The sequence below is a fragment of the Hyperolius riggenbachi genome, chromosome 3 (assembly GCF_040937935.1).
Source record: "Hyperolius riggenbachi isolate aHypRig1 chromosome 3, aHypRig1.pri, whole genome shotgun sequence".
Classification (NCBI taxonomy): Eukaryota; Metazoa; Chordata; class Amphibia; order Anura; family Hyperoliidae; genus Hyperolius; species Hyperolius riggenbachi.
Window position 1 is genome coordinate 109,732,216 of NC_090648.1, and position 144,179 is coordinate 109,876,394.

The 144,179-nt window shown below is 45.1% G+C and overlaps 1 protein-coding gene across 2 annotated transcripts; it reads left to right on the forward strand.

Annotated features, from left to right (window-relative positions):
* Positions 1–10,376: 10,376 nt before the first annotated feature.
* On the forward strand, positions 10,377–71,125 carry YKT6 (YKT6 v-SNARE homolog). Of its 2 annotated transcripts, none has more exons than XM_068274765.1 (8): positions 10,377–10,497; positions 13,542–13,656; positions 29,054–29,136; positions 36,014–36,114; positions 40,459–40,563; positions 67,995–68,060; positions 68,477–68,578; positions 70,146–71,125. In XM_068274765.1, the coding sequence occupies exons 2-8, from the start codon at positions 13,553–13,555 to the stop codon at positions 70,179–70,181; spliced, it is 597 nt and encodes a 198-aa protein (XP_068130866.1). In that variant the 5' UTR covers positions 10,377–10,497; positions 13,542–13,552; the 3' UTR covers positions 70,182–71,125. The 2 variants fall into 2 exon arrangements, with proteins under 2 accessions (XP_068130866.1, XP_068130867.1); XM_068274766.1 differs by lacking the exon at positions 10,377–10,497 and adding an exon at positions 10,562–11,514.
* The last annotated feature ends 73,054 nt before the right edge of the window (positions 71,126–144,179 follow it).

Genomic DNA, 144,179 nt, shown 5'->3' on the forward strand with positions numbered 1-144,179 from the left:
AGTTCAGTTCACAGAGAATGTAAAAGAGTTGAAACTGTAACAACGTTTCTTCGTTGTGTCTGAATTGGAGGAGACTGGGACCATACACTATGCAATATTTTGAACAGATTTGATGTTAGGGGCAATAAAAATCATGTGATGAGAAATGATGACCCTCTGGATTTATTTCAGGTTTTCAGGTGTGCTGATCACACAAAAGAGAAGTAACCTTCATCTGACCTGATCCTGGAGTTCAATCTGCTAAAGCTGGGGAACAGGAAAGAACAAAGTGTTTGCCTCTCCATGATAGTGAATACAGATTAATGCATAAGCTATATTTTCCCTTGGCTACAGAATCTTCCAAATAGATGCTGCGGCTTGGGATGTGATATGCTTTGAACAAGACTTGCATCTGGTGAGCAGGGGAAAACGGGGGGAGTGTGTCATCTCCCTTTCCTACTTGGTGGTGGCCTTTGCACTTCAACTACCCCTTTTTCTTGGGCACAGGGGTGAGGTGGCTAAACGTTACTCGCTAGGAGGAACCCCCTCTTGTCTGTTTGTATTTAAGGTGCAAGGATCCATGTAAGAAGACTCTGTTGGCGCTGCTATCATTACTGGACTTGTACTTGGGATTTGACTCTCATCTATAGTGTGCTGCCTGGAGCTCAGGGGACATTAAGGACATTGTGCGCAGTAACATCTGATAAGGACCCTCTGGATTGATGTTTGCTTTATCTGTTGAACATTATATGATCTGATATACAGATAATGGTGCCCATACATGGTACAATTTTTTCATTTTTCAGATTACATAATTGCGTTCGATTATTCCATTAGTTCAAATATAAAGATTTTTCCAACATGTCCGATCAGATTTATATAGAAAAAACGGGATAATCGTTCAAATTTCTAGATTTAAAAAAATATTGTTTTTAACTATTTCTGCCGCCCGGACGTGAAGCTCACGTCCGGGCGGCTGCTCTGCTGCGGTTCCGTGCTTCGGCGCGCTCCCGCGCACGATCGTGGGCGTGCCCCCGTGGTGTCCCCCGGTAGCCCTGGGATCAGTGAACGGAAACATGATCCCCGATCACCGATCCGTGTCCCCCGCAGAAAAACCGAAGCGCTCTTACAAGAGGCTTCAGTCTTTCTGTGCGTCAAAATTTCCGCATCCCCCTTGTGCTTCCGCTTAGCGAGAAGCACAAGGAGGGAAAAAGAACTTGTGGCCAAATAGTAAAACTACAGCTACATATTTTTTACATTACAATTTACACATATAACAACATTAAAAATTAACTGTTTATTTCCCACACCAAAATATTACCCAAATACATTTTTTAATGGAAAAAAAAATTACAATTGAAAAAAAAAAAAAAGACAAAATAGTTACCTAAGGGTCTGAGCTTTTTAAATATGCATTTGAAGGGGGTATACTACGCACATTTTTTAAATTATAAGCTTGTAAATAGTGATGGACACAAAATGGAAACAATGCACCTTTATTTCCAAATAAAATATTGGCGCCATACATTGTGATAAGGACAAAATTTAAATGGTATAATAACCGAGACAAACGGGCAAATAAAATACATAGGTTTTAATTATGGTAGCGTGGATTATTTTAAAGCTATAATGGCCGAAAACTGAGAAATAATGATTTTTTTCCATTTTTTACTTATTAATCCTGTTAAAATGCATTTATAAAAAAAATAATTCTTAGCAAAATGTACCACCCAAAGAAAGCCTAATTAGTGGTGGAAAAACAAGATATAGATCAATAAATTGTGATAAGTAGTGATAAAGTTATTAGCGAATAAATGGAAGGTGAAAATTGCTCTGATGCATAAGGTGAAAAATCCCTGCGGGCTGAAAAGTTTAACTTTCATTCGATTCGATAGTTTTGGTCGAGTAAATGGGAAAATTGAACGTTTCTATTGTACCATGTATGGGCACCATTAGATCAGATCTCTCCTGGAATCCGATATAATACTAAGTGGTGCAATGTAGTAGGCCAGGTAAATGATTGGTATCGTGGAATAGATCTATGTGGTTTGATCTATCCTATAAAATACAGCAGACAGAGCCCTGGTTATCCAGAACTCAACCAGCCAGCACAAATAGTCAGCAGTACTCACAGTGGTGAAGGCCAACGTTTTAGACTGTTTGTAGGTTCCACAGCTCCCCCAAGGCTATTATACTTTCATTTGCTGTATTTTAACATTTAATACAGAGTTAATGGTATGTATAAAGAGTGGGGTATACTACTGCATTAGCTAGGCCTATTTTTAACATTAAGTCTCAAGCAACCAGAGAGCACATCAACCAACTCCCCATCCGTGCCAGATAATGTATCTGTACAGCACTATGGGATATGTTATACATGATATCTGTTCTAAGTGGGTGAAATCCAGGCACCTCTATATTGGGTAAATGTGGGCTAAATGATATAGGTATTTAATGAGCCTAATCTGGGTATATTCTAATGAGGGAAAAGTGAGCTGCATGATCTGGGTATGTAATGGGCATAATCTGGGTCCATCCTTTTTACTAGAAATTTGTAAAAGGCCATTGAAGAGTAAAGTAATACAGTCATCTTTTCTGTTAAATTGGCTGTATAGTGTATTAAGGGCTCTTCCTGTTCAGTAAGCCAGCACCTATTCAGTAAGGAAACCTTGGGCAAGACCCCCTAATGCTGCTACTGCCTACAGAGCGCAGCCCAGTGGATTTGAGTCTGCCAGGAGAAAAGCGCAATAGTTTTCTCTGTATGTCTGTATCTTTTCTGTTAAATGATCTCACCTTACTTATTAACCCCCTGGTGGTAAGCCCTAGCCCCCGGGAGCTCTATGCAGAGCAGTGCAAGCAGCGGACATTTTTACTCACCTCCTGGGGGATCCAGACGTCGGTAGCCGTTCTCCTTCCTGTCCTCCAAGACTCTGAATCACTCTAGTGAGATTGCCGTCAGTGATCTCACTACATAGTTACAGCGCCACCTGGAGGACAGAGGGAAAATTGCAGCACTGGAGCCCAGGGGTGAGTGAGACACACAGCAATTGATTTGCAACCAGTAGTGTGCCATCTTTATTTGTGTGGACGTTTCCAGGGCTGTGTGAGCAATCCGGCCTGAGACTTGGCACCAGCCTGTAGCCAGGTTTTGTATACCTGAGGAGCAGTTTTCCCTGCAGTACATTGTGTGGGTGAGTAAGTGCTGGGGCTGCTGCTGGCTTTCAGGCAGCAAGATTTTTTTTCCTGATTTTAGAGTCTGAAGCAAGCTGAAAAGACCCTAAAATCTGTAAATAATCATACCACCAGGGAGGTTAACTCACAATTTATCTTTCCTTGAAGCATGGGTCACACAGAGAGCAGGATCATCCACCAGGCAACCTAGGCAGGTGCTTGGGGCCTAGTCTGTGTCAAGGGGCCCACCTGCCACCCTCTCTGACCTCTCTCCACTTAAGCTTACCAAAAAGTCCACAAGGGGGTCCCAAATCTACTCTCTTGCCTAGGGCCCTATTACATCTTAATCCATCTCTGGTCACACTTGTCTATTCGTTTTTCTGCATGCGTTTTCTGCACACCAGGCGTTTGAGCTAACGTGTCCACAGAAGCTAATGTGATTTATAGGAAAATGCATACCGTTCTGCACTGCTGTCAGTTCTGCTTAGGAAAAAAGCATTCAAGTGTGAACTAGCCCACTGATTAACATTGAGGGCAGGAGCACACTAGGCAGAAACGCCAGCATTGCGTAAACCGCTAGCGTTAACTAACGCACATAATGTAAGTTAATTGCATTCTGCAATGTGCGTTTTTGAAAATGCTGAACTTGAATTTTTCCAAAACGCATCAAAAATGCACATAATGTTTGTCAATGGTGACGCAGAGGTATACCTTTTTATTGCGTTTTTTTATGCTTCTTTTTTTTAAAAAAAAAAACAAGTTTGATGATGTATTTCCGCTTCCTGTTGATTTCCTAGTGATGAGCGTAAAACGCAGACTTGTGATTCATATGTCCGAAACGCAAATGCATTAATTATGCAAGCAAAACGCATGTGTGGAAGCGCAAACGCACTCAAAACGCACATAAACCACACAAATGCATATGCAGCAAAATGCAACCTTTCACGCAAAGCCTAGTGTGTTCCCAGCCCGATTCTTAGTATATGTGTGCAAAAAACGCGCATAATAGCAGACAAGTGTGACCGCTGCCTTAATGACTTAACTCGTGATTTATTTCTCCTTATTATTGCTATTACTATTGTTATTGATTTAAGAAACAAACATCGTGTACATACAGTAATAATACAGACAATGGTGTACACCAGGGCTGCCCAATAGGTCGATCGCGATCTACCGGTAGATCGCGACCTCCTGATCGGTACATCGCAGCCTCATGGCCGCGTCCTATTGAATTTTGTGGCCAGCAGCTGTAGGTCCGATCAGATGCTGCTGCTGGCCGCTGAGGGGGAGGAGAGAGGCCAGGGGCGACGCTGGAAGCAATACTTCTGCCTCCACTCACTCTGCCTGCCAGAGCTCTCCCTCAGTGAAGTGAAGACCAGGACGCCACCGCTGGAGCTGGAGGGAGGTAAGTTATAACATGTACCTGGGCTCCTACACCCAGCTACCTATACTGAGGCACATATACCCAGCTACCTATACTGATTTGTGGGAAGGGTAGGAGGCGCCTGGTAGAACGGAAAATAGTATATTCACTCTATATGGTAGATACAGCATTCAATAAAAAATGGTGTGATCCTACCTTCTAGGTGTCCCCTTTCGGGAAGTATACAAACGGGAGTTTATACAGACAGTGAACAGAGGCACTATCATTGACCTGAGGAAGCGGCTCTGACCGTGAAACACGTTATCTTGTTCAAAATAAAACTGAATTACAAAAGCATAAACTCCCGTTTGTATACTTCCCGAAAGGGGACACCTAGAAGGTAGGATCACACCATTTTTTATTGAATGCTGTATCTACCATATAGAGTGAATATACTATTTTCTGTTGTACCAGGCGCCTCCTACCCTTCCCACAAACCTACCCTAACCCCTTCTCTTAGGGGAAGATCCATATCGGAAAGCCTTCAATAGATCTATTTTTTGGAGCAGCGACCAAGAACAAAGGCTGAGTGGGGACGGAATTTCCCCACAAGCGAAAACGAGTGGTTGCCTCACCCAGCAACCTACTCCTGTGAGTATAAAATCTACTGTACTTACTAAATATCCCCGTACCAACTAACATATTGCACCAGATTGGGCTTGGATAAAGTGAGGGTGACAGAAGAAGTGCTGCCTCCTGCAGGGCAAAAGGGAAGGCACACAGCTGCACAATAAGTAAATGGAGCACTGCTGGATCTGCAGGCAGGGTACATTATATGCTATGCCAATGTACATGGCCCCAGGAGCACCATCACTACATGAACCTTACAGGCTGAGCCATCACACCTTACTTTTACAAAACATCTCAAGGGGCACGTATCATCCAGATTCAAACTTTTTTACTTTAAAACCATCAATATACAGTTCAGATATAAATCCTACTTGTGTCTGTGTGTTTCTCCTTCAGGCCTGGTGTGGTGGAGCCATCATTGTAGCATGAAAAAAAAAAATTCAGGTGCACAGAATGTGTCTATGTACATGGATCACAACATAAAGAGTACGAGCTGCCCAGCACCGTGAGAAAGAGTATAACACATATTCAGGCTACAAAAGCTGAAAAAAACAGTTTCTGGTAATAAAATCCTGCGTTTCAAGCCCTACTCCATAGAGCCAAATTAATCCATGTCATGCACTGATGAGGGTCAACCAATCCGAAACAGTCTGTATGCATATTGGATTATTATGGCTCTGTGCAAATTAACAAGCTGACACATCAGTGCATTCCAGCGGATCTGTAGGTGTGCTTAGCTTCTAAGGGCAACAATGGTTAGTTTGCATATATTCAGCAGTGATGCACTGGGAGACATCTCGGATGCTCACTCCAACCTGAATTATCGCAAATTCATTCTGTTTTAAGAAAGCAAACTTTTGTTTTCCTTGGTAATAAAATGACACCTGGGGAAAACAGCTGCACATAGACACAGAAGTATTGCAGCAGTTAGCAGTTCAGCCACTAGATGTCGCTGATGTTTTCCTCATAGGAGAGATGGATGGGAAGGCACTGTACCTACAGACAAGAGTCCTGGCTTAGGAGTTGAGGCTGGCAGCCTGGGAAATAAGGTGCAAACTAGTGTAAAAAGATATTCTATGTAGTCCTATTTTATCTTCAACTGATCCATTATTAAAAACAAGTATTGCACTTGAATTCTTGGCCATATCAGAGTCACTTTTTCACATGTTAAACACCAAGTGGGTAGTGGGTGACACAAGCTGCTGCCGCCATCTCCTTGCAGAATTCTTCCAGTACTATGAGACCGAGGCAAAAAGTTTCATGGCCCAGCCTGAGGAAGAGGTACAGAGATAAATATTGTAGTGCTAAAATATCACTGAAGTACAGACAGCATCCAGAAATGAACAACCATTTGCTTTCATATGCCACAAGATATTCCTTCTACCAGGTTAATCTCCTTTCTCCCTGCAGAATGCTGGTAACTGCTTGTCCAACAGCATCAACATGAAACCCTTCCCAATTCCTCCAAATCATAGGTGAGGAGTGTGATGCTACTACAACTAAGGGATTGAAAAACCTTGTAAAAATGTATGAAATTAGGGAGGTTATTATGTGGAGAAATAATCAGACGATACAGTGTCTATTATAAAATAAATGATAGGTTTACTTTATAGGATGGAAACAGCTGTCACTTTCCAGGTGACCCTCGTATTTTGCACTTCCAGCAATTCAAAATTTATTAAAAAGAATAAGCTGACAATTCATGGTTTGTGACCCCTAAACCTTGTTTAAAAGTATACCAGAGCTGAAATTAAAGAGTGTTCTTTTACTAACCTAGGGCTTCTTCCAGTCCCCGTAGGCTTGTATGTAACTCCCAGTCCTCTTCTTCACTCCGCTGTTTGGCCCGCTACAGCAGCTAAGTTGCCCAAGCCGCATAGTACTGCGCACGCACTGGCCCAGCGGCGGGCACCCTTGATCGCGGTCCTGTAGCATTCTGGGAGTGGGAGCATTCTGCGCATGCACAGCTACGGGGCTTGATGTAGCACACATGGGGGAGCGTGATCATGGACCCATGCCAACAGACCAGTCCAAGCACAGTACTGCGCAACTTGGCCGACTCGGCTGCTGTAGAGGGCCAAACAGAGTGAAGAGCACCACTGGGAGGACAGCGAGGGACATACACATAGGCAAATGCGGGGGGGGGGGGGATTACAGCTGCCCAGACCCGGGCCGGTGCAGTGTCTGGGGACAGGCACAAGTTGAGACATCAGAATATCTGCAGGTTTCCTGCAGATCACAGCATTGCCCCCTTTCTTTCCCTGCTACAGTTGACTTTGGATGAAACAGCAGCAGCGTGTGTACAGAGCATAATGCAGCTCTGGAGAACTTAACAGAGTCAGGTATGGGCACAGCCCTATGCCCTACTGTATGAATGCTTCACTTTCCCCTTCATTAGCAATGTCAGCTGTCCTCATTATTTTCTGTATCCAAACTGCTCCTGCTCAATCCCATTCTCGATTGGACATTTAGGAAATAATTGTCAGATCCTGTCAGTGGGGCATTATGTGTACCCAGCATAATGTCCTACTATATTATTATACTGTATTGTGCGAGGCTGAGGGAGACCTTTCAGGAATCCCCCCTTTGAAAATCCTGGGTTTGACCCTGATTCACGCCTACAGGGGCTGGAAGAAGTGCCAGGTAAGTAAATTTCAGCTGTGGTATCCTTCAAAGCAATTATGTGTCACAGAAGTGCATAATACAGCCTCTTACACACACTAGAGGGGTCCTGGCCAGTTGGGGAACTCTCTTCCAAGAAACTAGCAGGTGTAAAAGCATCGCTGAGAGATCTGGAGTGGCGGATCATATCGGTGGAGTACATTGTTCTCCTCCTTACCCCTCCCACACTAAGCCGCTCCATTGTCTCCCCCCATCCTCCAGAGCAACTGTTGCCTCCTTAGGCTGGGGAGGGACTGAGTCCTGATCCCTGTGGGATGACAGTAAGGACCCATTCACACTTAGGCGATTAGCAGGCATTTACTGCTTATTGCCAGTGATTGGTAGAGCAATGTTAACTGTATGGCAGTGATCTCACTGCTGCAATCACCAGCGATTCCGGATTAGTGCTAAACGCAAACACGCTACATGCATTTTTTTTTTTGCATTTTTTTGAGCGATTGCTATTGCAATGTACTTCAATCGTGAATCGCAATCACTCAAAAAACGCTAAAATGTCCTGTGAAAGATATGTGTTTTATCACGTAAAAATCGCTGGCACAAAATGCTAGCACTAATCGCTAGCATTTTGCATTTCTAATTGTGAACGGGGCCTAATTGTGCGTGTGTATGCATTCACCGATACATAATGATAGTTATAATTTGCCTACTTTGTGATTTTTTTTACAGCCTTTAGATTTTCATTAATGTTTTGAATCTCTGACGAGTATAAGGAGTCGTTTGCCTTCCTCAGTGTATGTGACCACCATGAATGTCGATTGATTGAAATGTTTATTCTGCTTCCAACTGTCATTTTACAGAACTGATTTTCTAATGAAACTGGTTGTTCTGGGCAACAGATGAATACATGCTCTTCACACAAGACTCTGAGATACAGGTTTATCTTTCTCACTAGAAGAGCTATACTAGACATACACAAATCATCCACCACCAATATCACATGACTGGAGAACAGGTGTTATAAGGTTGCTAAACAGTATCCTTTTCTTTTTTAAAAATGTACAAAAGGTTACTATAAGGCCCGGTTCACACTTGCGTGGAAGTGGCAAATGGATCCGTGAAAACGGATCTGATCACCGGACGATTCCGTTTCCCCACATCCCCCCAGAATCCCACCCCCAAAGTGTATTTTTCTATTTATAACGGTCCGTTTGTTCACTAGTGTTAACAAATGTTCCAGTTTCTCACTATCCCCAATGCAGTGCTTCAGCTTGTTCCGCTGGGTTCGGCCGTCCGGAACATTGGTGCAGCAGCAAACTTGCGGTCCATTCAAGCGGATCGTGTAGAACGGACCCGTTTGAACGGACGGATGTGAACGGATCCATAGGTTAGCATTGGCTCCATTTGCATCCGTTCTCTTCCTAACCGGGAACAAACCCGTTTTTTTTAAACTCTAATGTAACCGGGCCTCACTGCTTTAAAAGGATACATAAGGCGGGAAAACGCTATAAAAACTTTTACCTCCATGTATCCAGGGTGCTAGGCAGTGGTGGCCCGCATCCTCCTTTTAACCCCCCACCACCACCAACCCAGTGCTGCATTTTCCATACCTCCCAACTTTTTGAGATGGGAAAGAGGGACACTTAAGCCTTGCCCCGCCACACCCCTGATCACGCCCCCGTCACACCCCTAGTCACGCATACCATAAGATTCCAAATATGTTGTTTTATAATTCAAACCACAGTGGTCCTTTCTATCCTGCTTCATTTTACATCATATTAACATTATATAATTAGTAATATATCAATTTAAAGGATGGGAATAGAATCAATAAAACACATTTTTGTGTAGAGAAATATATATATTTACATAGAAAGAGGGTCAAAGTCCTGAAAGAGGGACAAATGAGGAGGAAAGAGGGACAGGGCTCCCAAAGAGGGACAGTTGGGAGCTATGATTTTCTAATAAAAAGTTCTGCACTAGGCCCTGAATGTTCTTCCTCTAGCGCATAATTGTATGACTATCACGCTTTGTATCTACTTGTATTTATAGTTTCCAGGGGCGTAGCAATAGGGGGTGCAGAGGTAGCGACCGCATCGGGGCCCTTGGGCCAGAGGGGCCCCGAAGGGCCCTCCCTCATCTACATTATTATCTCTCTATTGGGCCTGTGCTCATTATAATCATTTCTATAGATGCTGTGAATAGTAGTAATCACTAACAAACTGTTTCCCAGCCTCTTCTTGCACCTCTGACACTGTAGTTGCCATTGGCAGGTTTTGGCATGCTGTATCGATTGTTATGTATAGAGTGCTTGGAGGGGCCCCATGTAAAACTTGCATCGGGGCCCACAGCTCCTTAGCTACGCCACTGATAGTTTCCTCGCTTTACTGCAAATAAAAAGCACATAAGAATATGCTGGCATTATATATAGATAGGCAGATATAGAGCTATAATTATTATGGCACATAGCAGCCATAGTTAGCTTGAAATATAATGTTTGACCCCCTTTCCAGTCACTTTCTCCACATCTCACTCAGTGCTAGTAGTGAGACACTCAGCGCATTGTTTGCTGGGAACTGAAGTTTTCCGGGCGGAAACAATTGAGAGGCGCACGTCCTTCCGGTTTGTGACGTGTAACGGGAAGGGCCGCTTCCGTGCCTGCCAGCTAAACAGAGAGAGAGCGGCTAGAGGAGAGGGAAGAAGCAGAGATTTTCTGGGAGAGGGGAGGAGAGGCTCAGGTGAGGCGGTGTTACAGTGTATCTGCTATAGGGTCGCCATGTCCTGCCTTCCCCCTGTGCAGCCAGTATTAGTGATCAGCATATGAGGAGCTACTACAAGTGCCAGCAAATTCCCCACACTCTCTGCTTTGTGTGGACTGTAGCTTTCACTATTCCTTGCTACTCTTATGTCACCAATCCCACCTGGCAACTGAGAGCCTTGTAAGCCTCAGCATGCTTTGCCAGATGTCCCTGTTTCTAGGGAACTACAAGTCCCAGCATGCCACTTAAACCTGCCATACATTGGCAGACTTTCTCCTGATGTGCCCAAATAGTAGATCCCTCTCTGATCGACATCTAATCAGAAAGGGGTCTATTACTGCCACACACGGCACATTGATTTTCGAATAGCTTTAATCTTGAAACCTCCTTTAAATCAATTACAGCTACTTATCCAGGTGTCCCACCTGCTAATGTTTCTCTGCGCTAATCTGCTTTAGGGGACCTAGCAAGAAACCTCAGTGAAATTCAGCTAATAGGATTGGGGGGGACTGCACTCTCTGGAACTGGTAGGTTTCCAATAGTTTGTAGTAAACTACGCCCATGCTATCCGGCTAATCACAATGCTTTGTGCTGCAAGAGAGTGTAGTGTGATTGGAGTACTTTTCCCTATAAGGTATTCTGCTGGGTCCCCTAACATAGACTAGCACCTGTTTCTATCCCCAGGGCAAAGTAGTAGTGCAGCAAATTTCTTTTACTCTGTTATCTGTGCTGCAGTCATCTCTTAGTGACCCAGTGACATGTACACACTCATACATACACCGCCGGTTCACAGACTACAGGCAGCGGGAGTGACAGCAGCATAGAGAAGGCAGAGCACCAGCAGCAGAGACGAGTGGGAGCACTTAGCTAGGCTAATACTTAATATGTGGCCCTGGGGAGAGCAGCATTAGCAAGCGTCACTGGCTGTACAGAGAAATGTCTCATAGTGTAGGGGCACCTTTAGAGCTGCCAGTCCTAAAACAAGAAATAAAACAGGTGAGAATATTTTCAGTGTTGCCAATATCTTGGCACAGTTGTTACGTTGATCTGATGATGATCTCATTGCTGGCAGTGCTTCATGATGCATGACTTCCTGCTAATGTTATTATTCTGGAAAGGGCTGTTTCTATGAATGGTAAAGCAGTAGAGATGAACTTAAAGAGGAACTCCAGTGAAAATAACGTAATGAACAAAAGTGCTTAATTTTTAAAATAATTATGTATGAATAATTTAGCCAGTGTTTGTAGCTTAATTATTGCAGATTTCCTTCTGTTTTAAGAAGGCAAATACACCAAGCTTTGCTTTTTTTTTTTTAGTAGGAGGGCTTTTTGGTCCCTTTTATCCCCCTATACATTCCTAGTGGTTTGGGTCACCCTGAGCTGCTTGGTTACTCTGTTGTACTGGTCCAAGCCCTATCTCATACAGCCATATCAATCCTTGCCATGTACAGATGAGGACCAAAAGTCCGAGACAGGCTGTCTACATGTGGGTTTGATATGACTGTGTAAAACTTAAAGCTATAGGCTTGCTATACACCAGCTGTTCTGGATGCTTGCTTGGCTTACCAAGGGCGAAAAGGGATAATTTGCATATTCAGTAGTAGTGCATTGTGGGTGACCACAAATGTTCACTTATAGCTGAATTATTGCAGATTTCCTTCTGTTTTAAGAAGGCAAATACATTGTAAAATCAAAACATTTATTTAACAGTGTCAAACTAAGTGGTGTAACTATAGCAACCATGGTGGGCCTGCTTCTCCCCCTTCTGCAGAATAGCAGCCTCTTGAGGGCCACATAAAATGGCAAGGAGGGCCGTAATTGGCCTGTGCGCCTTATGTTTGACACCTGTGACTTAGATCAGCAGTAACTGGAGTAGCAGATGATTTGCGGCATTGAGGGCAATGGTGTTATATGTAAAGATAATACTGTACAGAAGCTGAGTTTTGTCTGCGATTAGCTGCTTATCATTAAAGAGACTCTGTAACAACATTTTCAGCCTGATTTCTTCTAGCCTATAAGTTCCTAGACCTGTTCTAATGTGGTTTGGCTTACTGCAGCCTTTTCTAGTTGCACTGTCTCTGTAAATATATCTAATCATCTTTTTTTTGTCGAGCCAGAGGAATGCACTGCCTCTGCTGTGATAGGGAGAAGTTATGAACGCCCCCTCCATGCCCCCTGCAGGCTCTGTGTGTGTGCTTTATTTATTAGTCAGACAGCTCTCTGCTCTCAATTTCAGCTTGTCTGAGGTGGAAGGGAGCTTACTGTAACATAATACACACACACACCACTTCCTAGTTAGCGGCCATGTTTTTTGTTAACAATACCAGTTGCCCGACTGCCCTGCTGGTCTATTTAGCTGCAGTAGTGTCTGAATCACACAGGCATGCAGCTAATCTTGTCAGATCTGACAATAATGTCAGAAACACATGATCTGCTGCATGCTTGTTCAGGGTCTATGGATAAAAGTAGTAGTGGCAACTGGTATTGCTTAAAAGGAAATAATTATGGCAAATTCCATATATCTTGCACTACAGTTGTCCTATAACATAGCAGAAACTGTGAAAAAAAACTCTTGAAAGTTAATTTACATTCCCTCTGTGATACTGCGTTTACAATGCAATCATTGGTAGTGTTTCACAACAGATTATTATCAAGGGAAGGTTGGTTTTCAGTGAGTCACTGCAGTAATTTATATAGCAAGGTGTATATTTTTATATCCTAGATTCTGAAGTTCTCCTTCCATTGTCCTGTAAGCAGGCCTGTTTGACCAGAGCTGTGGAGTCGGTACAAACATCATCCGACTAAGGCAACTCCTAGTACGCTTATTATCCCATCCAGGAGGCAGAAGTTGCAGTTAGCAAATCACAGCTTCCTACTGTTAATCCAGCTATACAACAGCTGCTCATTTTTCAGTGATTTGCTGGCTTTAACTTCCCCCTCCCTGGTGAATGAAGCTAAGAATCATTTTGGAATAAATGTGCTTGGGATGCACTATGTGTCACTGATTCTACTCTTTGCTTTCAGGAGAAGCCACCATGAAGCTGTACAGCTTGAGTATACTGTATAAGGGCGATTATAAGGTCCATCTACTGAAAAGTGCCTATGATGTCTCCTCCTTCAGCTTCTTCCAGCGGTCCAGGTAAAGTGTTGACTCTCATTCTCAGGACACAAGTCAACACTCAATTTGCCTTGTTCATAGACTCCAAAGAATTCATAGCTGTTGTTTTTCTGTAATGTTAAGCACAGCTGGTAGGCTTTTTTTTATACATCATAATTACACATCATTTATACATCATAATTACTGTGCTGTGTGTTTGTAGAGAGCAGTGTATGTGAAAACGGTCATGGATGCCCCTAAAAGACAAAAAGCATTCAGCTATCGCCATCTGTCTAAATGAGTTTAATGCTAAAGTCTGTAAATGAAAATTCCTAATATTAAACAAAAGTGTCAATTATCGTACGCAGATCACTGTTTCCATGCAGCGGTGGACTGGATAAGAGCCTGCTTATACTGTTTAGCATCCTAGTAGTCAGTCATGCCCCCCCACCCCTCCTCTCGTAGGGCTATGTGATGCATTGGTTTGCGGCTGCCTGGTTCTGCCACACTCCTATAGAGCCTTGTGAAGGGAGAGAGATTGAATGTCTGGCTTAACGAACTGAATTTAAAGGGGCACTATGGCGAAAAATTGTAATATGTAATATATGTGCAAACATACTTTTTTCCAGAGTAAAATGAGCCATAAATGACTTTTCTCCTATGTTACTGTCACTAATGGGGCCCATACACTCAGCCGATTTTCTGGCTGATTGATTGCAAATCGGTTGGCTGATCGATGGCCGATTTCGATGGACTTCCATCGAACTGGCAGGGTGGAGTCCGCCAGGAGAAAAGCGTGATATAAATGTTATTTGTCTTGTCTTGGAAAATCTAGGTCGATCTGATGAGATTGCTTATCATTTTGCATTGTCTCTAATGGAAATCTGATGGCAAAAAAATGCCATTAGATCGAATTTCAATAGATTTCAAACTGAAATCTATTGGAATTCTATCCTAGTAAAAAATGTTCTAAAAACACATCAGATAAGAAATCCATCTGATGATCTATCTGCTGCTAATCTGACGAGTGTATGGGCACCTTTACAGCAAGTAGTAGAAATCTGACATTACCGACAGATTTTGGGCTAGTCCATCTCTCCATAGGGGATTCTCAGCATGGCCTTTATTCTTTATAAAGACATTCCCTGATAAAGATTTTTATTTTTTAATGTCAGATTTCTACTACTTACTGTAATTGACAGCAACATAGGAGAAAAGTAATTTATGGCTAATTTTACTCTGGTAAAAAACATACTTCTTACTTGTCTATGTTTGCACATATTTTAATCAGTTTTGTAATCTGTAGATTTTCTAATTCATATTTTCAGTCTCTCTTTAGGAGAGATGAGGGGTGCCAGTGTTCTCCCCAGAATTTTTTTCCAGCCGCGTGGCATGAAAAAGTTGCCGGGTGGGAAATTAAGGTCACAATGGGTCAAGAAGGAGGGTGATGTCTTCTACTACTAGGCAAAATGCTAGGTGCTGCTCACTAGGGAGAAGATTAGGTGGATCACGCTGGTTGTTACTTGGTGAGGTAATAATGCTAGGCACTGCCGATAGGGGTAGAGGATTACACTAAATAATGCTAATGGATTAAGAGGCATCTTGCACTGAGTGGTGCTGTTTTGATGGGCAATCCGACAAAGTGCTTCCAACGCCGGATTAATACAAGAAAGGGGCTGTAAACAGGGTGACTAATTTAGGCCCAAAACCACACATGCCCACAGACTGTTCTGTTATCTCATTCAAAAAGTCTCAGAATAGTTTTGGCTGACGTAGTAGTAGTAAACCCAGTGTAGACATGCTTGTTGTTTGTCTATGCTAAACAGCATGCACTACAAAGGAAAATAAAAGTGCTTGGGGGTTTCTGCTGTGGCTTCTCCCCTTAAAGTCAAGCACTGGTAAGCAGACATACATACTGTATACAGGAAATACAGTATATAGAGGACAGAGGGGGATTGCGTAGAAAAAGTGAATGCAAACTGAAGGGAATAGGAATACGTGTGCGTGTCTGGGAGGGAGATAGATTGTCTTTGAGGGACAGAGTGTGTGTGAAAAAGACTGGGAAAGGGGAAAGAAAAAAAGAGGGAGAAAGTGTGTAAGAGGGAGAGGGAGAAACAGACTAATGCAGGAATGAAAATGTGTGAGTGCACAGCACACTACAGGAAGTCTGCAGATTGATCTCCAGGACAGCTAGCTATGTAATGGCCCATACTCACGGGCAACTTTTTTGGCCTGTCGCCAGCACACGTGAGCGTGTGCGCGACAGCCTGGCGACAGCTCGTCGCCAGGTCCCTCCGCGAACACACGCGGAAGAGGGACCAGCGGTGTGACGGAAGCTGTCGCCGACGTTCCTCCTCCCCCCCCCCCGCCGGAAGCGCCGTATTCTTTATTAAGGTTGCTGTCGCTAGTCCGCATACTCACGCGGACTAGCGACAGTTGCGGCGACAATTGTAGCCCGTGGGTATGGGCCATTACGTCTCCGGCAGAGCAGTGGGGGAAGAGAAGCAGTAGTAGCTCTAAAGTTTTCTAATACCTGTCTTGGTAGCACAGAGAGGGCAGCTGACAATCACCACAGGGATTCCATTGCTGGGGGACCATTATTACTGCTATAAGATAACCATCTGCCCTGCTGTTGCTCTCCCCGGCAGGAACGAGCTACACACTGTTCTCTATGTGCTCTGATCGGGTGAGGATGGAGCACATGCTGAGAAAATTCCTGCATGATGGGAAGACAGGAGGAGGAGAGCCCGTCCTCTGCACTACTCGGGCAGATCAGTGACTCCAGAGGGAACACAGCAAGCCCACGTTCTCTCAGCCCTTTCTCTGTGTGCTCCGACTCCTTCAAAGCTCCCGCGGTGGCTTGTAATGCCAGTTCTGATACGCAGGAGCTGAGGAGGAGGGCGAAGATAGTGTTAGAGTGACAGCGGGCCAGCTCCAATGCCACAGCCACTGCACATAGTGCTGGATGAGTGTGGAGGACGGCATGCCGTAGACAGGGGGGACCTGAGACCAGCCGGGCGGGGACTGAGACCAGCCGGGCGCTCTGCCCAGTTAAAAGGCTCTGGGGAGAACACTGGGTGCAGTGTGACCCTGTGCCCTGAATTTACCTTCCTCTGCGAATGTGGTTAATGACGGTTAGTTGCTCTGATGTGTGTTCTGCTCCTACCTGTCATTTTACAATGCTCGTTATACATGAAGTGAGAATTATGGCTGATTGCTAGGGGCATGCACAACGCTTCCCACACCTGAGGTCCTGAGCTGCAGTTTTATGTCTCTCTTGGTAAGTCTTACAGGTTCACTGACACCGGTACCATCACATGACTACAATTGATGACAGTTGGTAAATTGGAGCAGTGTAGTGAGGCATAACGAGAAGGGCACAGTTTATGACTCAGGACTCGGGACTTGCTCCATGTACATGAAAAAAAAAATAGCTTTGCATGCAATTTAAAAATCAGGTCCTGTGCAGAGCAAATGGGGTCTAAAGCCTTATACGCATGGAAGATGGTTCTCAGTCGAGGCCTCCTCTGCTGAAAGTCTAGCGGGTGTACAGCCTGCCCTATTCCCTCTCGGTGCGCCGGTAAGTGATCTGCCTGGCGGATCACCCCGGCCGAGCGCATTGTTCTCAAATTCAGCCAACTCCTTGCTGCACAGTTGGCTCTCTTCAGCCTTGTCTCTCTTCAGTCTGTACAGCCTGAGCGCCAAACTGTTGCTCAAGGGATTGAGTCCCGATGCCAGCCAGATGGGTTTTAGGCCACCATACACTACTAGATACTGTTAATAGGTTAGACCAGCGCTGGGCAAATTGCAGCCCGATTCCTATCCCCCCCTCCTTCTCTGCAGAGTTGCAAGTGTGCAATAAGAGTGGGTTAAAACACACCTGAGCGCCAATCCCAGCGCCGTGTCACCACGGCTACAGGCTGTCACGTGATATGTCGTCAGGACGTGCCAGCGTATTGCGCAGTGGCAGCCCAGGATGCGTAAAGTTTTCCCAGGCCCGGGTTAGATATTAGGTTTGATAAAACTTAATTAACAAAAATCTATTAAAAATGAAGGCTTTTTAAAATCAATGTTTATTGTTAACCTTTATTTCAAACAAAGCCCTCTTTATTATGTTCAGTTGTTTTTATTGTACATTGTCCAGAAAAGGCCATTGCTTCTTCAGATCATTGTGGCTGGGCATCTGACGTTTTCTGCAGCTTTGCATGGCATCAGGCGGTACAAAGCTCGTGGCAGCAGTGGTGAGATTGATGTTGCCATAAATGTCTGCGGACAACTCCATGTTTTTGTAAGTGCTGCACGGTGTTATCCAGGTAATAATCTGTATCAATATTGTTTTCCTGCTCCAAGGCCACGTCTCATAATGTATGGTAGTGTTTACAGAGCACGTGGACACTCTCTCTCATAGGGCTGCACGATATATCGTTTTAAAACCGAAATCGTGATTTGCAGCAAGACTATTTCCTAATCGTCAAAATGGCTTTTTTTTTTTTTTTATTATTTTTTTTCCCTCCCTTTTATGCGTACAATTTTTCGATTTCCCTGCATATAATTATTCGCCTCACGCAAAGTGTTGGCCACGTTCCGCGTCACTGTGCCGCGCTTCCAGCCAGGAGGAAGCGCGGTCAACACTTTGCATGAGGAAGAGAAAAATCCGCACTTCTGGCACTTCTGTTCTGCACTAAACCCGTCTCCCGTGGTCACACTGTGTCACAGTACTGTACATTTTGAATCCTGTTCTGTAGCATAAAGTCACAATGCAGTAACATTTACAAACATGACAGAAAATGACATCATATTATCAGTTTCATAGTATGACGTCATTTGCTGTCAATGCATGTTTGTAAATGTTACTGTACATAGTGAATTTAGTGCTAAAGCTTGATTTTGAAGAAAATTGTAAAAAAAAAATAAAAAATATATAAATAAAAAATCGAAATAGCAATTTTCTACAGGAATTATTTTTCCTAAAGCCCAACCTACAAGATACGATTCTTTGTGCAATTCGATTACGATTCTGTTTACAATCCGATTAAATCCGACATGTCCGATCGGGATTCGATTCAATTCGCCATTGTTTTGCAATGGCAAATCTGATCGTAAATAGAATCGTAATCGAATCGCACAAAGAATCGTATTGTGTAGATGGGGCTTTAAATTGTGCCGGTGTGGTGAAATTTTTTGCAACTTTATCAGATTTTGCAACCGGTTGCACTTATTTATAGGTATAGCTATCAGAAAGTGCAACCTAACCATTGACTTTAACCTATCTGTATCAGAAAATGCAACCCAACCAAACCCTATTCTCACACAGAACCCTCCCTGCTTGCTCAACTAATAACCCCCCCCTGGAGGGAACAATCCCCCCCATCTTGCTCAGCTAATAACCCCCCCCCCCCCAGGGAACAATCCCCCCTCTTGCTCAACTAATACCCCCCCCTCCTGGAGGGAACAATCCCCCCTTTTGCTCAACTAATAACCCCCCCTGGAGGGAACAATCCCCCCCCTCTTGCTCAACTAATAACCCCCCACGCCTACACAGTCATACACTGTCCTCTATGGCAAGTTGCAAAATATGATGGGTAGCAAAATTTTTCACTACACCGGCCTACTCTCTGATCTCCCGGGCTAATATCCTGCTTGTTGGGGTGAGTGGGGAGCAGGTGGCTGCAGTGGATTTTCTCCAAGATCAGTATTTCTTCCTCCCACTTCTGCAGTAAGACCACTGCTGGGATCTTCCAGCCTCTCTTCCCTTTTCCTCTCCATGGTGTGCCTTCATGTACAGCTGAATAAACACAGATGGTACTTGACTGCCATCCAATGTCTGCAGATAACTGTACAACGATAAAATCATTTACTGCTAGTAAGCAGCCTAATGCTGGGCATAAAAAAAAAACATATATATCCAGGCACATCGCCTCAAGTTAGGACATTAAATAAGTTATTAAGGAAAGGGAGGTGCTGAAGGGGGTGTGGCCAGAAAACAGCAAAAATCTATTAACCCTTCGCACTCTCGCTTGCACCACTGTTATCCCTACAGCTAAGTTAAAAGCCGGGGTCTTAGTTCACAGAAGAATGCATTCTACTTAGTCACCTATACCGCGCAGAAGTACCTAGGTAAACGTAGGTGTCCTAACTCTGGCCCTGTAACATGCATAGTTTCTTTTCTTTCTTGTTACTGACCCCTGTGGCCAGGGTTTTAATTCAGTGCACTCCCTCCTTCCCCTGTATGTGTTTGTCAGCATGCACACAGCTTATGCTGGTGTATGTGCATGGTGCGCATGGATACATTACGTTAGCTCCCTCGTGCGATTGGTATGATGCGCTATCTGTCCCAGGAGAGGACGTCAGGATGTGTCCTCCTAATCCCTAGATAGGTTTGATGCAATGAATGTTTGCATGTCTGCACTATGCATGTTACAGCGCCAGAGTTAGGACACCTATGTTTACCTGGGTACTTCTGCGCAGTATAGGTGACTAAGCATAAGAATGCATTCTTCTGTGAACTAAGACCCCGGCTTTTAACTTAGCTGTAGGCATAACAGTGGTGCCTGGATGAGTGAATCTGTGAATGCATTTGTTCGAACATTTGCATGCAAGAGTGCGAAGGGTTAATAGATTTTTGCTTTTTTTAATGCTGGGCATAGACGGTTCGTTTCCTCCTTATCCATCGAGCCGCTGATGGCTTGATTGATAATTTCCGATGTGTCCGATACCCCGCCGGATCAATTCTGCGCTCGATCCCCGCGGGCGGACATTGGGACGAAAACGAGCGGAAGATAAGGAGCGCGGGTATGAGCGGGAATCGATCCGGGGGGGGGGGGGCGCGGGGGCGCAGCAGGAGTCGATCGACTCGTGTATTCCTAGCATTAGGCCTGGAACCCACTACAAATGGCTAATCGCAATCTCTAGCGCTTTGTAAGCGATTTCGTGAGCATTTTCTTGTGATTTGGGTAGCGATTTTGAAGAGAATCTGTATTGTTAAAATCACACAAAAGTAAACATACCAGTGTGTTAGGGGACATCTCCTATTACCCTCTGTCACAATTTCGCCGCTCCCCGACGCATTAAAAGTAGTTAAAAACAGTTTTAAAAAGTTTGTTTGTAAACAAACTGGCCACCAAAACAGGAAGTAGGTTGATGTACAGTATGTCCACACATAGAAAATACATCCATACCCAATCAGGCTGTATACAGCCTTCCTTTTGAATCTCAAGAGATCATTTGTGTGTTTCTTTCCCCCTGCACCTCACTGAAGAGTTACAAGCTGATTGTTTCTTCTTACAGACAGCTCTGCCTGGTTGTCTGTAATTCTGCAGTATGTGACTCATCAGTATGTGAACAGAGGATTTATCCAGCTTGTAAAAGATAAGAGAGCAGAGAAAAGCTGGCTAATGTAAATAACACACACACAGGGGAGTGTGCATAGAGGGGGCATGCATAGCAGATCACACTGAAGAGTTGGCAGCCTTCCAGACACAGGATGACAAGTCCAACAGGGGAAAGATAAGCTGATTTATTACAGAGATGGGCCTAGTGCACACCGGAGCGTTTCCGCTGCGGTTTGCGATCTGCTTGCGGGTGCGGATCTGCTAGGGTAATGCATTTCAATGGGGTGGTGCACACCAGAGCGGGTGGCGTTTTGCAGAAACGCATACTCCCGGGCTGCAGCAGATTTTGGATTGCGGATGCGTTTCTGCCTCAATGTTAAGTATAGGAAAAACGCAAACCGCTCTGAAAAACGGCACTTCAGAGCGGTTTGCCAGGCGTTTTTTGTTACAGTAGCTGTTCAGTAACAGCTTTACTGTAACAATACATGAAATCTACTACACCAAAAACGCTACACAAAAACGCAAAACGCTAGCTGAAACGCTGCAGAAAAATAAGAAAAAGCGTTTCAAAATCTGCTAGCATTTTGCGGATCTGCTAGCGGTTTTTGGTGTGCACCAGGCCATGGTGATAGTAGAAAGTGCTGCAGTAAGTCAGAGCACATTATAATAGGTTTAGGAACTTGTAGGATGGTAGAAAACACAATGACATTTTTGTTACAGAGTCCCTTTAAGTGTAAGCAATTTACCTCAGATTGAGTAGCGATTAGCGTCTTTAATTCTGATTGGTCCTTTTTAATTTTTTTTACAGTGTGCAGTCATTTCAAAACGCTAGCAAAATAGCTCTGTGTAGGTTTTGACAAGCGATTATACTTTACATTGCAGAAACGCTAAAAATGCTCCATGTCCTGTGTTTGCACTTTTGGTAATCACAATCGCTCCAGTGGAATTTGGCCCATCCATTAACATTAGCTGAGCGTTTAGGGAAGTCGCTAGCGTTTTTTAATCGCTCCCTAAACGCTCACAAAATTGCCCTAGTGGGTTTGTGCCCTAATTCAGTTTCCATTTTCACAGTTTGCCATTAGTTGAATCCAAATCCTGAGTCAAATGCCATAAACACTATCTGGGCATGGTAGGTGCCCAGGTTACCTAATGAACACATGGCCATCTACTATACAGTGCAAAGGTTTATGAGGCAAGTGGATTAAAAGTCAACCTAAATACAGAGTGAGAGGGCAACTAAATTCTGGCACTAGTTGCTGCAATTTAAAGTGCACCTGAACTCTTGCACAGGACAGAAGCAAAACAGAAACGCACCCTGTTTGTATTTAGAGAGTTCAGCCTGTCTAATTCCCCCTCATCTGTGGCTATAGCACAAGTTGTAATTTGATCTCTCAGCTGTATCAGCTGACTGCCCCAACAGAGAGCTAATTGGAAAACACAGGATGTTAATAATGTCTGCTTCCATGAAAGCAGGAAGTACACACTGCAGATTTATTGCAGGGATTGTATCAACTGTAACAGACCTGTTTTTCTTTAAAGCTGTTGGTTATCTTTTAGAGCAGAGAGGAAGTTCTAAGTTCAGGTCCGCTTTAATAACTTTGGATATACAGTTTATTAAAGGGAACCTAAAGGATATGGATTTTTCCTGGTAAAAGAATACCAGTTCATAGCAAGGAAATGAGCAGCGCTACTTAAAAACAGACTAGTGCCTACCTGCAAAAGAGTGCAAGCCCCACTTGTGGGGTCGAATACACACCAAGCATACACATGACCTGTCTACCACTGGAGGATGTTGGTTTCCTGTAACAGCTTGCATGCTCGTTTCCTTGCTATGTACTAATTTAATTCATTTTTGGTCAGCTGCTCCCACTTAACAGCCATGCTTTTGGTGTATATGCAGAGCTTCTGTTTGGGTTCGGGGTGCGTTTGTAGTTCCTGGGGGGGCTCAGCGCATCTCTGATTGGAGGCGGCCTGGTGTTGCGCTGATCCACCTTTTGCGCAATTTTCAATTTTTCTATTTTACTTGGTAGCGCACCCAGGCTATGCATATACATAGGTTAGGATTTAGTTAGTGTTAGGCCCGTCCCATGGAGGATTGACTTCTTTGCAGTGGGAGGGACGAGTACTTAATAGGTTGCATGCAAGCTGTTACGGAAACCAACATCCTCCAGTGGTAGACAGGTCATGTGTATGCTCGGTGTGTATTCGACCCCGCAAGTGGGGCTTGCACTCTTTTGCAGGTAGGCACTAGTCTGTTTAACATCCCTTTAACATTTGAATTTGTTTGTAATTGTGCCCTCCCCCAACTCCTAAGGCGATAGTGGTAGTTTCACTTTCTCATTTGACAAGAGCGAGCAGTATGTGCACATGTGTAATCTGTAAGTGATCCTTATAGCCTGTGACGTGTCTGACCAGGAAAGTCCCCAGCAGCCTGCTTCGCTTTCATTTTCACATCTATACTAGAATAGAAATAGCCAGAACACATTTTACTGCAAAACCTGTTTGAAGCAAGGCTCAATTGTATGTATACAATGGGATGCGAAAGTTTGGGCAACCTTGTCGTCATGACTTTCCTGTATAAATCGTTGGTTGTTACGATAAAAAATGTCAGTTAAATATATCATACTTGCAACCTTAGCTCATTTAATAACGGGCTCTAGGTCTGTCACCACCTGTCAGCGTGCAAGCCCGCCCCTGCCGCTCGCACACCGCGCCCGGCCCCCTAGCTGTTTTTTTCCTGTCCGAACAACGGTTGTCCCTGCGGCACATACGCAGTAGCGCAGACGCAAGAGGACACACACACGGACAGGGGACGCAGATACACAGGGCATTTATTAGGTAGGATAGGAGACACACACACAGTTATATTTGAGAAGTGAAATTAAGTTTATTGGATTTACAGGAAGTGTGCAATAATTGTTTAAACAAAATTAGGCAGGTGCACAAATTTGTGCACCACAAAAAAGACTTGAAATCAATATTTAGTAGATCCTCCTTTTGCAGAAATTACAGCCTCTAAACGCTTCCTGTAGGTTCCAATTAGAGTCTGGATTCAGGTTGAAGGTATTTTGGACCATTCCGCTTTACAAAACATCTCTAGTTCATTCAGGTTTGATGGCTTCCGAGCATAGACAGCTCCCCTGAACTCACACCACAGATTTTCAATTATATTCAGGTCTGGAGACTGAGATGGCCGTTCCAGAACGTTGTGCTTGTTCCTCTGCATGAATGCCTTAGTGGATTTTAAGCGGCGTTTAGGGTCGTTGTCTTGTTGAAAGATCCAGCCCCGGCGTAGCTTCAGCTTTGTCACTGATTCTTGGACATTGGTCTCCAGAATCTGCTGATACTGAGTGGAATCCATGCGTCCCTCAACTATGAAAAGATTCCCAGTCCTTGCACTGGCCACACAGCCCCACAGCATGATGGAACCACCACCATATTTTACTGTAGGTAGCAGATGTTTTTCTTGGAATGCTGTGTCTTTCCTCCATGCATAACGCTTCTTGTTATGCCCAAATAATTAAATTTTAGTTTCATCAGTCCACAGCACCTTATTCCAAAATTAAGCTTGCTTGTCCAAATGTGCTTTAGCATACCTCAAGTGGCTCTGTTTGTGCTGTGGGCATAGAAAGAGGCTTCCTTTGCATCACTATCGCATTCCCTTGTGTAAAGTGCGGCAAATGGTTGAACGATGCACAGCAACTCCATATGCAGTGAGTTGATGTTGTAGGTCTTTGGTGCTGGTCTGTGAGTTGACTTTGGCTGTTCTCACCATTTGTCGCTTCTGTTTATCTGAGATTTTTTTTTGGTGTCTGCCACTTTGAGCCTTAACTTGAACTGAGCCTGTGGTCTTCCATTTCCTCAATATGTTTCTAACTGTGGAAACGGACAGCTGAAATCTCTGAGACAGCTTTCTGTATCCCTTCCCTAAAACATGATGGTGAATAATCTTTGTCTTCAGGTATTTGAGAGTTGTTTTGAGACCCCCAGGTTGCTACTCTTCAAAGAAAATTAAGAGGGAAACTTACAATCGACCCCCTTAAATACTATTTTTCTCATAATTAGATTCACCTGTGTATGTAGGTCAGGGGTCACTGAGCTTACCAAGCCAATTTGAGTTTCTAATGATTAGTTCTAAAGGTTTTGGAATGAAATGACAACCGTGCCAAATTTATGCACCTGCCTAATTTCATTTAACCTATTTTGGTTCCTGGACGTAGAAACTACGTCCAGGAACCATGCGCACTACCGGCCGCGGATTCGGTAGCCAAGGAATCAATGTATCGGGCTATGGTGCCCGATCACTGATTCCTCTCCCCCGCTGAAAAAGCGACAGCTTCCCTCGGAAGCTGTGCTTTTTCTGGCCGTTCCCTTCCCGATGAGTCACTCTAAGCGTGTGTTACGCTTAGAGTGACGTCATGTAAACAAACTCATGGCCGCCATCTTGTGGCCAAAAAGTAAAACTACAACTAATTAAATTTTTTTTAAAAATAACACACAATTACATTATAAAATTATACTTTACATCCCACCCTACCAAAAATACCCAAATAAAATGTTAAATATAAAAAAAAAAAACCATTACAATAAAAAAAAATGTAAATATTTACCTAAGGGTCTAAACTTTTTAAATAATGTAAAGATGAAATATTTCTATATTTTTTTATTTTTTTATTTTAAACTTGTAAATAGTGATAGATGCAAAACGGAAAAAATACACCTTTATTTCCAAATTAAATATTGTCGCCATACATTGTGATCGGGACATAATTTTAACGGTGTAATAACCGGGACAAATGGGCAAATACAATACGTGAGTTTTAATTATGGAGGCATGTATTATTTTAAAACTATAATGGCTGAAAACTGAGAAATAATGATTTTTTTCCGTTTTTTTCTTATTCTTCCTGTTAAAATGCATTTACAGTAAAGTGGCTCTTAGCAAAATGTACCCCCCAAAGAAAGCCTAATTGGTGGCGGAAAAAACAAGATATAGATCAGTTCATTGTGATAAGTAGTGATAAAGTTATAGGCTAATGAATGGGAGGTGAACATTTCTCAAGTGAAAACGACGGAACCTGAATGGGTTAAACAATTATTGCGCACTTTCTGTAAATCCAATAAATTTCATTTCACTTCTCAAATATCACTGTGTGTGTGTGTGTCTCCTATATGATATATTTAAAGAGGAACTCCAGTGAACATTTTACTGTTGGCAGGTGATGTAGCTGCTGCATGTTTTTTGGCAGTTGGAAACAGCTGTAAACAGCTATTTCCCACAAAGGTTTGAACTTTTCTTGTGGGAGGGGTTACTTGTGGGAAGGGTTTTACCACAATATCAGTCATACAGCACCCCCTGATGGTTTGTTTATGAAAAGGAATAGATTTCTTATGTAAAAGGGGGTATCAGCTATTGATTGGGATAAAGTTCAATTTTTGGTCGGAGTTTCTCTTTAACGTGACATTTTTTATCGTAACAACCAACGATTTATACAGGAAAATCATGACTTTTAAAAAGGTTGCCCAAACTTTTGCATCCCACTGTATTCTTATCTAATATTTTCCCTGTCCTGCATCCTCCTGTGCCCGTGTGTCATGCCTGGCGGGATTGGGTGTCATGTAGACCGACTTTGGACAGCAGGGGGGGGGGGGGTGTGTGTGCACAGTGGTGTGAGCGGCGCGGGTCAGGAACGTGTGTGCCACGTTGCAGTGGGGGGGTCGCTGCCGAGGCCTAGCTCACATTTTTCAATGGGTTGGCCTTTCTAGTAGTGTATATGTTACGGCCAGAACCCGAAGTTTGGCCACTTCTAGTTCTGGCCGGCCACTTCGGGTTCTGGCCGGCCAATTCGCGAAGTGCCCGCTGCGCTGCGGCCAATGTTAGAAACGGATCGTTTACTCTGATATGAATGTATCTTCGGCCAAACGTATTAATTTGTTGCAATTTTTAAGCCGGCGGCAATGTAACGATTCAAGCCGCCGGCTTTTTCATCTGCCTCATCTCTCTCCCTCTCTCTTCTTATGGCCAGCCGGCGGGGGGGGGGGGACACGCGAGTCCCCCCGGGAGTCGTTCGTCGCAGCAGGGGCAGCAGAGCGGGGAGGCTGCAGACATTGCTTCTGCCAGCACCCGCTCTGCAAGAACGGCAGGCTTCCCTGCCGCGACGAACGACTCCGGAGGGACACGCGTGTCCCCGCCCGGCTGCCCATAAGAAGAGAGAGGGAGAGAGATGAGGCTGATGAAAAAGCCGGCGGCTTGAATCGTTACATTGCCGCCGGCTTAAAAATTGCAACAAATTAATACGTTTGGCCGCTGCGCTGCGGCCAGAAGATACATTCATATCAGAGTAAACGATCCGTTTCTAACATTGGCCGCAGCGCAGCGGGCACTTCGCGAATTGGCCGGCCAGAACCCGAAGTGGCCGGCCAGAACTAGAAGTGGCCAAACTTCGGGTTCTGGCCGTAACATATACATAAATCCTTTCAGGCAAGGAGCACACTAGGCAATGTGGAAAATCGTGTGTGTGTGTGTGTGTGCGTCTTTGATTTGTTCGGTACGTTTTTGTATGTTATTGGCATTAGCGGTTTTTCATGCTTTTTTTTGTGTGCATTTTTTGATATTTTTCTTTTTTACAGTGGAGTAAAAGACAGTATTGTATGTATTCAATAAAAAGCACATGTAAAAACGCATTCCACCCAGTCTCCATTAAAATACATTATCTGTGCTTTACATGCATTTTTGGAGAAATATGCAGCAAGTTGGGTGTTTTGAATAATACACATTTTAAAATGCACTTTTTCTTATTTTAATGCAGCCCATAGACTTTCATTATGGGCAAAAACTCATGCGTTTTCCGCAATGCTCGCGATTCTGCCTAGTATTTTCCTAGCCTCAGGCAGAATTGAAGATGTAGCTAATCTGTTATGCTGGGTACACACTATTAGATTTTATGGTCGATTTACTGTCAGATCGATTATTTTTCCAACATGTCCGATTTGCTTTCTGATCGATTTCCTATTAAAGTTAACAGAAAATGCTCAGAAATCAATCGGAAAGCAAATCTATGTTACTGCAGAGAAAACATTGACTAACTCCTCTTTGATAAAAACACAAAATAGCCTGTGCAAATAGTTGAAACCAAGTTTTAGGTAGTCCTTAAAGAGACTCTGTAACAAAATGTTCAGCCTTATTTCTTCTATCCTATAAGTTCTTATACCTGTTCTAATGTGCTCTGTCTTACTGCAGCCTTTCCTAGTTGCACAGTGGCTGTATTATCTCTGTTATATAATCTAATATTTCCTTTGTCAGCTTTGTCGGGCTCAGGCACTCAGGCAGGAATGTGCTGCTCTGCTTATGATAGGATAGAAGTTATACATGCCCTCTCCACGCTCTGTGTGAGTCACAGACTGAGCTCCTCTCAGCCTATCACAAGCTGGTTAGCAGCCATGTCTTTTGTTTGTAAACACTGCCTAAAACTGGCAATTACAAGCCAGGATTGCAGCAGGGAGAGGCAGAAACAGCACAGAGGGGCCCAGGAGAACATAATGAATAGAATGGTATGCTTTTTATTGTAAGAATTTTAGAGTACAGATTCTCTTTAAAGAGACATTGAACTGAAAAAAAAATTATGATGAATTGGTTGTGCAGTACGGATAATTACTAGAATATTAGAGGCAAAGAAAATATTTTTATAACTTTATTTTCGGTTACATTTTTTTTTTTTTTTTTGTAACATTGCATCATTCTCTAATATTTGCAGTTTCCCCACTACTCAGCATTCTAAATGATTTTTACAGAGCAGGCTGTGAAATTTTGACCTGTCCTGAACTGTTCTCTGCAGATGAAAAAGCCTGACAGCTGAGATAATAAACTTCAGATAACAGAGCTCTCTGCGACTTTGAAAGTCGTGGAGCTGAATGGCTTGTTTTGCATAGATAACAACTAGAGTGTCTTAACTCTTCCTGTACTGGAAACAATATTAGACTTATGTCTCTGATCCCAATGTGTTATTTCTTTACTACTCATACAAATCATTACATCATATTTTTTTCCGCTTCAGTGTCTCTTTAAGCAAGGCAAAGTCCTCAGTTTCCTGTTTTGTTTGTCTTTACAGTATACAAGAGTTTATGACCTTCACCAGTCAGCTGATTGTTGAGCGGTCAGATAAGGGAAGTCGGTCATCAGTTAAAGAACAAGGTGAGTGCAAGACTGCAGTGGCTCTTGTAACAACATTGGTAGCGGTCACATACAAGTAACACATGAGGCAATTGACTGTCTATGAAGATTTGGAAAGTGGTGTCCTTAGTGAGATGGGTGGAAGGAGGACACATATTTTACAGGCTGGATATTTCTGCATGTTCTGGTCTCCTTTCTAACGGAAGTGTTCCAGTGCACTCGAACCTAAACCTAAGGCTCGGTTCCCACTTGCGCCGGATCACGTGTGGACAGTGTAGTGTCTGGTGTGGTCCGGCTGGAGCCCGGGGCAGATGCGTTACCACCATAGGGTATATGGGGAACGCATCCACCTGGCGGGATTATCACGGATGGCACAGAAGTGTGGACTGCTTATTGCAGCATATCTGTTGCAGAGTGACTAGTGTGAACGGCGGCTCTTATTTATAATATAGAAACCGCTCACTGTCAGTTTTGCGATGAGCGGAGAACTGACAAAAAAAATGTCTATTCTTAGCTCAAGTCGGAACACAGCCTAACTCCCACCAGTCTGCCGAGGTCAATGTTCACTAGAGTTGATGCATTTGTCATATTTGGTCCTTGTTCTGAATGCTGCTGATCAGAACCTGAATCTTTATAGATGCGCACAGCTGCAGAGGATGTTAGCCCATCCTTGTCTCTGCCCCTCTGTGCTACCTTCCACGTGGCATTACAGCTTTCACATACATTCCCCATCACAAGCTGTTACGTGGCATGGAGATTCGTGGATCAGAAGATGGCTTATGTCGACGGTTCCTGTGATTGTAACAACCCCGGGTTCATCTAAAAGACAAAAGGGGAACAGGAAGCCCAATGGTGCAGAATCGTGTAAGATTCAGAAAAGCAAATTGCTAAGGATGTGTATATACTCAAAAAGGTGGGTTGAAAATCCTTGCAAGCACCGTCAGAGCAGACTGGGAATTAACCGTCCCATGCTCGGTTTTCCAGGTCTGTGACAGGAGCTGGGTGGTCGCACTCCAGAAGTTTTTTAGGACAACTAAAAAAAACTATTACCTCTAAAAGAGGTATGACAAGACATTTAAACAGGGGTGGAGGCGCCCAATGCACAAAAGATAGGCTAATAAGCTGTTAATCTTATAAACAGAGAGGAAATCTTGCCTCTCTTGAAGACTTTGAGTTTATTGAAAAAAGGCCTTTTATTAGAGCACATAAAATTGACAAAACGTTTCGCAGGTGCCTGCCAGAGAGGCGCTCATGCTTGCTACGCAGCCATAGCAGTTAAGGCACCTCTTTCACTGACCTGAGGAAGCGGGCAGGCACCCGCGAAACGCATTGTCAATTTTATGTGGTAAAGAGAGGTAAAATTACCTGTTTATCAGATTAACAGCTTATTAGCCTATCTTTTATGCATTGGGCGCCTCCACCCCTGTTTTAAGTGACATGACCTGGAGGGCAGTGCACAGAGGTGGGGAGGCTTCAGGTTCTGATCGGCAGAATTCTAAACAAGGATCAGAATTCGAATATGCCGAATGCATCCACACTAATGTTCCCATTAACACTGTGGCTGCTCTGATCTCTTCCTCCAGCTGCTCTTTACAACCATGGAGAAGCATAACTGTGTCACAGGCCAGTGACTTATTACCTTCATTACCCCATCACAGCCAGCAGGGGGAGTCTGTCCCAGATCTCTGAAGAGGTCTTCAGACAAATGGATATTTGGGCCTAGGAAGACGCTGCAGGAGTCTTGTGACCACTACCTTACTTCATAAATAAGTGCTGGAACCCACTAGGAGCGATTTTCTGAGCGCTTAGTGACCTGGAAAGCTCTTGCTAATGTAATGCTATGAGTGTGATCCCACTTGAGGGATGTGATTTTATAAAAATCCCCCACAGCATTGCATTAGCAAGAGCTTTCTCAAATCACTAGCGCTTACAAAAGGCTACTAGTGGGTTTGAGCCCTGAGACGAGTAAAAAAGATCAGCTTATGCACATATCTTACTGGAAATCGTTTGTTACTTTAATGGTGCCCATACGTGGTACAATTTTTTTCATCCAATCTTACCATTTCTATATAATATAAGGGAACTGCCTAAATTATCGTTTCAGTATATTCACTTAATTGACCCTTCTACTACATAGAAATATTAAAATTGGATGAAAAAAATTGTACCATGTATGGGCACCATAAAGATGACCTTTACATTTGAAAAGGTAAACACAGGATGTTAACACTTTGTCTGCTGCCGTGAAAGCAGGAAGTAGACACACTGCAGATAGGTTTTAGGATTTGTATCAGCTGTAAAAAAGAAATGTTTTTTTGTAAGGTTATTATCCTGTTGCTTATTTTTTAGAGCAAAGAGGAAGTTTTAAGTTCTGATTTTAAAAAAAAAAAAAAAATTCCTTCAAGGCAGAGGCTGTTCTGTTGTTGGGTGGGATGGAGTGGCTCGGCTGCTACTCCCACAGACCCAATACAGGTCACGAGCTAAGTACTGCAGATTAGGTCATATGGCTGCATAACAGTCCAATTTTTCCAAAAACGTGTGAAGCTGTTTAACCATTTCTGTACCAGCAGTCTCTGCCCCTTAAAGGAGTCATCAGGGCATAAATAGTGAACTGAGTGGTACTTACCGGGGGCTTCCTCCAGCCCCAAGCTCCCAGGGCCTCCCTCGCCGCATCTCTGCCTTCAGCCGTTCGCCGGAGCTCCGACCCGGTCCCCGGCGATGACGTCAGAGCAACCTGGAGGTCGCTCTGTACTGCGCCTGCGCGATCAGCGCTGTCAACCGCCACGTGGGCCGGAGCGGACCACGCAGGCGCAGAACTACTGCGCCTGCGCGGTCCGCTCCGGCCCACGTGGAGGTGATTGACATCGCCGATCTTGCAGGCGCAGTACAGAGCGACCTCCAGGTTGCTCTGACGTCATCGCCGGGGACCGGGTCGGAGCTCCGGCTAACGGCTGAAGGCAGAGCTGCGGCGAGGTAGGTCCTGGGAGCTTGGGGCTGGAGGAAGCCCCCGGTAAGTACCACTCAGTTTACTATTTATGCTCTGACTCCTTTAAGGGGCAGAGACTGCTGATATCGTAAAACGCCGTCTCCCAACGAATCACCACACATACCTGCTGCTCTCGCCGGTCACAACGCTGCCCCATCACCGCAGGCTCCTCTCTATGACGGCAGATTGCTGTCAGCCGATCAGTAGCTGCTGTTATTGGCTCCTGACGCTGTCTATCAGTGGGAGCCAATGTGATTGGCTCTCTGTGATCACACGGTCAGGAGCCAATGAAAGCGGCCCCTGACCTGCTCACAGAGCTCTGCCGTCTTATAGACGGCAGAGTGAGCGGATTGCGGCAGGTGCAGAGCGGAATAGCGGCCTCTGTCCTGTCCAAACTCCTCCTCCTATACCATCTTCCTACACATGTGGTAGTCAGAGGAACCAAGAGGGGACAGTACTCTGAACACTAGGGGGTTGATTCACTAAACCGTGCTATGACAAATAGCATGCCTTATCAGAGAGAGCGCGCCTTATCAAATTTAACACGTTTTATCAGAGTAGTGTAGCAAGCACTACGAAACCGCAGGGGTTAGGGGCAGGACGAGTGCCATTGCCAATCAGCAGGCATAAGTACGTAGCGCTTGCTATGCTACTCTGATAAGGCACGTCAACTTTAATAAGGCGTGCTATCTCTGATAAGATGTGCTATTTGTCATGGCATGACTTAGTGAATCAGCCCCATGAAGTGATCAATTAAATGGTAATGATTCCAAATGGATGCAAATTGATCATTTTAGGCAAATGTATGCTGGGTGGAATTGAATCATTCAAAATAATTACCTACTCTTCCTTGCTCCAATTCCAAGTTGCATAACTTTGCATAAAATTAGCATAAGCTTTGCATCAATTCAAAACTGTTGGCAGTAGGGATGAGGAGAGAGTCAGGATGGTCAGTGGGATGCACATAATTCTAACATGCATGTAAATTGTATGCAAAGGAAGCACTTGTTGATGCTTTAAAAAAAAAAAAAAGCTTTTCAGTTTATTCCGACAGGATGATAAATAAACAAAGCTGATGTAGTGTCATACCGATATATACAGTCCAGCAAGCAGAATCCATCTGTGTATAATTACCCAGTTTCAAGGATTCGGCAATAACAATGGAGGACAACTGAGTTAAGCAGAAGAGGCTCTACCTGCCAGGTCCCCATAGCCCAAAGGAAGAAATTGCACTTTAGTTTTACATGTTTATTAAAAGATTCATTTTTTTTCAAGCCAAACCCAAGATAACTTTTTTTTTCTCCAAACTATTTCTGTTCTGTGTCCTGTCTGTGAGAATTACAACTTCACTTCCTGTCCAGACATAACATAAGAACATCTTCCAGAGTGACCGAGAAAAGGACAAATCGCATATATTTGTAGGGTGGGGTAGAGAGCCTCCAGCAACGTGTATATGGTTATTTTCTGTTCCAGGATTACCAGCTTTCATACTAAAGTGACAAAGTGCCATGTACAACCCATTGACAGGATAGGAGGGGAAATGTCTGCATTAGAGACAGGCAGCAATAAACCCCCACATTTCACACTTTTTAAACCTGAAAATAAAGCATTTTCCTTCAATAGTGCCTTTAGTCACATTATCCAGTTGATATGGATAAGGTTCTTGGGCATTTGGGGGTGTCAGGTTTGCTATAAAACTCTGATCCAGTTATATTTGTATAATTTCTCCTTTCCCTCTGCAGAGTATCTGTGCCACAAGTATGTGAGGAGTGACTACACTGCATAATATCTTCTTTTCCTCTACAGAGTATCTGTGCCACGTGTATGTGAGGAGTGACTACACTGCACAATATCTCCTTTCCCTCTGCAGAGTATCTGTGCTATGTGTATGTGAGGAGTGACTAGACTGCATAATATCCCCTTTCCCTCTGCAGAGTATCTGTGCCACAAGTATGTGAGGAGTGACTACACTGCATAATATCTTCTTTTCCTCTACAGAGTATCTGTGCCACGTGTATGTGAGGAGTGACTACACTGCACAATATCTCCTTTCCCTCTGCAGAGTATCTGTGCTATGTGTATGTGAGGAGTGACTAGACTGCATAATATCCCCTTTCCCTCTGCAGAGTATCTGTGCCACGTGTATGTGAGGAGTGACTACACTGCATAATATCTCCTTTCCCTCTGCAGAGTATCTGTGCTACGTGTATGTGAGGAGTGACTAGACTGCACAATATCTCCTTTCCCTCTGCAGAGTATCTGTGCCATGTGTATGTGAGGAGTGACTACACTGCATAATATCTCCTTTTACTCCGCAGAGTATCTGTGCCACGTGTATGTGAGGAGTGACTACACTGCATAATATCCCCTTTCCCTCTGCAGAGTATCTGTGCCACGTGTATGTGAGGAGTGACTAGACTGCACAATATCTCCTTTCCCTCTGCAGAGTATCTGTGCCACGTGTATGTGAGGAGTGACTAGACTGCATAATATCTCCTTTTACTCCGCAGAGTATCTGTGCCACGTGTATGTGAGGAGTGACTACACTGCATAATATCCCCTTTCCCTCTGCAGAGTATCTGTGCCACGTGTATGTGAGGAGTGACTACACTACATATCTCCTTTCCCTCTGCAGAGTATCTGTGCCACGTGTATGTGAGGAGTGACTAGACTGCACAATATCTCCTTTCCCTCTGCAGAGTATCTGTGCCATGTGTATGTGAGGAGTGGCTACACTGCATAATATCTCCTTTCCCTCTGCAGAGTATCTGTGCCACATTTATGTGAGGAGTGACTAGACTGCATAATATCCCCTTTCCCTCTGCAGAATATCTGTGCTATGTGTATGTGAGGAGTGACTACACTGCATAATATCCCCTTTCCCTCTGCAGAGTATCTGTGCCACATTTATGTGAGGAGTGACTAGACTGCATAATATCTCCTTTCCCTCTGCAGAGTATCTGTGCCACGTGTATGTGAGGAGTGACTAGACTGCATAATATCCCCTTTCCCTCTGCAGAGTATCTGTGCCACATTTATGTGAGGAGTGACTAGACTGCATAATATCTCCTTTCCCTCTGCAGAGTATCTGTGCTATGTGTATGTGAGGAGTGACTACACTGCATAATATCTCCTTTCACACTGCAGAGTATCTGTGCCACGTGTATGTGTGGAGTGACTAGACTGCATAATATCTCCTTTCCCTCTGCAGAGTATCTGTGCCACGTGTATGTGAGGAGTGACTAGACTGCACAATATCTCCTTTCCCTCTGCAGAGTATCTGTGCTATGTGTATGTGAGGAGTGACTACACTGCATAATATCTCCTTTTACTCCGCAGAGTATCTGTGCCACGTGTATGTGAGGAGTGACTACACTGCATAATATCCCCTTTCCCTCTGCAGAGTATCTGTGCCACGTGTATGTGAGGAGTGACTAGACTGCATAATATCCCCTTTCCCTCTGCAGAGTATCTGTGCCACGTGTATGTGAGGAGTGACTAGACTGCATAATATCCCCTTTCCCTCTGCAGAGTATCTGTGCCACATTTATGTGAGGAGTGGCTACACTGCATAATATCTCCTTTCCCTCTGCAGAGTATCTGTGCCATGTGTATGTGAGGAGTGACTACACTGCACAATATCTCCTTTTACTCTGCAGAGTATCTGTGCCACGTGTATGTGAGGAGTGACTACACTGCATAATATCTCCTTTCCCTCTGCAGAGTATCTGTGCCACGTGTATGTGAGGAGTGACTACACTACATATCTCCTTTCCCTCTGCAGAGTATCTGTGCTATGTGTATGTGAGGAGTGACTACACTGCATAATATCTCACTTCACTCTGTTGAGTATCTGTGCCACGTGTTCTTGCATTATGGTATCACTGTATAGTATCTCCTTTCACTCCCCAGAGTATCTGTGCCACGTGTATGTGCGGAATGACTCCCTGGCGGGCGTAGTGATTGCTGATACGGAGTACCCTCAGAGAGTCTGCTTCACTCTTCTTGAGAAGGTAAGACTACTGTAGTGTGACTTTAAAATGAGTCTAAAACCTACAGTAGGTATACAGTATTTATTATATGTTATGCGATGGGTAACTACCTGCGATCAAACACTTACCATTTCAGCAGAGGTCTAACCTTACATCAGTTGTGCTGCTGGATGAAGGGCATGCTAATGCAGCCATCACCTGCTTACCGCTGTCAAAATCAAAAACCTTGATTTTTACCAGAAGTAATGTTTTTATTAGCTCTAATGTCTATGCAGGGTGTACTGCATGTGCAGGAAGTTCTGTAGTGGGCTTCAAGGGCAGAGAGTTCTGTAGCATGCTGCCGGGGCAGGGTGTACTGCATGTGCAGGGAGTTCTGTAGTGTGCTGCAAGGTCAGGGTGTACTGCATGTGCAGCGAGTTCTGTAGCATGCTGCAGGGGTTGGGTGTACTGCATGTGCAGGGAGTTCTGTAGTGTGCTGCAGGGGCAGGGTGTACTGCATGTGCAGGGAGTTCTGTAGTGTGCTGCAGGGGTAGGGTGTACTGCATGTGCAGGGAGTTCTGTAGTGTGCTGCAAGGCCAGGGTGTACTGCATGTGCAGCGAGTTCTGTAGCATGCTGCAGGGGTAGAGTGTCCTGCAGGGGTAGAGTGTCCTGCAGGGGTAGAGTGTCCTGCAGGGGTAGAGTGTCCTGCAGGGGTAGGGAGTTCTGTAGTGTGCTGCAGGGGTAGAGTGTCCTGCAGGGGTAGGGAGTTCTGTAGTGTGCTGCAGGGGTAGGGTGTCCTGCAGGGGTAGGGAGTTCTGTAGTGTGCTGCAGGGGTAGAGTGTCCTGCAGGGGTAGGGAGTTCTGTAGTGTGCTGCAGGGGTAGGGTGTCCTGCAGGGGTAGGGAGTTCTGTAGTGTGCTGCAGGGGTAGGGTATACTGCATGTGCAGGGAGTTCTGTAGTTTGCTGCAAGGTCAGGGTGTACTGCTTGTGCAGCGAGTTCTGTAGCATGCTGCAGGGGTTGGGAGTACTGCATGTGTAGAGAGTTCTGTATTGTGCTGCAAGGGCAGGGTGTACTGCATGTGCAGGGAGTTCTGTAGTGTGCTTGTAACAAACTTACCTGTTAGCGCTGAGTCCCGCGGCGTCTGTCCTGGCGTTTCTGCTGGGATCGGGTCGTCTTCAGCTCCGCCGGCCTCTGGCGTCCCCAGCACCCCTGCGGCGGAGCTCCGGCGTCCATGTGTGCGCAGTGCGACAGAGCGGTCGCGCGCGACACAGGACAGCCTTTACAGGCTGAGGAGGCGGGTACACAGGTGTCAGCTGTGATGTCATCAGCTGACACCTCCCCTAGAGGCTGCACTCAGGAATTAACTGTCAAAGTATCTAAGGCCAGGAGCTTCACTTGCTCACTGGCCTTGATACTAATCAGTTTGCTGGTTCTTGGCCTAGCTAGCTACCTTTGAGCTACATCCATATATTGTGTAGACGCACAATATATATGTACTCCAGTTAGTCAGTCGTTTGTTGTTTTTCTTATTGATAGCTGTAATTTGTAATTCATTCGTATTATCCTCCTGATAATGTTGAAGTACCATCTCATTGTCCTAATTCTGTGTACCGACCTCTTGCCTGATCTTGACCTTGCTCCAGTCTAGTCCTTCTGTATGATTGTCATCTGATTTACGTTACCGACTCGGCCTGACCCTGACTTTGCTACTGCCTGATCCTTGCAATACGACTGACATCTGATACCCGTGTATGACTCTGCTTGATTGATTTTGACTACGATTAAGCTTAGCGACTTTGTACCTCGATATATACTTGTGCACAAGTACTGACCGGTCTAGATCTTGCATTACTGTTATTGTATACTATCTGTGTCTGTTATCTCGTCACGCACCAGCGTGATAGTGCTCCAAGGGCAGGGAGTTCTGTAGCATGCTGCCGGGTGTACTGCATGTGCAGGGAGTTCTGTAGTGTTCTGCAAGGGCAGGACGTTCTGTAGTGTGCTGCAGGGGTAGGGTGTACTGCATGTGCTGGGAGTTCTGTAGTGTGCTGCAAGGGCAGGACGTTCTGTAGTGTGCTGTAGGGGTAGGGTGTACTGCATGTGCAGGGAGTTCTGTAGTGTGCTGCAAGGGCAGGACGTTCTGTAGTGTGCTGTAGGGGTAGGGTGTACTGCATGTGCAGGGAGTTCTGTAGTGTGCTGCAAGGGCAGGACGTTCTGTAGTGTGCTGTAGGGGTAGGGTGTACTGCATGTGCAGGGAGTTCTGTAGTGTGCTGCAAGGGCAGGACGTTCTGTAGTGTGCTGTAGGGGTAGGGTGTACTGCATGTGCAGGGAGTTCTGTAGTGTGCTGCAAGGGCAGGACGTTCTGTAGTGTGCTGCAAGGGCAGGACGTTCTGTAGTGTGCTGCAAGGGCAGGACGTTCTGTAGTGTGCTGCAAGGGCAGGACGTTCTGTAGTGTGCTGTAGGGGTAGGGTGTACTGCATGTGCAGGGAGTTCTGTAGTGTGCTGCAAGGGCAGGACGTTCTGTAGTGTGCTGTAGGGGTAGGGTGTACTGCATGTGCAGGGAGTTCTGTAGTGTGCTGCAAGGGCAGGACGTTCTGTAGTGTGCTGTAGGGGTAGGGTGTACTGCATGTGCAGGGAGTTCTGTAGTGTGCTGCAAGGGCAGGACGTTCTGTAGTGTGCTGCAAGGGCAGGACGTTCTGTAGTGTCCTGCAAGGGCAGGACGTTCTGTAGTGTGCTGTAGGGGTAGGGTGTACTGCATGTGCAGGGAGTTCTGTAGTGTGCTGCAAGGGCAGGACGTTCTGTAGTGTGCTGCAAGGGCAGGACGTTCTGTAGTGTGCTGTAGGGTAGGGTGTACTGCATGTGGAGGGAGTTCTTTAGTGTGCTGCAGGGTTTACTGCATTTGTAGGGAGCAGGAATTCTCATCGCGGAATATTCCCGAGTAACCACAGTGGTTACTCGTGATTCAAATTGGCTTTAATTGCCCCAGCTGAGTGGGTAGATGCGGCGGGGTTAATTACCCATAATGCCGCTCTCCGCCCATAGTTTCAACGAGCTTGCAAGCATCCAAATGGACGCCTTGCAAGCCTCGCTATGGAGCACTTCCTCCTTCCGGCTTGAAGGAGGAAGTGCTCCATAGCGAGGCTTGCAACGCGTCCAAGAGACGCTTGCAATCTTGTTGAAACGCTGGGCGTAGAGTGGCATTATGGGTAATTGACCCACGCTGCATCTACCCGCTCATCTGGGGCAATTAACTGTGGTTACTCTGGAATATTCCGTGATGAGCATCCCTGAGTTCTGTAGTGTGGTGCAAGGGCAGGGTGTACTGCATGTGCAGGGAGTTCGGTAATGTTCTGCAAGGGCAGGGTGTACTGCATGTGTAGGGAGTTTTGTAGCGTGCTGCAGGGTGTACTGCATGCGCAGGGAGTTCTGTAGCGTGCTGCAGGGCTGGGTGTACTGCATGTTCCTGAGAGTTCTGTATTGTGTTGCAGGGCTGGGTGTGCTGCATGTACAGGGAGTTCTGTAGTGTGCTCCAAGGGCACAGAGGTCTGTAGAATGCTGCCGGGTGTACTGCATGTGCAGGGAGTTCTGTAGGTAGCTGCAGGGTTGGGTGTGCTGGATGTGCAGGGAGTTCTGTAGAGTGTTGCAAGGGCAGGGAGTTCTGGAGCGTGCTGTTGGGTGTACTACATGTGCAGGGAGTTCTGTAGCATGCTGCAGGGGCAGGCAGTACTACATGTGCAGGGAGTTCTGTAGCGTGCTGCAGGGGCAGGCAGTACTACATGTGCAGGGAGTTCTGTAACATGCTACCGGGTGTACTGCATGTGCAGGGAGTTCTGTAGCGTGCTGCAGGCAGGGTGTGGAAAGCTGCCATCCTGTATTCAAGTGACAGTCATCTGCACTTTTCTGGGGATCTGCAGATTGTCGCTTTACAAGTGTTCCCTATGGTTGTAGAAACATAGGATCAGTGTTACATCCATGCAAATAGCATTTTTTATTAAGGAGGTAAAGCTGGTAGCCTCCTTATAGAACTCGCCTTGCAGCACTGGGTCCCAGGTTCAAATCTGGGCAGGCCTTTATATGCATTGAGACTGTATGTTCTCCCAGTTTTAGCATTGGTTTGCTCCAGGCACTCTAATTTCCTCTCACAAACCGGAGTTTGAATCATATTTAGGGTTCATGTGTTTTACCCGTAAATTAGCCAGTGAAACCTGCCTTGTTAATGAATGTAGCACTTTCCAGTGGAGGGTCACTAGGCTTCAGATTTTGTGGGCTGTATCAGGTGTATATAAACTCTATGAGGCTGTACAGAAAGGGGTGTTGGAAATACTTTTCCTGATTATAGTGGCTGTGTCATTTGTAAAGATTCTGTTTTCAATCCTCCTTCCAGGTCTTGGAAGAATTCTCCACTCAGGTGGACAGAATAGACTGGCCATCTGGCTCTCCAGCGACCATCCAGTACAATGCTTTGGAGTCTTATCTTGCGAAGTATCAGGTAAGGAGTTTACATTTGTTAGCTCAGTCAAACGCGTGGCCAATATTTCATAGAACGCTGCTGAGTCCCTTGGGGGAGCTGTGGTACAGCTGTGGCTAACTACAGCAAATTAGTGATCACAAATGTCAACAATGCTGAGCAATGTGTGTACTATTAGTAACATTCCCATTTGCAGCAATTTACCCCCCTGGTAAGTTACATTTTCTTGATAAAGGAAATGCCAAAAAAACACAGGTGTGAAAGTCCTGGCCGCAACAATTAACAAGAAATGGGGCAGGGGAAAGATACTGGGCTGCAGGAAGGGGAGGGAGTAATTGCTGCACTTGGGGGCCTGGAGACGATACTGGCTGCACAAAAGGGACAGGAGGAGTTAATGGCTGCAATACTGTGTGCAGTGCAGTCATTAAAGAGAAACCTTTAAGGACACCTGAAGATATTCCATAGTTTTATCTTATGTTTAAATCTACTTTTTTAAGTTTTAACTGTTTTTATTGTTTTTGCTCAATGACACATTAATTAAAGTATGCCAGAGCTAAAGTCTATGACCCATTGACCGTTTTGATCTCTTCCCTGCTCTTAGAAGCCATTTTCTGCTAGGAATGTGTTTTATAGTTGGAATTTCTTATCAGTGAGGGTCACACTGTAGTCACTTCCTGTCTGAGTCAGGACTGAGTCAGCCACTTACATACCTGATATTTAACTCTTTCAAGCAGAGAAAGGAAAAAAAGGAACACAGCATAGTTATTTGTGTGCTTGGCAGTGGCACTGTACATACCCATGCTTATCTCCCCATGTCACATGTCCCCTCAGGTATCCTTTTACCAATATTTGAACTTCGTCCCAATCAGTAGCTGATACCCGCTTTCCCATGAGAGCCATAGCCATTAGAATATAGGAACCAAACAGAGACAGCAGGGAAAAAAATCTGCATCCGCACTTAACGGTCACATACATTGTATACGGCTTTAAAGAGAAACCGTAACCAAGGATGGAACTTTATCCCAATCAGTAGCTGATACCCCTTTTCCCTCGAGAAATCTCTTCTTTTTCTCAAACGGATCATCAGGGAGCTCTGTATGGCTGATATTGTGGTGAAACCCTTCCCAAAAGTGTGATGTCAGGACCATGGTGCTGACATCACACTGTGGGAGCTTTGTTGCATTGTGGGAAATAACAGCGGTTTCCAACTGCCAAAAATGCAAGCAGCAGCTACTTCCACTGACATCACCTGCCAGCAGTAATAATATTGGCATGTGATAAATGTCAGAATGTAAATCAGGGAGAACAAACATTTTACAAATCCTAGGTTACAGTTTCTCTTTAAAGCTGTGTACAATGTATGTGACTGTTAAGAACTAATGCAGATTTATTTCCTGCTGTCTGTGTTTGGTTCCTATATTCTACTGTCTAATGGCTATGCCATTGGATTTGTTGGTTTATTTACTTTTCAATAAAAATTTAAATATATATAAAAAAAAAAAACTAAAATCCTTCAGCAGATAAAACGGATGCATATAAAGTAAAATATACATCTACTAATCTTGGCAATCTAGCAAGTAATAGTTGGCATCAGCTCTGTGGTTCCTGACGGTCTTACAGCAACTGTCAACCAACAGGTCAGGAACTTCTGTCTGGTTTGAACCTGGACCAGGACACTATTTGCATGAAGTTTGTATATTCTGGTAACATTTCATCTCTGTATAAATACTAAATAAATATATCGGAACACCACCACATGGGGCTGTTTTCAACCTAAACCTTAAAGGGCAACCGATGTGAGAGATGTGGAGGCTGCCACATTTATTTCCATTTAAGCAATACCAGTTGCCTGGCTATCCTGCTGATCCTCTGCCTCTAATGCTTTTAGCCTCAGCCCCTGAATAAGCATGCAGCAGATCAGGTGTTTCTGACATTATTGTCAGATCTGACAAGATTAGCTGCATACTTGTTTCTGATGTGATTCAGACACTATTTCTGGTGTGATTCAGACACTACTATAGCCAAATAGATCAGCAGGGTAGCCAGGCAACTGGTATTGTTTAAAAAGAGATAAATATGGCAGCCTCCATATGCCTCTCACTATAGTTCCCCTTTAAAGTTAATCTAAATTGTGAATTTTTAAATTGATAGAAAAGAATTAGTTTCTTACCTGGGACTTCTACCAGTCCCCTGCAGCTGCCCTGTGTGCCACTACTGAGTGATCCTCCAGTCCCTCGCAGTGCACCGCTTTCATTTAGATGCGCGGCCCCGGACTGTCCGCCTCCTGATCGCGATCCCAAGGATGTGACCGATCTGCACATGTGCTGTATAGGGAAATCTCTACTGCACATGCGCATAACACTCCTGGCAACGGGAGCGTGATGGAGGATACGTGCCGCCAAGCATGTGCAGTGGCTGTCCACTCAAGTCACTCGGCTGAAAGAGGGGCGCTGTGGAAAACTGGAGGATTGTTCATTGGCTTTGCGGGCACGGGGCGGCTGCAGGGGGCTGGGCTGGTAGAAGCCTCAGGTAAGTTAAACTCATTTTTTTTCTTTTGATTTTATGTTCCTTTAAAAAAAATTAAAAAATCCAACTTTGTAGTAAATGCCTAGAAACACTTTCTAATTTCATTCAATCAAGGTAGTAACTTGCATGTTGGGATATCATAGGGCAGGACAATCTGACAAATTCCACATTTCCAGATATATGAGGGGGAGCTGCAACAAGGCCATTCCCATTCTGAGGTACTTATGCTATTGGTGGGTGCATTCTACACAAACTGAGTACTCCCACAAAGAGACACACATCTGGATAGCCTGAGGCTAAGTTCACAGTGGGACGTTAAAGTCGCGCGTTAAAACCGCATTTAACGCAGAATAACTCACTGCAATGAAAAATCAATGCCCTGTTCACAGTGCACACGTTGCGTTGGTGTCTAACGCTGCACGTTAAGTAAAAGTACTGCATGCAGTGCGTTATACACGTTATTAGCTGCGTTGGACTGTTTGCACATGCTCAGTAATGACTTGGAAGCATACTTTTCATTGCCTGTATTTTTTACTGTATCTGCTGTATGCGACGGTAACGCTGCGTTGCCACTTTTTGGGCGCGTTGCGTTGTAAGCTTGCGGTGCGACTTTAACGTGGCATCAAAACGCAACGTCCCACTGTGAATCTAGCCTCAAAGATTGGGAATGACCCTAGCTGAGGTTGCCCACTAGGGGTTCTGAGAATCCTCCCTGAAATATTGTACACGTCAGTCAGTCAGTCAAAAGAAAAATGATGCTTCACTAAGGCCCCATTCACACTAGTGTTTTTTGCCGGCGATTTCGGCAAAACGCTCGAGCGCTAGCACTTTTTAAAGCGCTAGTGCAATAATAACCTATGGGCCTGTTCTCACTTGGGCGATTTGCGTTAATCACTGGCGATTTAGCGCAAATCGCCCCAAAAATTTTTGGATCCTGCACCATTTTCAGGCGATTTCCTGGCGATCACGTTTAGTGCTATAGAAGCGCTAATCGCGATCGCGAAAAATCACCCCAAGTGTGAATGGCGTTAATCGCAAAAAAACGCCAGCGCAAAATGCTACCAAAAGCGCTAACGGTTTACGTTTTGTAAGTGTGAATGGCTGAACTGCTTGTTTGCCAATCATGTCAGCCTTCTGGCTGCCGGACACAAGTGCCACTAGGGTGCAGTTACATGCAGCCGAAAGGCAGTGATCGGTAACACCGCGCGTGTCATGATTGACACCTGGCAGCGAAAAAACATCTGTCATGTCTGAGCACAGCACCCACCCTGCTCAAATGCAACACATGGGGGAGGGCCGCCTGTTTATTCCCAGTACACCCCCTACCGAGTGATAGCAATCGCCGGGCCGGTGGACAGGGTCAGCTGCCAGGCGGTGAATTCACTGCCTTCAGCTGCTTGTGGAAAAATAGCCTACATGTGAGGTGATTATGTGGCAGGGAAATCCATTTATAAGCAAATAAAATGTGATTAAACATTTGTCCTTAATTGTTTTTTGACAATTGGTTGTTTGTGATTTAATTTTCAGTCCTGACGTTGTGCTGTGTGTGCCCTGTGCACAATTCACTTCATGGGGCGTGCTTTTTTCTGCTTTTACGGAGTTGGCTTTTTGCATGCCTGACATTCCAGTTGTAATTGCCTTGTGACTGTAGAAATCCCAGAATTAATGTATTAATGTTATGTTTGGATTTTGTAGATCTCCTGTTGTGCTTCACCAGGCAGTGAACAGCATGAGGGCTAAGCTCTCTGGGTACTAAGGCATACATCACAGAACTGTGAAAATTCATATGCAGACTATTTTATAGGTGCTGCTATTCTCTTCTGTTGATTATGTCCTTGCTGAAAGCTGCACATAAACTGTAGTGTTCAGGACTTTCCCAGAATGCACTGCTCTAGAGAGCACAGTTTTACTTTGTGGCTGCTAAAATGTTAAAGGGGTTCTGTGGCTGTTTTAAAAAAAAAAAAAAAGTGTTACTTACCTGGGGCTTCTACCGCGGCCCCCTGCAGCTATCAAGTCCCGCGCCGTCACCGAAGAATCCTCCGCTCCCCGCCGCCGGTCACCTGCCAATTATTCGTCTAACTAGACAAATGCAACTGCGCCTGCACGGCCACACGCATCCTAGCTCCCGCTCGCTTCTCCGAGAGCTTATTGCGCAGTACAAGAAAACCTCGTACCTGCCCAGTAAGCTCCCAGAGAAGCGAGCGGGAGCGAGGATGCGCACAGCCACAGTTGCATTAGTCTAGTTAGACGAATAATTGGACCGTGAGTGGCGGCGGGAACAGAGGATCGTAGAGGACAGAGAGTGACAGAACAGCTGCAGGGGGCCGGTAGCAGCCCAAGGTAAGTGTCAGTTTTTTTTTTTTTTTTCTAAATATATCCACAGAACCCCTTTAAAAAGTGCTGGTAAGACCCACCATCCACAATAAATGGATGGCAAGACTCTGAGCAACTTTACTGCCCCCAAATTAAACCCTCTCACCATCACCAATCATCTTACTTTTGTGATTGGCACATTCCTAATATGTCTCATGTAAGTGCATTAATTCATTATATATGTCACATGCAAGTGATTAATTCATTAGACCCATTGAGTAAAAAATATTAGGTCGGTAAAGTAGAGCAATCAGTATTTTAAACTTTATTCCCCCCCCCCCCCCCCCAAATTCACGAAGATCTTCACACAAGCGGTAATAGTTTGGCAATTTACTGAAAAGCATGGCTTCAAGACCTGTACCGCAAACAGTAGAAATCTAACCAGCTGTGGTGGTATTCTTAAAGAGAGTCTGAAGCGAGAATAAATCTCGCTTCAGACCTCTTAGATAGCAGGGGCACGTGTGCCCCTGCTAAACCGCCGCTATCCCGCGGCTTAACGGTGGTCCCTTCACCCCCAAATCCCCCTCCGTAATGCGGGGGAGCGCTTCGTGTTTGGGGCAGGGCTAACCGCCGCAGCCCTGCCCCACGCGCGTCTGTCAGCGCGTATCTCCGCCCCTCTCAGTCTTCCTTCACTGAGAGGGGCGGGGGAGAGGCAGCGATGCTCCGCTGACAGACGCGACTGGAGGCAGGGCTGCAGCCGTTAGCCCTGCCTCCAGGAGCGACCAAGTCTGTGACCAAGTGTCGCAGTGGGGGGTTTGGGGGTCAAGGGACCCCCGTTTAGCGGCGCTATTGCGGCGGTTTAGCAGGGGCACACGTGCCCCTGCTAACTATGAGCTCTGAAGCGAGATTTATTCTCGCTTCAGAGTCTCTTTAAGCTGGGCTTGATTATGCCGCTCGATTCCTCTGCCCGATCGATTCCCCGCTCGATTCCGCAGGCGATTCTTCCGCTCAGTTTTCTTATCTTTTTCCATTGTGTTCAATGCGGAATCGAGCGCGGAAACGATCGGGCAAGGCAGAAATTATCTATCGAGCCGTGTATTCCTAGCATTACGCTTCTGTGCTGTGACAGCTTTACAGAGGCATCCCTTTAGATCTGCCTGCCCCCTTTTAGCACCTATGAGGGCTGGTGCACACTACAGGAGGTTGTCTAAGTGCTTGTGATTTTAAAAGCTCTTGCTAATGTTATCCAATGTGTGTATTCTCACTAGAACGATGTGATCTTTAAAAAAAATCCTCCACAGCATTGCATTAGCAAGAGCTTTTAAAATCTCTAGTGTTTAAAAAGCTCTTGTAGTGTGAACAAACCCTGAATCTGTGTATTATTGTTATTATTATTATCATCATTATTATTTAGTATTTATATAGCGCCGACCTCTTCTGCAGCGCTGTACAGAGTAATATTGTCTTGTCACTAACTGTCCCTCAGAGGGGCTCACAATCTAATCCCTACCATAGTCATATGTCTAGTGTATGTATCATAGTCTAGGGCCATTTTTTGGGGGAAGCCAATTAACCTATCTGTATGTTTTTGGGGGTGTGGGAGGAAACCAGAGTACCTGGAGGAAACCCACGCAGACACAGGGAGAACATACAAACTGCTTGCAGATGTTGACCTGGCTGAGATTCGAACCGGGGACCCAGCGCTTGCAAGGCAAGAGCACTAACCACTACACCACTGTGCTGCGTGTGTAGATGAGTTTAGATGAGCTTTCAATAAACATAAGACACTTGCAACTCTCACCAGCTGCTTCTCAGCATCTTTCAGTTGCATAATTGATTAAAAATAGTGACCGTATTACCATGGACCTTCTTAAAGTGAACCTTAACTGTGTTGAAAAAAAAGTTTCACTAGCCAGGGGCTTCCGCAAGTCTCCAGCAGCCATCCTGTGCCCTCGCCGGTCCTCTATTATCCTCCAGTGCCCCACCTCGGGTTAGTTTCATTTTCGGCCCCTGGCCATGCGTATACTTGTACATGTTACCGCCGTCAAGTGCGTCCTGCGCAGTAAGAGAAACCTTGTACTGCACCTGTGCAGGAAGTGCTCGATGACAGTAACGCGTACAAGGATACCCATTGCCAGGGTGAAACTACCCCGCAGCGGGGCACTGGAGGATAATCGAGGACCGGCGAGGGCACAGGACAGCTGCAGGGGGCTTGGGGAAGCCCCGGGTAAGTGAAACCTTTTTTTTTTTTTTTTTTTTTTTGTAACACGGTTAAGTTTCACTTTAAGTGCAATGTAAACAAGGCACTTGTAGATCCAGTTTAAAGGGAACCTTAAGTGAAAAAAAAATTGCTCATTTACTTACCTGGGGCTTCTTTTAGCCCCCTGAAGTCCCCTTGGTCACTGGCCGTTATTCTGCTCACAGCCATTCCTCAGCTGTCCTCCTCCTGCGCCTCTTCTATTGCGCTCTAATGGCTGGAAGGGTTCTGCATGGACACTGGAGGAACCGAGTAGCGTGGGACGACGGTGAGGGATTAGCAAGACTTCAGGGGGCTGGAAGAAGCCCCAGGTAAGTAAATGGGCAATCATTTTTTTGTTCACTTAAAGTGAAGCTGAACCACAGAAAATTATTTAAAATACACGTGATGTACCTGTAAAATATTACAAAATTACCTCGCTGTTAGTTCCTCTCAGAAGCTCACCATTTTCTTGTAACAATGATTTCTTCCGGTTCTGACAAGATTTTGTCAGAACTAAAATAGATCAGTTACTATCAGTTATAACTGAAAGGACAACTGATGTGCAAGGTAATGTCCATGTTTCCCTATTGCTCAAGTGGGAGATTTTACAGTTGAACAGTGTGCTGACACGGGGCTGTTACGGGGTCATTGCCATTTTTAAAATGAAGTATGGAGAATTCCACTGATCACAGTGGAAAAACAGTGCACAGGAGAGGGGAAAGAGATGGATGAGCAGATTATGCGGGAGTCATAGGCATATGACCTGTGTATGTTTGTTTTGAATTTGAATTTTCAGTTCTGGTTTGCGTTGTTTCCTTTAAAAAGGGATTGCTGGCCACAAAATCAAATTTCATTTACCTATTTATCTGTGTTTAATATGCAGCCTGCAACTTTACCCTACATTGCAAGCACTCCAATCTATTCAGAAACGTGTTTCAGCAATAATAAATCTCATCTCAGCTTGGCTGTATTTGTTTCACATTGCTGAGAAGGAAGCTTATCCTCACCCCTCCTACATTACTACTTCTTACTGATTCGCTGAGGGCAGTTCAGTGAGCTGCTGAAATCTGATCTATGCTGTGCTTACAAATGCAAGTTAGCTATGACAGTGCAGTTTCTAGGAGAAAAAAAAAAAGTTTTGCTTGGCATTAGTCAGAGGGAATCAAGATGGAAAATGCCAGAAACAGAATTAACCTTATTTACTTTATAAAATTCACTGAAATCAAAACGTGGACAGTACAATACATCTGTTATGTAAGTAAAGCAAGTAGTTATTTACTTATAAATGTGTTATTTTCCTGGGATAGTATGGCTGTCTCTGCTGCTTTAAAGAGTAACTGTTAGCCCCCAAAGTGAAATTTAAATCTCTACAGCAATGTTTTATTTAGTATTAAAGTGATCCAAAAAGCCAATGCAGAACTTAAAAATCAATATAATTTTGTTACTATGTAGCCTTTTGCCCAAGCTAATGATGCAAAGCCGCATATCTGATACTGATGAGCATGCAGAGCATGCCTATGTCTGCCCGACCCCCCTCTCCCCCCCCCCCCCAGGACCAGGTGCCGATCTATTCGCACCACAAACAGCTGACCGCTCTGACAGGGAGAGAGAGCGGCAGCACTTCCAGCGCAGCCACGGCAGAGCAGCCGCCACCGTGCATCTCTCTCACATGTCTCACATGTGACTCGGTGGCGGCTGCTCTGCCGTGGCTGCGCTGGAAGTGCTGCCGCTCTCTCTCCCTGTCAGAGCGGTCAGCTGTTTGTGGTGCGAATAGATCGGCACCTGGTCCTGGGGGGGGAGAGGGGGGGTCGGGCAGACATAGGCATGCTCTGCATGCTCATCAGTATCAGATATGCGGCTTTGCATCATTAGCTTGGGCAAAAGGCTACATAGTAACAAAATTATATTGATTTTTAAGTTCTGCATTGGCTTTTTGGATCACTTTAATACTAAATAAAACATTGCTGTAGAGATTTAAATTTCACTTTGGGGGCTAACAGTTACTCTTTAAGGTGCAGATTAAACTGTACTTGTGCAGCAACAAAACTGAGCCTGGATTACTTGTCGCCCATAGTGCTTGCTCAGTTATTTCAATAAAGGCTTAAACGGTGGAAAATCTTTGCTGCTGCTACTCACATAACTTCTTCAAAACATTCTTAACTCCACAGTGTAACTGTATGAGGAGGAAGGGCACTAGCACTCTGTTATATGGGACTTCAACCGTTTCATTTTCACTTCTTTAAAGGGGCACTATGGCTAAATTCTTCTATTTTAGTCGCTTTAACATAAATATTTGTTTTTGCTGCACTGTTATTGACATTTAATGTGGCTGATTGTTTTTGTGTTGTTTTTTTACACTGGCAATATCCATTTATTGCTGAGTCACGTCAGAAGATTTACCTTACTGACGCCACATCAGCATAATCCATTTTGTTGTAGGAGGCATCTGATCGCAGTGTAATGCAGGGGGCTGACCATAGAGCATCTGTTGCTCATCATGTCAGCTGTAGTTAGTGGCTGCTGTATAGTACAGCTCGCTTAGCAGCTCTTACGCAGAAAAAAATATGGTGCCCAGTGCAGCACGAAAGAAAAAAAACTACGGTATTTAAAATGTAAAGTGAAAATCTCTTGTAGTTCCTGCAGAGCAAGGACTGGAGCCAATCGTGGCTAAAATCTTTCCTCCCCTTCATCCCATATCCGCATTTAGCCTAGATTCCCCAATCCCTAAACCATTACTCCCACTTTAAAGCAAACCTGAACTGAAAATTAATAAACAAACGTCATACTTTCCTCCCGTGTAGTGTATTCATCAGTCTTTCTCCTCTCCTGCGTCCTGTTTGTCCACTGTGATTACCTTGCACATCAGTTGTCTCTTCAGTTATAACTGACAGCAACTGATATTTCAGTTCTGACAAAATCTTGTCAGAAATGGAAGGAATCATAAGAAGAAAGAAGAAAATGGTGAGCTTCTGTGAGGAACTTACAGCGAGGTAAGGATGTAATATTTATTTGCAGGTACATTATGTGTTTATTTTAAATAATTTTACTTGGGTCAGGTTCACTTTAAAGTGGATCCGAGATGAACTTTTACACATTGCATAATTGTGCTCCTTTCCAATTGTTTATAGGGCATTCCTTAAAGTGGAATATAACCCTGCATTTCAACTTTGCTCTAAAACATTATTTACAATATATTATATGCAACCAGCATTTTTTTTTTACTAGACCAGCATTGGAAGGGTTACACAGAGCTTTAAAGTTCCTGGAGAGAACTGCAGACGCATCCGAAGCTGACAGAAACATTTATGTAAACAAAATGTATCTATAAGTGTTAAATGTGACTAATTCTCTCTGACTGAGAAGGAGCTGGAGGACAGACAAAGAGTGTGTAACATTTATCACTTGTTATATTCTATTTAGTTAAATGTATCTATCTGAACTTCTGCATATCTCTCCACAGAACTTTAAACCTCTGTGTTTAACCCTTCCAATGCTGGTCTAGTAAAAAAGATGCTGGTTGCATATAATATGCTGTAAATAATGTTTTAGAGCAAAGTTGAAATGCAGGGTTATATTCCGCTTTAAGCCAAATACTTTTTTTGTTTTAATACCCTAATTCGCTATAAACTAAATAAACCACGCCCACAGGTTTTCAGAGAGCCTTGGCAGTAGCAAGGGCTCATGGGAGCTCAGTCTGGGCAGGAGGAGGGGGAGGTCTTACTAGCCATTGATTTCAGAGACAGAGGGGAGGTGGGAGGAGGAGAGGGGATTAGGCTGATGGCTCAAGATACAGATAAGCCTGCCTATGTGTAATGTTTACAAACAACATGTCTGCTGTCATTGTATCGCAGGAATAAATAATCATATTCTATTAAAACTGTTTGCAGCTAGATTTGCTGTGTAAACCATCTAAACTTTAGATAAGATATATAGACAAGTTGACTTGTTATAGTTAGTTTTTCATCTCGGATCCGCTTTAAGGGACATTTTACACTGTATCAGTTGCTGTCAGTTGTAACTGAAAGGATAACTAATGTGCAGCACAGTGTCCATGTTTCCTTATGGCCTCTTTCACACTATATGCTGAAAAACTAAAGCTTTTTCTCAATTCACTGCTATGGTGAAAAAAAGTAAAAGGGCCCTAAGCTATAGTGGTTTCATCCCAGGGTAGCAGTGGCGTAACAGTAACCCCTGTGGCCAGGGCTGGCCATGAGGATAAAAGGCACCTGGTAGCCGCAGCGCTGTATACGATTACCAAGAAAGAAAGGTGATTGGTGCCTAGTCATTGAGCAAATTATTTACCTGGTACTGGGATGACTATGCAGCTGGTTATGAGGGAGTATTGGATCACGTGCGTCTGGCAGGAGCGGACCGTGTGGTATCTGCTGTGGTCTGGCGGAGCCCTGGGCAGATGTGTTACCACCATAGGCTATATAATGAATACATCCGCCTGATTATCACGGACTGCACAGAAGTACAGCCTACTTACCGCAGCGGATCCCACAGATCTATTGCAGAGTGACAAGTGTGAACAGATAATACAATAGGATTCATCCATTGTGAGTTTTGTGATGAGCAAAGAATGGACAAGAAAAGTCTGTTTTCTGCTCAAGTGAGAACACATCCTAGACCAGAGATAGGCAGAACTGTGGGTGTGGCCTCACTAAGTTGGTGTAGTGAATAAAGGGAATGATCTGCAGCAGCATGAAGAGGTAACATTTACCGTAATTGGAAATTATGCCTCACTGTATAGTCGCATTGCAGCGGTAACAGGCGGTGCAGCCTTCAGGGACCATTGTGGTACAATTGCAGAAGAATCGCACCGCAATAGAATGTTTGAGGCAGGGGTCACACTTGTCTTTCAGTTTCTACACTTTTCAGAAAACTGAAAGACAAATGTGACCTCTACCTTACAACAGCTAATGTAATTTATAGAGAAAACTGACAAATTGCGCAAGATGTCAGGTTTTTTTCTGCGTGCGAAATCTACATTCAAGTGTGACCTTGCTCATTGATTAACATGAGTTCTCAGTTGAAAACAGTTTTTCTGTGCAGAAAACGCGCACGAAAGCCGACAGGTGTGACCCCTGCCTGAAGTGTGGAAGTGCCTTAAAGGGATACTGTAGGGGGGTCAGGGGAAAATGAGTTGAACTTACCCGGGGCTTCTAATGATCCCCTGCAGACATCCTGTGCCCGCACAGCCACTCACCGATGCTCTGGCCCCGCCTCCGGTTCACTTCTGGAATTTCAGACTTTTTAACAAATCAATTTTTATTGATTTTTGAGAACACGTACAAACAAGTACACGCAGGTACTCAAATAACATTAGATAGGAGAGAGTAACAGTGGTACACATACCGAGTATACAAAAGGTATATCACACAGAATCTATAGTATTGCATATCTTATGCAATATGAGGATACACTGGTACAATAACGCGTACAAACAGTTGAGCATTGAATTGTTAATGATATCATAAGCATATTAAAAAAAACAAAAAACAAAAAAGATTCCTCAGTTTGGTCTATGTAATTGTGGTTGTACCATCCGTTAGAAGGGAGAGTAAAGAAGAGAAGGAGGAAAAAAAAAAGAATATAGAGTATAAGAGATGAATATAGCGTGAGAATTCAGCGCTTACCTCCTTAGACCAGAGCCAATGAAGATATTATAAATTATCTCTCTGAGAGCATTTAGGTTGACACTATAATTTAGTCTTCTGGGCCTGCAGGAAGAGCTTCTACATTGTTGTTAATATAACAGTAACCCCAGTGGTGTGGTCAGACCATCACATAATACAGTTTACTATTGAACATCACCCTATCAAGCAGCTCCCTAAAGAAACAATCAAAACCCGTCCCCTGAATAAATTAACACCGGAGAGGATAACTGCCAACCTGGATTTTACAAATCTGCTCCACAGTCAAATGGACCCAAACACTCTAGTAACCCAGTACAACAACACAATATATGAAACACTGGACAGTATTGCCCCATGGCGCACCAAATCAGCAACCAAAAAGCCGAAAGCTAATTGGTTTGACAAAACCATCATGGATCTAAAAAAAGGGCGCAGACTTGAAAGACAGTGGCGTAAATCAGGGTCTGAGGAGCACAAATCTAGCCTAATGCAACACCTCAGACAATACCAACAAGCAATAACCAAGAAAAAATCGACTATCTCGCACAAAATATCTACAGCCAACAACAGAGCTGGTCAACACTTCCACACAGTGGAATCACTCTGCAATCCTTCCTGCCTAAAAGCCTTAACCACATTCTCCAGGGAAAGGTGTGAAGAATTCTCTGCCTTCTTCACAAACAAGGTGTCTACCATCCGTGCCAGCATTACACCAACATCAATTGACCACTGAAATTTGCATCTGCTTACTACTGTACCACCATGGCAAGTCTTTGACACTCTGAGTGAAGAAGATTTTGGAATTCTCATTCAAAGTCTCCGCCCCACTACCTGCGACCTGGATCCTGGCCCAACTGGATCCTTAATGCAGTGCCCAGAGCTGATCAGGCCAGCACTTCACAAAATCACTCAGTGCTCCTTGCAAAGTGGACTTTTCCCAGAAGAACTAAAGAAAGCGATCATAAAACCCCTCTTGAAGAAACCATCACTAGATCCTGATTCTGTAACCAACTACAGACCTGTGGCGAACTTACCATTCCTATCAAAAGTTATCGAGAAAGTAGTCACCAAACAGCTGGAAGCCAGGCTTACAGATAACATCTTTGATACTTTTCAGTCAGGATTCAGGAAAAGGCACAGCACTGAAACGGCATTAGTCCGAGTAATGAATGATCTACTTACTGCAAGGGACAAGGGTGATTGCTCAATTTTGATTCTTCTGGACTTGTCTGCAGCATTTGATACTGTGGATCATGAAATACTAATCCAGCGACTGAAGAATTACTGTGGCCTAAGGGGTACGGTTCTTAGCTGGTTTCAGACCTTCCTATCTGGCAGGACACAGCAAGTATGTCTGGGCACACACTACTCTAATCCAGTGCCATTTCCCTATGGAGTTCCACAGGGTTCTGTACTATCACCATTACTCTTTGCAGTCTACATGCTCCCACTGGGCAAAATAATCCAGAACTATGGCCTAGGATACCATTGTTATGCAGATGACACACAACTGTATCTGTCCTTCAAGCCTGGCACCCAAGACCCATCAGCATCCATAAATGCGTGTCTAGTGGATTTACAAAATTGGATGAACACCAGCTGGCTGAGGCTGAACTCTGACAAAACAGAGGTGTTGGTGGTAGGTGGTCCACACATGATGAATAGAGTTCAAAACGCTCACCACCTCAAACTAGCAATTGGGGGAGATACTGTACAGTATAAAGACTGTGCGAAACCTTTGGGGTGATCCTGGATGGAAATCTAAAACTCAAACAGCAGATATCAGCTGTCGTCAAGTCTTCCTTCTTCCATCTAAGAAATATAGCGAAAATCAAACACCTTATCCCAGCTGAAGACCTACCTGCCCTGGTTCATGCATTTGTACTCTCCCGCCTAGACTACTGCAACGCCCTGTTCATCGGATCTACAGAAAAGGTTCTGCGCCCCTTACAGCTAGTACAGAATGCTGCAGCCAGACTCCTAGCCAATGCCCCCCGCAGCTCACACATCACCCCAGTACTCCAAACTCTTCACTGGTTACCAGTAAAATGGAGTGATTGAAGGAGGGGGGCTTATCTGATTTCCATGTGTGAAGTATTTCTTTACGGCCATAGAAGCATAATATTCTTGTTAGGTACTGAGGGTGTTTGCCCGATGGGATATCATCTAGTAGCCCCAGTAAAAATACCTTGGGAGAGAGTATTAGTCGTATTTGCAGAATTTCATTAAGTCACTAACCTTAGACCAAAAGGAATACACATGAGGGCAGTCCCAGAACATGTGTAAGAAAGTTCCCGGGTCAGCATTACATCTGAGACAATTAGGGGTATTGGAAGTGGAGATTTTATGCATACGTACGGGTGTAAGATAGGTACAATGAAGAAATTTAAATTGTACTAAGCGATATCTGGCTGAGATAGGAACTTTAACAAATGACTCAAATTTCTTCCCAGTCTTTATCATCCAACCCAGGAACTTTCTCATTCCACCTAGCTTGACATCTAGCGAGACTATGGGTAGTACTATTCATGAGGGAAAAGTATATTACCGAAAGAGGCTTTTCTAGGCCAAGTACCATTAGTGTTTGTTCTAAATCGCAGGAAATCGGTGTTGGACCGCCATCTTTAAATTGGGCGTTGTAAGCATGCCTGATTTGTATGTATCTGAAGAACATTTTATTAGGCAGACCAAAAGTAATTTTGAGGGTATTAAAGGATAGTAATTCTGCATTCCCCACTATATGCTGTATGGCTTTTATGCCCTGGCGGGCCCACAGACCGGGGTCTGGTATTTGTGAGAAGTGAGGTAGATAAGGATTATCCCAAAGCGGTGTATGAGGAGAAAGTTTATCAGCATTCCCGGTATAAGCGAGCATGTCTTTCCATACTTTGGTGGTAGTGAACATGGGGCTTGTGCATCTAAAATCCACCCTGGTGCCTCTGAAAGCCAACAAGGTGAGCCTCCCGTAAGAACCCAGTATGGCCGCCTCCACCGCAACTGTAGCATTATATTTATCTTGCGAAAACAACCACCTTACAGTGACCAAAACAGCAGCACAGTAATAGATACATATTGAGAAGAGCTAGGCCACCCTGATCCGCTGGAAGCTGTAGAGTGGCTAGGGATACCCTCGGCATGCAACCTCCCCATATGAAACTAGAGATTAAGGAGTGCAATTTATTAAAGGATACCCAAACTGAAATGTGACATAATGAGATAGACATGTGTATGTACAGTGCCTAGCACACAAATAACTATGCTGTGTTCCTTTTTTTTCTTTCTCTGCCTGAAAGAGTTAAATATAAGGTATGCAAGTGGCTGACTCAGTCCTGACTCAGACAGGAAGTGACTACAGTGTGACCCTCACTGATAAGAAATTCCAAGTATAAAACTCTTTCCTAGCAGAAAATGACTTCTGAGAGCTAGAAAGAGGTAAAAAGGGGGAATTTCATATCCGTGAGGGTCACACTGTAGTCACTTCCTGTCTGAGTCAGGACTGAGTCAGCCACTTACATACCTGATATTTAACTCTTTCAGGCAGAGAAAGAAAAAAAGGAACACCTCATAGTTATTTATGTGCTAGGCACTGTACATACGCATGTCTGTCTTATTATGTCACATTTCAGTGCGGGTATCCTTTTAAAGAAGGTTTTGGGAAGTGTATATGTATATATATATATATATATATATATATATATATATATATATATATATATATATATATATATATATATATATATATTATCTTAAATATATTTATCCTGCCGATTAAGGAAAGAGGGAGGGCTTTCCATATTAGGGCTTTCTGCTGAAATCTATCCACTACTGGTTGTATATTAAGTTTATGGAAATCCGTTAATTGTGTAGTGATTTGAATCCCCAAGTATTTAAATTGTTTAACCCATTGCAATGGGCTAAGATATAAACTAACATCAAAATTATCCAGTGGCATCAAGACAGATTTCCCCCAATTTACTTTAAGACCTGAGTACCTTCCAAATTTATTTATTATGCTGAGGGCTGACTGCAAGGAGTCCTCCGGGTCTCCCAAGTATAGCAAGGTGTCATCCGCATACATTGAAACCTTTTCTGTAAGAGATCCAACCAGGATGCCCACAACGGAAGCAGGAGATTTGGGCGCATGAGACAAGTGGACAAAAAGGGCGCCCCATTCACTCCCATTATAAATATCGTTTACCGGGCGCCGAACAGGGAAAAAAAGGCGCTGGAGATTAACGTTTTAACAAACGGCGCCCGGAGATTTTTAAGGATTTTTTAACTGTTTGTGATGATTTAACTTTACAAAATGAGCCCGTGACGAATAACGTTTATAAAGATACTAAATCACTATTTCTAAAACATTTCTAAAACATTATTATCCACCCCAAAAAATTAATTACATTTTTTTTTATTTACATTTTTTATTTATTAATGTCTGTAAAACATTATTATCCATAGGGGGTCTTAGGTTTAGGCACCAACAGGGGGGGTCTTAGGTTTAGGCACCACCAGGGGGGTCTTAGGTTTAGGCACCACCAGGGGGGTCTTAGGTTTAGGCACCACCAGGGGGGTCTTAGGTTTAGGCACCACCAGGGGGGTCTTAGGTTAAGGGCTGGTTCAGACGGGCGTTTTTGTGGCATTTAACGCAGCGTTTCAGACGCAGCGTTTTTTGGGATCTACTGCCATCCCATGCAAGTGAATGGGAGCGTTTAGAGCTGGCTTTTGCAGGCTTTCATGAAAGCCTGGCAGTAGATCCCAGCGTTGCTCTAGTCTCAAAAGCAACATGCTGCTTTCAGAGGCAGTAAACGCGAGGAAACAATAGCAGAGACCAGAACTGCTAGCCTTGAACGCTTTTCAAAAGCTTTCAAAAGCTAGCTTTTAAACGCTGGCGTTTAAACGCTGGCGTTTGAACGCAATGCCAAGCAAAAGCTCAGCAGACGCCCGTGTGAACCAGCCCTTAGGCACCAACAGGGGGGTCTTGGGTTTAGGCACCAACAGGGGGGTCTTGGGTTTAGGCACCAACAGGGGGGTCTTAGGTTTAGGCACCAACAGGGGGGTCTTAGGTTTAGGCACCAACAGGGGGTCTAGGGGTTAGGGATAGGTACAGGGAGGGTTTTTAACAAACGTAAATATAAGTTTCAGTTTACAAATAGGGAAGATTAACGTTTTAAGAATTGCCGATCTCATACACATTATTTAGTGATTTATAAATTCTTAAAACACTATTTCTAAACGAAATTCTACACAATATTTCAATAAACGATAATACTGTTTATCGTTTACACCACGCGCCCTTTTTTCCCGACGCCCTTTTTTGATGTACGCGCCCACAACATCTGCTGTTTCTCTCACCATAATTGCTAGTGGTTCGATAGCTAGTGCGAAAAGGTAAGGCGATAGTGGACAACCCTGGCTCGTACCCCTGGTCATTGAAAAAGGATGAGAGATATTACCAGTTTTAATTCTAGCCGTTGGGGAGCTGTATAAAGCTTTGACCCATGAGATGAAATTTATCCCAAACCCATAAATATGCAGTACTTGCCAGAGATACGCCCATTCCACAGAGTCGAATGCTTTTTCTGTATCCAAGGAGGCAACATTGCGCCTACCCCCATCGTGTAGTGGTAGGGAGATATTGGTGAGGAGTCTACGTATGTTAATATCGGTACTGCGCCCCGGCATGGATCCAGTTTGATCGCAATGTATTACATCAGTAATGACCGGTTTTAACCTATTAGCTAGTATTTTTGCGAGGATTTTTGCATCGGAGTTAAGTAGCGATATTGGTCGGTAGAAGCCACACTGATTAGGATCCTTATTGGGTTTTAAAAGCACTATAATAATCGCTTCATTAAACGTATTAGGCAGAGTACTTCCCTTGAGGATATCATTAAAAAGTGCGCACAGTTTATCTGCCAGTAGACTAGAATAAGTATGGTAAAATTCAGCAGGAAGTCCGTCAGGACCAGGAGATTTGTTTGGTTTCAATTTAGAAATAGCCTGCTGAACCCCCTCTAAAGTAATACTCTTATCTAGTGCGGAAGTAGTTTCTTCTGAGAAATTGGGGATGTTAATATTATGGAGGTAGTCAAGTAGATCATAATCAGAAAATGTGGCTTTAGAGGCATATAACTGTTTTTATAGAAGGAAGCGAAGGTTTGATTAATTACCTCAGGATCAACCAGTAATTCACCAGAGTCATTCATAATAGTTGATATGGCTGGGGAACTATTGCTCTCCTTGGATAACCACGCCAACAACTTACTATTTTTGTCTCCAAATTCGAAAATTCGTTGCGATTGGTGAAGAAGTGTATTTTTGGTGGTATTAACTAATGCTAATTTCCATTGTCTTGGAATTTCAGACTTTAAAGTCTGAAAACCACTGCGCCTGCATTGCCATGTCCTTGATCCCGCTGATGTCACCAGGAGCGTACTGCGCAGGCCCAGTATGGTCTGTGTCTGCTTAGTACGCTTCTGGTGATATCAGCGGGAGAGAGGACATGGCAACGCAGGCACAGTGGTTTTCAGACAGTCTGAAATTCCAGAAGTGAACCGGAGGCGGGGCCAGAGCATCGGTAAGTGGCTGCGCGGGCACAGGATGCCTGCGGGGGACCGTTAGAAGCCCCGGGTAAGTTCAACTCATTTTCCCCAGACCCCCCCCCCCTACAGTATCCCTTTAAAGAGACTCTAAAGTCTTTTTTTTGTAAAACCTTTATTTTGTTTAACAATCCTCTTCAGCTTTAATGCCAGAGTGAAATCGCCGCATCCCCGCTGCAGAGGAGTGATTTATTACTGAGAAAACGATCTGCGAAGTTCTACAAGTTTGCAGATCATGCTGCCCGACACGCAGGACTTCTCTTCCTGGAGAGGCTGAGCTTTGAGGTTCAATCGATCTCTGCCTTCACCCCGCTATATATATATATATATATATATATATATATATATATATATATATATATATATATATATATATATATATATATATATATATATATTTAAGCTTTCTGTACTTAACATGTATTGCACTGTCTACATTTTTGATGTTAGTGGTGTTCTACACTAAAAAAAAGTAGATCCTTCTTAGCATTTCCCATTTTAAGTGTGGCTATTTTGAAGCCAATCTTCATTTCATTTCCTCCCTTACTCTTCTCTGCCTGATTGTGTATGCATTGCCCGCCCTTCACTATAGAAAGTGCATTGTCTCAGCATGAGACATATTGGCCAATCAGGAACAGAGGTGTGTGTGTGTGTGTGGGGGGGGGGGGGGGGGGGGCAGGAGGGAAAGAGGCTTCAGCCAATCCGGCTGCATTAAGTCTGGGGAAATTAGAGAAGCAAAAAGGACAACCCAGCATGCCCTGCAACTTTGTGTGTACCAAATAAGTCAGGTAAATTGGGGATTGATCATTTATCAATAAAAAAAGTAATAGTGATTTTAACTTTTGGATTGCCTGGTTAACATCCTTATTACTTGTTTACCAGATAAAAAAAATTGATTTTATGCCCGACATTTACACTTTAAGTGTGTAGCTTGCACAGCTCTGTACTTTCAAACCTCAAGTCCTGCATTTTCAATGGCTCGACCCATTTACATGCTACAACTGGGACTTGCTTGGTTTTGACTATTTTGGGTTGTGTGGGGTGCAGTTTGGTTGTTTTTGATGCTGTGTAATCAAGGCCACACCCTCTCTCTAGTCAGGTTACAGGGCTGGAGATAGGGATGCCTCTGTTCAAGATGTTTGTGGAGTGATGCAGTGGGATGGAGGATGGAGAACCAATCAAAAATTGTTAGCTGGACACAAAATAATGTTAAAACTACCACATATCTACATACACTACAGTGCACTCTAGTCTTGTAATAAGAATCTTACAATCACACTTTTGCTTAAAGGAGTTATTGGGCTTTTCAGGCCCACATCCCACGACGCAGCTCTGCTCGCAGTCCGCGGCCCGGAATCCCCGACCGGTGCGGAGGCCGACCTCAGGGTCGGCCTCGTACTGCGTCTGCACGAGCAGCGCTGTCTATCACCGCCACGTTGTCCGCACTGTACTGCGCAGGCACAGTACATTTCAAATGACATCAGCGCCACTATGAGTGGCTCTCGCGCATGCGCAGTAGATGGCCACCTGGGGAGGTCGGCATCTTGCACGGGAGGGGACCAGGAGCTACCGGAGGGAGGCAGAGCTGCGGTGAGGGCACATTATGATCCGCATTCCACAGAGGAGATAACATTATTTTTTTGTTCACATTCATCTGTTGCTATAATTAGTTACAGCCAGCCACGTGCTGAAAGGGGTCTGTACTGAACTGACAAGCAGAGACATATGAGAAATTATCACTAGATAGGTGCTGTATTTATATATTAAAATCTATTAATAAAATGCAATGGCAGCTTTCAGAGCAGATAAACTGTAGTTTGGGAACGTGTAATTTGTAAACAGACAATATTACTTGTGCACAAAAGCAAATGTGGTAACTGAATGTGTAATAAAAAGTATGAAAACACATTTTTATTGAATGTTATGTCTGAGCTTTATACTATTTGAATGTTGTGTAATTCGCCTCTGCAGTGTGCTTGGCACGGGACGGATGTAGAGAGTGTAAATGACACATAAGTCAAAGTATTTTAATCTTCCCTTTCAGTGAGACTGTGGTGACATCCGTGTGCAGTTTCCTCTGTTTTCAGTTAATATTTCTTTGGAAGGCTCTGCCGCCTGTAGTCTCCAAGGAAACGCTGCACAGACTGGAGGAGAGGACACTGAAATAGCTGCTGCTTCTCCTTATAAATGTCATCACTGGTTCCTAAGCATGAGCTTACTTTCCATGGCCAATGCAGACAAACCAGAATTTATATCGCCTGCTGTATAATATCTGATTTCTCTTGCTTGGCCTGGCCAGCACCAGGCACCACACCTGTAACTTCACCACACAAAAAGGAAGGGGCACTACGCAATCCAAAGTTCTGACCTGAACTCAGGACTTTCTCTCTGCTCTAAATTATAAGCAGCAGCATAATAACCTTAAAAGAAAAAAAAACATTTCTTTGTTACAGCTGTTACAAATCCTGCAATAAATCTGCAATGTGTCTACTTCCTGCTTTCATGGAAGCGGACATACTATTAACCACTTTAGGACCAAACTTGCTTAAGTTGATAGATCTTGGGCAATTTTTAGTCTACCCAAACATATATTTAGTCTTGTTTTTATCAGGGCAGATGGGGCTTTCTTTTGATATCACTTATTTATAGTAAATTCAGAATTTGCTTGTGTTTTTAAAAAGATATGCTTGAAAAATGAAAAAAAAAATGGAATTTACTGAATTGTTCAACCAAAAATATATGTAAATATCTCAAATTGCAGCAGTAAAACTTTCAGAAACTGATAATTCTATATGTTGTCTTTGCAGAGATGTCAAAATTATATAGATTGATTATTTTTAGGTACACGGCAGGGGCACTACATAGAGGTGGAAATTAGGATTTTAAGAGTGAAAAAGCGATAATTATGTGATCCTAGTCATCAGGAGCCAATCAAAATTACTCCTCATTCATTCCAGAAGGTGTCGGCAGTCAAAGTACACAAGAATGGTGTAGTAAAAATCTACAATGTGTCAGAAACTAGACAGGACATAGATTTTAAGCCGCATCTACACGCGTAGATGCGGCCGCGATGTTCCTTATCAATCGAGCCGCTGATTGATAAGATCCGACAGGACGGATCTCGCGTCCGCCGATTCCCTGCTCGCTCCCCGCGAGGGGACAATGGCAGGGAATCGAGCGGAAGATAAGCGGCGCCGGCGGGGAATCGAATACGGCGCACGCGCGGCGAGCAGGGACACGGCGGGCACGCGGAAGAGGCGATCCGGCGGCTAATCGAGCCGCCGGATCGCAGCCTCATCTACCCGCGTAGATGAGTCTTTAATATGCAATGTCCTGAAGTGGTTAACATCCTGTGTTTACCAATTAGCTTCTCTGCTGAGGCTGCCAACTGACACAGCTAAGAGATCTAATTACACTTGGTCACAGATAAGGGGGAATTAGACGGGCTAAATTCTCTAAATACATTCAGGGAGCGTTTATCTATTTTCCCTCTGTCCTGTGCAAGAGTTCTGGTCCACTTTCATGTTTATCATAAACCATTGCTTAGTTTGTACCTCCACTATCTCGCTTTAGATTGTATATCACCAAGGTAAGACTCTTAAGGTGCCCATACACTGAGCCGATTAGCGGCCAATCGGTCGCAAATCGATTGACCAGTCGATCGATTTGCGGACGATTTTTCAATCGATCTGACATGCTGGAAAATCTAGGTCGATCTGTTGAGATTGCTTATCATTTTGCATTGGCCCTAATGGAAATCTGGTGGCAAAAAAATGCCATCAGATCGATTTTCAATAGATTTCATACTGAAATCTGTTCCTAGTAAAAAATGTTCCTAAACACATCAGATAGATCAGAAATCTATCTGATGATCTATCTGCTGCTAATCTAACGAGTGTATGGCCACCTTTTAAAGCAGTAGGATTAGCCATACTATGCCAGGAAAAAAAACATATATAATGCTGGGCATACATGGTGCAATTCTGCGCCGGTATCGAGCCGCTGGCTCGATGCCGGCACGTGGATCGATTCCCGCTCGTCCCCGCGGGCAGTTCCTTATCAGCTGCTCGTTTCTTCCATTGTCCGCCCACGGGGATCGAGCGCAGAGTCGATCCGCCGCGGTGATCGGACAGGTTGAATATTATCAATCGAGCCATCAGCGGCTCGATTGATTACAACTATCGCGCCGTGTATGCCCAGCATAAGTAGATAAATACTTGATCTACTTACATAACACATGTATTGTACTGTCCACATTTTGATTTCAGTAATATAGTAAATGAAGAGAATTCTGTTCCAGGTGGGGGCCATGTATTTTGCCCACAGTTTAGGGTAACTCGTGATATCATTTCTGCCCTTTACTTTTTTCTTTTCTCCTCCAATCGCTGAGTCATCTTAACCGTGCTTGTAAACACAAGTGATCAGGGGATCTTGTTTCAGATAAGCACTAGCTGGGAAATAAAGGGAAGAGGAGGAATCTATTATAGATAAAAAGAACCCCCAGCATGCAACTGTTTGGCACTGACTACTAAAGGGCCAGTGCTCCTTAAGTATGTGATAACTCCAAATCATAACAGCAAAAAAAGTTTTGAAAGTTTTGAATGCAGGGTTAGCATCTTTATCACTTAAAGGATACCCGAACTGACATGTGACATGATGAGATAGACAGGTGTATGTACAGTGCCTAGCACACTCATAACTATTCTCTGTTCCTTTTTTTCCTTTCTCTGCCTCAAAGAGTTAAATATCAGGTATGCAAGTGGCTGACTCAGTCCTAACTCAGACAGGAAGTGACCCTCACTGATAAGAAATTCCAACTATAAAACACTTTCCTAGCAGGAAATGGCTAATGAGAGCAAGAAAGAGGTAAAAAAGGGGAATTTCTTATCAGTGAAGGTCACACTGTAGTCACTTCCTGTCTGAGTCAGGACTGAGTCACCCACTTACATACCTGATATTTAACTCTTTCAGGCAGAGAAAGAAAAAAAGGAGCACAGCATAGTTATTTGTGTGCTAGGCACTGTACAAACCTATGTCTATCTCATGTCGCATGTCACTTTGGGTATCCTTTAATACACTTAGACCAGTTGCTGTTGAAATTTTATTTTTATGCTGACACTCCCGCTTTAACGATTAACGAAGTGAGGACAGTCTCCACCGCACTTAGTCACTTGGTACTCACTATTCGATGAGACCCACCGGAGGATCAGACTGCACTTTTGGGGTAGTTAAATGGCTCACCCCTCACCACACGAGCAATTAACCAAACTCTAGATGTACTTCTATCAAAAGATATTTCATTTGTATGTGGACTTCAAAACTTTGCATAGAGTTTTTGTGGGCTCTCCCCCGTATAGCGGCAGAAGGTGGTCTCTCTCTCCACCCCTCTCCCAGTTTCCTCCGGGAGTACCGCTGGTCGCCATGCTCTAGGCATCTCCTGACATGTTGTACCGGGATCCTACAGCTTTTTAACATGCATTAGCACATGTGATCTCCTCTTCTACATCCAGGCTCCACCAACGAGTTTTGTCATTGCTGATCGGTTGTTAGCATATCCACAAGGCGTGACCTGTGCATGACCGATCAGTACTAACCAACACATCCAACTGCTGAATGATCAATAAAGCTATTCAAATTCACTTCCAATCAATGGACAATTCAATAATTTTAACTGGATCAGTCCTTGGTTGGAAGGGTAAATTTTTCAGGCTTTTATTTAGGTATTTGTCATCTACTGGTGAAAGTTTCCCTCATATTCTGTTTTCAGTGATCCGGTTACTAGGACTGAAACTGTGAGTGGATTATTCTCGGTTGAAGCATTAAAAATGGACAATTCTATATTATGCTAGTAAACAAGTGTCCTTTTTTAATCATTATTATTATTGTTTGTGTTGCCATTGCAGAGATCTCGCCTTGCTTTCTGCTGTTGGCGACCCAGTCTCTGAGGCAGGAAATGAGGTGTGATCTTCTTAACTAGAACACAGGAAACAGTATACAGATGGGGAGCAACCAAGAGATTTCGTCTGAGACAAATGGAAAGACATCAGAAATTCTGAATATCTTTTGGGTTTTTATTGCAGTCCTGTGTCTCTGTTAGAATTTTCCTCACTTCCTAGCTAGAAAAAAAGTGCTTAAATCCCCCAAGGGTGACTAAGACAGCAACAGATATACATGTTTTTTTTTTTTTATGCTTTTTTTGTAGAGCGAGGAAGAATCTGATTCTCTGACCATTTTTATTTTCTTCTTTTTTTCCTGTCCTTCATTTCTTGTGTTCGAAACAAGCCTCAAAGCTCCATGGAGGTCCAATGAACAGGAAACTAGGGAAAGTTTATTCAGTGGGGATGCAGACCACAGTAAAAAGAAAAAAAAGTTTCTAATACCTTGCCATACTTGGGTAGCACAATGGCGCATGGGCAGCACAGTGATGTAGTGGATAGCACTTTCGCCTCACAGTGATGGGTCCTTGGTTTGAATCCCAGCCTGGGCACTATCTGCGCAGAGGTTCTATGTTCTCCCCATGTATGTGTGAATTTACCCCGGGAACTCCAGTTTCCTCCCACATCCCAAAAACACAGAAAAGATTGGCTTTTCCCTTAATTGGCCCTATACTACAATAGACATGACTATGGTAGGAATTAGATTGTGAGCTGCTCCAAGGGACAGTTAGTGACAAGACTATGTACTCCGTACGGTGATGCAGAAGATGTTGGCGCTTTATAAATACTAAATAATAATTAACTATCCAAAAAAAAATTATTTTAATGGAATTGGAATATTGTATTTCTTATTTGTTTAGTGAGGTTCCATAATTAAGTTTTCAATCTTAGTTTTGATCTAAAACAATGCGCCTGGTTTGTCACAAGATAAATATTCAGTAGGTGCAGCCGGTTTACCTGAAGGAGTTGCCCATGAAAGCTGCTTTCCGCAGCTCTACTGAAGCAGGAACAAGATCTAAACCTGCCAGGAATCACATATGCAGCTTATCTGTCGCTCAGATCAGGTGACCTGCATTCTGTCTTATCGCTTGTCAACAATTTCACGGTGCAAAAAAAAATGATACGCTTGAATTTTTTTATACAATTACATATATGTGGATGAGCTATGTACGTCCTATTCATGCGTAGCAATGCCTTGTTAAAATCCCCAGACTTGTAAAAGTGTAGTAGATAAATATATAAAATTATCAAACTGGATGTCTGCCACACCCTCATATCATTCCTTTGCATAGCACTTTTTGTAGTCTCCTGTTATGATAATTCATGTAATTACTGTTATCAGTTTGAGCCATGTAAACAGTTGTGACGGGGTATATGTGGTTTTTGTAATAGTGTAATATGCAGCTGATTCTACCAACACTATGTATGTTTTGGTTTGTTTTTTTTATTATTTTTTATTTACTGTTTTATGTCCAGATTGGCGTTTGCAAAGAGAACAAAGAGAGGTACACCAAGAGCCAAATATAGTGTGGTAATATGGGATGAAGTTGGTAGAATAAATACAAATATACTCACAAAGCAGGGTTACCTCAAAGGCAACCACTGCAATAGCAGGTGGGGAGAGTAGACCTGATCCCACTCAGGATTAAGAAGTCACTCTCCGTAGATCAGGAATAAAGGGGATGATGCCGCTGCACCAAGGGTGAACTTAGAACAATGTAACAGGGATACAGAGGCGCCAGAAGAATCAAAATGTCTAAAAAGTTTAACATTTGTGGATGCAGTGGTGGACTTGCCTCCTCCAAACAGATACTAGATGTGCCAACAAAGTTTAGCGGAACAAATTTATTTACATACTCAGGGGAAAATGCAATGAGTTTCACAGGTTTGACCCCGCTTCATCAGGCAATAGGTAGGAGTAGGTACGGTGCAGGTCTGTAGCTGGGCATAACAGGATTTGAGGCAACCATGTCAGTGCTTCCTCCACTAACTGTACTGTACCCTAAAGTGGGGGAGATTATGATTTTTACTCAAATGACATGAAATTGGCACAAAGGCATGTAGGATAACTTCATGGGCAATAAAGACTTTATCTTGTATGGCGCTATGAGCATTTAGTGATCTATAGCGGCTCTTATATCTGTCTATGTAACACCAATGTGGTCATTCCGAAATAATAAACTGTTTAATTCCCTTTCAGAATCCCCGGGAAGCAGATCCAATGTGTAAAGTACAAGCTGAGCTGGACGAAACCAAAATCATCCTGGTGAGTGCTTGCATGATTCCCCTGCTGGGTCAGAGGGCTATGCTAGGTACACACCATGCAATTTTCTGACAGATTTAATGTCAGATTGATTATTTCCCAACATGTCCAATCTGATTTCTGATCGATTTTTTGGAACAATTTTTCATAGAATTAAAATGAAAATCGATCTAAAAATCGGACAAGTTGGAAATAATCAATCTAACAGTAAATCTGTCCCAAAACTGCTTAGTGTGTACCTAGAATTAGAGATTTAAACCAGATCTGTTAGACAATTGGCGTTCCATTCTGAAGACCTAAATGTTACTTTTTAGGTCCATGATAGGGAAGAGGCACCAACAAAAGCACATTTTTAATCTTCACAACGGTATTTATCTCAAAATATGTGCATTTTACCACCTTGGCCTTTTCTTCTCCAGCACAACACTATGGAATCCTTATTACAGCGTGGAGAAAAACTGGATGACTTAGTCAGCAAATCGGAAGTGCTGGGAACCCAGTCCAAAGCATTCTATAAGACTGTGAGTATCAATAACAGAATGCTCAGTAATCGGCAGCAATAATATGGGAGTGTCAGTTATTAGCTGCAGTAGCCTCAACTGCATATGGAGAGGCCAATATGGAAGCTTCGTAACAATGTATAAATTGTCTGGTAGTGGGGTAAAAAAAGTTTTTTTTTTTTTTTTTTTTTTTTTCTATTGTTGTATAACTAATGTAACTATCGAAACATCTGTGGACTTTTTTTTAATTTATATATCGCCAACATCTTCCATACTGAGCTGTAAGGGGCTTACACTGTGTAGCATGAGGCACAACAGATTTTGAATACTAAAAACTGATTGTGTAGGTAACCTCTCATATTACATGGAAGTGGTAAAATTAGCCAATCATTGTCCAGTCAAAATTGCATGTGTGTACCAGGCTTAAAGCGGATCCGAGATGAAAAACTAACTATAACAAGTAACTTGTCTATATATCTTATGTACAGTTTAGATGGTTTAAACAGCAAATCTGTCTGCATACAGCTTTAATAGAATATGATTATTTCTTCCTGTGATACAATGACAGCAGCCATGTTGTTTGTAAACATTACACACAGCCAAGCTTATCTGCACCATCAGCACTCAGCCTAATCCCCCCCTCCTCCTCCCCTCTGCCTCTGAAATCTGTGGCTAGTAACCTCCTCCTCCTCCTGTCCAGACTGAGCTCCCATGAGCCCTGGCTACTGCCAAGGCTCTCTGAAAACTGTGGGCGGGGCTTGTTTAGTTTATAGGGAATTAGAGTATTAAAACAATAACAAAAAAGTATTTGGCTTGAGGAATGCCCTATAAACAATTGGAAAGGAAGACAATTATGCAATGAGTAAAAGTTCATCTCGGATCCACTTTAAATGATCACTGGTCTTCATTCACCACTGGAATCACCACTATTTCTAGCTTGCAGTAGACTGGTTTACTGCAAGTGGTCACCAGGTTACAACCTCTGGGATTACATCCACCAGTCATGAGAAGAAAGGAATGGTAACCCCCCAAAGTGTAGAGAGGTACAAGTATTACATGTGCAGACAAGACAGGGTAAGAGGCCAACCCCACAGTGCTTGAGAGCTGCCACTAAGGGTGTGAACAATAGGCCTGGAGCATTGGGGAGCCTTACCCAAGGACTCCTTGCTGTGTCAAAAGTGGTAACCTCCGTTTTCTGGAACATGTATAGTGCCTTTGTGAATTTTGCTGCTCCCTTTAGAGCACATTCCCCTAGCTGTCCAGTTTGAGGGTACTTTGATTTGTTTGGATGTTCTCCTGGTTTGTTGGTTGTGCCCCGATGGTAGGACATTTAGCAGAATGGAGGCTGCAGATGGTAGACAGATGCCATTGTCCACTCTTGGTTCAACATCAGTCCAAGTAAATGGCAGGCTTCTCGTATCCATTTCGGACATGCTACAGTTTCTGATTGGGGCTTTTGAATGTGCGTTCAACTCCACATGTGTGCACAGTGCCTAATGTCTAGTGCCTAGTGTAAACTATAAGGATGTTCATGTAAAACTTCTGTGACCTCTCCTAACCATTTTACTTGCCTTTATTTCCCCCTCAGGCACGGAAGCAGAACTCATGCTGTGGAATCATGTGATGCGAGTGGAGGCAACCGGACGCAGGACAATGAACAAACACTATATCATAGTGGGGCTGACCTACCAAATCCGCTAATCTCTAGCCCTCTCCATCCCCAGCAGGGGGCAGTCCATTCTGTGCTGCCTCAGGTCATTTCTCCCTTCCCCTTTTCATTTGTACATGTGGGAGTCTTTTTAACGTTGTCTCTTGATGTTTGTTCAGTTTTTACTGAAAGATCTAAATTTACTCCCTGTTACATGTCACACTCCAGGAGGATTCATCTAATCATTGCCTATCCAATGGAAACATTCCTCTGAGACGTATAGAGATAGAGTATCTCCATACGATGTACTAATCTCATTAAGCTGCAGAGTGCTGTTGATTACCTGTTTGATAATGGACAATGTAACGCAGACTGTGTACTAACTGTACCCCAATATGATCTCTCTTGGAGGGATGGGGGCCATGCCTGCTTCTTTCCATAACAATGACGATGCTGTGTTAACCCCATCCATGCCTCCATCCTGGGCACTTCCTAGTCACGGTTAACTCTCGTATACCCACAGAGAACAGATCCCTGCTGGAGGAATTCTGACTTTGGATTCCACAAAACCAAATCTGCATATCCACAACGGACCTGGACTCTGCGAATTAACCCTTTCTGGTATTCTGCCGAAGATCTCAACACTCTCTTTAACCGCAATGTCTTATCCAAGAATGTATTAACGAGCGATGGATCGAATCCCTCAGCTTCTCGCAGAAAGGGTTAATTCCCGTGTTGTATAGGTAACTTATTAACGTTTCAGTGTTTTATTTTGCTTTTTTTTTTTGTTGTTTATGATCACCGGTGAAACTTTTTCAATTATTTTCTTGGCAGAATTGTATTTTAATAAATATTTGGCCGAACCTTTCTGTACCAAATGCTGGATAAGGCGATAAAGTACATTTGTAGATGTTTCAAAACCTGTGTGAGTTTATTTTAGATCGGCATGACATTACTCTCACTGAGTACTTTAATACTGGGTTGGGTCCTCCTTGTGACTTCACAATAGCCCCTGTTCTTCATGCCATGGGTTCCACTAAGCATTGGAAATATTCCTTTTAAATTCTGGGTCACGCAACACGCCAACTTGGGTTCACGGATGCTGGAAGCGGCTAGGAGCACGCTAGGTGATGCATGTAAGCTGCTAGACATTGCTGGAGGCTCGGTTAGTATTTCAAAGGCTTTAAAACTGGCCAAAAATCATAGTTCCAGTTATCCTTCAGGCGTGCCGGTTGGTTGAAACTTCTGTTTGCCTGAATTCCGGATAACGGAGACTTTTATGTCATTGGGGAAAATAAAAACAATATTTTCCTTCAACAGAGGTAAGGCATATCACCTTTAATTTACCAACTTTCTGTTTTTGATACCAGTTCATACCTAGGATGCCTCTAAAGCTGGCCACTAATGGTCCAATTTCTAGCGAAAAATCGTTCGAGCGATCAGAAATTCTGATCGGACGAAAAATCGTTCACTACACCATCAACTAACCAATCATTGCTTCCTATCTATCATGACCACCAAGAAAATCCAAATTTTCGTTCGACGAAAATTTATTCGGGCGACATTTTTTTCACTCGTTCATAATCGATTGTGTCCACCAATGGAGATTATTTACAACCAATCTGATCAGAATTTCTGATCGCTCGAACGATTTTTCGCTAGAAATTGGACCGTTAGTGGCCAGCTTAACAGTGTGTTGTCAGATAGTGTTACAACCCTGTCAAGAGGTGATAGGTGTTTATAAAAAAAACTCTTGAAAATGTTTTGTTTTTTTTAAACACTTCAAGGAGAGCAACCGACCAGAAACTGCACAGCAGTCCTGGAATACTGAGCATGGACGGTTATCTCCAGTAGGCTCTTGACAGTAGTTGCAAGTTTTGCTACCCACTTTTATGAGTATACTTGTTTCTCTACACCAGTCGTTCTCAACCTTTTTAACCTGGAGGAACCCTGCAAATCATTTTTGGAACTTAAGGAACCCCCAGCATTTTTTTTGCAGGAGGCATGATCTTTAAAAGTAGGTGTGGCTGGTAATTTAACTACCCCCTATTACAGTGTCTCCATATTCTGGTGCTTTGTATTAATGTGCTTCTTTTTACAATACCTCCTATTATAATTTGCTCTACCATACTTCCCCCACCACCACGATAGGGGAAAATGCCAAGGAGCCACTGCAGAGTACTCAAGGAACCCTGGTTGAGAAAGCCTACTCTACACCATACCTAGTTTACTAGCAATACTGCACCATTGGGCTCCTGGTCTCTCTCAAACTAGCAGATTCTCGCTACCAAGAATCAACATCCTACTATTGCTGGTCCATGTTGACATAATTGCATCATGTAAATTCTGTGGGTTTGTCAACTGCAAATCTATTCTTTGACTCTCCCATTTTATCACATTGCAAACCACTCAGATGCTGTCCTGTTTACCACAGCTGTAGAAGAGCGTTTATCTGAGTTATTGTAGCCTTTGTGAGCTGGAATCAGCCTGGCCATTCTCTGATCTCCTTCATCAACAAAATATTTCCATTCAGAGGAACCCAAACGAACAGCAGTTCCAAAAATACATTAGTAACATAAAACAGTGTCTTGTTTTTTAAGACTGTAGTCTAAATAGTACGAGTGACAGTCCGATATAAAATCGGATTTATTCTGCTGCAAACCAAAGTAACGACCCTTTGAATCTTCCAGCACAGTTTTTTTAACACTTGCTATAGAGAAAACTACTTCAGACAATTTCTCAGTAGAACTAGTTACTAGTACAATATGTTTATTTCATTGTGTCACTTTTAGGTTCCCTTTAACATTTTAACTGCATGTCTTTTAAGCAGTTCAGCCTCCCTTGTGAAAAAGGCCTTAGTGGTGCCGGTTGTTTTTCAGTGCTGATCCTTTTCCAGCAATGAGACCTTACTATGTCAGCTGGGGAAGACATAGTAAGCTGAACAGAAAGAAGCCTGAATAACACAGATAGGCATGAGCTCCGCAGATGGTATTCCGCATTCCAAATGAAAAGGAACCATTAAACATGCGGAGGGAAGTGCCAATGTTCTCCACGTCGCATTCAGACTCTCCAATACTTCCTCCTTCATACCTGGAAGGAGGAAGTATTGGAGTGATGTGGAATGAGATTGAACACTACATGGAACACATTAGCTATAGATGGTGACAAAGGAGAGTTAACTCCCCCCTTCCCTCCCTGCCACAGCCAAAAGTTTAAAGGCTCAGATTCATTCGGAATGCAGAAACCAAACTGCTCATACCTAAACACAGGAGTGAGGCCATCTACAGTATGGTATCACATGGTTACATTCGTCAGTATTTGTCAGTGATACTATTTTGATTGTACAATCTTATCAATATCATGTGGTAGAAGGGTACACAGAGTGAATATCTTGTGAACCTATACTTTATGTAGTCCCTCATATTACATAGAAGTGGTAAGATTGTACAATTAGGCCCCTTTTTCCATCGAAAAGCTATGCGAGTGCAGCTACCTAGCCGTATCGCGTCGCGTCCGCTGCTGGCTGCATCACTTCAGCATCAGGAGATATGGAGGAGACGGCGGGCGGCTGTGCAAGAATCTGCAGCATGTTGCAGATTCTCGGATCGCTCCGCACACAATTCACGCAGTAGAAACTGTTCCATTGCCGCGCATTGGGATCAGGACACCTGTGGTGCGATGCGGCTATGTAGCCGCATCGTACTGCTTCTAATGGAAACGGGCCCTTAGGATTTGTATCTTTAGTGGTCACTTTTAAGCTGCCCACTAATGATACAATCTTGATTGTAAAATCTTACCACTTTTATGTAATATGAGGGACTACCTGAAGTATCAATTCAGTGTATCCGCTTAATCTACTCTTTTACTACATAGATTTGGTAAGATTGTACAATCAAGATTATACCATTTGTGGACAAATCATTGTAAGGCAGTGGTTGTCCCTGTTCTAATTAGCCTATGTAAAGGTTCAGTCCCTGCAAATTCCACTTCCTGTTGAACCCAACATTGCATGTTAGTCATATTTACTAAACTGCTCATCAGCACTGTCAGCTGTCAGAAAATAAGTACCTCTTTCTCACCAGCAGAGGGCCAAAGGCTCCTTCATTTACTTGCAACATGATTGTAGCTCTACAGTATATGCCTAATGGAAACAAACCAGAACTGTGTTCATTTGGTTTTTAGTTTGTGCTATACAGAAGAATTCATTTATAGTAAACTGCAAGCTACCAGGAAAAGTGGTTTTCTATATCTGAAATGGTAATACTCAAGCACATAAAGTATACCATAGTACTAGTTTTTAAGTCCGTCAATAATTGGGAGTCGTTTTTTCTTTTAAATGCTTCAGTAAGGGAGCACAGTCAGTTTCTAAGCTAGATCGAAATGCACAGTGCTTAATATGCAGGGATTTGTATGCAATAATCATGCAACAGCTTGCACAGGAAGCCTAGGACTCACCATTTGATGCAGGCACAGTAATGATAGTGCAAACCTCTGTCCACATTTCTGTGCAGTCTGGATGATACTGTAGTGTCGCAGCCATGCACAAGCAAGTCACAGATAACGGGTAATTCAGTAATCAGAAATATAAGTGCATGGGGCACATTGTACATTAGAGGGACAGCGGGGGGTGGGGCTAGATGTGGTGTCACAAGGCTAATTCCCAAGAGATTTCAGGCGGAAATTGATCGGGAATCGGCCTGGGGTGTATGAGCAGCTGACATCTCTCCCCAATCAGATCTGATCAGAGAGAAATCTGTCTCTTGGTTAATCTGCCCACACACTGTGTGATGTATGCGCACCTTTATTTATATAGTGCAATCAATCTGAGTGTCTCCAAGGGTAGGTGACAGATTAAAGTGTACCTCCAATTGTAGAAATAAGGCTTTACGCCTTTCAATGTGGTCAGCCTGTAAACCAAAAGCCTATCAGTACAATCAATTATTATTAGCTGCTGCTTCTGTAAAATGCAGCTGACTTCCCTAATGGATGTTCTCTGACACCAAACTACAACTTGCATAGCTGCGTCATGCCAGAAAATCTCCCCTTGCAACTGCCAGGCTCAGATGCCCCCCCAGTCCTCACCTGTTCTGGAACACCCAAACAGGCGGCATTAAAAATGGCTCACAAGTCTATAGTCAAGAACACAGTGGTGACCAGAATTTTTTTTTTTTTAAACAATAAAATTTCATTGATCCAGGTACAAAGGATTATACATGCATGGTTTGAGCTGAAGTACTACATGTAGACAGGATATAGTAATGAGAACTGAGCAAATAAAACTGCACAGGAGAAAACAGGCCCAATGGAGGCCAACACATGTAAATTGTTCAAACCAGCACGTTAACCTAGAGCTGTTGGCTCGAGCACAGAGAAAAGAAGGATCTAAAGGATGAAGATGTAGAAAGAGAAAATAAAGATAAGAGGGAAAGCGAAGAAGAGAGGGTGAAAAAGAAAATGATTAGAGAAAAGGACAAGAAAGGAGGGAGGGGGATGTGTAACCTGCCTGACAACACCATAGTAAGTGGGTGCACAATATCAAACCCACAAAATATATTAAACCAATAGTTCAGGAGCATGGATCTTGATCTATGTATCCCAGATTTTATTGAATTTAGTACGGCAGTTTTTGTTCACATACGTGATCTTATAGAGTGGAAGGGCAACAGCCTGTATCCAAATCTTACTAGAGGGAGGCTGGGAACGATTCCAGTGGAGAGCAATCACCTTCTTTGCATAATGGCCTAGAACAGTGACTAGTGTTTTCTAACATCTTTGCAGATGCGTCCACTCAATCGGTCCAAAGAACACTACTCTAGGAGATAGTGGACCCGGGAAGTCTGAGACCAATTGGACAGATTCACTGACTTTACATCAAAAGGTAGATAAAGCAGGACAGGTCCAAAACATGTGGCCAAAGGTACCAGGAGTAGTGATGTCGCGAACCTCCGATTTTCGGTTCGCGAACCTTCGCGGAAGGTTCGGTTCGCGGAAAAGTTTGCGAACCGCAGTAGACTTTTTAATGGGGATGCGAACTTTGAAAAATAGAAAAAATTATGCTGGCCACAAAAGTGATGGAAAAGATGTTTCAAGGGGTCTAACACCTGGAGGGGGGCATGGCGGAGTGGGATACATGCCCAAAGTCCCAGGGAAAAATCTGGATGTGACGCAAAGCAGCGTTTTAAGGGCAGAAATCACATTGAATGCTAAATTGCAGGCCTAAAGTGCTTTAAAACATCTTGCATGGGTATACATCAATCAGGGAGTGTAATTAGAGTACTGCTTCACACTGACACACCAAACTCACAGTGTAACGCACCGCAATCAGCTGTTTGCGTAGTGACGGCCGTGCTGGACTGGTGCGCACCGTGGCCAGAGTGTAGGCTGTGGCGGTTTTCAAGCCCATATGGTCGCCGGGCTGTGGTAGCTCAATGATTGAACAACAGTGACTGTCCAGCTGATCAAATTTGGTCTGACCACAATGAAGCAACGACCTTATTATTTTTTGTGTCCCACCCGAGACACTCAAATAGCCGGCGATCAAGGTAATGATCACGAAGGGGGATGGGCACATGTACATGCCTTTTGTTTTTTTGTTGCAGCCGCCTGCAGTGCAGCCAGAAAAATTGGGCAGGCATGTACACGCACCAGAAAAATTAGTGTAGCGGCCGCCGCTAGCAACGGCCTTAAAAATTCAGGAATCCGCCTAGAGTCCTGGACCCTGTTGGTGGTGGCGGAGAAGGCAAGTGGCCTGCAAGCAGAGATGCTGTGTGTGGGGACTGACTTAGTCTTCGGTCGTGCAGTAGCCCTCCGTGATCCATGCTTCATTCATTTTGATAAAAGTCAGGTACTGAACACTGTCGTGACTTAGGCGACTTCTCTTCTCAGTGACAATGCCTCCAGCTGCACTGAAGGTCCTTTCTGACAGGACGCTTGCGGCAGGGCAAGAGAGAAGTTGGATGACAAATTGGGACAGCTCTGGCCACAGGTCAAGCCTGCGCAACCAGTAGTCCAAGGGTTCATCGTCGCTTTTCGCAGTGTCTACATCCACACTCAAGGCCAGGTAGTCGGCCACCTGCCGGTCCAGGCGTTGGTGGAGGGTGGATCCGGAAGGACTATGGCGAGGAGTTGGACTAAAGAATGTCCGCATGTCCGACATCACCCTGAGATCGCTGGAGCGTCCTGTCCTTGCCTGCGTGGACTTGGGAGGAGGAGGGTTACTGCCAGTGGTACCTTGATTGCGTTGTGCAGCCACATCACCCTTAAACGCATTGTAAAGCATCATCGACAGCTTGTTCTGCAAGTGCTGCATCCTTTCCGCCTTCTGTTGAGTCGGTAACAGGTCTGCCACTTTGTGCCTGTACCGAGGGTCTAGTAGCGTGGCCACCCAGTACAGGTCATTCGCCTTGAGTTTTTTGATACGGGGGTCCCTCAACAGGCTGGACAACATGAGAGGCCATCTGCGCAAAGCTGGATGCAGACGTACTCTCCATCTCCTCTTGCTCTTCCTCAGTGACAGGACGCAACTCCTCTTCCACCCCCCAGCCACGAACAATACCACGGGAACGTGGAGCAGCAGAAGCCCCCTGTGACTGCTACCGCGGTTGTTGTTCTTCCGCCGCCTCTTCCTCCTCCACAGAAACACCTTCCTCATCATTATCATCAGAGTCTGAGGCCTCTCCTTCCCCACACGACTCTTCTTCTTCTTCCTCCTCCTCCTCCTCCCCCCTCTGTGCTGCCGCAGGTGTTGTGGAAACATCTGGTTCGGATGTAAATCGCTCCTACGACTCCTGCTGCCGTAACTGTTCTCGTTCACAATCCTCCACACCACTCTACGCACGGCACGCTCCAGGAAGTAAGCGTAGGGGATCAAGTCGCTGATGGTGCCCTCAGCGCGACTCAACAGTTTGGTCACCTCCTTAAAGGGCTCCATGACCCTGCATGCATTTCGCATCAGTGTCCAGTTGTTGGGCCACAACATCCCCATCTTCCCAGATTGTGTCCTTGTACTGTAATGATACAGGTACTGGGTGACGGCTTATTCCTGGTCTAGCAGGCGAGAGAACATCAGCAGGGTGGAATTCCAGCGAGTCGGGCTATCGCAAATCAGGCGTCTCACCGGCAAGTTGTTTTTACGCTGAATGTCCGCAAAGCGTGCCATGGCCGTGTAAGACCGCCTGAAATGCCCACACAACTTCCTGGACTGCTTCAGGACGTCCTCTAAGCCTGGGTACTTGGACACAAATCTTTGCACGACCAGATTCAGCACATGAGCCATGCAGGGTACATGTGTCAGCTTTCCCAAATTCAACGCGGAAATGAGATTGCTGCCGTTGTCACACACTACGTTGCCGATCTCAAGCTTGTGCGGGGTCAGCCATTGCTCCATCTGTTAAGTGCAGCCAGGAGAGCTGCTCCAGTGTGACTCTCTGCTTTGAGGCAAGACATGTCTAACGCTGCGTGACACCGTCGTTCCTGGCATGCAGCATAGGCCCTGGGGTGCTGGAGAGGAGATTGCGGCACCAGCCAAGGAGGAGGAGGAGGATGACGACAGGGAAGAGGATGTAGCAGGCGGAGAGGAGGTGGCTGGAGGCCTGCCTGTAAGCTGTGGAGGTGTGACAAGTCGGTCCGCTGCACAGCCACATACTCCCTGGTTGCTGCCATTGGTCACCAGGTTGACCCAATGGGCTGTGTACGTAATGTAGCGGCCCGTGCTTGGCAGACCAGGCATCCGTGGTCATGTGGACCCTTGACCCAACGCTCTTCGCAATAGATGACACCACTTGCCTCTCAACTGCACGGTACAGTTTGGGTATGGCCTTTTGTGAAAAATAATTGCGGCCTGGTATCTTCCACTGCGGTGTACCAATGGCCACAAACTTACGGAAAGCCTCTGACTCCACCAGCTTGTATGGTAATAGCTGGCGAGCTAATAGTTCTGCCACGCCAGCTGTCAGATGCCGGGCAAGAGGGTGACTGGCAGACATTTGCTTCTTACGCTCAAATACTTCCTTTACGGACAGCTGGGTACTGCTGTGGGCAGAGGAGAAGGAACCGCTCAAGGGCAGAGGCGGTGTGGAGGAGGGTGGCTGTGAAGGTGCAAGGGAGAAAGCGGATGAAGATGATGCACCTGAAGGAGGAAGAGGAGAAGGAGGGTGGCTTGTCTTTTGGGTGCTGCTTTTCCTCAGGTGTTCTTGCCATAGCTGTTTGTGCCTTTTCTCCAGGTGCCTTCGTAAGGCACTTGTCCCTACGTGAGAGTTGGCCTTTCCACAGCTCAATTTTTGCTGGCAGAGACAACAGATGGCTTTGCTCCGATCTGAGACACACATGTTAAAAAATTTACAAACCGCTGAGCCCCCCTGGGGTGATGGCGCTACGGTGGCATCAGCAGCTGAAGTTGAAGGGCATGTTGGCTGGCTGGCCATAGCTGGCGATATATGGCGCCGTACACTCCCCCCAGCTGTTTCTGAGGACGAGCTCCCTCTGCTTCTATCATGGAGTCGTCTCCTCCTACTCCTCTCTGACTCCTCCTCTGAACTGTCCCCCTGGTCATCTCCTCTACTGGGAACATACGTGGCATCCGTATAATCGTCATCATAATCCTCCTGCCCAGCTTTGCTTTCCTCAGACACCTCCTCAACTGCACCAACTTCAGGTGGTTCATCATCCCCCTCCTCACACGTTGCGTCCATACTATCGCCACCTAACTCAGACGTATGAGGTGGTGTACCTGCGCCTTCTTCTTGTTGTTGCAGTAGTGGCTGTGAATCAGTGATTTTACCACCACCAAATAACTCCTGCGAAGTGTCAAATGCAGCGGATGTGGTGCTTGTACTAGCGCTGGTGGCACTGGCTGCGGGAGATGAGGTGTTCTGTGTTAAATACTAAACCACGTCCTCACAATTTTGGGAAGTGATGGCACGTGCCTTCTTCTGAGCACTGTATTTTGGGCCAGGTCCGCACAAAATCACAGCAACACCACCTCGCACAGACCTGCCGGTGCCTGGTGGCCTTCCTCTGGGTCTGCCTCTACCTCTTCCTCGACCTGGTTTGTCCATTTTGTCCATCTCGGGGGGATGCTAGGTATATGCAGTGAGCTGGGTTCACTCAACACAACAGGTACTTAGATGAAGTGAGCTGGGTTCACTGAACAGTAAAGGTAGTTATATGCAGTGAGGTGGGTTCACTGAACAATAAAGGTAGTTATATACAGTGAGGTGGGTTCACTGAACAATAAAGGTAGTTATATACAGTGAGGTGGGTTCACTGAACAATAAAGGTAGAGAGATGCAGTGAGGTGGGTTCACTCAACACAACAGGTAGTTATATGCAGTGAGGTTGGTTCACAGAACACAACAGGTAGTTAGTTATATGCAGTGAGGTGGGTTCACTGAACAGTAAAGGTAGTTAGATGCAGTGAGCTGGGTTTACTGAACACAACAGGTAGATGCAGTGAGGTGGGTTCACTGAACAGTGAAGGTAGAGAGATGCAGTGAGCTGGGTTCACTGAACAATAAAGGTAGAGCGATGCAGTGAGGTGGGTTCACTCAACACAACAGGTAGTTAGATGCAGTGAGGTGGGTTCACTGAACACAACAGGTAGTTAGATGCAGTGAGCTGGGTTCACTGAACAATAAAGGTAGAGAGATGCAGTGAGCTGGGTTCACTCAACACAACAGGTAGTTAGATGCAGTGAGCTGGGTTCACTGAACACAACAGGTAGTTAGATGCAGTGAGCTGGGTTCACTGAACAATAAAGGTAGAGAGATGCAGTGAGGTGGGTTCACTCAACACAACAGGTAGTTAGATGCAGTGAGCTGGGTTCACTCAACACAACAGGTAGTTAGATGCAGTGAGGTGGGTTCACTGAACACAACAGGTAGTTAGATGCAGTGAGGTGGGTTCACTGAACACAACAGGTAGTTAGATGCAGTAAGGTGGGTTCACTGAACAATAAAGGTAGTTATATGCAGTGAGGTGGGTTCACTCAACACAACAGGTAGTTAGATGCAGTGAGCTGGGTTCACTCAACACAATAGGTAGTTAGATGCAGTGAGCTGGGTTCACTCAATACAATAGGTAGTTAGATGCAGTGAGGTGGGTTCACTGAACACAACAGGTAGTTAGATGCAGTGAGGTGGGTTCACTGAACACAACAGGTAGTTAGATGCAGTGAGCTGGGTTCACTCAACACAACAGGTAGTTAGATGCAGTGAGCTGGGTTCACTCAACACAACAGGTAGTTAGATGCAGTGAGGTGGGTTCACTGAACAATAAAGGTAGTTATATGCAGTGAGGTGGGTTCACTCAACACAACAGGTAGTTAGATGCAGTGAGCTGGGTTCACTCAATACAATAGGTAGTTAGATGCAGTGAGGTGGGTTCACTGAACACAACAGGTAGTTAGATGCAGTGAGGTGGGTTCACTGAACACAACAGGTAGTTAGATGCAGTGAGCTGGGTTCACTCAACACAACAGGTAGTTAGATGCAGTGAGCTGGGTTCACTCAACACAACAGGTAGTTAGATGCAGTAAGGTGGGTTCACTGAACAATAAAGGTAGTTATATGCAGTGAGGTGGGTTCACTCAACACAACAGGTAGTTAGATGCAGTGAGCTGGGTTCACTCAATACAATAGGTAGTTAGATGCAGTGAGGTGGGTTCACTGAACACAACAGGTAGTTAGATGCAGTGAGGTGGGTTCACTGAACACAACAGGTAGTTAGATGCAGTGAGGTGGGTTCACTGAACAATAAAGGTAGTTATATGCAGTGAGGTTGGTTCACTCAACACAACAGGTAGTTAGATGCAGTGAGCTGGGTTCACTCAACACAACAGGTAGTTAGATGCAGTGAGGTGGGTTCACTCAACACAACAGGTAGTTAGATGCAGTGAGCTGGGTTCACTCAATACAATAGGTAGTTAGATGCAGTGAGGTGGGTTCACTGAACACAATAGGTAGTTAGATGCAGTGAGGTGGGTTCACTCAACACAACAGGTAGTTAGATGCAGTGAGCTGGGTTCACTCAATACAATAGGTAGTTAGATGCAGTGAGGTGGGTTCACTCAACACAACAGGTAGTTAGATGCAGTGAGGTGGGTTCACTCAACACAACAGGTAGTTAGATGCAGTGAGGTGGGTTCACTCAACACAACAGGTAGATGCAGTGAGCTGGGTTCACTCAATACAATAGGTAGTTAGATGCAGTGAGGTGGGTTCACTGAACACAACAGGTAGTTAGATGCAGTGAGGTGGGTTCACTGAACACAACAGGTAGTTAGATTCAGTGAGGTGGGTTCACTCAACACAACAGGTAGTTAGATGCAGTGAGCTGGGTTCACTCAACACAACAGGTAGTTAGATGCAGTGAGGTGGGTTCACTCAACCCAAAGCTAGGTATATGCAGTGATGAGGTGGGTTAAGTTACTGGGTATATGCAGTACTGGGTAGTACAATGTGCAGCTCCCTGTCTCACACACACAGGTAGTCACTGAATGTACTGGGCTGCTGGCAGTGGCACACACACTATCAATTAGCAATGCTGTGCATGCAACAAAAGAGTCAGTTTGACACACAGAAAAAAAAAAAGTACAGGATTAGCTCTGATAAGAGCTGTTGAGGGGTGTTATAAAAGCAATAATAATCAGCCAGGAGCAAGCTAAGCAGCCAAGAACCTAACTAATCTGTCCCTAGAAGAACAAGTCTGCAGCAGCTCACCCTAGTCTGTCTAATAGCAGGTAGACGAGTGACTATAATAGCTGCCGGAGGCTGCCTTGTGCCTTATATAAGGGGGGGGTGGGGCTCCAGGGCTTAGTGTAGCCTGAATGGCTATAATGTGCCTGCTGACTGTGATGCAGAGGGTCAAAGTTAACCCTCATAGTGCATTATGGGGTGAATCGAACTTCCGCAAACGTTCGCCTGGTGCAGGCGAACGCGAACCACCAAAGTTCGCCTGGAACCGTTCGCCGGCGAACCGTTTGCTACATCTCTAACCAGGAGCAGAACCGCATCTGGTACAATCCATAGTAAGTACCGTAAGTCTGATTGAAGGGCGGATATCGAGTCCTCAAGATCCTCAAAGTTCAACTCTGGGTCTTCAGCACGCCATCTGTCAATGCATTTATCTATTTCCCTCTTCTATCATGGAGCAAACAGTCATATGTAGCAGAGAGGGGTTTATCAACCTTTTCCAGCAACCAGAAATTAAGGGGTCTTCAAAAAGGCATTATTTATTTCTGCAAAAGTGGGATGTTTAACTTGTGCGGCCAGTAGGGAAGCAGATGTGCATTTCACCTTGGATGCTGTCCATTCACTTTAAGCATATGTGACAATCTGTTCTCAGGCCTAATGTCATTGTGAGTCTGTGCAGGACAGGATGTGACAGACTAAACAGGAGAATATTAACAAATGACATCCGAAAGTAGGAGCTGCGGGTGGTGTGACTGTGAATGGACAGGTCATCAAGCAGTCCGTGTGTTTACACTGAGCCCCGGGTCCGGCTGTGCGGATGATGTGGCCCTTACAAGGCAGATGGGCCCTGTGACTGTATACTCTTGCTTGCTTCGGACAAGACCACCTTTTTTCACAGCCACCTGTGTATCGTCTCCTACGACTGTTCATTTTAACAGGAAGAAATACTTAGAATACGTCTACATCTATTTTACTCCTGGAGCATGTAAAAGTTTAACTACCAGTACAGGAACGCAATGCAGGCAGTGCTAAATATAGGGACTGTTCATTTATATGCAGAGCACATTAACTACATACAGGCCATCATTTAAAGAGGAACTTTAACCCAGGATTGAACCACATTCCAAACAGTAGATGATACCCCCTTTCCCACAAGAAATCTTTACCTTTTCTCAAACAGATCATCAGATGGCTCTGTATGGCTGTTATTGTGGTGAGACCCCTCCCACAGTGTGATGTCATGACATGGTCCTGACAGTTTGCTGTCTGTGAACCTTGTTGCATTGTGGGAAATAATGGCTTTTCCAACTGCCAAGCAAGCAATATCTCCCTCTGTGCATAGAACTCTCAGTAACAAACATTCCATACAGATCACCTGGCAGGACTAAAGATGTCATCACCAGTGATAACTTTCAGAATGAAAATCTGGAAGAGGAAAGATTTTACAATGAGGAAACACCGATCCAGCAGAGGCATCCCACGACTTCCTGGCCCCCACCGCTGCTGCACGCAGACCCCCAGAACATATCAGAAAAGAGCTTGTCAGATGTTATCTTGGCCGGGCTCCTCTTCATGCACTAGCATAGCCATACTGCACCTGCACAGCCACGCCTGTGCAGTACGTTGGAGCAGTCCGGCCACGAGTGGCTCCATGCTACCGTGCTGTCCACCCTCGTGCACAAAGAGGAGCGTGGACTTCAAGAGGGTCCCGGCAGCGGCAGTGCTCTGGAGGAGGATGTGGGCAGCCTCTGGAGGATCTCTCTTCTTAGGTTAAAAGGGACCCTGAACAGCAGTAAAAAAAAAAAAAAAGCAAATCTGAACTTACCTGGAGCTTCCTCCAGCCCACCATAAGGGTCCTGTGCGATACTCAAAAGATCGAACAGCCGAAGTTGCCAGGTTTTTGACCCAGAGGACACCGAAGGACCTTGCGGTCTACAGGGGTGGGAGGAAGCCCCAGGTAAGTCCAGATTTGCTTTATTTTACTGCTGCTCAGGGTCCTTTTAAATATCTCAAGGAGAAAGGACACCACGTCTTCTCTTCTTTATAAAGCGGGGTGACGCCCGTGGAACTAGTGGGAAAACTGCTTTATCACTAGCAGTTTTTGCTATTAGTAAGACTAATGAGCTTCTCAGCTGCTAATGAAGGCATTCTCATTGAACGGTGGAACAGACCTCAGATTTCACAGAGGTTTGTGTTAAAGAGACTCCGTAACAAAAATTGCATCCTGTTTTTTATCATCCTACATGTTCCAAAAGCTATTCTAATGTGTTCTGGCTAACTGCAGCACTTTCTACTATGACAGTCTCTGTAATAAATCAATGTATCTTTTCCCTGTCAGACTTGTCGGCCTGTGTCTGGAAGGCTGCCAAGTTCTTCAGTGTTGTGGTTCTGCTATGAACTCACCCTTTCTGGCCCCTCTATGCACACTGCCTGTGTGTTATTTAGATAAGAGAGAAGAGAGAAGCTGCTCTAATCAGCTGGATAAATCGTCCTCTGAGCTGGCTGGGCTTTCACATACTGAGGAATTACAAACAAGGGCAAAGCTGTTTGCAAGAAGAAAAGAGCAGCCTGAAACTTCAGTGCATGGGGGAAAGAAACACACAAATGATCTCTTGAGATTCAAAAGGAATGCTGTATACAGCCTGCTTATGTATGGATGTATTTTCTATGTGTGGACATACTGTACATCAACCTACTTCCTGTTTTGGTGGCCATTTTGTTTGTTTACAAACAAACTTTTTAAAACTGTTTTTAACCACTTTTAATGCGGCGAGGAGCGGCGAAATTGTGACAGAGGGTAATAGGAGATGTCCCCTAACGCACTGGTATGTTTACTTTTGAGCGATTTTAACAATACAGATTCTCTTTAAAGTTTTGGCATATTTTAACCCTTAGAACCTTTAGAAGCACAGAACAGGAGGCATAGCAGGAAAACGGAGACAGACGCCGGGCCAAGGGAGGTGCGCTAAGCCTATGCGCACCAACACACAGGGTGTCAGTTTAGCACTTTGATTAGCACTAAGCAGGGCCACCATCAGAAATGTTTGGGCCCCATAATGGGCAAACCTACTGGGCCTCCCTTACATGGAAAAATCACAATCTTTGCAGGCCTGAACTCCTGGATGAACCTCCCAGCACCTCTCATCACATTAATGGGTAGCCAGAAGGACCGACACAGACTGCAGTTGGGGCCCATGTGTGGCACTGGTCGCCAGGCCCCTGATTCACTCGGGCCCCATACAGAAGTCCCCCCTGTGATGCCCTGAAGGCGGCCCTGGCACTAAGGTATACTTTAAAGTGTTGAATTGCTATTTGAACAGAGGGGCCAGAAATAGAGTAAAATATTTAAAAATAAGTTTAAGAAGGGAGGTAGTGGTGGACTTACCTCCCCAAGCAGAGTCAAAACAGTCAATTACCAGCAGAACAATCACTTTATTCGAAACTCTTCACTGAAGCACTTTTGCCAGCTGAGATTCTAATAACAGTTGCTCCTGTTATAGCCTGATGAAGCGGGCATAGACCTGTGAAACGCATTGCAAATTTTGGAGTTATGAATAAAGTGATTGTTTTGCTGATAATTTACTGTTTTAATTGGGCTCACCTGGCAAACTAATTATCACTGGTGTCCAAGATTGATTTCAGTGATCAAAAGAGCCCTGAGACACAATATCATCCATGAGTTTAATTGAAAAACAAAATATTCTATTTTCTATCTTTTTCTTTAAATTCGTGAATCCCCTGCAGCGTATTTGGCTGAGTCTCAGGTAGAATTCTGAGAAGGGTGGAGCACAGTATGAATCATAAACTGCAGGCCAAAATATCTTGATTCTTCTTTTGCTGAGTGGGGCTCCGGAGTTCACATGCAAACATTGGAGGTGCTGCATGTAATAGTAATGGTGCCACAGCGGGTGCACAGGGGCGTGATGGGCGGAACGCAGGACGATTCACGTACTCCATGGCACAGATACATTATAGGAAGGAAGCAGCCCCAGGCTTGAGGAACATGTGACCAGTTATGCTGCTCACTATCGAGGAGAATATCAAGTGGGATATAATAGAAAATATTCAGTGAACTATATACAAAGTCAGTGTCAGCAGCCAGTGCATTGATGTGACAATCATTCCATCCCAGGCTATCCAGAATGCTACACATTAGAACAGGCACAGGGCTGGATTTTCCATAAGGCACTGTAGGCTTGTGCCTTCTGGCGCCTGATGGAGAGGCGGCTCACTCCCCTCCCTGAGTTCCTGCCACCCTCTCTCCCTACCCTATGCAGAGTCCCAATCGGTGCATAAATGAGCGGTTACTCACCTGACTCTTGGCAGTCTACTTACTAGATCTCCCTTCAGCTTGGGGAAACTCTACCTACCTAATACTTGGGGGCACCTCTAGCTACTTAAAGGGAATCTGAAGTGAAAATAAACTTGATATAATTCGTGGACAGCACTGTTTTTGGAGCTCTTATCTCAAATAGCTCTCATTGTTTCTTGTTTGTTTATGGTTTTCTTGAGTGTAATGTCTGTGTAAACTGCATAAATTAGAGAATGATGCAATGTTATAAAAATAAAGCTATATAACTGAAAATAAAAATATGAGACTCTTTTCTTTGCTACTAATGTTCTATTAATTATCTATACTCCATATAGAATTAATTATATCATACTTTTTTTTTTCACTTTAGTGTCACTTTAATACGGATGGTACCCCTAGCTACATAATACTAAGGGGCAACTGTGGCTACCTATACCCAGCAGGAAAAGTAAGGGAGAAGTGACAGCTAAGCCAGCCAACACACTTATGGCGCAGATCAGCGGGGCTTTGTAGGTTCGTAGAAGGCAAAGACTAGAGCGCCAGAACATCTGCGCCTGCCTATAGGCTCCTGTGAGGTAAATGCAAGCCTGAACAGGCAGCATTGCTTCCCAGGGGTAAGGCCTGGTGCACACCAGCAGATCCTTGGACAACTTTTCAGCCAATATTCCAATCGATTTCAAGATAGTTGATAGACTGGAAATAGCCAACATACACAAGTACAATGGCTTTTGTGGCAGATTCATTGTTCTGAGCTGTGCACAATATTTTGTGCATAGCAAGCTGTACTTTTTGCAATAAATATACTAAAAGTACTGAACTACTTGGCTTCTGTAGTTCTACATGTGATGAGTGTGATTTTATTGGACAGACAGCTATCCAGACTCCTCCCCCTATCCCACCATTAGCCACACAAGATAGGAAGGCGCAGAGACAAGGGCAGCTGCCAGTATTTCTTTGTGTTGACTCTGACGCTGCCCTCCTCTTCATTCCCTCCCTCCTCTCTTCCCTGTACTGCTGAGATGGTTACTCTTTGTGGCCAGGACTTCAGCTGCAAATCAACAATTCCTTATATTTCTCTCTTTGAGAGCCACTATCTTCATAAATGGGTTAAATAAAAAAAAAGTAGGATTATTTTAACATTTATGATCCTCATTCAGAATTGATTGGCCTGTTGTATGGATATTTGTGATTTCCATGAAGATCAAAAAAATTTCTGAAACGATTTTTTATGATTTGCATAATAAAGCTGACACAATTTTTGGGGCAGCTGTGATTGCTTTGCTTGTGGATTTTGATAAGCTCTATTATCCTGATAACAGAATTTTTAACAGACAGCCAGGAAACTAGGATGTTTTCTCAACAACAAGTGAGCAGAACCGGATCATCCACCAGGCAACCTAGGCAGGTACCTGGGGCCTAGTTTGTGTCAAGGGGCCCTCCAGCCACCTTCTCTGACCTCTCTCCTCTTCAGCTTACCAAAAGGACCACAAGGGGTCCCAAATTGACCACCTTGCCTAGCGCCCCATTACACCTTAATCCATCTCTGCAAGTGAGCTAAGATGTACTCCATATTATTCTAATCATGGCTTTAGTTTGATTGCACTGCATGGCAACTGATTCTTCCATAAGGAAAAGAATGTTGCAGTTTTTGCTGTTTTCTTGGTTTATTATTGAGAAACAGAATGGACAGGACAAAAAAAGCAGCGCGTATGAGTTGGCAGGTGTCACAGTGATCAGCTGGCATTGCTGCCCAGCTGCACCTCTCTGATCCCGTGACTGGCATTACAACAGCAGTGAGCTGCTCTGTGTGCTACTGGCTCCTATACAGTCCTGGCAGAGCATGGTGCTACTTGTAACTACAGTCACATTCACAGCAATGCTCTGAGTCTTGTTCAGTCTTGTCACCCATCAGCCTATGAAACACACAGCTGTTCTTCACATTTCCTGTTTCTTCTTATCTTCTTACAAGTGCTATCTGTTTAGACTTTATTTAGCTGTAGCTATATGCTGTAAGTATGTGTATTGCACTCCTCAGCTGCTCCTGTCCAGACAAGCTCTCTTTCAATAATTCCACACACTGTCAATGTGTATGTACGTCCTCTACTTCCCAATCATACCATAAGGTATAGCGTCGCTAGCGTGAGACACTGGCGAGGGCGTGGCATGGAATGAGGACAGAAGACACCAACTTTATACAGTCTTAGCAGCAGTAGAGGAAATATTTTCATTCCTGGCGAATGAGAAACGATGTGCAGGCCATCCTGACAGGAGAATGGCTCTAGCAAGTCTTGTCACCAGAATGATATGGAAGAATTTCTAAGTATGACCCTTGTTCTGCCTGTCAGAAAGTGGTAAAGTCACAAAAAATGTACTAATAAAGTAGATACCCTACTCGCATGAGAAATGTCACAAGAACACCTTAACGGACACCCGAGGTTAAAATAAACTGATTAGATAAATAATTACATCTATCCTCTTTCTTCTAGAAATTACTTTTTTAGATATCCCACAGTTTTATTTTATATTTAAATCTAACGGTACTTTTTAAGTATTTACTGTTTTATTGTTTCTGCTCAATGACACATTCATTGAAGTATGCCAGAGCTAAAATCTATGAACTGTTGACCCCTTTTATCTCTTTTCTGCTCTCAGAAGCCATTTTCTGCAAGGAAAGTGTTTTATGGTTGTAATAACTTATCAGTGAGGGTCGCACTGTAGTCTCACCCAGTCCTGACCCAGACAGAAACTGTCACTTACATACCTTATTTTTAAACCTTTCAGGCAATGAAAGAAAAAAAAGCAACACGGTGTGGTTATTAGTGTGCTTGGCTCTGTGCATACACATCTATCTCATCATGTCACCTCGGGTATCCTTTAACCTTCCTGGCGGTAACCCCGTAGTTCGGGGAAAGCCGCACAGGAAGTTTTCCCAGGCCCTGCTGCGCCGATTTGCGCAATTTTTTTTTCTGCACGCAGCTTGCACTTTGCTAGCTGCGTGAGCACACCGATCACGCCAATTCGCCGCTATCCGCGTCGCTGCAGAGCCCCCCCCCCCTAGACCCCTGCGCTGCCTGGCCTATCAGCACCAGGCAGCGCTGAGGGGTGGATCGGGACTCCCTTAGACGTCACGACGTCCATGACGTCGGTGACGTCATCCTGCCCTGTCGCCATGGCGACGGGGGGAAGCCCTCCAGGAAATCCCGTTCTTTGAACGGGATTTGCTGATTGCCGATCGCCGGAGGCGATCGAAGAGGCTAGGGGGCTATCATCGAAGAGGCTAGTGGCTATCATGTAGCGGCTATCATGTAGCGAGCCCTAGGCTTTTTTAATAGACCGCCAGGAGGGTTAAAGGATACATCCAAGCTGTAAAAAGAAAAAAAAAAGACCCACTTACCTGGGGCTTCCTCCAGCCCGAGGCAGCCTTCCTGTGCCCTCGCTGCAGCTCCGGTGGCTCCCGGTCTTTTCTGCTGGTGCAGCCGACCTGGCCAGGTCGGCTGCCCGGGTCGGCTTCTTCTGCACTCCACCGCGCGGGTCACGTGGTCCCTCCGACGTCATCAGGATGGTACTGCACAGGCACAGTAGTTCTGCGCCTGCGCAGTGCCGTCCTAATGACATCAGAGAGACCATCTGACCCGCGCGGTGGAGTGCAGAAGAAGCCGACCCGAAACCCGACCTGGCGAGGTCGGCTGCGCCAGCGGAGAAGACCGGGAGCCACCGGAGCTGCAGTGAGGGCACAGGACGGCTGCCTCGGGCTGGAGGAAGCCTCAGGTAAGTGGATCTTTTTTTACAACTTGGATCACTCCTTTAAAGAGGAACACTCAGGATTGAACTTCATCCCAATCAGTAGCTGAAACCCCCTTTCCCATGAGAAAACCTTACCTTTTCTCAAATAGACCATCGGGGGGGGGAGGGAGGGAGGGTTTTTTATGGCTGATATAGTGGTGAAACCCCTCCCACAGTGTGATGTCATGACCATGGTCCTAACAGTTTGCTGTCTGTGAACCTGTTTCATCTTGGACTGCCAAGCAAGCAGCATCTCCCTCTATGCATATAACTCTCGGGAACGAGCAATGTGTACAGATCACCAGATAGAACAAGAAAGAGATGTCACTCACCACCTGTGATACATTTCAGAATGTAAATCAGGGAGAGGAAAGAATTTACAATGGACAAACACTGACTAAGTAATTTATAAATAAATATTGTAAAAGAAAAAATGCTATTTTATTCATTACGTTATTTTTACTATAGTTCCTCTTTAAAGAGAACCCTGTAGTGGAAACAATTATATGAATCCATTACTATATCCTAAAACAGAAGCATTCAATAAAAGTACTGTTGCTGCTTCTTACCATACCAAAGTTTACCTGTCAGTGCTCAGACCATATGCATCAAATTGGCCTGCAAATTGGCCTGCATGGCCGTTGTTCCAGATGATATAAAGCAAACCCATGTCGAAGCTCGGGTTCAAAATCTGTGACTCGGGTACTCTTTAACCACTTGAGGACCACAGTGGTAAACCCCCCTAAAGACCAGGCTGTTTTTTTTCATAATTGGCCACTGCAGCTTTAAAGGATACCCAAACTGACATGTGACATGATGAGATAGACATGGGTATGTACAGTGCCAAGCACACAAATAACTAGGCTGTGTTCCTTTTTTTCTTTCTCTGCCTGAAAGAGTTAAATGTCAGGTATGTAAGTGGCTGACTTAGTCCTGACTTAGACAGGAAGTGACTACAGTGTGACCCTCACAGCACACGAGTGATTCCATCCCCCCCCCCCACCAGAGCTCTCTGATGGTGGGATCTGATCGCCCCCCCCTGTGTTTATTTATTTTTTAATACATATTTATGTTCTTATTTTTTGAATATTTACTATTTTTTGAATTTACTATTTCCTTTATTTATTTATTTTTCCCAATCCACTCCCTCCCCCCAGCCGGCCAATCACCGCGATTGGCTGTCATAGGCTTCTGCCTATGAGATCTGATCGCTCTCTTGTCCCCCAGGGGGACAGCGCTGCTGCTGTTCGCAGCGCTGTACTACATGTAAAGAGGGCAAAACCGTCTCGCCGCTCGGAGACTGAAGGTGGGGCGGAGCTCCGCCCCCAAGCAGGAGTTGCAATCTCCTGCAAACTGCAGCCCCAGGACTTGATGCCAATTGATGTTAGACGGTCCTGGGGCTGCCGCCGCGGCCACGCCCACTGGCGGGGAACGGTCTTGGAGTAGTTAAAGGAAGCCCCGCGAACAGTTCACTGAAGACAAGCACACTAAGAACCATGTGCTGTGGACTGATGAAACCAAGATAAACTTATTCAGTTCAGATGGTGTCAAGCTTGTGTGGCGGCAATCATGTGAGGAGTAGAAAGACAAGAATGTCTGTAGTAAACAAATGGAGGCCGAGAGCCCAATATAGTATAGTATGTTTTGGAAAATAAAGTAATAATGAAACGTAAGTATTATACTTACAAACCTGGGTTACCCTTTAGGTAACCACTGAATACGCAGGTGGGGAGATTAGGCCTGTCCCCACTGAGGGCTAAGATGTCGCTCTCTGTCCTGAGGCAGAAATTGGCATCAACAAAGGTGCCCCTTTGTTGCCTGGGGACCCCATTCTAGCTAGAACCGGCCCTGATGGATTGTGGAGATAGAAGTGACAAATTCTGGAGAGCTTTGTATGGCATGGCTAGAAGTTTGAACAGGTTCCTTTGGGTAATTTGCAGCAGGGGCGTAACTACACTTAACAGGGCCCCCCTGCAAAAAATTATAGCATGGGGCCCTTTGTCCTCGAACCCCATGCAGGTCACATGATCATGAGCCCGCAAATGGCAGCAGAGAGTGTTCTGCTGTTAAGCAGCGTCTGGAAGCAGGAGAAAATTACACACGCTCCTGCACAAGGTTTTGTGGGCAAACTGGGAGTTTTTTTGCTAACTGGCTGCAATTGCGGTTGAGGAGACAGAGAGCCTTTACCCAGGGCCTCTGTCTGCGATGGCAGGGGTTGCAGGGATGATTGTTATGCCCAGTGGCTTCGCTAGGCCGTTTGATCCGGGGCACCGCCGATGAACCTGTTGCCATGTTGCCCTGGATCTATTATGGCCCCCTTGCCCCGTCCTCTCTGGCTCCACTTTTCAGGCCTCAGATCGCAGCAACTCTGCCCGCCCTTCACTCCCTCTCACCCGCTCCCATCCCCATCCTCTCCCCCCCCGTTGGTCCCCTCCCTCATCTACTACAAACAGCGGCTGCTTACCTATGCCTGGATTCCAGCGTGGAGCCTGTAGACCACAGCCGCAGACCTCTCTCTCTTCCTCCTCTGGTCCCCTAGTGACCGGCAAATTGCCCAGCAAAGACCCAGGCCCAGCACACAGCAAAGCCAGGCCGGCACAGCATCACCACCAGCCAGGCAGCCCAGCATCACCACCAGCAAGCCCAGTATAACCGCCAGCTGAGCACAGCAGTGGTGCTCACCGCCAGGTCGTGATCACGCTTACGCGTGGATTCACGACCATTTTGACGCATTCCGCCTCGGACACGCTAAGCCGTGAATAGATTTTCAACCACGAAAATCTGCTTCGGCTTCGCGTGAATGCGGACAGAAATCCGCATTCACGCTCGTGAAACCCGGCGCTGAAGTCGTGGTTAGCGGAAATGCGTCAAACTATGCGGAAGTGACACATTGCAGGCCAATCAGAGGGCCCCAGCCAGGCCCTAGCAACCAATCACAGGAGGGGAGCTATGCCCTCCCCTCCTGAATATAAAGCGGCGGCCATGATGGAAAAGCTCTGTCCTTGCTAGACTGTGGTGCTGAGAGGATTATCTCCAGGCCATTGTTGTTTGAGCAAGTGCATTTATTGTGTTAAAAACAAAGCAGTTTTTTTGCTAACCCTGCTCTTATACTGTACACAGTTAGCTAGTCAGTGAGTAATTGCTATAGTTAGTTGTAGTCAGTGTAGTGTAGTGGGAGTGTGGGAATCTAGTGATTATTTAACTGTGTGTAGTGCAGGCAGGTTCAGTGCTGCAGTGTAGTCAGTGTAGTGGGAGTGGGGATTATCTGTGTGTAGTGCAGGCAGGCAGGTTAGTGCAGCTGCAGTGTTCACTTGTATATTCCAGTGACAGTTATACACTTGTACTATTTGCAGGCAGCCAGTCACACCGCCGGCGCCGCCACTCTCTGCCAGCGCTGTTCATTCATTCTGTCAGTGACCTTGTGCCGTGCCCAGTGCCCACTGCTCGCTCGCTGGCATATAAGCATCTCATTACACACTTCTATATTATTTCAGTGACAGTTATACACTTCACTTGTACTATTTGCAGGCAGCCAGTCACGCCGCCGGCACCGCCACTCTCTGCCAGCGCTGTTCATTCATTCTGTCAGTGACCTTGTGCCGTGCCCAGTGCCCACTGCTCGCTCGCTGGCATATAAGCATCTCATTACACAGTGTGACATCCTTGTGTGCCAACTGCATCCTTCAGTGACCTAGTTGTATATCCAGTGCCCACTGCTGTGCCCACTGCATCCTTCAGTGACCTTGTACTGTGCCCACTGCATCCTTCAGTGGCGTTGTACTGTGCCTGGTGCATCCTTCAGTGACCTTGTACTGTGCCCACTGCATCCAGTTATTCATTACTAGCAACATGTCTGGCAGGGTTTCGCGGGGTGAGAGGAAAGGGAGTTCAATTGCCTCAGCCACTTTTGGGACTGCTCCACGTCCAGGGAGAGGACGCCCAGCTGTACGTGGTCGTGATGCAGCAGAAAGGGGGGCAGCAGAACCTGGGCCGAGTCAGCGGACGCCATTGTCCAAATATTTTAAAGTTTCTGGTCCCCGTGTGGTGGTTGAGCAAATGGAACCTGATGTACTCATGGACATCATGACTTCCTCCCAGACCTCTACCGTGAGCACCACTCCAAGCAGCAGCAGCAACGTCCCACGCTTGTTGTGACATCCACCCCAGCACCCACTGGTCAGCAGCCCTCCCAGGATGACAGCGTTCTGTCCCTCAGTCCGGCATCTGGGAACCTGCTGATGCAAGAAGCTCAGGACTTACTGGGGACTGATGTGGCAGAGATTGAGATCGGGCCACAATCACAAGCGTTGTTGAGTTCTGGTGATGAAGAAGAGGGGTCTGTGTCTGGGGATGTTGGGACAGAAGAGGAGGCGGGGGAGTCAGAGGAAGAGCTGGATTATGATGATGCTGCTGATGATGACGACGTTGTGGACCCTAACTATACGCAGCCTGCTCAGTCCGGGGAAGAATGGTCAGAGCAGGATGACGAGTCACCTCGGCCTAGGCAAGGATATCGCCATATGTCAGGCAGGGGCAGGGGCATCGGCAGCAGTGGGCGTGGAGGAAGCAGACATGACACTGCTTCAGCCGGCACCACCACCATGCAACCCCCGGCAACTACTACCACACATTGTTCCGCTGCACCCTCTGCTAGTGGGGGCCGCAGTAAATTAAAGTCACCAGTGTGGGATTGCTTTGACGAATGTACTGATGACAAAAGGTATGCGGTGTGCAGGTTATGCAGCAAAAGATTGAGCCGTGGGAAAAGTCTAAGCAAGATGGGTACCTCATCCCTCCAGGGCCACCTGAGAAGCCGCCACTGCCGCGAGTATGCGGAGTTTAAGAGGAAGCAGGCACTGCTGGCAGGGGTTCCTGAGAGCAGAAGGCCCACCAGCGCAGCAGCATCATCTCTCCCTCAGGGTCGTGAATCCCCCACAGCAGCAGCAGTAGTAGCACGCAAGCGCTCTTCCACCTCGGCTACTCAGGACACAGACATTGAGGCTGGCAGCCAGTGGTCATCTCTCTCCTCTGTCTCCCCTGCATCCCAGCGTCGTGCACCCGGAAAGCAAGCCCGCCTCGGCAGCAGCAGCGCCAAGCCTCGGCACTGCCAAGCCCTTTTAAAATTGGTGACCCTGGGGAAGGAGAGGCTTACGGCCACCAACGTCCTGGCCGCCTTCAGGAAGCAGGAGCGGAGGTGGCTGACCCCCAGAGGCCTGGAAGTGGGGTATGTGGCAGCCGATAACGGGGCCAACCTGGTGGCAGCAGTGCAGCAGGGAAACCTCCAGCACATCACCTGCTTGGCCCACGTGCTCAATCTTGTGGTGCAGCGCTTCTTGCGCACCTACCAGGGGATGAGCGAGCTGCTGCAGGATGCCCGGGCGGTGGTACGCTTTTTCCGCCTGTCAGCCACTGCCTCTGCACTCTTGTCCACCTTACAGCAGCAGTATGGAAGGCCACAACACCGTCTGATCATCGACATGCCAGTTCGCTGGAATTCGACTCTGGCCATGTTGGAGCGGCTGTGTCAGCACAGGCTGGCTCTTAGGGCCTACATGCTAGACCCAAGTGTCCCCAGCAACCAGCAAGTCCCCATGATTACTGCCACTCAGTGGACACTGATGCAGCAAGTATGCCTGGTGCTGAGTCCCTTCCTGGAGGCAACCAAGATGGTCAGTGAGGAGCGGGCCTCTGTGTGCCAGTGGGTGCCCTTGGTTTGTCTACTGGAGCTGGCAATGGACAATTTAATTGAGCGTGGGGATGAAGCCCTGAGGCAGTTGGAAGAACAGGAGCAGATGGCAGCACAGTCCAGTTCAGAGGAGGGCTCACAGCAGGTAGTGGAAGAGTTGGAGGTCCCTAACCTGAATGAGGAGGAGGAGGAGGAGCAGAGTGCAGCAGGCGTTGTACGTGGATGGCGGTTTGAGGAGGACAACGACATGGCACAGGAAGAAGACAGGCATGCGTTATGGGACAATGGCGAGGACGAGGAAGATCTTGCTGGCAGGGCCCACTTGTTTCCCATGGCTGTGCACATGTTGCACTGCCTTCGCAGGGACCCCCGGGTGATCCTGATGCGTTCAAGGGAGGACATCTGGATTACCTTGATGCTTGATCCCCGTCTGAAGGGGAAGCTCGGAGACTTAATGACGCCATCCACCACCGAGCAACGCACAAGGGAGTTGAAGGAGGCCCTTGTGCGCAGACTACTGGAAGCATTCCCCCAGCCTTCCACCCCCACTGTAACTGCTCTGCCAAGCCAGCAAGAGGTGCCTGCCATTGCCACTAGCAGCACAACAACAACTACCAGCAGCAGCAGCAGCAAGTGGCGCCCCGGAGACCTGAAGAGCCTAAGCAAGAGCCTGTATGCAGTGCAGCAGCCCAGAACAGAGGTGCCCGCCACAGCATCCACCACCAACCAGCACAAGCAACGACTGACCACCATGGTGTCTGACTACATGGGGTCATCCAGCGGGCTCAATGACACCGACAGCCCCGTGGACCCCTTGGAGTACTGGGTCAAGAGACTGGACATCTGGAGCGAGCTTTCCCAGTACGCCCTGGAACTCCTATCCTGCCCTCCTTCCAGTGTCCTCTCAGAGAGATGCTTTAGTGCGGCCGGTGGCGTGGTCACAGAGAAGCGCTCTCGGCTCTCCCACGCCTCTGTGGACAAACTCACCTTCCTAAAAAATCAACCAGGCTTGGGTGGAAGGTGAGTTCCTGGCCCCTATTGTCGGACACAGGGGGACATGAAGTGGCTGCTGTATGTGCTGTTGTTAACTATGCCTGCCTTTATAAAGACAGTTACTACCTGCCTAGTGCCTACCTTGGTTAATTTTTTGGTGTTATGGTACTACTACCAGTAAGTTGCCATGGTCCTCCTTCTGAGCTGCTGAACTGACCGCCCGCTTTGTCCTCCTGACTCAGTCGCTACTGCACTCTACGTTCACACTGCCTGGGTCACTGGGTGCATTCAATTTTTTGGCCAGCACTATGACGCTGTGCTGCTACTACTACCACCAGTATGTTGCCATGGTCCTTCTGTGCTGCTGCTGCTGAACTGAACGCCCGCTTTGTCCTCCTCCTGACTCAGTCGCTACCACGGTACCACCAATGCACTCTGTCTGCGTTATCACTGCCCGGGTCACCGGGTGCATTTAATTTTTTGGCCAGCACTATGACACTGTGCTACTACTACTACCACCAGTATGTTGCCATGGTCCTTCTGTGCTGCTGAACTGACCGCCCGCATTGTCCTCCTCCTCCTGACTCAATCGCTTCCACCAATGTACTCTGTCTGCGTTCACACTGCCCGGGTCACCGGGTGCATTTAATTTTTTGGCCAGCACTATGACGCTGTGCTGCTACTACTACTACCAGTATGTTGCCGTGGTCCTTCTGTGCTGCTGAACTGACCGCCCGCATAGTCCTTCTCCTGACTCAGTCGCTACCACCACTGCACTCTGCGTTCACACTGCCCGTGTCCACTGACAACTCTGCTGCGATGTCATTGCTAATTGCTGCAAAAAAAAAATTACAAAAAATTACAAAAACCTCTCTGGGGCCTTTTTGGCGTCAGCCACTCATCCTCCTCCAGCGGTACCTTTGCCGCCAAGTGCCATTGGAATTCGCCTTCACCTCTTTGATTGCTTAACGCATATATCCCTTTTTAAAACCACGTATTACCAATTAATAGCCCCATTTACAGTGGTGATTTGTCTTTAAAAGCCATTAAAAAAAAAAAAATTGGGAATTTTTTATGTTGAAGTTATGTTGCCCCTTATCACCTCGATAATCCATGCAATTTGGGGGATTGTAGCATGTATGGGGGCTTTGTTATTAACGTTAAAAGAAATTCCGCCACCGGGCGGGAATCCACGCGTGATTACGCCATTCACGGCAGAAAATCCGCGTGGACGCGGTCGAAAATCCGCATGCGGCGGGGCCGAATGCGGATTTTTTTTTGCAACCACGCGGATTGCCGAATTCGTGGATGAGGCACATCCGAGCATCACTGGAGCACAGCACACAGGCCAGCCAGCCGAAAGAAGCCAGAAGCCAGGTGAGGGGCTTATTTATGTGAAATACTGCCTATCGAATATATTTAAGTTACACCACTGCTATGTTTATGTACATTTGGCCCCACCTATGACCATGCCCACTTTCCGCGGAATGACCACGCCCAATCTTTTCCTCTTGGTGTCAAGGGGTGCCCCGGATCTCCCAGGAACCTAGAAATGCCCCTGGTTACACCCATGATTTGCAGCCAGTGGAGGGATTAGTAGAGAGGGTCCCCATTAGAGGAGCAGGACTAGAGGTAGAGAAGATGGGCAGCAGTGTCCAGTAGGGACTGAAAACGTACCATTTTTTTCAGAAGACCACAGAGTAGGGTGTTGCAGTAGTGGAGACGGGATATGAATAGGACATACACAAGCATTTTCGTAGCTTCTTGTGTTAGGAAGAGACAAACAGATTCAACTTTAGTTTACATTTCCTTCAGAGTAATGAAAGATGAACTTCAGATTGGCTGCTAAGGATGACAGCCCTCTGAACTTTGCTCTTTGCCTCCTCGGATGATCCTGGCTATGTGCCAGGTGTTGGTGTAATACCATTTGTATTTACAGCGCTGTGTGGGGTGGTGTTTTGGTTGTAACTATTTATAAGTCTGTCCCTGTCTTGGATATTATATCTTCTGTTTTCCTTATAACGTGCTCTCGAATGTGTTTAGATTGAGTTTATGGGTTACTGCTGTCCCTGAACACTTGTTATTTAGTAAACGTTTGGCTAATATTTAGATTGTTGCCCCTTGTTTGTGTTTTTTCCACTTCCCTTTTGGTCTGCTCAGCAACAGCTGTGTCTGGCAGTGGAAAAACGATTCCGTATACAGCATTTAAGCTGCTTCCTCTTAATTTATCTTCTTATGAAATGGGAAATTATTACTCATGTATGTTAAAGGGGATCTGTCACACGGCGAAAGATTTGTGTGAGAAGCCCCAGGTGGAAGCTGCCGCTCTGTTGTGTTTGAACCACAAGCGATGCCACTGATCCCAGGTCCATGGCACTGATATTAGTTGTAGTGATCGAAATGGCGTTACCATCGGAGGCTTCTCACACAGGCATTTCACTTTGTAGCTCAATTACTCTCTAGCATATTCCTGAGCACACAGGTTAGGCCTGCAGTGCATCCCATTCTATCTAAAAGTACCTTCAAACAGCTCGAATATTGCTTTTGCTGCTAGAAATCCATACCTAACACTTTGATCACATGACCATAATAAAACGAATACAAGGGCTTTGATTCAGGCTCTGAGAGTGTGTCTGCTGCTGATGCCTGCATCTGCATCATCCTGCAAGGGGGGCAGGTACAGACTGAATCTCACGTACAAGATGGCAGCCTATAGCACAGATAGTCTGTCATTCAGTAAGTTACTAGTGTCTTCTAGGCTCCTAACCAGGTACTTCAAAAGTGTTTTTATTTAACAAAGCTAACCCAAGAGCTTTACAAATATTTAGGAAAACCTTTGTGCCTGGATAGACTATAAAGTGTACCCGAGGCAAGTCTTGGGCTAAAAAAAATGGATACTTACCTAAGAAGAAGGAAGATTTTGGATCCTGTAGAGGCTTCCCATGCCATATTTCGGACCACCGTTACCACTTGCGGCCCCCAAAGAAGTCCTTTCAAATCTGAACTGTGCTACACTTCATGCGCAAGCTCAGCTGTACTGCGCCTGAGCGGGTATAGCCACGCCTGCAGGCGCGTAGCTAGGGGGGGTCGGGGTAGGTCAAGTGCCCCCGGGTGCCGGGTCCCTAAGGGCGCCCAGCTGAGCAGCTTTTTTTAAAAAAAATTTTTATTTATTTCTGGGGAGGGGAGCAGCACAGAGAAGAGGGAGAGCTGCTCTCCCTCCCTCGCTGTCCCCTACTCCCCTCCATTAATGTCCGGGTGTCTGGCGCAGCGGGCGGAACTCACCTCCATCTCGCTCCAGCACCAGAAGTTCGGGTGCCGCAGCCGCTGCTCTGGTCTGGACCAGACCAGAGTAGCGGCAAATCCATCCGGCGCTGCGACGAGACGGAGGTAAGTTATGCCCGCTGCGCCAGACACTCGGACATTAATGGAGGGGACAGCGAGGGAGGGAGAGCAGCTCTCCCTCTTCTCTGCGCTGCTCCCCTCCTGCTGGGGAGGGGGACACCTGGCTACCTACTCTGGGCACATATACCCCTGGCTACATATACTGGGCATATATACTCCTGGATAGATATACTGGGCACATATTATACCCCTGGCTACATATACTGGGCATATATACCCCTGGCTACATATACTGGGCATATATACCCCTGGCTACATATACTGGGCACATATACCCCTGGCTACATATACTGGGCACATATTATACCCCTGGCTACATATACTGGGGACATATACCCCGGCTACATATACTGGGCACATATAACCCTGACTACATATACTGTGCACATATACCCCTGGCTACATATACTGGGCACATATACCCCTGACTATATATACTGGGCACATATTATACCCCTGGCTACATATACTTGGCACATATACCCCTGGCTACATATACTGGGCACATATACCCCTGGCTACATATACTGGGCACATATACCCCTGGCTACATATACTGGGCATATATACCCCTGGCTACATATACTGGGCACATATACCTCTGGCTACATATACTGGGGACACATACCCCTGCCTATATATACTGGGCACATATACCCCTGGCTACCTGTTCTGTGGACATCTCTACCCCTGGCTACCTGTTCTGGGGACATCTATACCACTGGCCACCTATTCTGGGGACATCTATACTGCTGGCCACCTATTCTGGGGACACCTATAGACCTGGGGCTACCTATTTTTGGGGAACCACTGCTGTCAGATTGAGTGTATTTTGGGGAACTGCTGCCAGGTGAGAGGTTTCTACCATATTAAGGGGGCATTCTGCCTATTTATGTGAAATGCTGTCTATTTATGTGCCTCATGATCGCTGAATTTGTCTTGTTGGGGGCTTCATGATTGCTGAATTTGTCTTGTTGGGTGCCTCATGATCGCTGAATTTGTCTTGCTGGGGGCCTCATGATTGCTGAATTGGTCATGTTGGGGGCCTCATGATTGCTCATGATTGCTGAATTTGTCTTGATGGGGGGGGGGGGGCCTCATGATTGCTGAATTTGTCTTGGAACATGCTGGAAGGTACATACTGAGGGAGGGTGGGTGAGCATGAGCCTACTAACCTCCATGTACATTTGGCTCCACCCATAACCACGCCCACATTTATTTATGTGGCCACGCCCCCTTTTTGGCGCGCCTTAACCTTGGGGGGGCGGGGGCGCATTAATAGTCTTTGTCCCCGGGCGCTGAAAACCCTAGCTACGCCTCTGCACGCCTGCACAGTAAGTCACAGCGACTTGTACACAAGCAGCTCTGTGCTTCTGTGCAGACTTGGCCAAGCCAGGTACAGCATAGCCACACTCATGCATAAAGAGAAGTGCAGCCCAGATCTGCCAGAGGATCCTGGCGAGTGGTGGTACGGCCAAGGAGGCCACATGATGCTCAGGATACAGAGGTTTCTCTAGTCTTAGGTAAATATCCTTTTTTGACCTGAGGTTCGCCTTGGGTTCACTTTAAAGGAAACCTGTAATGTCATTCACTTATATGGGGCTTCTGATAGCCCTCTATGCCCACGCCAGTACTCAACAATCCTCCGGTCCCTTACCGCGGCTCAGTTTCCGTTTCTTCAGTCGCCGGCCACTGCGCCTTCCCAGCCCTGGCTGCGCGCATCCTCGTTTGCACTCCCATCGCCAGGAGCATCATGCACAGGCGCAGTACAAGGTTTACTTATACTTAACTGTGCCTGCGCAGGACACTCCCGGAGAGGGGAGAGTGAACCAGGAAGCGCGCGGCCAGGGTTTAAAACAAGAACTTACCCTGAAGAGAGGGAAGCCTCAGGATTGTTGAGTGCCGGTGTGGGCACAGGATGGCTGCAGGGGGCTTGCAGAAGCCCTAGGATTCAAAACAAGATCTTACTCTGAAGAGAGGGATCCTATTGAGGCTGCCGTCCCTTGTCTGCAGCCTCCCGTTGCAGAGCGTGGCCTCCTCCGAATCGGGGCTGTGCAGCTCCATGCTTTTATACATTGCCACGCTGTAGTCACGGGAGCCCGCCTGCTCACTGCGCACGCGTGAAAGGGCTCAGATGGCTATTGCACGCCCATGAATAAGGAAGAGGAGCTACGTCGCTAGGAGAATGCCTTGTCGCTAATTTGCCGGTGGGAGAGGGGGGGCGCTCTCAGCGACCAGGGACATTAGAATAGGGAGGGGAGCCTCAATAGGATACTGAGGATTCCCTCTCTTTAGGTAAGTATCTGATTTTTGTGTACCCGAGCTTCCATACCCTTATGGATGCAGTAAAATTAGTAATATATCAATTTAAAGGCTGGGAATAAAGCTTAAAGTCTATCAAACACATTTTTTAGTAGAGAAATATATTTATTTACATAGAAAGAGGGACAAATCCTGAAAGAGGGACAAATGAGGAGCAAAGAGGGACAGAGGGACAGGGTCCCCAAAGAAGGGCCTGTCCCTCCAAAAGAGGGACAGTTGGGAGCTATGTGTATCCATAGATAGTATGAACCCCTTATGGATGCGGTAGTGAGCCCATCCCCAGATATAAGTAATTTTGACTACTTCCCTTTCTTAAATGTACGCTGTTGTTATTAGGCCAGTGATAGTGGTGCAGTAACAGGGGATGCAGAGGCTGCGACCACACCAGGGCCCATGGATCAGAGGGGCTCACATGAGGCCCTTTTCCAGCTGCAGCCTTATGCTGGGAATACACAGTTCGATTCTGGCCCTCGACTCTCCTCTTCATTGTTTTTGCCGCTCGATTCTCTTATCTGCCGTTCGTTTTTCTTATCTTTTTCCATTCACTTCTATCAGAAATCGAGCGGCAAAAGAATCGAGAGGGAGATCGGATATGTCGGAAATGATCTATCGAACCATCTAATCACCTCAAAAACGAACCGTGTATTCCAAGCATTAGGCAAATCGCAAACCGCTAGCGGTTCTCACTGCCGCAATCATGGGCATTTTGCGATTAGCGATAATCGCAAATGCGTTACATGCAGCATTAAGGTGGTGATTCTTGAGCAATCGCGGTTAGCATGTATAGAACCCCTGATCCCGATCGCTCCGAAAACTCTACAGTGTCCAGTGATTTTTCTGTGTTAATTGCAGAAAAATCACTCCCGCAAAACACTTGCGGTAATCGCTAGCGTTTTGTGATTTTAGATGTGAATGGGGCCTTAAGCAGTTTACTGTTGATATAGTCATAGTGATCATTACAATGTGCTTTTAGGGTGGTAGTTATAAACATAGCATTCCTTTTCCTCAGCTTACACCTCTCCCACACAATGGTTGTCCTTGGAAAGCGGCTTTGATGGTCTGTGTCATGTGATCATTATACATATAGTACTGGGAAGGGGTCCGGACTTGTGTAAAATGTGCCCAGTGTAACATGTGGCCTGGAGTCCATGGCTGTAGATACTGGGAAGTAGGATCTGACACACATTTGTGGCAGGTTATATATATATGGAAGTCTTTAAACACAACCACCTCAGTTTATTAGAGAATATATCAAAAAATAAATAAATAAAAAATCCCAGTAATAATTTTAACTGACAAAAGCCAGAGTTGTAGTGAAAGGAACAAAGTCTTGTGCTGATTTAGTCTCATTGCATTTTGGGATAAAACCCCAGCTGATCTGTGTTGCACAAGCATTATTATTGTTATGTTTCATAATTGTTTTGCAGCCAGTCAGCAGCTCAGGACTGATCCTTCCTCTGAATGAATGTCACAATGACCTTTAGTTAAAATTTAAGTCTCCAGTCAAAATAGGACAGTGGAGTCCTTAATATCACAGGGTTAATTACTTACCTGCCCGCCTGTAATTCATTGGTTCATTGCACAGTTGACGCTCCACCCCCCTCTTCAGCAATACAGTCGCCGTCACGTTTCCGAAGTCTTCCAAAGCTCTTTGGCTACCTTTGCTTGCGTTGCCGCAGAGCCCTCCCCAGCTCAGCCGTGCAGGTAAGTAATTAACCCTTAGACCCCCTCTTCCTCCCGAACTTGCATCATTAATACAGAGCCTTGCATGAGAGACATTATATTTTATGCTGGAAGTACTTAACCCTCCTGGCGGTATAAAAAAATCCGCCAGGAGGGAGCGCAGCAGTTTTTTTTAAAAAAATTTTCCCCTATATCATGTAGCGAGCCCAGGGCTCGCTACATGATAGCCGCTGCTCAGCGGCATCCCCCCGCCCTCTTCGATCGCCTTCGGCGATCTCCGATCAGGAAATCCCGTTCAAAGAACGGGATTTCCTGGAGGGCTTCCCCCGTCGCCATGGCGACGGAACGGGATGACGTCACTGACGTCGGGACGTCATTGGGAGTCCCGGGCAACCCCTCGGTGCTGCCTGGCACTGATTGGCAGCGCACAGGGTCTGGGGGGGGGGGGGGCCGTGCGGCGCGACGGATAGCGGCGATCGCGCGCGGGGCGGCGGCGATCAGTGTGCTGGTGCAGCTAGCAAAGTGCTAGCTGCGTCCAGCAAAAAAAAATTAAACAAATCGGCCCAGCAGGGCCTGAGCGGCACCCTCCGGCGGCTTACCCTGAACTACGTTCGGGGTTACCGCCAAGGAGGTTAAACTACTTTACTTCGAAGGGGTTTTCCCCTTAAAAACACAGAGCAATTTTAACCTGTCAGCGCTCCTTCCATTCATTTGCCTATAACTTTATTACTACTTATCACAACGAAACAATATATATCTTAAAGCGGACACAAACCAAACATTTTTTTAATGAAAAATATTTCGTTGCACCACTCTGACACATACAAAGATAAATAAACACTCCTTAAAACCTATGATCATTTCAGTGCATGCTTTTCACCCTTCTCTTTTCATAGCTAGGGTTATACTGGGGGCAGCCATTAGCAATTCCTCCATTGCCGGACACCATCTACTCCACCAGTTTGCCGGAAAAATCCCGGCAATTTGAAAGGAAGGGAGGGGTTCCTCCAATAAATGTAAAATATTTTATATTTGTCATCATGCAGCTGAAAAAAGGCTGCTATTTATTATTATATTTTAGAAAATAGATTTTATTTCTGAAATCTTGTATTTTTCATTTGGGTCCACTTTAAGTGCTCTGCCTCTGACACAGGAGACCAGGGTTTGAATCTTGAATCTGCCTGCTCAGTAAGCCTGCGCCTATTCAGTAGGAGACCTTGGGCAAGTCTCCCTAACACTGCTACTGTCTATACAGTGCGCTCTAGTGGCTGCAGCTCTGTCTGGTGCTTTGAGTCTGCCAGGAGAAAAGTGCGATATAAATGTTATTTGTCTTTGTCTATTTGGCTATATCTTGTTTTTTTTTGCCACCACTTAGGCTTTCTTTGGGGGGTATTTTTTGCTAAGAAAATAAGAAAAAAATGGAAAAAAATCATTATTTCTTAGTTTTCGGACATTATAGATTTAAAATAATGCATGCTAATGTAATTAAAACCCACACATTTTATTTGCCATTTGTCCCGGTTATTGCGACATTTACAATTTTTCCCTAGTACAATGTATGGCACCAGTATTTTATTTGGAAATAAAGGTGCATTTTTTCACTTTTGCGTCCATCACTAATTACAAGCCCATTATTTATAAAGTAATTGTAATATACCCTCTTTACATACATCTTAAAAAGGTTCAGTCCCTAAGGTAACTATTTTTTTTTTTTTTGTAATTTTTTTTTAACATTTGATAACTTTAGGGGTGTGTGGGAGGTCAGGGGTTAATTTAAAATGTAAACATAAGGTAAAAAGGGATCCTGTCTTGAACAAGAAAATGTAGATGTAATTTTACAATTTGGCCACAAGATGTCCTCAGTGGTGACTTCAGTATGCGTACTATTGGTACGCAAACTGCAAGGACTGCGTGGACAGTCTTTATGAATGAAGGCTCCGTCTAATACACGGCGTAGTTCATTCTCATGGGGACTTAGATCAATGAATGGGAACTGTGCTCCCATTCGTTGATCTAGCGGCTACCGATCGGTGGATAACGAGCGCCGGTGGGGGGGGGGGGGGCTAAGCGGGAGCGCACAGCAGGGAGGGACGTAATAGCTACGTCCCTGCACATAGTTATGGCATTTTGCATGTCCCGGGGGAGGGGAAGTGGTTAATAAACAGACATTAAAAAAAATCACTTGTTAATGCTAAAATATGAGAGCTTCTTATTAACAAAGATGGGATGAGGTACACTGCTAGTGCCACATTACATCTCTGCACAAGAACTTTATTGAAGTCTGTGAGGTAGCAGAAGAGATTGTGATTGGCTGAAACCACAAGCTCCTCCCAATTAAAGGGATAACCTTTGGTCAATCAATCTTCAGCTGGACATGGAAAAGGGCTTCTGACTATAGAAGAGGAGGCTGCAAATGGGATAGGGAGGCTGAAAATGGGGAGCAACACATGGAAGAAGGTAGTTGTTGCCCAAGGGAGCTGTACATGGAAGATAGGAGCTGCTGTGCATCAGTGTTGGGGCTGGTGCACACCAGAGCGGTTCTGGAGCGTTTTTTAGCCGCTTGGCTAATGAAAGTGAATGGGATGGTGCACACCACAGCGGGTCATTTTTTTCCACAAACGCAAACTCAGATGCTGCAGAATTTTTTAGATTTCTGAGGCGTTTCTGCCTCAATGTTAAAGTATAGGAAAGTGGAAAACAGCTCTGAAAAACGCTAGATCAGAGCGGTTTTCCAGGCATTTTTGTTACAGAAGCTGTTCAGTAACAGCTTTACTGTAACAATATATGAAATCTGCTACACAAAACCGCACCAAAAAACGCTAGGCATGTTTAGAAAACGTCTCTAAACATGCCTAAAATCACTCTGAAATCTGCTTCAAAAACCGCTAGCGTTTTGCAGATCTGCTAGCGGTTTTTGGTGTACCCTGGGCCTTACACATGAAAGTGGGGCTGCACATGTAAGGAGATACATATGAACATTTCCCTATGGATAGGAATAGTATAAATCCATCATTGGTTGTGGGAAGGTGATACAGTGATCCAATCAAAGAGACTCCTCATTGAGAGGTTAACATTGACGGATATAAGTAATTTTTTCGATCTAGATAACCATGACAATAAAAAATAGTTGGAGGGAAGGAACACTTACTGGACACCCCTTTTAAACCACACGTGTGCTGCAGTTGCGCAGGCGCAGTAAGCTTGAGATGACGTGGGCGCATTCGCGAGTGGCGCGAGCACATGCCCGCGTGTACGCAGAAGACCCAACCCGTCCCGGGGTCCCCGATCTTCACAGGCTGACAGCAGGTGATGGCAGAGGATCGGAGCTGCGGCGAGGGAAAGAGCGACTTAAAGCGGCTGGAAGAAGTCCCAGTTAAGTATAAATAGTTTTTATCCCTTACCTCGTATGTTCTTTAAGTGGTTTGGGTTAAAGCTTTCTCAAACTTAAACCCAGTCATTTGCACCTCCACTTGGCGTGGCATGTGCATGACTGATCAACATTTTCAAATATGGATAGTTTATCACTGTTGTGTTACACATCCTCTAAGTGCTCTGAGGACTTGTTCACATTATAAATCGCAAGCGCTGGCTATTTTTGAGTGATTTTCGCCTAGAAAAGCGTTTTTGTGCAACAATGTTTTTCACTTCCTGACGTTAGTCAGGAAATGAACTTCTTCACCCGTAAATGAATAAATACAATGTATTTATCCATACAATACAATAATACAATGTATTTATCCATACAATACAATAATACAATGCATTTATCCATACAATACAATAATACAATGTATTTATCCATACAATACAATAATACAATGCATTTATCCATACAATACAATAATACAATGCATTTATCCATACAATACAATAATACAATGCATTTATCCATACAATACAATAATACAATGTATTTATCCATACAATACAATAATACAATGCATTTATCCATACAATACAATAATACAATGCATTTATCCATACAATACAATAATACAATGCATTTATCCATACAATACAATAATACAATGTATTATTCCATACAATAGAATAATACAATGCATTTATCCATACAATACAATAATACAATGCATTTATCCATACAATACAATAATACAATGTATTTATCCATACAATACAATAATACAATGCATTTATCCATACAATACAATAATACAATGTATTTATCCATACAATACAATAATACAATGCATTTATCCATACAATACAATAATACAATGCATTTATCCATACAATACAATAATACGATGTATTTACCCATGCCTGACCTACAAATCTGTCCACAAAACCTGTCCAACCTACATTTCCGATCTTACTCAGAGGTACACACCTAGCCGCTCACTCCGCTCTTCCAATGAACTTCGCCTAACCACCCCCCGCATCACCCAGTCCCATGCACGCCTCCAGGACTTCTCAAGAGCTGCTCCAACACTATGGAACTCCCTACCTCCACCCATTAGGGCAACCCCCTCCTTCAACATCTTCAAGAAAGCCCTCAAAACTCACCTTTTCACTCTGGCCTACTACCCCTCACAAGTGCTCTAAACCTACAGCTGAACTCTGGTCCCCTACCATTCGTGTCCTTACCTCTCCCTCTAGATTGTAAGCCTTTGGGCAGGGTCCTCCTCCTTTTGTGTCCTACCTGATCATGCACCTCCATTACTGTGAACCCATGATATGCATCTGAGTGAACCTAACTTGCCTAATCTCCATGCTCCATCCAGTGACTGACTAAGCATTACCTGGTACTCATACTATGGTGTGTGATCTGGTTTTCTTGTATCCTGTATCGTCATATTGCTGTATGTCACCCCTAAATATTGTCTGTAACCTAAATTAATGTTCAGCGCTGCGTAATATGTTGGCGCTTTATAAGTACAATAAATAAATAAATAAATACAATGTATTTATCCATACAATACAATAATACAATGTATTTATCCATACAATACAATAATACAATGTATTTATCCATACAATACAATAATACAATGTATTTATCCATACAATACAATAATACAATGCATTTATCTATACAATACAATAATACAATGCATTTATCCATACAATACAATAATACAATGCATTTATCCATACAATACAATAATACAATGCATTTATCCATACAATACAATAATACAATGCATTTATCCATACAATACAATAATACAATGTATTTATCCATACAATACAATAATACAATGCATTTATCCATACAATACAATAATACAATGCATTTATCCATACAATACAATAATACAATGCATTTATCCATACAATACAATAATACAATGCATTTATCCATACAATACAATAATACAATGTATTTATTCATTAAAGCGCATGGGAAATTGCAATTCAAAGCGCCTTTTCAAGCGCTTTGCGATTTCCCTATACTTTCTATTGAATCGCAAACGCTCAGAAAATGGAGCAGGAGTTTGCAATTGGATAGAAAGTTTGCAATTGGACAGAAAGTTTGCAATTGGATAGAAAGCTCATCACTTATGTGAGAACACTCACATAAGCGACCATTGCACTAGCGGTTTTAAGGTGATTTTTAGAACCCCCAGCACTAAAAAAAGGAGAACAAGCCCTCACTGCTGTTTGTTCGCCAGTTGCTCTGCACTGTGTATTCTCACCCCCCAGGTCCGGAATGCAGAGCGGCAGCCGACCAATCTCACTGCCACACTGTGGAGGCTGCGGGTCACATAGTGGATGACGATGGGGAGGGCACGGACTGACAGAGGGCCGCGCCCCCCAGGACAGGTGAGACACTTCCCTGCCAAGTCTCTGCAGGGGCCCTGGGAAGCAATAGCTAAGTCGGGGGGGGGGGGGGGGGGAGACTTGGGGACAGAGGGGGGAATTTCTCATCAACAAAGGGGCTTCTAATGCCACTTTAGTGAACGGGAGTCTTTCTAGGGGCACCCAGGTTAATTTTGCCAAGGGGCTTCATTGCAGCTTGAACCTGCCCTGCAGCTGGAGCTGCTGCAATGAAGACTGGAGATTGATGCTGGAGTCACAAGACAAGAAATAAAATTTGCATTGCACTTTTCTCCTCACGGACTCAGAGCTGCAGCCACTAGGCGTGCTCTATAGGCAGTAGCAGTGTTAGGGAGTCTTGCCCAAGGTCTCCTACTGAATAGGTGCTGGCTTACTGAACAGGAAGAGCTGAGAGGTGAACCCCGGTCTCCTGTGTCAGAGTTAACCAGTACAATATCCACCCACCACTGACACCAGGGATATTAGGATGCACTAACTCAGGGGAAGGGGAATAGTATAGGTAGCCAGGCATAGGTTCCCCCAATATAGGTAACCAAGTATAGATTAGGTGCCCCTCCCCCCAAAGAGCTTTGGCAGCAGGTTGGGATTACAGTGCAGGAGGGGGGAGCAGCAGGCACACTTACATAGCTGTGAGGAGGGGGGCCGACTCTTTCCTCTCCTTGGGCTCCTCTTCTGCGCTCCGCATTGCAAAACTCCAGTGCAGCAGGGAGCGGATACAGTGAACACTCAACTCTTCCAGGCTCCATGCAGTAGAGTTCCAGATGCCCGACTTTTCTGTCTGTAGCGCCGCTCACTCTGTTTCCGCTAATCATACAGTAAAGTGAGCGGCACTGCAGACAGAGAAGCCCATTGGCACTGAAGCCCTGTAATGGAAGGGTGGGAGCACAGAAGAGCCATAGGGAGGAGTCAGGCCCTCTTCCCCATGGATGTGTCACAGTGTGCCCACTGCTCCTCCCTTCTGCACTGCGCCCTCCTCCTGCACTGCGCCTCAGGCAGACACCCGCCTCGCCTGCCCCTAGAAACGGCGCTGACTTTAGGTTATGTTCACACTGACACACTGTGTTGTGCGTTGCCTGTAAAAACAGTATTTCAACAGACGGGAAACGTTACATCTTGTGATAAGACGCTTACAGTACATACTAAGTATGCTTCACTGCCGCTGCTACCATGCACATTATGCAGTACTACACAGCATGCATCTCTTTATGCCAATGGATTCCGCTGCACCGCACTGCAATGCATCTGTGTGAATGTACCATTACAATACAATACAATGCAATGCGATCATATTGTCTGATGGGAACGCACTGCCTCAGGGCAGGTTCACACTAGTGGAGTTTTCGGCCTTTTTTCAAGCGCAGGCGAATTTTAAAGTCACCCACAAAACGCTTGTGCAATGAATCTCTATGAGAAGCTTCATATCAGCACGGTTTGTGCGCTGTGCGTTCAGCAAAGCGGTGCCTGTACCATTTTTGGGGCATTTTTAATATAATGGAAGGTATAGGAAGAGCACTAAATGCTCACAAAACTGATTTATGCGGCGATTGCGTTCTCGTTTTTTTTTAATAAATACATTGTATTTATTCTTTCCTAGGTCAAAGAGTTCACTTCCTGAATTACGTCAGGGAGTGAATGACAAAACCGCTCGGGAAAAGCACTTAGAAAAGCGCTTTTGCCAAAAACGCAGCTCGCAGGGGAGCACCGGGAGGGTGGGGAGAAAATAGTGAACAAAAACGCAAAACGCTTGCGTTTGCATTTTCGTTTTTAGGTGTGAATGAGGCCTGAGTGTGAAAGTAACCAAAGTGTCTTTTGTCGCATGCTTTCGAAACAAACCACTCACTTATGTGCTGAAAAATCTCCACTTCAGCTATTTCAGATGTTCTTGAGTTGCTCTTGGCCAAGTCTGCTATATCTGCAAATACTGAAAGCAATTGACTCTTATGCCAGTTTGTTTTGTCAGCACACTAGTGAATGGTCTTGCTATAAGGTGGCCATTAACGATACAATTCCACGGAGGATTGGTCGTTTTTCGATCACTGCTGTGGGAATCAATCAGAAACAATCGGTCGTGCCCATAAATGTCCGAAAACCCACTAACGAATTCCGGAAAAAGTGGAATCCATTATTTTAATTAAATTGGTTAGTGGGTTAGTGAGCATTCCGGTGATTGGAAATGATCGATCGTCCGCAGGATTGTATCATTAATGGGCACCTTTAGCAGCACCCCAAGTAATCAGATGCCGGTCGACCATCCGATTGGATAATTATTATTGAATTGTATGCCTGATTAACGATGGGACCAATTTAGAGCCTAAATTGGTTGCATGTATCGATTGGACATGCTGCAAGATGTCAGATTGTCGTGGTCGGTAAGTTGTGCTGTGGTTACGGCAAGCGACGAAACCCCCTGGCGCTGTCCCCCTAATATAAAATAAACCTCCCCCTCCCACTATACTTTATCTGTCCATTGCTGCTCCAGGCTACGTTCTTCGTCCATACACGAGCGCGTATTTGATGTCACACTCGCCCATGTTACTCTGGCAACCATGTGGGGGGGGAGGGGGTACGGACGGAGGACTGAGCCTGGAGCTAGCTGCAGACATGGACATGTAAAGAATGGTGCACAGGGCACCAGGCAAGCACATCTGACATTAGGGGGACAGCATTTGGCCAATGAGGCATTGGATGTGGTGTCACAAGGCTGATTCCTGATCGATTTCACCATGAAATCAAGTGGGAATTGGCCTGTGGTGTATGGGCAGCTGACAGATCTCTCTCTAATGAGATTCAATTAGAGAGAGATTTGTCTCTTGGTTGAATCTGCCCATCATCACAAGATCTATGGCTGCCTTTATGCATCATATGTCAGTTTAGGTCTCTGGAGTCTGGACAAGACTGAGAGAAAGAAAAGGATATGTGACGTCACGCTGGCAGTATGACATCTGAACTGTCAGTTTTTAGTACAGTGAGCTACTCCCTGTTAATAATCAAGTTCGCAGAGGTTATAATACAAGGAAAGAGTATATTTAGCCACTACCAGCATACTGAGAAGCACGTGTGCAGACAGCTGTGATCCTCCTATGTAGGAGGTAATAAACTAGGTTTGTGGGTGTTCCCAGCACTGCCAGAGGGTGTGTGGGAAATCCCAGGGGAGGGCAGAGGGACTCACACATTTATAGGGAGGGGAGAGAAAGAAAGTGCTACAGAGAAACTTTTACCCTGGAAACGTCTAATTGTCAGACTGTGACTGTATAAAGCTGGATTTGGGGCTGCACTTAGCTTTGAGCACCTCTGTGGAATCAGGGGGTCACCATAGGCCACCCAATGAGAAGTAATAGGTGCCTGGAGGTCAGCTGAGAGCATGGCATCTCTGCACAGGCAGTGACCATCTCGTGGGATTCTGCCATGCCTGTGGGTCCCGGGAGGAGCCATCCCTCAGGATACCAGGTGAGGAGACTGGGGGGGAATGACACAACGCCCCCATCCCCCTCTCATCACTCCCCATAGAATCCAGTCTGATCCATCAGCTGCTGACCATGCATCGCATTGTGCAGACTCAGCTGCTCTGCAGCACAACAATGTCACAATATTACAGTGTATATATGGAGCAAAGGGCTGAGCCTCACATCTCCGCACTCTGCTAGTGAAGTGTTGTGCTTTCTCTATGGCGTTTGTTGTAGAGTCATTTGTAGTCTTGTCTACAAATAAAGCAGAGCAAGACAATATTGGAAGTAAAATATGACAGCTGTCTTCCCTGATAAGGCATTGCAAGCAAGGGCTGAGTTCTCTCATCAATATCTTATCAATAAACACATCTTCACCTGCACATAAGGGCTTGACTCAAATTTTGTATTCCATTTTATTTTTTCAGGACTTTTTCACTTTCTCAGTGTTGGGGGGGGGGGGGGGGGGGACTTTAGATATGCCACAGGTGGCTTTATGGAGTACTTTTTAAAAATGTGATTATTTGACTAGATTTATTGTCCCTGTGTCTGCATGGGTTTTCTCCAGACACTCCACTTTCCTCCCACATCCCAAAAATGTAGAGAGAAGTTGACTGGCTGCCCCCCCCCCCTTCCCTCAATTAGCCTTGGACTACGATACATACATATACTTTGTACAAGTCTGCGGAAGATGTTGCCACTATAGAAGTACTAAATAATAATTTGTAGGATCGAAAGTAATTGGAAGGTAATTATCGCTTCGTTTCCATAAACCAGACTTCCTCTCTTTAAATAAAATGGTAAAAAGCCAATGTTCTGCTCAACTAAATTGACCATAGAATTGGTTGAAGTCAATTTTCTCCACATGCTGCGTGGTTTTCTGAATAATTTAATCGTAAAAATCTGATGTAGATTGAAAATATTGTACTGTTAATGGGCACCTTAAGCTACCCATTGGAAGAATGGATGTCTACATAAGTGGTTTTTTTTTTTTTTTTTTTTTTTTTTTTTTTTTGCACAATCAAGATTGCTTTGGTCTGGGGAATACTGTGCATGCGTAGCTAGGCCACAGGCGCAAAATGCTCCCTGTAATTTTTTTTTATTTTTTTTTCTTCAAACATTTGTTAAGTAACTAGGAAGGACTTTGGAAGAGATTAATTTTATTACTTGATAATGAAAATGTAGTAGTTTACTTTTTTGCCGCTAGATGGCGCTGCAAACTTTCCTGGGTTGCCAGGAAGTGTTCAATATATTTTAATTATTTTTTTTTTTACTTTTATTATGAATGAACATGGGCCCCTGATCGGGTTATATCCTCTCATTCCAGGCACTGTGATTTGCTCTGGGAACACTTGTTCCCCTTCACCAATCCCCACTGCATAAATGTCTTCAGGAGTGAGCGGCATGTGCGCACACTATGCAGTAACACTGGACGTGAATAAGTTAAACTTTAGCAGTTTCTATCTGGGCTATTATAGTCGTCCAGATAGAATGAAGTGGTTAAGGTGCCCATTGATTGTAGAAGTTTGCCAAATCCATGTAGCAGAAAGTAAATGAAAGGAGACCCCATATAACATAGAAGTGGTAAGATTGTACAATGAGATTTTATCATTAGTGGGCACCTTAACGCTTCCTAAGTGACATGGGAAGAGCAACTGTTGACAAGCTGGAAACTGTTCCCCTTGGTACCAACAGTGCTTCATCTCCATAGCAGAGACTGTATCGCGCTAGACCCCACAGGAAGCCTCATAGGCAACAGTTCCTTTTACAGCATGAAGCATTGTGATTGGCTGACTAGTGTGGGCATAGTTCACTACAATCTACTGTACACCTAGCAGTTCATGAGGGTGATGTCCACCCAATCACGTTGTAGAAACAATGGTAAAAAGAGTGGCACTCGCAAAAGCAGGGATAAGGGTGCCCAAGCCTCTAAGGATCCTCACACCATTGAATCCAGATCATGTAGTAAAACAACGTTGGAGGCTGGCACTTCCAAAAGTAGAAAAGCTCTTTTATTGAAGCATTAAAATCAGTGATAATACAGCTGTATTACCACTGATTTTAATGTTTTCAATAAAAGAGCTTTTCTACTTTTGGAAGTGCCAGCCTCCAACGTTGTTTTACACCCAATCACGTTAACAGAATTCCCCCTATGAGGTTTCCTGCTGGGTCCCCTAAATTAGACTAGTGCTGAGATGGCTGGCTGCCCTGCAGTTCATGTTTACATCTAACTATATAGATGGCCATGGAGAGGACATGCTAATATTTCTGCCTTGCGCACAAGTTTCATCTAAATTTTGTATGCAGTCTGGAATTGGGCTGGTTAGAAGTGTGTGTGTGTGTGTGTGTGTGTGTGTGTGTGTGTGTGTGTGTGTGTCTGTCTGTCTTAGGGCCCATTTCTACTAGCCATGAATTTGCATTACATTCTAAACTGATGCCAGCGCATGTCAATGGAGTAGTTTCCATTGCATGCAAATTTTGCAATGTGACCTGGGAAAAGTCAGGTGCATGCTGCAGATATTCACAGCACACATCCGATTTACCCTAGAAAATAGCAGACGGCTGCATCTGGACTTCCGGAAGTCACATGCGGCGCGATGCGAATGGAAACGGGCCCTTATCCAAAAACCTGCATTGCGCATTGGTGGTGAAGCATACAGTACAATATATGTATGTATCACTACCACTGTAAATGCACTCGTTGCCCTGTAAACACACTGCATGTAACCCGCCACACTACATCAATGTGATAGTTGTGATGCAGCGGTCATTGGGCCTGATGCACTAAAATTCGGTAATGTTACTTACTAGCACAGGGGAGCACTGGCTGTTTACCCATTAACGCCATGCATGTTACTGGATTTATTATTCTTATTTAGTATTTATATAGCAACGACATCTTCCATAGTGCTGTACAGAGGATATTGTCTTGTCACCAAATGTCCCTCAAAAGAGCTCACAATCTACTGCCTACCATAGACATATGTCTATGTATGTATCATATAGTGTGTGTATCATAGTCTAGAGGAAGCCAATTAACTTATCTGTATGTTTTTGGGATGTGGGAGGAAACGGGAGTGCCCGGAGGAAACCCACACAGAGAACATACAAACTCCATGCAGATAGTGCTCTGGCTGCGATTCGAACTGGGAACCCAGCGCTCCAAGGTGAGGGCGCTAACCACTACGCCACTGTGCTGTCCACGGTTACCGTAGGCTAACATAGCAACATGCACATCACCGTGGTAACAAATATGGCCTTAAAGGGAACCTTAACTGAGCAGGATATGGATTTTTCCTTTTAAAATAATACCAGTTGCCCGGCTCTCCTTCTGATCCTGTGTCTCCAATACTTTTAGCCACAGTCCCTGAACAAGCATGCAGATCAGATGCTCTGACTGAAGTCAGACTGGATTAGCTGCATGCTTGTTTCAGGTGTGTTATTCAGCCAATACTGCAGCTAATGAGATCAGCAGGACTGCCAGGCAACTGGTATTGCTTAAAAGGAAAAATCCACATCCCTCTCAGTTTAGGTTCCCTTTAATGGGCAGTGCTCCCCATGCTCTGGTAATAGTAAAATTGGTGTGGGCTCCGCTCCCTGCGCACAGAAGCTTTACCAGAGTTTAGTGCATCTGGCCCATAGTGTGAAAGTACCCTTCCTCTCTCCTAAGCTAACTGGGAATACCTGACAAAAAGCGTGCTATTCTGTCCTTGTGTTAACAAATTCCCTAAACATTGTCAAATCGTAATTTGCAGGTCTTATTTCCACTAGGTGCTGCCGCCATTTCTGATTCAGCTGTGGCACCCTTTCTGCTGTGAAGCTGCTGCTGGAATAGCTTTGCTGTGCCATGCATGGTTATATGGATGTGGGTGCGTGTTGCAGGAAACCGCAGTGTCATCAAGAATCACACCACACTGCGATTTTTTTTTTTTTTTTTTTTTTTTTTTTTTTTTTTTTTTTTTTTGGGCGGCAAGGCATAGCAGGGATAGGCAGCATTTTCCTGCTGGGAAACGTTGCCGATTGTGGACAGATTTGGGGAGCACTGTAAAAACAACATCCGTGGTTTGGGTGCAGTCGACGCCACCATAAGCTGTAATTACGGCTATAGTGGCGCCCGGTGAGTAATTTGGGTGCTGTCAAAAGACTGAGCACAAATTACTACAAAAACACTGTAATTCGGCCACCAGCAATAGCTGGGAGCCAAATTGCATCTTTCCCCACTACCTACAGCGTACTGGAGGGGGAATAGTAGTTAACGCGCCAGGACTTTTGCAGGAGCAGGGTAAGCAGTTTATCGGCTTTACCCTGCGCCCAAATCTCCCAGCGACTTAATCCTATGTATGCGGATTCGACCATAGTGGAAATGGGCCCTTCTCGTGATCCATGGACTTTGCACTGCCTTCTCTCTTAAAGAAAGATCCTGGTAATTGTGCAACTCAGCGACTGAACCTTGCTCACTGCTTTACTGAAACATGAGTTCTGGATCACCATGAGCTGGCTGGGCAATCTGCTGAAACATTTCAGACATTTTCTGTTGATCTTTGCTGATTAGGCAGAGATAAACGAATGCTAGACTGTCAGCAGTTTCCCTTGTAGTGATGAACTAATCAGAAGAGCTGGTTTATGTTATCTTGTCTTTCCATGCACCTACTATAAACGTTATGGCCTCAGATTAGCTTTACTGTTGTGGAAAATGGCATTCATATGACTGATTGTAAGAAAAATCACATTCCATGATCTGTTGATGTGTAGACTTGAAATATTCTGTTTGGTTGTATTGCATTTTAAACGATCCAGTAGTATTTTCACTGAATAAAGTGTTTTGTTTATGTATTCTTCTTTTTGGATACTTGTATGCTTCACTGTACCTACTGTATGCGATGGCAACGCAGCGTTAATGAGTTACCACCAGCAGTTAATGCTGCTTTGTGACTTTAACGTCACATTACAATGCAGCGTCCCACTGTGAATAAAGCCTCAAGTATACATTTGGCATTTTTTAGAGCGTTTGCGCTTCAATGGAAGGTTTAGGATTTTATGAGCACTTCAACACAAAATACATTGATTAAACAGATTTAGTTCCAGGTCAAAGGGCCCGTTTCCACTATCGCGGTATCCGCTGCGATTTCGCAGAGTTTTCCGCACATGAATCGCACGGGGAAACTCTGCCATAGGGGATAACGGCGCTGCGGCCGAATCGCTTGTGGGAGCGATCCGGCCGGAACCCCTGCAGAATTCGCGGCGGAGGCTGCGAATCCCATAGCCGTGCATGGCACGGCTCATGGGATTCGCCTGCGATCCCACTCAGTGCCGGCGTGCGTCTACGAGACGCACGCCGCACTAGTGAAAACGAGCCCAAAGAGTTCACTTCCTGATTGTCTGAAGGAAAAAAAATCACTAATCGCCAAACAAAATGCTTACATTTTTAAAAATCGCTAGTCTGTCAAAAAAAAAGCCTGGAAAAATCGCTTCAAAAAGCGCTCACGAGTTATGTGAACAAAGGCTCACTTTACCTGGGGCTTCCTCCATCCCCTGGAAGCCTGTGTGCCTAGCCACAGCTCCACTTTTAGGCAGTCTCACAATGTCCACTCTGCAGCAGCTGCGCATGTGCAGCCGCTCGCGCTTCTGTGGCTGGAGAGCATTCTGTGCAGAAGTACTCCCGATTACGGGAGTGGTAGGCCGCATTACAAAGCGGCCATTACACTGCACCGCAACGTACCACTGTAAACTTGCGCACCCCCCCCCCCCCCCCTCCAAAAAAACCCAACAAAAACTTCATTTAATTTATTTGCCCATTTGTCCCGGTTATTACACCATTTAAATTTTGTCCCTATCACAGATGACTATTTTTGTTTTTTTTAATAAAAAAAAAAAGTTGGATTACCTTGGGGAGAGTGTGGGAGGGAAATGGTTAATTTAAAAAAAAAATGCTTGTAATGTAAAAAAAAAGTGTATTGATGTAATTTTACTATTTGGCCACAAGATGGCCTCAGTCTCGGAATGCATCTTGTAAGCGTACATAGTATGCGCCTTGCTGTGCTCGCTGCGATGTAAGGCGCATGCCTTTCTTAGTTACACGCATTGCTTACATAGCAACACACGATACTTCACTAGCGGCCACTGCTATGTCCATTAACAATGTTAAAACTTAGTATCGTCCAATAGTGAAGTGTTGCGATACTTCACAGGACAGCCCGCATTTAAAGTTAGGCTTTGTTCACACTAGGGACATTTCTGTGCGCTTTTCACAGCACACTGCCCTGTGCGTTCTGCAAGGTATTGATTTTTCCATGTAATGTGCCTGGTTCACATCAATGTGCTGTGCTGAGCAGTGTTACAAAAACGTAGTGTTGCATGCATTTCAGTGCGTTGAGCTGTAAAGCGCACATCAATACAAGTGAAAGGGTATGCTTTTTTAACGTGAGTTTTTACCCCTGATTAGGGAAAAAAAATACATTTACACATGAAAACAAAGCTTTGACAACTGCTAGAATAAGCAAAATATGATGAAAAAAAACGCAACGCACAAGCGAATGGTTGTTTTTGTTTTTCTATCATTCACTTTCACACTTCTTTCTCAGCGCACCAGATGCGAAAGAGGCCTTACACGTGTTGCTATGTAAGAAAGGAACGCTCTTTACATAGCAGCGAGTGCTGGTATGTAAGGTGTGCATATCGGGTGCTTCTTCACATTAACCACTTGCCGACCGCCCACTACCAATTGGCGGCAAAGTGGCACCCCCCAGGACCGCGGTACCTGGGGGACTGATTATCCTGGGATCGCTCGCAGTGATGCGCGCATCCGCCGGCATTAGGCTCTGCCCACCCACCATGTCAACTGGCCGGCCAATTAGCAGCGCCGGCAGGTTGTTAACCCTGCAAGCACCCATTCAAAAGTGTATAATACACTTTGTAATGTATACAAAGTATTATACAGGCTGCCTCCTCCCCTGGTGGTCCCAGTGATCGAGCGACCACCAGGGGAGGAGGCAGCCCTTGTAGTAGTCGCACAAGTACACTGACCCTGCCCCCCCCACCCCCGCTAGAGTTGGGCCGAACCTCCGATTTTAGGTTCGCGAACCTGGTTCGCGAACTTCCGCGGAAGGTTCGGTTCGCGTTAAAGTTCGCGAACCGCAATAGACTTCAATGGGGGTGCGAACTTTGAAAAAAAAAATAATTATGCTGGCCACAAAAGTGATGGAAAAGATGTTTCAAGGGGTCTAACACCTGGAGGGGGGCATGGCGGAGTGGGATACATGCCAAAAGTCCCGGTGAAAAATCTGGATGTGACGCAAAGCAGCGTTTTAAGGGCAGAAATCACATTGAATGCTAAATGACAGGCCTAAAGTGCTTTCAAACATCTTGCATGTGTATACATCAATCAGGTAGTGTAATTAAGGTACTGCTTCACACTGACACACCAAACTCACCGTGTAACGCACCGCAAACAGCTGTTTGTGTAGTGACGGCCATGCTGGACTGGTGCGCACCATGGCGAGAGAACAGGTATGCAGTGGCAGGTTCACTGAACACAACAGGTATGCAGTGGCGGGTTCACTGAACAGGTATACAGTGGCGGGTCCACTGAACAGAACAGGTATGCAGTGGCGGGTTCACTGAACAGGTATACAGTGGCGGGTCCACTGAACAGAACAGGTATGCAGTGGCGGGTTCCCTAAACAGAACAGGTATACAGTGGCGGGTTCACTAAACAGAACAGGTATACAGTGGCGGGTTCACAGAACAGGTATGCAGTGGCAGGTTCACTGAACACAACAGGTATGCAGTGGCGGGTTCACTGAACAGGTATACAGTGGCGGGTCCACTGAACAGAACAGGTATGCAGTGGCGGGTTCACTAAACAGAACAGGTATACAGTGGTGGGTTCACAGAACAGGTATGCAGTGGCAGGTTCACTGAACACAACAGGTATGCAGTGGCGGGTTCACTGAACAGGTATACAGCGGCGGGTCCACTGAACAGAACAGGTATGCAGTGGCGGGTTCACTAAACAGAACAGGTATACAGTGGCGGGTTCACAGAACAGGTATGCAGTGGCAGGTTCACTGAACACAACAGGTATGCAGTGGCGGGTTCACTGAACAGGTATAGAGTGGCGGGTCCACTGAACAGAACAGGTATGCAGTGGCGGGTTCACTGAACAGGTATACAGTGGCGGGTCCACTGAACAGAACAGGTATGCAGTGGCGGGTTCACTGAACAGGTATGCAGTGGTGGGTTCACAGCACAGGTATGCAGTGGTGGGTTCAATGAACAGGTATACAGTGGCGGGTCCACTGAACAGCACAGGTATGCAGTGGCAGGTTCACAGCACAGGTATGCAGTGGTGGGTTCACAGCACAGGTATGCAGTGGTGGGTTCACAGAACAGGTATGCAGTGGTGGGTTCACAGCACAGGTATGCAGTGGTGGGTTCAATGAACAGGTATACAGTGGCGGGTCCACTGAACAGAACAGGTATGCAGTGGTGGGTTCACTGAACAGGTATGCAGTGGTGGGTTCACTGAACAGGTATGCAGTGGTGGGTTCACTGAACAGGTATGCAGTGGTGGGTTCACAGCACAGGTATGCAGTGGTGGGTTCACAGAACAGGTATGCAGTGGTGGGTTCACAGAACAGGTATGCAGTGGTGGGTTCACAGCACAGGTATGCAGTGGTGGGTTCAATGAACAGGTATACAGTGGCGGGTCCACTGAACAGAACAGGTATGCAGTGGCAGGTTCACTGAACAGGTATGCAGTGGTGGGTTCACTGAACAGGTATGCAGTGGTGGGTTCACAGCACAGGTATGCAGTGGTGGGTTCACAGCACAGGTATGCAGTGGTGGGTTCACAGCACAGGTATGCAGTGGTGGGTTCACAGCACAGGTATGCAGTGGTGGGTTCACTGAACAGGTATGCAGTGGTGGGTTCACAGCACAGGTATGCAGTGGTGGGTTCAATGAACAGGTATACAGTGGCGGGTCCACTGAACAGAACAGGTATGCAGTGGTGGGTTCACAGCACAGGTATGCAGTGGTGGGTTCACAGCACAGGTATGCAGTGGTGGGTTCACAGCACAGGTATGCAGTGGTGGGTTCACAGCACAGGTATGCAGTGGTGGGTTCACAGCACAGGTATGCAGTGGTGGGTTCACAGCACAGGTATGCAGCCAGACAGGAACAAGTTAAGCCTAACTAATCTTTCCCTGAGAGACAGTCTGCAGCAGCTCGCCCTACTCTCACTAACGCAGGCAGCACACGAGTGACCGTAATGGCCGCCGCTGCCTGCCTTATATAAGGGGGGGTGGGGCTCCAGGGGCTAGTGTAGCCTAATTGACTACACTGGGCCTGCTGACTGTGATGTAGAGGGTCAAAGTTGACCCTCCATGTGCATTATGGGGCGAACCGAACTTCCGCAAAGGTTCGCCTGCGGGACGCGAACGCGAACCACCGAAGTTCGCGTGGAACCGTTCGCAGGCGAACCGTTCGGCCCAACTCTACCCCCCGCCCCCTGATCACCCACAGCACCCCTCAGACCCCTGTTTGATCACCCCCTCAGACCACTGTTTGCACCCAATCAGCCCCCTAATCACCCATCAATCACTAACTGTCAACGCAATATTTTAGATTAGGTCCTAAACTGCCCCCTGGGGGCTCCTGATCACCCCCCCCCCGGTGAACTGTATACATCTATTCACCCCTGTAATCGCCCACTGATCACCTATCAATCACAACCTGTCACTACCACTCATCAGATCAGACCCTAACCTGCCCCTTGCGGGCACCTGCTCACCCACCCACACACTCAGATTGCCCACAGACCCGCCCTCAGATCACCTGCCAAGTGCATTGTTTACATCTGTTCTGCCCTTCACTCCTTTTCTTTAATCCTGTCACTTGTTGCTCTGTCTCACTCTTGTATGCACTGTTATGTCTCTGCTGTTTTCTGTTAATTCTCTCTTACAGGTAAATTGTAATATCCTGGTCTTTCTTTCTTATTGCTTACTGTTTCTCTTCTGGCTTATCTCTCCAGTATCACTGCTCTTTACTGGCCTGTAGCTGTGAGTGGTCTATCACTCCTCTCCTGTAATGTATGCAGCTCTCTTTCTCTTCCTTATGCTGAATACACACCATGTGTTTCCGCATCGAATGCGTCCGTCGATACGCGTCGATTCGATTATTTCCGAGCATTTCTGAACGCATTTCGATGATTTTTAGGTTGATTGCCATGTAAAGTATGGCAAATCGACCTAACAATCCATCGAAATGTGAATCGGACATGCCAGAAATAATCGAATCGATGCGTATCGACAGACGCAACGAACGCGGAAATGCATGGTGTGTATCCAGCATTACTTAAGTTTTCAGTAGAGCTCTCTTATCTGTGGCTCTGACTTGCTCGTCTGTCTCACCAATGCTCCACATCACACTCATTTCTTGCTGCATTATCAATTCTGTCTCCATGGATTCCCGGGCTCCTCCCCCTAACTAGCCTTCAACTGCTAAAACCCAACTGCATTTCCCCTTGCACATGCCCAGCTTCTCTCTCCTCCTTTTCTGCTAATGGGCTCCCCCTGGTGGCACCTGCAGGCTCTTTACAGCAGCACTTTCTACAAAAATGAAATGCATATTTAACCCATGGTGTGTGTGTCTGTTGCAATCACACACACACACACTTACACTTACACTTACACATCAGATCCTAATCTGCCACTTGCGGGCACCCAATTACACTCACACCCTCAGCCCCCCCCCCCCTGATCACCTCCCCAGTGCATTGCTTGCATCTATTCCCCCACCCCACCCCTCTCTAATCACACCCTGAGACACCCATCACCCACCTCCTGTCACCCACTAGCACACCTACCCATCAGATCAGGCCCTAATTTGCCCTGTGTGGGCTCCTGATCACTCAGGCGAACCCTCAGATCCCCTTCCGATCACCTCCCCAGTGTATTGATTGCATCTATTCTCCCCTCTAATCGCCCCCTGAGACACCCATCAATCACCCCCTGTCACCCCCCCCCCCCCCCCAGCACTCCTATCCATCAGATCAGGCCCTAATCTGCTCCCTGCGGGCTTCTGATCACCCAGCCAAACCCTCACCCGCCCCACCGCAGTGACAGAATTGTTTTTTTTTCTGATCACTGCTGGTCTCTACGACTTAATTGTGGCTGGGACCAACCGTTATGCCACACAATACGCAACCGCCAATCCAAGAAGCTACCATGCCCAGCCTTTTCGGTGGAAACCACTCCCAAGTTTCCGAAAGTAACATTTTTGGGGCCTTTTCCTTAACCTGGGTCTAGTCATAAAGAATGTATTGTGGTCTTATTGGTCTACACACCCAATACATCACATGCCCATGTTCTCTGCTGCCATGTCCAGGTCACGATTTGTGAACATCCTGCACTTCAGTGCCAATACAACCTGTCATCTAAGAGGCCACCCTGCTTATGACCAGTTCCACAAAATTTGGCCCCTCATAGACCACCTGTCATCAAAATTTGCAGATGCTTATACCCCTGAACAGTCATTTTGAGGCATTTGGTTTCCAGACTACTCCTCACGGTTTTGGGCCCCTAAAATGCCAGGGCAGCATAGGAACCCCACAAGTGACCCCATTTTAGAAAAGACACCAAGGTATTTCGTTAGGTGTATGATGAGTTCATAGAAGGTGTGTTGTTTTGTTTTTTTTTTGTCACAAGTTGGGGAGGTATTTATACTATCCTGGAATTCTAGCACCTCATGAAACTGACAGGTGCTCAGAAAAGTCAGAGATGCTACAAACTGGGGAAATTCACTTTTGGCACCATAGTTTGTAAATGCTATAACTTTTACCCAAACAAAAAAAAATCCAATAAGTGTCTATTGATCAGACATGTAGCGCAATAAATTTAGACAAAAAATGTATATAGAAATTTCACTTTATTTGAAAAATGTCAGCACAGAAAGTAAAAAAAAAATCATTTCTTTTTGTGAGAAAATTCATGTTGTGTTTTTTTTTTCTTTGTTTTGTTTTTATAATAAAAACTAAAAAAATCACAGCAGCAATCAAATGGCACCAAAAGAAAGCTGTATTAGTGACAAGAAAAGGAGTTAAAATTCATTTAGATAGTAAGTTGTATGACCGAGCAATAAACCGTTAAAGCTGCAGTGGTCTGAATGGAAAAAGTGTCTGGTCCTTAGGGGGTTAAGCTGCACTGCTTTAGAAAGACAGCTTAATGAATGAAGCCTTTAGGGCTCGTTTCCACTATTGCGGTGCGGAATCGCCTGGATTCCACCGCTGATAAATTAGCATGCGGATGCGATTCCCCATGCGTTTTTTGCTGCGAATTTGCATAGGTGAGGGTATATGCGATTTTAACCATGTCACTGCCTGTGTGAATTTACATCGGTACCTATGCGAATTCGCGGCAAAAAACGCATGAGGAAAACGCATGCGATTTCCCTATTAAATACATTGCATGCGATTCGCATGCATTCCACTCTCAGGCGAATTCGTTGGCTCTTTTGTGCGTTTTTTCACTGCTCAAAAAAACGCACATCACCAACGCAACAGTGAAAACAGGCCCATTCAATTGCATACCATGTGCGAATCCGCATGCGTTGGATGCATGCAGATTCGCAATAGTGGAAACGAGCCCTTAGTATTCCAGTCTTGCTTCCCTGAAACTAGATTTCATGTTTGTTTTCTCCTAGGAGATAAACTTTTCAGCACTCTGCAATAGAAAAAGTACTGTCAATTATTATTTTGAGCATTTTCTTGCTCGCTGGTGGCTTAAAAAGCATTTGATTGGTAAAGTGAGAAAATATCACCTAGAAGAAAATGTGAATTGAATAAGGGCCATAGGGTGAACTTGTGCTGGGTACACACCATTCAAATTCCCGTCAGTTCAACAGGTCGAACTGATAATTTCTGAGATGTCTGATCTGCTCCCGATTTTAATGAGGTGATTCATTTTCAGATCGCTACAGCACAAAATCAAGTCAGTTTTTATTGATCAGGAGCAGATTGGTCAGAAATTACCGGTTTAACCTGTCGATCTGATGGGAAATTGAATGGTGTATATAAATAGCATAATGCCTGATACACACCATGCAATTTCCCGTCAGATAGATCGAATTGATTAGTTATGACAGGTCCAATCTGATTTCTGATCTTTTTTCTGATTTTTTTTTTTTTATTTTTTATTTTTTTTATTATTATTATTATTCCCCAATCACTTCTATTCAAAATCTGTCAGAAATACCGTATTTTCCGCTGTATAAGACGCACTTTTTTTTTCTCCCCAAAAAGTGGGGAGAAAAAGTCCCTGCGTCTTATATACGGCAAAGGCAAGGAATCCCCGACTTGCGAACGCCCGCCGATACGACCCGCCGCCATCGGAAATTCCCTGCCTTTTTCGCAGCTGTGCCTGGCGGCCCCCCCCCCCCCCTGCTAGAGTCTCCTCCCTCCCCTTTGTGTCTTGGGCCCTAACCCCCCCCCCCGTGCGAGCAGCGGCAGCAGCTTACCTCCTCCAGTGGGGACACGGGGGGCTGACAGGAGGACACGGTGGCCGACCATAGGATACAGGGGGGAGTCCAGGACACGGGAGGACAAGTGGGTTGCACCAGAGGAGACCTGGGGCATACAGGGGGACTGATGAGGAACATAGGACACCATTTGGGGGAGGACATGTACAAGACGCTCCAGACCAGGTTTAGTTTATTTTTATTTTTTCCCCTGATTTTTGCCCTCTAAACCTGGGTGTGTCTTATACGGCGAAAAATAGGGTAATCGATTCATCCCCTCAATCTGACAGGAAACTGCATGGTGCGTTCCAGGCATTAATTGCACTATGGGACTATCTACAAAGTGTGTGATCTGCTGTTGTCTCTGTTCTGGACAGAAAGTAACCATAGCACTACAGCATTTCCTGATTGCAGCTTCTCCCCCCACTTTCATGGCACTCTATAGCTGAACATCTGCAGCCAGCTGCTCCGGACGGAGCTGAACCATCCGCCCTGATGCAACTGTAACTGCATAAGGGCTGATTCACTCTAACGGGCTACCTATAAAGTTGTAATCTGCTAACACAGTCTATAATTGTGCTCTAGTTTAAAAAAAGTGCCACTTTTTTTTTTTTTAGAATTTTATAACAACTCAGCATGCAAGTGATTTTCCCATCCCCCCCCCCCTTTTCTCTTCACCAACCGAGCTCTTTGTTGGTGGGGTCTGATTGCTCCCCAGTTTTTTTTTGTTTGTTTATTAATAATTAATTTATAAATTTTTGAATAAATGTAAGCTTTTTTTTTTTTTTTTTTTTTTTCTTCTTCTTCTTCTTCTTCTTCTTCTATCCCCACCCTCCCTCCCTTCAGCCTATGACAGCCGGTCACTTCCCTGCCTACAGAGGGGACAGCCGTGTCACCCTGTTGTCCCCAGTCCATCGCTGCCTTAGATTGCAGCACTGTACAGGGTTATTAGACGGCGATCGCCGTTGGGAGACTGAAAGTGGAGCTCCGCCTTCCAAGTGGAGCTGTGCACGCAATCTCCTGCTAGCCCCATTGAAAGCCATTCACGACAATCGGCATGGAGTGGTTCTGGGGCTGCCAGTCACGCCAATTGGCGTAGAGCGGTCGGCAGGTAGTTCATCAGATAACATAACTCAGTGGCGTAACTAGATTAAATAGGGCCCTCCTGCAAAAACAATAGCATGGGGCCCCCTTGGTCCCTGAACCGCATGAGGATCACTTGATCAGGGGGGCGGCGAATGGCAGCAAAGAGTTCTGCTGTGAAGCAGGAAAAAAATTAGACGCTCCTGGTACTAGCTACTCTGCAAGGAGGAGCTGACAAGGACTGTTTTTTTGTGAGTGACCAGGAGGTTTTCTTGCCAACTGGCTGCACTTGCGTTTGGGGGAGAGGAAAGGGGGGGGCCTTCCCCGCGCAGGGAAACTCTGCCATAGGAAACAATGGCACCGCCGGCCGAATCTCTTACCTTAGCGATTCGGCCGACATTGCTAGCAGTTTCCGTGCAGGAGACTGCGAATCCCATAGCCATGCATGGCACGGCTTATGGGATTCGTCAGTGTTCCCGCTGACGAGGAAGTGCCACTGCGCGTCTTGCAACCGCACGCGGTGGCTAGTGGAAACGGGCCCTTAGAAGAGCTGATCACTTATAAGGGCTCAAACCCACTAGAAGCCTTTTCTAAGCGCTAGTGATTTGAAAAAGCACTTGCTAATGCAATGTTATGGGAGATTTTTACAAAATCACATCACTCAAAGGAGATCACACTCATAGCATTACATCAGCAAGAGCTTTTCAAATCCTAAAGCGCTCAGAAAAACGCTCCTACTGGGTTCCAGGCCTAAGAATAGCATTGTCACTTTTGTAAAAAAGAGCATTTGAAACTGTTACTTAGGGTACGTTTCCACTTGAGCAGCGCGATTTGCTCGCGGAAACCGCGTCAACTAATCCGCATGCGGTTGCGGATTCGTTGACGTGTCCATGCGGATTTTCACACGGAATCGCCCGCGGTTTTAACGACTCGATTTTAACCATGTCAATGCCGGCAAGCAAGTTTTTAGACGAAATCGCACGCGGAAACGCCGGGAAAACCGCAAGACTAAAGAGCTTGCGGTTTTCCTATTTAGTTACATTACCGACGATTCGTGTGCGGCGTGCGAATTCAGATAACTCTGTTGTGCAGATTTTTCCTGCACAAGAAAACGCAACGTTTTCCTGACAAGTGGACACAGGCTCCTTCACTTTTATTGGTTATGCGAATTTGCATGCGACGAACGCATGCGAATTCGCGTTAGTGTAAACGTACCCTTACTTACTTACTTACTTACTTTTACATTTAATAATGGCACTTGACAGTCCGGTGCCACATTTATAAATTTGCACCACAGTACACATACAAATCGCAGATGCCTTCTGAATACGGCCCCATAGATCAGGCTTTCTCAACCTTTCTCGTACTCTGCAGGGGTTCCTTGGCATTTCTTCACCCCCCCCCCCCATCGTGGTGGGGGGGGGGAAGTATGTTAGAGCACACTATAATGGTGGTATTGTAAAAAGAAGCACATTAATAAAACGCACTAGAATAAGGGGACACTGTAATAGGATGTAGTGCAATAAACAGCCACGCCTACTTTTAAAGACCATGCCTCCTGTTAAATGCAGGGGTTCACTGAGATCCAAAATCATTGCATGCGGTTTTCCCAATGTAGCACTGCAGTCTTCTATAAGTATGACCCCTGCCTTAGGGCCCATTCGCACTTGAGCGTTTTGCTGGGGATTTCGGCAAAACGCTCAAACGCTAGCGCTTTTCAAAGCGCTAGGGTAATATGTCTGAGTCCGTTCTCATTTGGGCAATTTGTGCTAATTGCCGCAAATCGCCCAAAACCGCTAAACGCAGACTCGTAGCCTGCACCTTTTTCAGGCGATTTCCCGGCGATCGCGTTTTAGTGCTATAGAAGCTTAAAAATGTGATCGCTAGAAAATCAGGTGTGAATGGTGTTTTTTTTTTTTTTTTTTTTTTTTTTTTTTTTATTTATTTTTTTGGGCCGTTATTCGCCAAAAAAACACCAGAGCAAAAGGCTGCAGCATTTTTTAGATTTCTGCGGCGTTTCTGCCTCAATGTTGAAGTATAAGAAAGTGGAAAAACGCTAGATCAGAGCGGTTTTCCAGGCGTTTTTGTTACAGAAGCTGTTCAGTAACAGCTTTTACTGTAACAATATTTGTAATCTGCTACACAAAAACGCTCCAAAAAACCGCTAGGCATGTTTAGAAAACTTCTCTAAGGGCCTGTTCACACTTAGAACCGCAGAACGCCGGCGATTACCGCGAGTGATTTTTTTTTTTTTCCCACGATTAGCGTGGAAAAATCACTGGACACTGCGGCGGTTTTGGAGCAATCGCGATTGCTAATCGTGGAACGCTCGTCGCCGGCAAACCGCTGCATGCAGCGCGGTTGTGGTTATCGCTAACCGCAACCACGGCAGTGGGAACACTAGAGATGGCTACAATGTGTAGCGGTTTTGACAAAACCGCTAGCGGTTTGCCCTGAGCGGGTTTGCCCTAAACACGACTAGAATCTCTCTGAAATCTGCACCGAAAACCTCTAGCGTTTTGCGGATCTCCTAGAGGTTTTTGTTGTGCACTGGGCCTCTTAATAGAACCTGTAACAAAAAAAGTCCCCTGGGTACTCTCCTCGGTACCGCGAAGCCTCAGGGTCCCAATGAGGCTCCCCCCTCCGCTGTGGCTGCAGGCAATCCAGCCCTTCTCCCCTGAAGTATCCCGCAATGCGGGCTTGACAAGGCTAATATATTAACTTTCCCTGACTCCAGCAGGGGCGCTGTTGAGGCACTCAGCGAGGAGATAGGTGGAAATAGCCGATCTCCGGCGGGCTCGCTCTACTCCGCAGGTGCAGGAGACTTGCGCCTGCGCAGTAGAGCGGCCATACAGCGATTGGTTATTTCTGCCTATCTCTGAGCGGAGAGCCGATGCTGCGCTTGCGCTGGAGCCAGGAAGGTAAATATTTACATCCCCGCCATTCCGGGAGCTTTTTCGCCGCCGACGGGGGAAGCCTCAATAGGATCCTGAGGCTTCCCCCCCCCCCCCCCCCCCCAACCACCCGAGGTAAGTACCCCCCAGGGGAACTTTTTCTCATTACAGGTTTTCTTTAAAGAGAAACTCCAACCAAGAATTGAACTTTATCCCAATCAGCAGCTGATGCTCCCTTTTACATGAAAAATCTATTCCTTTTCACAAACAGACCATCAGGGGGCGCTGAATGACTGATATTGTGGTGAAACCCCTCCCACAAGAAACTCTTGAGTACGTACTCCTGGCATTTTCCTGTCTGAACCTTGCTGCATTGTGGGAAATGGGCAGTTTACAGATGTTTCCAATTCCAACTGCCAAAAAAGCATGCAGCAGCTACATCACCTGCCAACAGTAAAAATGACACCATGTAATGTCAGAATGTAAATCAGGGATTTAAAAGCTTTTACAATGGGCAAACACTGGCTAAATCATTTATACATAATTGTAAAAATAAAGCACTTTTTTTTTTTTTTTTTTTTTTTTTTTTTTTTTTATTACAGTATTTTCACTGGAGTTCCTCTTTAAGGTCTATATACACATGCAAATTTTATCTGCAGATGACTGGCCCATTTTATCACTGCCTGTAGTATGAGGGCCAACAGATTTTGAATACTAAAGCTGGGTACAAACAAGATAAATCTTAAAAAGTGAAAGATCAAATCCGCACATAATCTTTATAAAATAGTTCAATAAAGACCTCAAACGAGCCAGACAAAAGAGATTTATCTCTCGATCTTTCAGATTCATCCCGATGGATGTGATCTGCAGAGGACTGTCCATTAAACAAGGTGTGTATGAGATCTCCAGATATCACTCTGTAATTGCATTTTGCAGGAACTGATCTTTGCATGTGTACAGCATCTTTAAGGGGCCCATACACCTAACTATTTTCCCGCTGATATACATCAGATTCGATCACTGTGATCGAATCTGCTGTGAAATAGTTGCGCAAACGTTGACCGAGCGATTGATTTCCGCCCGAAATCGATCGTTCCTGTCCATGCAGAAGATTTCGCTCGATCGCTGGAGGGTCGGGAGTGCGTTGATAGCGGCGTTCGAATGTCCGACCGATGCAATACATTACCTGTTCCGCCGACGCGTGTCACCGCTGCTCCTTCTTCGCTGGGCTCAGAATCTGGCAGGCTTCACTTCTTCCTGTCCCGGCAGGAAGTTTAAACAGTAGAGCGCCCTCTACTGTTCAAACTTCTCCGGACAGGAAGTGAAGCTGGAGCCGAGCGCGGAGAAGAAGACAGCGGAGTCCGGGGGACTCGCGCCGGCCAGATCAGGTAATGTATAGCTGGCGGGGGGCAGTGGCAACTTTACAGATGGTGATCGGTTTCATGCTAAAATCGATTCACAATCTGTTTGCAGTACTGGCAGACATACGATCCCTCTCTGATCAGAGAGGGATCTATCTGTTGGTCGATCTGATGGCAAATCGACCAGTGTATGGCCACATTTAGAAAGATCAATCTTCTAAACCTCCCTGAAAAACCTGTGCGACAGATAAATTCCTTGGTTTGCAAAGATTTGTATCTGATGGGTGTGCTCAGCTTAATAGAATAAACTGTGTAGGTATGCTCTCCTACTACATGGAGGTGGAAAAAGTGGTCTTTGATCCTTCATTTTCTAAAGCCTTTTATCTCATGTGTACCCATGTGCCTGGTACACATGAGATTTTCTGGCATATTTACTGCCAGAATTATAATTTTCAACATGTCTAATCTGTTTTTTTTTTTTTTTTTTTTTTTTTTTTTAGCGAACGGAAAATCAATGGGAAATCAGATCGGACATGTTGGAAATAATTGATCTGTCAGAAAATTGCAACGTGTGTACCTAGCATTAGGCCACATACAGACATCAGACCATAGTCTTTGGAAAATGAAAGATCACAGACCAATCTTACCACCCTTCCTGTAGTATAAGAGCCATACTCTACACAGTCTTTTCTATGGAGCTGAACTCCACATCAGGAAAAAATCTTTGCAAGATGCTGCACACACAGATGCTGTACAGACACAAAAGATCAGTATCTGCAAAAGATCTGTTCCTGCCAAAAATCCATTCCTGCAAATTGCAATGATAGTCTATGAGATCTGCAGATCATCATACACACATGATTTAACTGACATTCATCTGCAGATCTGAAAATCCACCCTGGTGGATCTGATCTGCAGATGAATGTCAGTTAAATCATGTGTGTATGATGATCTGCAGATCTCATAGACTATCATTGCAATTTGCAGGAATGGATTTTTGGCAGGGACAGATCTTTTGCAGATACTGATCTTTTGTGTCTGTACAGCATCTGTGTGTGCAGCATCTTGCAAAGATTTTTTCCTGATGTGGAGTTCAGCTCCATAGAAAAGACTGTGTAGAGTATGGCTCTCATACTACATGAAGGATGGTAAGATTGGTCTGTGATCTTTCATTTTCCAAAGACTATGGTCTGATGTCTGTATGTGGCCTTAGACTGCACCACAGCCAGCCTCAAGGGAAACGCTTGTTTTATTAGTTCACACTAATCAGTCACAACATTGACACTACTGACAGGTGAAGTGAATAAACTGGTTATCTCGTTACAATGACACCTATCGGGTATCCAGATTGGGATGGCTAAACCTCTGTGTCTCCAGCAGAGCAGATATTGGGAGATATTCCTGTTATGTAGTAGTTAGCACCTAGGCCTAGTGCACACCGGAGCGTTTCCGCTGCGGTTTGCGATCTGCTTCCGGGTGCGGATCCGCTAGGGTAATGTATTTCAATGGACTGGTGCACACCAGAGCGGGAGGCGTTTTGCAGAAACGCATACTCCCCTGCTGCTGCAGATTTTGGATTGCGGATGCGTTTCTGCCTCAATGTTAAGTATAGGAAAAACGCAAACCGCTCTGAAAAACGGCACTTCAGAGCGGTTTGCCAGGTGTTTTTTTGTTACAGTAGCTGTTCAGTAACAGCTTTACTGTAACAATACATGAAATCTACTACACCAAAAACGCTTCACAAAACCGCAAAATGCTAGCTGAAACGCTACAGAAAAAGAAGAGAAAGCGTTTCAAAATCTGCTAGCATTTTGCGGATCTGCTAGCGTTTTTTGGTGTGCACCAGGCCCTACTGTGTATTCCCACAAAAGAACTGCTGTGGCCCAAATTCCTAAGGGTAGGTGCACACATAACATAACATGAAAAACTGCATTTTATGTTAATGTTGGCGTTGTGTTTTTTTTTTTTTTTTTTTTTTTTTTTTTTTTTTACAGCAGATGCGTTTTTCAAGGGTTTTGAGTGCGTTTTAATACATTTGCGGTTCGCATATAAAAATGAAAATACGTTTTTCATGTTTTTTCATTTTGCATTTTATGCAAATCACTAGGAAGTCAACAGGAAGCGGAAAAACATCACAAAATCTTTTTTTTTTTTTTTTTTTTTTTTTTTTTTTTTTAGCAAAAATGCATAGACAACACATACCTTTTGACTTTCATTATGTGCGTTTTTTTTTTTGTTTGTTTGTTTTGAAGATTATGCAACAAAACCAGTGTTTTTCAAAACGCAGGCATCAAACGCATATACGTTTTTTTTGATATGTGTTTTTTCCTGTGGCCCATAGACTTCCATTAGTTTCCTGCAACACTAGCATTTCTGCTTTGTGTGCACCTAGCCTAAGTGCCTGACTGCCCACATGGCTATGCCTGAAATGAGTTTTAGGTTGTGTGCGTTGTTTGTGGGTTTTTTTTTTTGTTTTTGTTTTTTTTTTTTGTGTGTTTTTTTCAAACGGTTTGCATTTGTTTTTATGCGTTTGTGGTTCACATATAGCGCATATGCGTTTTTGTATGCATTTTTCCATGCATTTTTAGCAAAAAAAAAAATAAAAAAAAGAGGGGGACAGAGGCAGCGTGATGGCGTCACAAGGCTGATTCCTGCAATATTTTATGCTGAAAACGATCAGGAATTGGCCTGCAGTGTATGGGCAGCCAACAGATCGCTCTCCGATCAGAGATCGATCGTGGCCCATATGCAATTAACTTTTCCACCTGAGTTTTCTCATGAGAATTTTTTTCATCTTTTAGGCCTAGTGCACACCGGAGCGTTTCCACTGCGGTTTGCGATCTGCTTGCGGGTGCGGATCCGCTAGGGTAATGTATTTCAATGGGCTGGTGCACACCAGAGCGGGAGGCGTTTTGCAGAAACGCATACTCCCGGGCTGCTGCAGATTTTGGATTGCGGAGGCGTTTCTGCCTCAATGTTAAGTATAGGAAAACCGCAAACCACTCTGAAAAAGGGCACTTCAGAGCGCTTTGCCAGGCGTTTTTTGTTACAGTAGCTGTTCAGTAACAGCTTTACTGTAACAATACATGACATCTACTATACCAAAACCGCTACACAAAACCGCAAAACGCTAGCTGAAACGCAGCAGAAAAAGAAGAGAAAGCGTTTCAAAATCTGCTAGCATTTTGCGGATCTGCTAGCGGCTTTTGGTGTGCACCAGGCCTTATTTAGGCTAATTTTTCAGCAATTTGCAATTGAAAAACTACCAAAAAGAAGGTTTAAAATGTAAACCTATCAAAATTATTTTCTTGCTTTCTGGTGGTGGGGAAATTTTTTTTTTTTTTTTTTTGTTTGAAAATATCATTATCATCTAGGAGAAAACTCAGGAGAAAGGGTGACTTGCATACGGGCCCTTGTCTCCTGGTCGATCAGCTGCCAAAATCACTAGATGTGTGGGTACCTTTTTGAGAATTGAGGCCTTTTCTCTGCATCAGGACTTTATCAGTGTGGATTACACTGTAGGTGACTAATTAGGGTTGCAAATCTGTGTGGCTGAGAAAAATACACATCTAAAGGGTACAGAGGCTACAGTTCAGTAGTTCAAAATTTGTCTGTATGGGAGCTGAATTATATGGGCTGTTTTCAACTGTTTTGCGGTGTGATTGCAATCAGATCACAAAACACCAGGTACTCTTCAAACTAATGGTGTTAACATTAGTGTGTTGCATTTGTGATGTGATTTTTTTTTTTTTTTCCCCAATCGCAGTCCCCATGCCTGCTGCATTTTTGTGTGATCTGCTTCCTATACAAAGTATAGAAGCACAGGAAAATTGCATAGCAATTGTGCCCAGCCAATAAACATTTCCTGGCTGTCTGAAAAATGCAAACGTGTAACAATCACATCATACACCTGACCAGTTGTGGCACAATTGCTACAGTGGAAAATGAGACTTGATCGCGTTTCCCAGTGGGAAGCAGCGCAGAAGCTACATTCACACTGACAGGTGGCAAACGAGATGCAGTTATATGTATCAGTACATTCTGGCCCAGTGCACACCGAGCCGTTTTAGCAGCGATCCGCCAACATCTGCCTGTGAAAACGCTTGGATAATGTATTTCAATGGGCTGGTGCACACCAGCGGTTTGAGGTTTCTAGCAAACTGCAAACGTGCCTCCTGCTGCATGTTTGCAGAAGCGTTTCTGCCTCAATGTAAAGTATAGGAAAAACAAACCGCTCTGGAAAACGCCACATCAGAGCAGTTTTCCAGGCGTTTTTGTTACAGAAGCTGTTTAGTAACAGCTTTTACTGTAACAATATTTGTAATCTGCTACACAAAAACGCTCCCAAAAACGCTAGGCATGTTTAGAAAACCTCTCTAAACATGCCTAGAATCGCTCTGAAATCTACTCCAAAAACCGCTAGCGTTTTGGTGATCTGCTAGCGGTTTTGGTGTGCACTGGGCCTCACATAGGCTCGCTACCCGAGTGGTGCGATAGAATCTACATGGAGTTTGTATGTTCTCCCTGTGTCTGTGTGACTCTGGGCACTTTGGCTTCCTTCCAAAAACATACACCTTAATTGGCCACACACACACTCTCACTCTCTCTCACTCTCTCTCACTCTCTCTCACTCTCTCTCACTCTCTCTCACTCTCTCTCACTCTCTCTCACTCTCTCTCACTCTCTCTCACTCTCTCTCACTCTCTCTCACTCTCTCTCACTCTCTCTCACTCTCTCTCACTCTCTCTCACTCTCTCTCACTCACACTCACTCTCTCTCACTCTCTCTCACTCTCTCTCACTCACACACACTCACACACACTCACACACACTCACACACACTCACACACACTCACACACACTCACACACACTCACACACACTCACACACACTCACACACACTCACACACACTCACACACACTCACACACACTCACACACACTCACACACACTCACACACACTCACACACACTCACACACACTCACACACACTCACACTCACTCACACTCACACTCACTCACACTCACACTCACTCACACTCACTCACTCACTCACACACACTCACTCACTCACACACACACACTCACTCACTCACACACACACTCACTCACTCACACACACTCACTCACTCACTCACACACACTCACTCACACACACACTCACTCACTCACTCACACACACTCACTCACACACACACTCACTCACACACACTCACTCACTCACACACACTCACACACACTCACACACACTCAGATTATGAGCTCCTCTGAGGAGTTCAGTGACAAGACCATATACTCTGTGTGCAGCGCTGTGGGAAGATGTTGACATTATAGAAGTACATAAAAATAATACTTCAGGTTTTTGTTGCATTGACTATGACTAAGTGAACTAACTGTACACATCTCACTAACAAAGTCCTTTTACACAAATGAGAAAATGTGACCGGACAAACCATGTGTGGTTATTATTTGCTTTTTTTTTTTTTTTTTTTTTTTCTTTTTTATATTTATTTGATGGCTTTGGTATGTGTTCACCTGTTGTTGTTTATGTAGTTCAGTCCAATCCCTCCAACAACTTTTTATTTAATTTTTTCCTTCTAATTGTGCCAAGAGCCTTTCATTAGCTAGGCTGCAATTAATTGGGGATTACAGTTAATGTGTGGTATCTGGTTGTTCCGGATTGCTGCACAACATTGCTCTTTGCACTATATTTAAGTGTCTATAATGGAAAAAGTTAGCTCTAACTAGATTATGGCTGATGAGCTGTTACTTGCACTGAGGCCCCATTCACACTTGCAAAGCGCTAGCGCTTTTGCCAATGTTTTGCTCAGGCGATTTTTGGTGATTAACGCAAAACAAATCGCCATTCACACTTAGCGATTTTGTATTTTTAATTTCCCCCCACCCCCACACGTTTACCGCTTCTATAGCACTAAATGTGATTTCCGGAAAATCGCCTGAAAATGGTGCAGGCTACACGTTTGCATTTGTCGATTTGCATTAATTGCCGTGATTAACGCAAATCGACAAAGAGAGAACGGCCCATATGGTGTTACACTAGCGCTTTAAAAAGTGCTAGCGCTTGAGCGTTTTGCTGAAATTGCCGGCAAAATGCTCTAGTGTGAATCAGGCATGGTCGGAAAATTCCGCGGAATTAATAATTCCGATTTTGTTAGTCGGAACGGAATTTCTCAAACGGAATTCCGCGGAAATTTATAATTCCGACGGAATTTTCCGGAATCGCATCAAAATTCTCTCTCCTCTTCATTCATTCATTCATTCATTCATTCATTCATTCATTCATTCATTCATTCATTCATTCATTCATCCATCCTCTTATATCATCCAGTAGGGAATTGCAGATTTTCAAAACAGCTTATATACCATAGCTGGGATTTGAACCCAGGATGCAGTGTAGTAGCTAGTAGGTATCTGTCTTAACCTCTAGACCATGAACCACACTACATGGTAAAGCTATCCTAGCATAAACCATACTACCATTATGATCAATGCAATAGAAAAAGTAGTATGATTAAGGATCAGTACTTTTTGAAAAGCATGCTTATATACCATAGCTGGGATTTGAACCCAGGATGCAGTGTAGTAGCTAGTAGGTATCTGTCTTAACCTCTAGACCATGAACCACACTACATGGTAAAGCTATCCTAGCATAAACCATACTACCATTATGATCAATGCAATAGAAAAAGTAGTATGATTAAGGATCAGTACTTTTTGAAAAGCATGCTTATATACCATAGCTGGGATTTGAACCCAGGATGCAGTGTAGTAGCTAGTAGGTATCTGTCTTAACCTCTAGACCATGAACCACACTACATGGTAAAGCTATCCTAGCATAAACCATACTACCATTATGATCAATGCAATAGAAAAAGTAGTATGATTAAGGATCAGTACTTTTTGAAAAGCATGCTTATATACCATAGCTGGGATTTGAACCCAGTATGCAGTGTGTAGTAGCTAGTAGGTATCTGTCTTAACCTCTAGACCATGAACCACACTACATGGTAAAGCTGGCCTAGCATAAACCATACTACCATTATGATCAATTCAATAGAAAAAGTAGCATGATTAAGGATTGGTACTTTTTGAAAAGCATGCTTATATACCATAGCTGGGATTTGAACCCAGGACGCAGTGTGTAGTAGGTATCTGTGTTACCCTCTAGACCATGAACCACACTACATGGTAGTAGGTATCTGTCTTACCCCCTAGACCATCAACCACACTCAGGGCCGGGCAGAGGCTGGAGAGGCTCCAGCCTCAGGGCGCAGTGTAGGAGGGGGTGCACAATTCATTCAGCTGTCATTCCCAATTGTGTTTGAAGCAGAAAGAAATAAGAAAAGGTGATACATGGCAGCGACTGCAAGCCAGATAAGTAGCGATTAAGGTGTTGGGGGGGGTTGGGGGCCCTGGGGCACCTCTTAGTGTAATAGCAATCAGTGTGTGATGGCTGGGGTGGGAGGCATGGGGGGCACACTTTGCTGTCTCAGCCTTGGGTGCTGAAGGACCTTGTTCTACATGCTAAAGCTGGCCTAGCATGTACCATACTACCATTATGATCAATTCAATAGATATGCTATGGTATATAAGCATGCTTTTCAAAAAGTACTGATCCTTAATCATACTACTTTTTCTATTGCATTGATCATAATGGTAGTATGGTTTATGCTAGGATAGCTTTACCATGTAGTGTGGTTCATGGTCTAGAGGTTAAGACAGATACCTACTACACACTGCATCCTGGGTTCAAATCCCAGCTATGGTATATAAGCTGTTTTGAAAATCTGCAATTCCCTACTGGAGGAGGAGGAGGAGGAGGAGGAGGAGGATTTTAAAATTTTCTGACGGAATTCCGTGTATCTCGGAATTCCGCGGAACGGCTCAGGAATTCCCTCGGAATGAAACGGTAGCGGAATTTCGGTAGTGGCGGTATGCGGAATTACCACGGAATCGGAAATTGGCTATTCCGACCATGCCTGGTGTGAATGGGCCCTTAGAGCTGTGGGCCTCCATTGAATTACCTTTTTCTTCTGAGTTTTCTCCTGGGAGATAATTTTCCATGTTACCTACAAAATAACGTTTGAGCACTTAACAATTGAGAAAGCACTAAATGTGGGTTAAAGACTTCTATTAGAATCTCTCTGCTTGCTGGAGACCTAAACTGTATTTTTATTAATAAGGTTTTTCATGCAGCTCAAGCAATGCTGCCCATACACTTGTAGAGGAGTGGTACATCAGGTATTAAGCGTGGGATTGGGAAGCTGATCTCTCAGGCAATGTTGCAGAGCTGAGGCTGAACAGACTCGTTGCTAGCCTGTACATGTTGTTGGTTTGTGGGGGACGGAGAGCCGGTGGAGAAGCACAGTGGGGATGCTAGATGGGAATGATGAGGTGAATGGGAAGAATAATGCTCTCGGCCGGTGAACGGCAGAATCTATTCGCCAGGCTGATTGCTGGGAGAGGTGTCGGAAGGGGATTGGGTTTTTGCTGTACACCTCAAGGATGGTTGTAGTCAGCCAACTTCGCTAGAGATGTCGCGAACGGTTCCAGGTGAACTTTGGGGGTTCACGTTCGCCTGCATCAGGTGAACTTTTGCGGAAGTTCGATTTGCCCCATAATGCTCTATTGAGCAAAACTTTGACCCTACATATCACAGTCAGCAGACATGTTATTGTCAAACACACTTCTCTCACTGCTGGAGGCCTGCCCGCCCACCCTCCCTCCTCCAAGTAAGCAAGGTCCTTTATACCATTTGACTCAGTTGTCTGCCTACACTAATTAGTTATGGGACAGCTGCTACACACTCTGCTAGGGAGATTTTAATTAGCCTCTTGTGGGTCACCTCCCTCCTCCTACCTCCCACCTCCCTTCTACCCTTCTACCTATTCCCTCCTCCCTCCTACCGGAGGGACTCTTCTGCCAGGGAATTATACTATTTTAAAAAACCAGTATACATCATACCATGGCTGGGAATCGAACCCAGCTCTCACTGTGTGGTGGCCAAGCCACCCTAACCACTGTGCCACTACAGTAGTAAGTGAAGCTGGCCTAAAAATTACCATTTATGCTCAATGCAATAGAAACAGGTTGCTTACAGGGAACCTTAACTGCGAATGATATGGATGTTTCCTGTAAACAATACCAGTTGCCTGGCAGTCCAGCTGATCTTTGTGACTGCAATAGTGGCTGAATCACACCCTGAAACAAGCATGCAGCTAATCCAGTCTGACTTCAGTCAGAGCACCTGATCTGCATGCTTGTTCAGGGGCTGTGGCTAAAAGTATTAGACACAGGATCAGCAGGCGATTCAGGCAACTGGTATTATTTTAAAAGGAAAAATCCATATCCTTCTCCGTTTAGGTTCCCTTTAAGGATTTGTAGCATAAAAGCCAACTCACATTGGCTGGGATTTGAACCTGGGTCTCACTGTGTGGTGGGCATGCACCCTAACCACTGTACCAACTGAAGCTGGCCTAAAAATTACCATTTATGCTCAATGCAAGAGAAAAAGTAGACAAGACAAATAACATTTATATCACACTTTTCTCCTGGCGGACTCAAAGCACCAGAGCTGCAGCCACTAGGGCATGCTCTATAGGCAGTAGCAGTGTTAGGAAGACTTGCCTACTAAGGTCTCCTACTGAATAGGTGCTGGCTTACTGAACAGACAGAGCTGAGATTTGAACTCTGGTCTCCTGTGTCAGAGGCAGAGCCCTTAACCATTACACCTTGCAGCCACTGCTTACAGATATGTAGCCAGACATGGCCTTCTCTTTTGTGTTCAACAGTTGTCCAAAGAGAACCCCAGATAGCCAGGTAGATTCATATCTCTCACTCTTCCTAACACTGCTACTGCCTATAGAGCATGCCCTAGTGGCTGCAGCTCTGGTGCTTTGAGTCCGCCAGGCGAAAAGTGTGATATAAATGTTGTTTGTCTTGTCTACTTTTTCTCTTGTATTGAGCATAAATGGTAATTTTTAGGCCAGCTTCAGTTGGTACAGTGGTTAGGGTGCATGCCCACCACACAGTGAGACCCAGGTTCAAATCCCAACCAATATGAGTTGGCTTTTATGCTACAAATCCTTAAAGGGAACCTAAACGGAGAAGGATATGTATTGTTCCTTTTTAAAATAATACCAGTTGCCTGGATCGCCTGCTGATCCTGTGTCTCTAATACTTTTAGCCACAGCCCCTGAACAAGCATGCAGATCAGGTGCTCTGACTGAAGTCAGACTGGATTAGCTGCATGCTTGTTTCAGGGTGTGATTCAGCCACTATTGCAGTCACAAAGATCAGCTGGACTGCCAGGCAACTGGTATTGTTTACAGGAAACCTCCATATCACTCTCAGTTAAGGTTCCCTGTAAGCAACCTGTTTCTATTGCATTGAGCATAAATGGTAATTTTTAGGCCAGCTTCACTTGCTACTGTAGTGGTACAGTGGTTAGGGTGGCTTGGCCACCACACAGTGAGAGCTGGGTTCGATTCCCAGCCATGGTATGATGTATACTGGTTTTTAAAATAGTAGAATTCCCTGGCAGAAGAGACCCTCCTCCCTCCGGTAGGAGGGAGGAGGGAATAGGTAGAAGGGTAGGAGGGAAGTGGGAGAGGGAGGAGACCCACAAGAGGCTAATTAAAATCTCCCTAGCAGAGTGTGTAGCAGCTGTCCCATAATTAATTAGTGTAGGCAGATCAACTGAGTCAAATGGTATAAAGGACCTTGCTTGGAGGAGGGAGGGTCCTCCAGCAGTGATGTGTATTTCACTCAATCCGGTGTGCCTCCAGGTATTAGAGGTCTTGAAACATGTTTTCTATAATTTTTTTTCTAGCCAGTAGAATTTTTTCAAAGTTCGCCTCCACATTGAAGTCTATTGCAGTTCGTGAACCGAACCTTTCGCGGAGGTTCGCGAACATCTCTAAACTTTGCTACGCTGGAATTACACGTAGTTTTACGCTTCGCTAAACTACGGCTTCAAAATTAAAC

Excerpts from the sequence above, each read along its gene's own strand:
- YKT6 (XM_068274765.1), top strand. The coding sequence starts at position 13,553 with ATGAAGCTGTACAGCTTGAGTATACTGTATAAGGGCGATTATAAGGTC. Across the intron at positions 29,137-36,013 it reads GTCATCAGTTAAAGAACAAG|AGTATCTGTGCCACGTGTAT; the intron begins GTGAGTGCAAGA and ends TTCACTCCCCAG. Across the intron at positions 68,579-70,145 it reads CCAAAGCATTCTATAAGACT|GCACGGAAGCAGAACTCATG; the intron begins GTGAGTATCAAT and ends TTTCCCCCTCAG.